Below are 123,391 nucleotides of genomic sequence, written 5' to 3' on the forward strand. Positions count from 1 at the left end.
ACTGTCAGTGCCGTACATCATATCAGTTTTATAATGGGGGGAATTCGTGGCTATGTGCTTTGCAGCCTGACACAAATGTGTAGATTGTAGCATGTGGACAAGCTCCTTCTTGCACAACTGTAGTGTACAAAAATCACATTTTTACATCACGAATAATCGAATAACAAGTGAAAACATAAACCCAATGTGGCCAGTGTGTGTGTGTGTGTGTGTGTGTGTGTGTGTGTGTGTGTGTGTGTGTGTGTGTGTGTGTGCGTGTGTGTGTGTGCGTGTGTGTGTGTGTGTGTGTGTAATTCAGGCCTGGAGGGAGGGCAGGGCAGCACAAGCAGGATGCTTGGGGATTTGGTTATCAATCGTTGCTTGGCAACCGCACACCATCTCTCTTGTCCTCTCACCCTCCCCTCCTCCCTTTCCCCATTTCTCTCTTTGTCTCTCCCTCCCCACCTATCCACTGCTCTCACTGTACCGCACTGTTGCTCCCCCCCCCATACCACCATTAGTGTCTCCCCCTCTTCTCACCCCCACCTCCTCACTCCCTGTCACATCACCCCCGTCACGTTCTCTCTCTCACACCACACCTTTCTCGCACTCATTTCGCCTCGCAGACGAAAAAGATGCACCTGCTGATGGGATGGAGGGAGAAAAAAATAAGTGAATGGTGAGAACTAGAGGAGGGGGCATGGAGTGGAGGGACATAATGGCAAAGAGGAGTGAGGAAAGGATGGAGAGGAGGATGCCTCTTCTGCAGACATCCTCATTCACTACTTTTCTTTTAATTAATTTGGAGCGTCTCTCACTATGACCCGTATAGGACGGCATGTCAGACTGCCACCTGCACTTCTACACTTCTTCTCACGTAATCTGACAAATGATTATTTTTTTGTGGTAACAGACCAGAATTAAATGTGACATCTGCCAGACTGATCCCAACAAAATGTATCTCTGTTGGATACAAGTATAGTGAAGTCCATTGAGTATGGATGCGTGGCTCAAATGATCAAATATTAGACAATTTAATTTACTTGATACACAAAAAATTAAACAACAAATAAGACACTTGAATTCTACTCTACAAGAAATAGAAATTCCCAAACAACATCAACATTGCTATAGTACAGAATGCCTTTTATGAATTCCAGCCTAACAAGCTGATCCTGACTTCAGGAGAAAGAGTAACTTGCAGTAATAATGTTAATGCAATAACATTTAAAAGAATGAATGGTTAAGATCAGGTGGTCAGTTCAGTGAGTGCCGGGGTTATCTGACAGAGGATACGGCCATCTGGTGGTGATGTAATAAAATCACAACCATCACAGTTAAAGAATGAGGGGTTAAACCAGCTGCACTATTACAGAGAATTGAAACACAGTCTGTTTACTCTTCTGTCTTTCTTTAGGTGTGTAGCAGCGTGCAGGTGTAATATAAAGGTCAGTTCTTTAGTAAGCATATTCATATCCATGAACATATCCATTTAAAGTATATATTTAATACATCTTTATTGGTTTTGTATTTTAGACAGGACACTTTGTCACATTTTAGCATTTTTTTCATGAAGTGGGAAGTTGTGGGCTTGTGAGTAGCATGTGGGTCTGAAAAATTACACAAGCAGCCCCTGAGATCACAAGCTTCCAAACCTGTGCTCCCAAAAAGAGCAGACCAGCTGAGTCACCTGCTAGTGAAATGGAAAATAATGGAATTTTCCCGTGTCATGACAAGCATGTCCCATTTCCTTTGAATTCATGAAAGCCCAATCTTTTAATCTTAATGCAGGACAAAAGTGCCATGCTGAATGCAAGCGGATGATCATCTGCTTGTGGTGAATGGATACAAAGAAAGTATACTAAGTGAGGTGGGCTAAAGTGTGTCTCATTTCCTGTGAATCTATGGAATCGAGCCTGACCTACTCATGTGGATGCAGAGAAACAGCAACATGCTGAATACGAACAGATAAACACCCCAAAAGACACTGTTAACCTTTTGATGTGCAGAGTGGGTCAGGAGATACTCATTTTCCATTGGATTTAGGTCAGTTTTGACCCATGTTGCTCATCAAAGGGTTAAAGTGACTTTAGACAAAGTAACTATACTATGAAACGTGTGAAACTACGTGTGGAGTCTCTTTGAATTCATGCAAGAAAGGATGACCTTCTCATCTGAATGTAGGGAATGGGCATTGTGCTGAAAGAATCGGAGCAACACATGACGAGACTCTATTAATGACTGTAGCGTCTTCATACAAAGGAAATATTCTATATACATATTCAAAGCATGACTTTCGAGCTGACAATATGTTGTTGGCATATGGGTAGATGAATCGTTCATGTCCTCCAGAAGACTCTCGGCTCCCGGGGTTGGAACTATAGAAGCAGTTGAACTGTAGTTCCAGAAAGATTTGATTGTGTAGTTTATGGGAGAAAATGCAAGCGAACCAAGCTTTGAACATGGATGTCTGAGACTCATTGATAAACAGAGTTCATGGCAGTTCTGGCTATGACTGTTGACGCACCTTTGTCATAGCTTTGAATGCTCAAGGTTAATGTAAACATGCTTAGCTGAGGAGACATCAGACATAGTGAGTTCATGCACGGGAATAAATCTCTCCATGTGTGAGATGAGCTTCACACATAAGAAACTGGCAAAAGAAAAATCACAAGAAAAAACGCTGAAACAGAATACCGACATATGGACTAAGACACCCGAAATTTAAGTTGAGAAGTAACTTGTGAAAAACAAAGTGTGAGAGGAACATGTTTATCCTTGCTTTTCTTTAATCCGCTAAAGAGGCAGCAGATGGAGGGATTCCAAGCAAGCCAGAAACTGAAGTGTCTAAACATCTGTGTGCGCATGTGTGACTAGCCAAGACTCTAAGTGGGAACGGCAGGCTGCAGGGAAAAATACTGAGGCACAGGTTTGACATAATAATTTGTTGTCAAAAGACAGCGTGATTTGTTTCCTCTATTAATTATTTTCTGGCAGAAACGGGTGATTTGATTCTAGCAGCGTAGTAAACGGGGCAAGCAGGCAAGGATTACTTTCTTTGGCCATATATCTGTGAAACGTTCATTATTAAGGGAGTTCCCTGAACCAACTGAGGGACCAGCATCAATAAAGAACTCAATGGCAACTGATGATTCCAGCCTGTCATTGCAATAGAAAGATATAAACCAAAGTGTAATTCTGATCATGAGCCTTCGTCTAACAATATAATGTCAAGCAACTTATCCACACTCTTAAAGAGACTGGACACGAAAGAGCAGGGAAGTGATTCAAGTTGTAAAGTCTAGGTTCCCTAAGACTCCAAAACATCTTTGATTCCATCTAACTTGTCCTGAGGCACAGATTCTAACATTTGATATCAAGTCAAGTCACTGATATTTCTGCCCGTTTATGACAGTCATCGTGCCAAGTGCTTCCCAGTTTCAAATTAACCTAACTGAGCCTAAATGTAAGCACTGTGGTTAAGACCCTATAGTGTTGTTCATGGGAATTTATATATTTTATGTATTTAATTCATGTAGTAATGATTTAAATCATGCAAAGTTATACAAAATGCTACTTTACCTGGGTGTGATGCAGAATAAAACTGAGACCTTAAAGTATCACAAACTGTGGAGACAACCTAATTAATTTATTATTATAGCCCCTGGTGCTATAAATTTTGAAGATTTACCAAACTACTTTAAATATTAAGGCCAGACCTTGCAATACTACAACAATAACAACACTAACCTGACAAATTTAAAACCAAGGTTATTATCCTACAAAAATGCACATGAAACCCCACTGCTAGTAATTAAATTTTATGGGCTAGTCCTGTTTTTCTTTTCTCAGACTCACATATTCCTTATTCCTGAAAATATAAAAGATCTGATGCTAGGAGTATTGCTTAATCTTTGACTTAAGTCATTTAATAAATCCAAAACAAATGGCTGATATTCTGCAAAATCCAGGAAAACATCATAAAGAGTTTGAAAAAAATCAGACTGACAGCTTCTCTTTCCAGTGAACTCCAAACTGATGCCACTGAGAAAGATGCAGATGGACAATTTTGAAAGAATCTGAGATGACTGCTTTCCTGAACTAAGTACCTCTACCTGACATTTTATTTAGTCTAAAGATGTGATCTCTGTAGTAGAGAGAAAATGGGCACAGAGGAATGGGACTGATGATGCTTTGAGCTTCTTGGTCATGAGGAGCAGATGAAACTGTGATATGGGTCAATATATAATTGCAGGACTTTTTGTAAAATAGGTATCATTGTTGACATTGTTGCTGTTTTCAGGCCTAAAATCAACATGTCTGCCTATACCCAAACACCACATGGCATTTTTACAGGAAGATTCTTCTAAATATTATATATATACAATTGAGTAAAATTGAAATTTATCTATAAAGATATTGCAGTAAACCTGCTGACATGCGATCAATCCACTACATTATATTAAACAACTATGAAAGAGGAGAAAGACCATAACTTTGAGTCTCGTCAGTCTTTTCTTCAGGAGGAAATGACATCATATGGAGCAGGTCACGTGATCTGGAATTAATACACTTCCTTGAGAGGTGTTTTTTGTAATGGGTAACAGTTGGAAGTGATTTCTCGGACACAGATACAATTTGTTATTTTCCATCTAAAATCTGATATATTGCCAAAAAAGAAATTTCTGTCATGACTATCTCAATTTAATAAAAAGAACACAATCTAAACAATTTTTGGGAGGCTGCACGAGTCTGTGCTGCGGTGGATCGGCTGTGATGTCACATTAGTGGGCGGAGTCTTGAGGTCTCGGACCCGGAAGCTGGACTGCAGGTAGCAGGAGTTGAGGAAATTTCGAATTTACCGCGCTTTGCTTCAAGAAAACATAATGCGTAATGACTAATTGTTGGACACCTGGACGAGACATGGGGGAGGGGTGGATGGATGGATGGATGTGACGCCTCGGACCTGGAGCGGGATTATATAGATCCTGGTCACAGCAGAAGGTAAGAAAGAATCCCCAAATGCTGAGTTAGTAACCTGCAGGAGAGATGTCTGAGGTGATGATTGCAGCAATGATTTGCAGATCTGTAGGCGTTGGTGTAGTGGGAATATGGCGAGGAAGGAGTGGGCGGAATAAATGAATGAATGAATGAATGAAGACTGCCTCCATTATAAAGCTGCTGAATGGGGTGGAGTGGGATGGACTGAGGTCCTGAATGATTGGACAGAAAAGGGGCTTATGAGTTGCCTGTCTGAAGTGTCTTGAAACATTATTATTATTATTATTATTATTATTATTATTATTATTATTATTATTATTAGGAGTAGTAGCAGTAGTATTTGTAGTAGTTGTAAAAAAAACACAAAACTATTCATTATCTCTCCCATTGCATATAGTATATAAAATGCAAAATAAAAACAAACCAGAATATGCAACAGTAAGTCCTGCAAAAATCGGACAATTAGTTTGTGGATTCTAATATGAAAATAATACAGTGATTGTAGAAATCTGTTTGTCTTTATGAATGAATATTGTGAATTCATATCGTTTCACTACCTGCAGTATCTAGATAGCAGGTGATGATGCTGTGTTACAGAAATTCCTCTGCTTGACACATTGCTGATTAAAAATTAAGTCTTTGGTGCTCTATGCACGGTCTCCATCTAAAAATAATGTCAGAGTTTTATTATGTTTCCTAAAACAACCCTAAAATGTATTATTACTCTACGTGGGTTTTTTTCTGTAAAGTGGAACATTCGCATCTTTTAGAACCAGGGAATTCTTCACTACAACTGAAAAACAGCACAGATATTGACTTGAGTCAACTCTGCCTCCTGGTGGTCATGTGTTGAAATTGCAGCTCAATGACCAGTCTGTGCAATACTAGCTACATCCATCCATTATCTATACCAGTGGTTCCCAACCTGTTTGGCTTGGAGAACTGTATTAGAAATACAGTGTTAGAAATATTTCAATATTCAGCACAGGGGCAGGTCTAGCGCTTTGTAAGCAGTTCTGTTAATCCATCTCTGTTTTCAAGTTCCACAGTGAATTTTTGTAGCTGTTGACAATAAATTCAACTTGTGCATGCTTAATGTGCTATAGTGTGCATGCTGTTTGCAGAGCAGGAATGCGGCGTCCATAGAGAGTGTAGGGTCGGAAAGAAATGCACTCGCCCTTGAGGAGGAACAATTAATAAATGATGGTTAAACTACTTGAAGAGGAAGAGGAATCAAATGTTACAGAGTGTTACTTTCCTATTATAAATAACTGAACAGGGCCTATTAGCACTAAAAAGTAGTTTGGTCCTTGTACGAGAATGAAAAAAATATCACTATTCGTTGTTCAAAATTCAGTTTCATATATAATTGAAAACATAACCAAGCTGAACTCAGAATCTTCAATATAGCTCTTCTTAATATTTATTCTTTAGACTCAGGGGAAACGCTGATTTTTTTTTACAGCACAATTTGCATATCTCAACACATCCTGTGTACAACCACAAAACCATAACATTATATGCTTTGTTTTTACACTGAGTGGAAAAACAAGACAATTTTACAAGCATATTTCTTTACACTCAGCATACAGATAAATCTATACATATTCTCTCTCTTTTTAAACATAATCTTTAGGCAAAATATACTGACAAACCATCAACAAAACATGCAACATCCAAAACATAAAGTTTCAGACAACTATTGAAGTTGAATAGATTTTTTTTCCCTTTGTGTTGTTTCTGCAGTTTACGGGACGTAGTTGCACAGATAGTCATTGGTTGACAGCACATGTTTTGATTACACAGTCAACTCCCCTTATACAACTATAGACACGCATTGCTGTACAGTTATAAGTGATCTTTTTTTTTTCAACACTCACATGCTCAAACTTCGGACAATATAAACATTCAGTCTTTGTAGAAAATAAACACTTTATGTACACATGTCAAACAACTTGAGTCACATTCACACCCCTCAGAACAACAACAAATGAATGGATTCACGATTACAGGCAACAGCTGATCTAAACAAACAGATTTAAGCTCGGAGGAAGTCTGATGAAACACGAGGGGTTAAACAGTCGTGACTGAGCATTGAGATAATATGTCTTATTTACTGTACTGTGTACACAAACTGTTAAGTACACTATGAGCATGATGTAGTTAAGGGTGATTTCCCCCCCAGATTGTGCATTGTGTTTAGGAACCCCAACGTGTCTGCATGTTTTTCTTTTTGCCACATAGATACAAAATGCACACCACAATATTTTTCTGCCGCCACATACACCGTGACTCATTTCAGTGCAGAAACACAAAACACATGATCTTGCATGTCGTGATAGTTAAAATGAGACAACAAAATAAACAATCTAATAATAAAGTGCACAAGCTCCATGTAGCTGTTAACAGATGTTAACATCAATATATATTAAAATCAGTAAAAAATCAATATATTTATTATTTTCTTTCAGTGGTGTACAAATCAAAGTTATTTTCTATAAGACATAGTTTAAGATCATATGATCACAGATAAAAGGTTAAATTCCAAAAACATAAATTTATTCAAACACATATGTTGCATAGAATTGCTTTAAAAGAACCAATGCGTTTGGAATAAAAAAAAAAGAAGAAGAATTTAAAAATAAATCTAGGTTGGCACAGCAAAATAATTATCAACATTGATAAAACGACCATGATTCCGTCCTTATAATTCTCTTTTTTTGTTTCTTTTCCTTTGCTAAAAGTTTATTATAGGTGACGATAGACATCTTGCTCTAAGTGCGTTTGTTGCTTCCAATGTTAAGAAGTTGCATCAGCCCTGTGATATGCCTAAATACACTGACAATATTTCTGAGGGTTACGCTTTTTTTCATTCTGGAGATATGGCAGAAAAACATTACAAGATGAATCCAGTTGAACACATGGGTCACCTGCTCACACTACAGTGTTGAGACTCAGCCTCATGTGTTCTTCTGACCATCAGCATGACTGAACCCCGGTGGGCCTGAGTGTGTGTTTTGGTCACAGGCAGTGAAAGAGGCTGGTTCACTGTGTTGTAATGGGAGTCACTGACACACAACAGTAGAGTGTTTTACAGCACAGCCAGACACACAGAGGAACTTTGACATTTGACTGGAAAGAATATTTTTTTTCTTCAGTTTGAAACTATTTTTGGGTAAAACTCAGATCGGAGGGCTTTACTAACACACAGACAGTAGAGCTGTCATACTGAGGTAATGACAGTTGCAGATCTACATATGGTTTTGACACGACTTGTGGGAATTACACGTCCATATCAACGGTGTGATAACATGAAGGGCTACACATAACGAAATATTAACAAACTCGGAGCCACTACAACAGCCTTAAAGCAAAAATGCTGCACACATGACACAGATGTGATAGACTCTTGTCATCCTCTGCAGTTGGCTTGTAACATTCAACACAGCATGTGCTTTGAGCTTCGGAGCCCAAGATGCCATTCATTTTTATTGTAATTCAAACCTGCCTCACAATGTCATGCTAGTGAAATAGTAATCTGTCACTGGATGTTGACATTGACCTTGAATTTTATTTGATTTGATCACAGCCCTGTTCGTTATAGCGGTGCATCACTATGATCAGAAGACCGATGGAGCTCTCCAACATGATTCTGAACATCCTTGAGCTCACATAGGTCCACATTCACGTAATAGTTATTAAGACTGGCCTACTACTGCCCAAGATTACTGGATTGTCAGTGCGCCTCCCTCAGCCTCAATCTATCAAAGACTGCTTTCTATGTCTTCTCATATAGAGTCTAGTAACAAGAGAACAACTCTTATATTGTATCTTGTATTTAGATATATTCTGCATCTTATATCTTTGTATATTATATAAACATCACACTGTACAATGCGATTCTCTGATATGTTCTGTAATCTGCATGTGGGTTATCTACAGTCAGAAGTGCTGTACATTTAATCATCTCATTGCAAAGGTCAGCCGTCTGATTCAGTTCTAAATAGGCTTCGTTGTTTATTTTTCGTCTTTTTTACATGAAACCGAAAGACTAGCATACAAAAAAATATTATGCATTCCTCCATCATTTCACATTTCAAGACCACTGATGTCCACACACATCACAATCATCATATCACAACAATGACCCTTGTGAAGAAACACAATTCCACTAATGATTCTGTTTTTTTTTTTCGTCTTCCGCTCTGATAGATATGTTAGCTCAGTCGCGCGGCATCAAAACAGCAATGTCTCGTGTGGGTTGCGGAATTGGAACCATGGTTAGAAAAGACATCATTGTCCTCAAAGCCATATTGCTGTTGAGAATGTGTCAGTGCCTGCCTTGGTGTTTGCACATTCGCATCCTACAAGCAAAGTCCAAAGTCAGCAGAGACTCATCATGGGAGGAGGTGGACATGTGTGCCGGCAGTGTTGGACTGATAAAATTGCAAATGTTATTAGCGCACAATTCCCCTCCTCTAATGATTTATAAACTGAGGAATTAAATTATATGAATCTTTTTTTAATTTCCTCTCCTTCCTTTTCTCTTATGCATCCTTGAACAACACACTCTATGTTCATCTTTTGCTGATCTATTGCATTTGCATCTTTTTGGTGTGGTGCTCAGGGGTTGGTCTGAGTGGAGCTGACGAACAGCTTGTGCCAACTGACCACTCTCTTCCTCATGTCCACCTTGTCCAGCCAGATGTAGGCTTCTCCTATCAAGGTCTTCTTCATGAACTTCCCTCCATTAGACACCAAGAAAAGCTGGAAGTAGAAGAGAGAAAAACAGATTTGGCATTTAGTTGTTATTTGATTCTTATTGTCTGTTTTTTTGCCAGCTTAATTCATCCATCAAGTACAGTTAAGGCAAGGACCAGTGCACAAAGCTGCTACAAATACAGCTTTGAATGCATTTATTAAATTTGACTTAGATCAATCGATTTTTCCTTTAGTATCAGCAAAAAATGAATCGGTGAACATGAGAATGATCTATGTGAAATTGTTCTTCAATAGATACTAAGTGCTACTTTTAGATAATATTGTGATATCATCAGGAGGTAGTTAAATATTGCAGCTACTACATAAACGTGGCCAGAGATCAGTTTATGAAACTGTCAGGTCTTCGTGGCACTGTACATGCCTTCAGTTTCAGTTAAGTGAAATAGACTTATTTTGATGATATAGGACTGCTTTTGTCTAAAATCTGAATCGCATAATTAAATTCATCACAAATCACATCAAATTATGGGAGCAAAATACATTCTATATGTAAAAATATCCCAAACTGTAACAAGAAAAGCACTCAGAGAGTGCAGTACTCTGCCAAGGCTGCTCAGTCGTTGCATCATCATTTCTAATGGCTGAAATCTTGAAAAAAATCGTGGCACAAATTACGGCACTATAAATGGTGGCCGTTTAATATAGATGTACCCAAAAACAAAATGACCTTGTGCTAAGCACAGGCGTGTGTTATGCATGTGTACGTTATGTACACCAAATCACGTGACCTAAATACGTAGCTGCCGGCAGGAATTGATGGGACTGGGAAACATTCCCACAATTTAATCCGTTGTTCCTTGAATCATTTCAGACAGAGAAGTCCCAATAAGTCTGCAACTTTCGATTTTTAGTAGGAGCGCTATCATGTGATCATCAGCAACAGCTGATGTAGTGTTCACTTGTAGTCATAGTTACAGTGATGCTGTGCCGCTATCTTCAATGATACAGAAATCTTTAACAAATCCATGGATCCAGTCTATAAGCTGCATCACTGACAAAATCTAATCACTTGGTCCTTGTGTCATTTCTGACCTTCCCTGAAAATTTCATCCAAATCCGTTAATCTGATTTTGAGTAATGTTGCTAACAGACAAACAGACAGACAAACCAAGGCCAATCACACAGAGGCTCCAGCTCCTTGGTGGAGTAATAGGCACATTTTAATACATAGTGTAAGAGTGATATTGTGTAAACCATCATGTTTGACAGGTAAACTCTGCATCTCATTTAGGTTCCTGTTGTCCAGTACCTGTATGGAGTGTCCAGTTGGGTTGAGTGGGAATCTGAAGGTCTCATTAAAAGACGGCTCCCTGTCATGTCTACAAACTCTGGTCTTCTTCTTGATGATCCTCTTCTGAGTGGCCACATTCACCACGTACAACTTCACATACAGGTCTGGAGGCAAAATAGATAAGGGATGCAAGTAAATAAGTGAAACCGGAAGCTATTTAAGGTTAATTGAAAAAAAAAAACATGCATGCAGCAGGCATGCACCGATGCACATTACTTTCAGACCTGGTAGATGGTCCGGGCTTTTGAACTTATAAGTGATGTTCCTGCATTGAAGGATCTCTAAAACCAGTTGGTCCCCTTCTGTCTTTACCTCCTTCTTGAGAGCAACCTTGATCTCCCCCATTACTTGTGTTTTACCACCTAAAAATGAGAACAAAAGAAGAAAGTGATTTTAGAAAAAGTTTGAGAATTCCATATTTCTTTACTTGGATAGCCCACACTGAACCCTGTACTTAGAAACTGCAGGTATATTCTTATAACTTCACAGAAAAGCATGTACTGCTAGTGTCACTGAAGTGTTTTTAAATTATTCAGCCATTATGCATCACTACACCTGTGCTCACAGCAAAACGAAACCAGGTCAGGGAACATCTCCACAGTTTTACACTTAGTCATATCGATTGTTAGATGTCTCTAGAGATAATTAAGTTCAAGAGTTTACCAGGACGAGCTGTTCTAAATGTGTTAAATAAGTCATCAGGCACCATGGAAATGACCTCCTGACCCGCTTCTGTACCAGCTGCCTGGCTGCAGCCTAAAATGACCTTGGCTTCTTTGTTACAAATTGAAACTAGAGATGGAAGGGAGGCATCATGACACCTGAGCTACGTGGAACGTAGATATAGTTATGACGGCAGGTAGGATAGTGTGACATCCACTTCTCGCTTCTACTATCCCAAGCCATGCATTAAGTTATTATTATGGGTGATTATTGTTTACTGACACTAAGTACTTTACTGAGCATTTGAGTTTAGAGTTCAATAATGTCATTGTGAGAATAGAGAATGTTAAATAAGTGGTTCGTTTAAAAAAAATAAATAAAAAAATGTAATTATACAAAAACCCCAACAGGGGGAGACATATAACCAAGAAAGAAAACACTTAGAAACAACAGTGTTGAAGCTTGCCTTCATTTTCTGCAGTCCCCAGCTGAGTTTTGTCAGTGCCGTTGGGAATAGTCTTTCCACTGTCAGGAAAAAACACAAATATATGAGCTCTGCATCAGACATTTTAACAACAGTGGGATTTCATGCATTCCTGGCAGCCGTAATCATTTTTGGCTGCACACTGTGATAAAAATTAACAGTCTTACATTCGTGGCACTTGAAAAATGGCACTGTCCACTCCAGTGTCCGCCCCTTCTTCCCCATCCAGACCTCCATAGGCCTCTCCGACAAGACTCGGGGCAGACAGTACCACTGACCCTGAGACGTCACCTAGCCGGTGTCCTGGTCCTGTGGGTGGCAAGACTGAGCGTGATGCTGCTGAAACATCCATCTAACTATCTGTTTTTCTTTACAGAAAATTATCTGCATAATGCAAACAAACACACAACATCTTCACTGACACAACTTTTGCCACACATGCATGCATGTCCAAGAGATGTGCTGAAATACCTCCCAGCTATCACACACTGTCTGTCGCACATAGCAGTGACTGACCATCCCATAACAGCATATCTGTGTACACAACAGTATGTCCTTGCATTGAGCCGTGCAGCGTGTAACCTCAGTTCAGACAAAGCAAATCCCTTTTACAAGAAATAAATGAAGGTCACCTAGTTTAATTCATAAACGAAAATGAACTTGGAGTAGGATAATGTGGATGCTCGTTCATAGACTTAATTAATTATTCTTAGCTCCGTCTGGCGGATGTTGAATTCAGCTCATACAGTATGAAAGAGTGAGAGGAAAAATAGGAAGATTATGTCTGACGCACAATCTGTGCCATTTAAATGTTTGAAACACAATCTGTTACTCAGATGCGATAGCTGGGAATTCTGTTTCTAGCCATGAAAACATAATCATACCAATAACAAAAATAACATCAAAATAAATGATTAATTATTAATGCACACTCTCAAACATTCACAGACTTGCATACATTAAAAAAACATCAAATAAGAAATATCTTAATCAACTTTTAACTTCATTATTTACATATTTGGTTATTTGGTAGACTTAATTTAGTTTAATTCTTTGTTAGTTTGTAGTTTTATGGCTTTATGATATAAAAGTTAGGATTGATAATATTTAGTTGTATGTTTATAAGGTACATTTCTCCTATGTTGTCTCACCTTCCCTTGACACTTCTGCTCCTCTCATGGTTAGCTGACCGCTTTACTCTCATTGGCCGGTGAGTGCAGAGTGAGTCTCTTGGTGACTTTTGAAACTTCTTGGTGTTTCTGTGTTTCCTGGTTTGACTGGGTCAGTTCACATTTGTGTCCCCTTTGTTTTAGGCGGCAGGAATAGGAAAGGACCAGGAAGGGTGGGAGGACTGTGTGCAATACCTATATGTGCCTTTTGTGCCTTTCGTAGGGGTTCATTCATGACACACACATGCACATGTACAGCGATACTGCAGTACCACAAAGTACTCAGTGGCAAGGAAACGGTAGCCAGGAAATCTGCAACTGCATGCTTAAATTGCTAACTTGTTTCAGAAAGGAACTACAACATTATTCCTCACTTCAAGGATATCACACTGAGGATTACACATAAGCACTAATGGACATTATTAAAGCTTGTTAATGTCATAAGACGTAAGACATATGAGGGATTGCCATCCCAGCCTGGTTTCTATACTGGGGATGGAGGTCTCCACACTTGGGTTCTGTAGAAACCATATGCTTGGGATTGGCTCATGCATACTCCATATAGAAACAAATCGGTCTGGGTCTCTAGTTTTGGATCTGATGTCAAACATTTATTAATTAGTTTTGTAAAAGTTTTCTTCTGTGGAAAAGCTCACTGCAATATATCAGCTTTTGTTGCCATTTATGATACCTAAAAAGGCAACAAATATTAAACTGATGGAAAATGTCAAAAGCTGTATTTTAATGTTTACTGCACAGAATGTGCCAGGTTTATAAATATCTGCAGTATTACTAAAATAACAATATGGAAAGTTAAGTTTGATGCAGCTTAGTTATTTCCCTTTTTTATATGCCTTGCATTTTGGTTCATCATTATATTTGTAAGACTACTTGGAGGAGTCTGGAATTAGTGTAAGATTATTGATCACTTTGTGCTCAGACAAAAGTAAGATGAGGCGAGCAGAAGGCGAAGGTAAAATGTTAAGGAGGTGAATGCACAGCAATTCAGGTTTTCTTTGAACAATGTCTACAAAGCTTGCATGCAAAGGAAAAAAGAAGGAAGCATGTCACAGGAAGTGTATTATGGGTAGGGGAAGGATTTACTTGGTTGCAGGCGGGATTGTTGCACGGCAGCCTCGGCAGCAGCAATGGCTATCCCAGCATCCTCTAGGTGGGCCTGAGTGACGCTGCTCTTGCTTTGGCTTCGGGAGGGGCCATGGGAGCGCAGTTGCCCATCTGAGGAAGACTTGGAGCTGCCAGGGCTGCTGTGTGACTTTTCCAAAGGCATCATTTGCATGTCTGGAAGATGATGAAATGAAGGGTTATAACTGCTGAAGAGAGCTGCAGATGAAAATAATCCACACACTGTTAACGTGTGTTTAATGTTCTCTGCTTCATAGCAGTCCTGATTGTGCCATGCAGCAGTTGATAAGCACATAGAGTGTAATTACAGCTCACACTTACAGTCAAGATATGATTATAGAAACCTGCCGGGGATAATAATATCAGTGTCATGGTACAAATAGCTAGTCAAATAGAAATAACTGTCATATTAGAGTTATGGAAATTGAAGATCTGTGATAAAGATGTATGTGAAGTGCTTATTGTACCTTTGGCTGGATCAGGGAAGATTCCATGGCTTCTGCTCTTGATTACAGAATTTTTAGGTGAATCATGACTTAAATCTTGCCCTGGTGCTTGACCCTGTCCCATTCCATGCCCCTGTCCAGGCCCTGGCGTGTGGCCCTGCCCTGGGCCATGTCCCAGACCTGATCCGGACCCTGGAGGGCCTTGGGCTGCATGGTGGGCTCTGCTGTGTTCAATGCTTTCACTCTGCTCCTTCAGAGGCAGCCAGCGAGGAGTGTTGTCAAGCTGGGCAGTGTTCGACAAGTCAATCAGCACCTGACAACACAATAAATATGCACACAGAAGGAGGCAATGAAAAAAAGAACAAAAATGCTACAAGACACTAAAACCAAGTTCAACACTCATGTATAGCAGGTAGAAAAAAAAAACCAAAACGAAACTCAACGTTAGAACAGAACAAGGAAAGAAGTTTATATGAAGGGAGATGAGAAGCTTTACATTCTGAAGTGTGCAGACAGTGTATTTAGAGAACAACTGTATGCATGGGTATTAAATGCATACCACATTTGGTACAAGGCAAATAGGACTGCTGACTATACAGATTTACAGGCATAAATCCAAGCTTGACTTCACTTTGTGAGAGGGTAGAGATAAGGGTAATATTATTAGGTTGCTTCAAGAAAAGCCGGTCCGTCTGAAATAAAAATAAAAATAAAGTGGCAAAAACCTTTTGTGTGAGGTACATGCTAAATGTATTTGACATTTTCAGATATGGGATTCAGATTCCCAAAGGCACTCACTTCTCCAAGAAAGTCGTTGGAGGAGGATCTGTCATAGTCCCACACTGTCACCTCCAGCGTCTTTTTCTTTAACTAAGTGGAAAGAGGGATGAAGAGGAGAGAGGGTCACAGATTATGGAGAGGCTTTCTGCATTCATATGAGTGCCTATGTGTGAAGGAGGGAAATGTGTATTTTTGTGTGTGTGTTTGCATGTGTGTGGGCAGAGGATGGGTGAAAGACACCAGCTCAGACACGCTAAATGTGTACTCCATAGATTAATGCAAGCCAATTGGGAAGGTCATTTAATCAGCGAGGAAATGATGAGCTGAGTTTGATGTGTTCCAGGAAATGCATAAGTATGTGCAAGTGTTATATGTATAGAAGCACGTAGTAACTTGTGGGAGGACATGAAAACACACATACATGGCACTATTTTTAAGGCTGCTCTTTGTGCCTCTATCACGAGCAACATATCCTCCAAGCAAACACAGATGCCCAAGAATAAACACATGCACCCATATAGCCAGTAACACTTGCACAGTGACAGATGAGCACAGGATTACCTATTACTCCTTTTGTTAAAATAACACACAGTTAGGCTGTTTTTGCAGAGACTGTGCAAGAGCAAAAATGTTGGTTGTTAACTTGAGCCTTGGTAGAGCTGACAAGAGGTTGCATGGGGATACTGAACACAAGCCTCAGGACAAGGCATGAGGATAGAGTCCTGGTAGTGTCGTATAACAGTGGAAGACATTCGCATCGCCCAAAGTGGCTCACAGCACATAAAGTAACTGTACAAGCAAAGCTGTGTGAAGATTTGTTTATGTGCGTATGTGTCTGAACAGTACCTGCTCTAAATGAATGTTCTTGTAGATGACAGTCTGGTTCCATTCTGGGTTCATGGTCTTCTGGGCATACTTGGTCCTTCTCTTGTTATCAGCACTGACAATTCATGACATTCACAATAATAGGTTGTTAGTCATACATTTAAAAATCTCTTTGCTGCTTGATCCCATGGCAAACATTCAGCAAACTGTGATATACTCAGGAAATGGACTGAATAGATGCTTGTAAAATGGTCAATCTCCCGTTGTTGAAACACCAGAAACAAACTGAGATGTTTTTTTTGCTTAACTGTCTCTTTTGACGAACGATGCTTTTACACAATTAAAAATTACTTCAGAGATAGAAGCTGAGGAGAGCTACAAAAGTGAGAGACATGGAGAGAAAATGCAATGGCAGAAGTGTTCTTAAAACACCTTGAAATAGAGCAGAACAACGAACGTACAACAAAGGCTACAAACGAAAGGATGGAGAACCACTTTGGAGACATCATTTTACAGAAAAAAAAAAACAAAAACGTAACACCAACTAAAAGCGAAGATCAGCACCACACTACCTTGCATTCTGGACAACCATGACTTGGCTGAGGGAGTCCAGAAGAGGAAGAGGAGGGCAGATATCACAAACAAGAAAAGCAAAAACACAAAAAACAGTCAGAGAAGCCCAGAGAGCTCAAAGAAAAGGCAATAAAGGATAGAGAGCTGAGGCAATCAAAATTCACTGCAGGGTGCATCACTGTTTTTGTGCCTAAACAATAGATGTGACGCAAGATCAAAAAAACACTCGATGATTACTGCCTCATAGGTGATTGAATAATACACTGTTTTGAACTGTTGTTGAGATACCGTGGCTGTGCACTCTACTACTAATGTTAGACAAATGCATTTGGAAATGCTCTTCAAATGAAGCAGCCGAAGAGCCAAAGTGCTCGCGAGGAGCTTTTATTTCTAACCTAAACGGCGTGTAGGTAGAGAGGGTGTATAACCTTATAAACAGGCCTGATGGAGTCATTATCTAAGAGCAGATATTGTTACAGAGCAGATGAAGGCTATATTGATCTTTCTCTTGCTATTCACAGGCTCTTGGGAAGAGAGTGGAGCAGATGGGGATACGAGGAGGATGTCTGAAGCATTGCAGACAATCCCAAAATACTCCCTTCAGTCAAAAGTGTAAGAAAGAGAGTTGGGACTCATGTAAACTGTCTATAGCCACCTAATTTGGCACATTATAATGTAGCAGCATGATAAAAGAAGCTTTGTGTAAAGTCTAAAAACACCCATTCTTTCATTCATCTGACTCAAATTGAATCAAATTACAGAATGTATGACAATGACTGCCTCATATCATCATGTCCTGTGTTATTCTTTCGTACAAACTCAAGTAGTTAGTCAGTGCCATACAACACAGTCAATACAAAGTCTGAAAAAATAGGGGGAGAGAAACAAGACAGACACAAATGCAGAAAGACAGACACAGACCAGACATTAGGGAACGCTCAAACACATTCAGAGCTCACCCTCGCCCAGGTAAAAGGTAGACCTTCACAAAAGGGTCAGAGTAGCCGTCATTGTCCCTCGGGGCCAGGTTTCTAGCCTGCAGGACGTGGACGATCAGATTTCCTAGGTTTCTGTCGTAGTTGATCTGGAGCTGTGGGCAGACAGTGCAGGGGAGGGTCTGTGAGAGAAACCAAACTACGGATCAGGGTCCTTTTTTTAATTTACAATATGTTTCTCTACCTGAATTTCTCCTGTGATGGGATGAGGCACTCTCATCATCTCTGCCGGCTAAAAAGGAGAAAAATAAAAGCACAGTGATTAGTCAGGCAAACACAGACAATGCTGACAAACCTGACCTGGCTCATGCACAAAAAAAGTTCACAACACACTTCAGAAGTTTATAACACACTTCAGCTTTAATGGGTTGCAGTATATATTGCCAGCATACGGATGAATGGGTTGTCCTTGCTGAGAAGATGCCAAGATTTCTCACTGGATCTATGAGCCGCAGGGGAGAGTTGATTATCTGAGTAGTGTAATTTACTTGAAAAGTCCTCCAGTGAAGTTTGAGAAGGTTAATCACTTACTTGAGGTACTTAGACATTAAAAAAATAAATGTCTATTTCAGTTTAGGCAATTTCCAAAGTGCAAATGTAGTTTATTTACTCTGTTGCACATTTTCTGCCAGACATGCATATTTTTGGTTATAATGAAGCACTTATATATACTTTGCCCTTTTCATTTGTAAAGGACACCCGTTTGCAGGTCATGAACTGTATCAGACAGTTTCCTTGTTCCACTATAATTGGCAGTTCATTCTCTCATGAACAGAGGCGCACCATTTCATCTTCACATGCAACCCTTGCTACTGTTGTATGATGTAACACTAATCAAATCACAGCAGCTAAGGTGCATGATGGATAACACAGGGCTCCTCAGGCTGCAGCATATAATGAATTCATAACATTATTCATTCAGACTATACTTCCTAGATTTACTTCACACATGTATCAATCTGTCGTCCAAGTGCTTGCTTCAAGGCAATTGTTGCATTTGTTGGGTTTCTCTCTATACTATGATATTGTAAAAGGCTTGACCTTCCTATGTGAAGTGCCCTAAGGTGACGTATGTTGTGAAGTGTTGTTATATACATAAAGCTCAGCCGAAATGAAATGAATTTCTGACATATGAACTAGATGTACTCTTTTTTCTATTCCTTCTTATAGTCATATAGGCTGTTCTCTTTAGTTGTGAATGTTATGAAAATTCTTTGATGTCGAGAGAAGACTGAGGAGGCTGACACAGAGACACTGTGGAGACTCAGATGACTTTGGTTGAGAGTAAGGTTTGACATCAGGAGAAGTGATACAACAAAGCCATACGTTCACATGAGCACTGCCAGCATCAATTCTGAGAATTCTGTTCGACCTTGGGTATATAAGGAGTTGGGAGGAAAGCCACATTCAGATTACAGCCCATTATGGAGACAACTTGTCTGTTCAAGAATGTCAACTAGACAATATCTAATTATAGCCAAGTCATGTCTTAGTACAGCATGTGTCTTCACAGCATCTGCCTTTCTCAGGGCCATACCACAGAGAGAGTCTAACATGCTTACAGCCTCAGTTTGGGATAAGCAGAATAGGAACAAGGGTCAACCTCCAGAATGATTTGAGGTGACTCATAGGGTCTACAAATAACAACTACAAGGAAGTACCTCAATGAGGGGAAAGAGAGTAATTTTTCCTTGACAGTAAAGAGTGTGTCTGACATGAGCCAGCAGAAAGCATGCTAATAAGTCACCACCTTGTGTCGCTGTTTCTTGTTTATGGCAGGGGATGCAGGCTGACCGGGGCTTGGCACCCCACTGGAAGCTGCTGATCCGGTGCCCGAGTGAAGGAGGGCAGAACGCTCCAAAGCAGAGAGGACGCCTAAACCTCCAGGTCCAACACCTGCCCCTGCCAGACCAGGAGCCTGCTGCTGGGACACCTTCTGCAGTTCGGCAGCCAACTGCTTAGGATCCACACCAGGAGAACGCTGCCCACCTACTGAGACAAATGTGTAGAGTAATGCACATTGGGCTATGTGAAGTAGGTACACAGACACATGCATGCATGCAGACATATCAACAAAACCTTGTACATACCAGCCTTAAGCTGGACATGGTGCTCCAGGGCTTGTGGGTGCTCAGGGTCAGACAGCATATTAAGGTCGCTGTTTGGATCCATATAGGAAATTCATAATGGAACAACAACCAGTGTATCTTAGCAGTAATTAGTCACATAGTGATATTCGGCAGATGAGGGGAATGTGGAATGAATAGAAGGGAAAGAAGGGAGGAGATAAGGTGTTCATGGGTGCAGAGTTACCATATTGCGACTAAATATGTAGGAGTTTCAGTGGGATAGAGGGATAAATGATGACAGATGTTACTCACAGTCTCACACAGAGCTCCGCCTCGGCACATGGCTGGCCCATGATGCACTGCACTTCTTCATAAGTCTTTCCCATTAGAGGGACCCCGTTCCACTCCAACACCTGCATTCCTGTGGTGTGATAAAGGGAAGCATACAGACTTAGAGACAGAGGGGTGTTGTCAGTTCCCAGACAATATGTTTGATCCTGTCGGCAAATGCACTTTACCTCATCTCTAGAGCAGTTTTCATACTCACACAGCAAAAGTAATAAAAGAAGTAATTTCAGTTGAATTACACAACAGTCTAATAGTTTATTCTCAGTTTGGTTTGTATGTAGACTTTGACATTATGTTATTGTAGAATTACACAGCACAGCAGCATGAAACAAGAGTTTCGCAGATGGTCGCATTTGTTTTGGCTCACACAGATTAATTTCATTTGAAATGAAATGTTCGAGCTAAATGCACTGCAACAAAATAAGAGAAGTGAAATAAGATGTGTATATTAGTGCTGAAATATACAAAGATCAGTGTACAGCAAACTAAAACTTCCAAACCAAGGCCAGAGCTATATGAGGCCTCACTCACACAACTGAAACCTGGCCTTCATATTTGACTTCTGCTTACGAAGCAACTCACCAGCTGCTGTGACAATAAAGGCGTGAATTAATAAGTTCATATCCTTCTGCATGAGCCAGTGCTTATTTAGATTATTCCGTCTGCTGTCTATATACAATACATATCCTCCCCTACTTTATTTCACGCTGCATCTGAAGGCATGTTCCACTGCCGTTCTCTTCCACTGAGAGGTAAACATCACATTTGCATATTTACAATTCAGCACGTGCTAGAAAGTAAAGCAGCCAGCCTGACCACTGTTTCATTCCTTATTTCAACAACTGTTATAATAAAAGAGAACACAGTTGAGCTTTTTCTGTCTTAGTTTTTCAATACAAAAGGAAAAAGAACAAACTACATCAGACGTAAAACAAATGTACTATCCAGTCCCCATGGTGGAACTGCCACTAAAGAGAGAAACTAGGACCAATTTTGTCATAAAAATATACTCAGGGAATTCTACTCTGTCTAAACAATAAACATCTATCATTTGAAAATTCTAGTAACTTAAAGTACAAATTGAGAAGGGGTTTTTGAAGGATCATGAAGCTAATCGTTGTGTGCGGTTGTCTATGCTTGCCTGTATGTATTTGTGTGTCTACGATGCTAAATATAGTTTAATGACTAACACAGCCCACTGTTGAGGAGGGTGAGTTTTCTGTCTTTATATGTGATGTGTCAGAGAATGAGACATGACAGATCAGCACACAGAAGGCTTCAGCAGCCTCTCACATCTCCATCTGAAATTCAGTGGTTCATGCAAGAAGATTTACTGAAGGCACACGTGGCCCTTAAATTAACAGTTTAGTTTAAAGGTTTATGTTTACACCATTAATCTCTCAGAGCCTTTTTTCTTTTTCATTCTCCTCTTACCCTCCACAACTTTGCCTGTTTGCTCAGCTGCACCACCAGGGATGACCTTGGCAATGTAGGCTCCAATCTCTCCGCGGCTCCCCGGAATCTCCTTTCCACCTACCACACGGATCCCAAGTCCATTCCCTGAGGTGAAAACAAACACGCAAATCCTAATTAGAAAAAGAAAGATGCCTAATCCTCGTATTAGATGTCAGTGTGTTCTGTTCATACCTGACACACTGGTGTCCTTCAAGTCTCTCTTAAGCTTGATGCGAGTGTGAGGGAAGGCATAAGGGACCAGTTTCATCTGAGAGAAATTTAAGAGCTTAGCATGAAGAAAGTAGGTTTCATTGCAGCAAACATAGGGTGAAACTAACTGTTAGACGCTTCAGTCGCACCTGTCTCCTGTCTGACATGCTTCCACTTTGAGGATGGCCTTCTCTTGGCTTATCAAACCAATCTGTGTCCTCTCTCCTCAAGTGGTAGGCTAGACAAGGAGGGGTATGAAAAGGTCATTAGAAAGCCATGTACACACAAATACACGCTTAACAGCAGAATTCCTGATAGCTTGACAAATCTCTGCTTCAGATATGATAATGGGCAGAGATCTATCTAGCAATCGAGTTTTAAAAAACGTTTCTAGTGTGCATCACAAAGTTTATGTCACACATCCACTCCCATTTGCTAAAATGCAGGAAGATCTCTGATCTGTCTGCACTGGATAGGGGAAAGCAAAGACATATTAACTCTGTTCCATCCTATCCTGTCCGGAACGTCTGTGAGGTCAAATGATCGCTGCAAACACTCAATGAAAGATGAGTAATTTTCAAGTTTGCAGCTTTTAAAGCATTTAAAGTCTGACATGCTTTTGATATCATGCAGTGCTCCCCATCTGAATACAAACTCTTTTTTCTTCTTCATATTTTCATAGCTCTAGAATATGAAACACTGTTGTCAAAAAAATCCAAAGAAATTCTACATTACGTTGAAAAATTGAGAGTTATCCCATAACTATATGTGTATAGGGAAAATCATACACTTCCAAACAGTTGGCAGTTTAAGATCTTTTGATAAAAATAATTGAATTGGTAAAGCGGGATAGGTATTTATATATTGTCTAAGTCCTTACCTCCCACTCTAGCTTATGGTATAGGATGCAAGACCATACAAGTGTGAAGTGTGCTATAATAATGTCACCCTGAGGTATTATGAGTGCAGTGTGCTGTAAATCCACCAAAAGTTCATCATATAGACATCTAATACCCTTTATGCATATGCAACATCTGAAAGATATTGGATGTCTTGTGCCACATTTTGTGACATAATGCTCAAAAAACTTTTCATATCTATAAGGAGATAAAAATTAAACAATTCAGCTGTGAGAAGTGAGAAATGTGCTATATTAAACGTGGGATCACTTTGGTGGTCAAGCAATAAAGCAATAGATTGTCAACAAGGCTAGAATCTGCAAAAGTCTACCAAATTACTTTGTATGACCACTGATCTAATTCCACATGGAATGTACACCAGTAATGATGAATAAAATGGATGTAAATGTTCTTAGCTAATATTAGTATCAGTATTAGAGTTTTACGGTGTTGAATCCGTAAACAGTGGCAAACACGGATTTTCAGGGTTGAATAAGAATTGAATAAAATGTCTCAGTATTTGTGCAGTGAATAGCAATCTCAACATATGTGTGTGGTAACACTTAGGCACGATATACACATGATTCTTTAGTGCATGAACATGAATACTGGAAATGGGTCTGATATATGCTTACAGAAGCACAGTGCAAACATTGCTGAATGATGTATAACGGAAGTCACTACATGACGCATAAAACGGTATCTAGTGCCATTAAGATGGGGTTCATTCCAGAATGGAATTGACATGTCGACTACTAGAGAACTGCTAAATGACATGTATCATATACTGCTGAGATGTGGGTCATTCCAGAATGAGTCTGGCATGTTTACAAACTGAACCAGAGAAGTGGACCATTCAGAACCATGATGTGCGGCATGGAGGCGTACAGTCTCTATGTAACTACATGGCAATTGGAATGCTGTCTCACCTTCTATATTCCAGTTTGGGCCTCCAGCTGGGGTACAAAGTTATATGTTTCTTTCAGAAATGCGTTCAACATATGTTCATGATTCTAGCAAACTACAGGAACTGTGCTAAGACTAGATTTCTATTGTGAATATACTTCAGCACATGCACTGAAAGCAGTAGTCAATGTAAGATGCATGCTTGAAATTACTGCAAGTCTGACATTTAAAGCCTGACAGACATTTTACAAATTTAAGCAGAAGCATTATGAAAAACATCAAATGCATTCTAGGGGAAATAGCCATATCAAGTACTGTAAGACTGAGCCATAGTACCATGAGAAATTAACTGTACAGGAAGTTTAACTAGTACTGTAAGATACTCTACCGTGTCTGATACTTTCATGAAAGATTCTGGCATCATCTCTGTTCAAAACCAGCATGGACTCACTTAGTGCTGTAATCAAGGCAAATGGACACTTTTACGTGGGGTCAGGACAAATATTACCTTCTCAACAAGAATTTTATTATACTGATCCTTCATAATCGGCCCAGAAGCAAAGCTAAAGTTGCTAAACATTTATGCTAATGTTGCATTATGGTATTTGTCTGACAATCAATGTAGATGACAATAAATTCTCTAAAACGTACTCCTAATCAGGCGAGTGTTTTGCAACAGCCACTTTCTTTTAATAACCTGTCTTTTGGAATGTTACTTGTTTCTACTGAATACACAGCACACCTACGTGATTGAATATTACCAGTTATAGTTTCCATATTGATAAAGAAACTGATTTGTCTCAGCTAATGGAACACTACTAATCCTACACTTATGGAGATGAAGATAGTACATGTCAATATTTGCTGTCAATCACTAGGGGACAAGGACATCTCACATAGTAATGAGACATCCACAACAACAACCAACAAGCAGAAGACATTCATTTTATTAGGATGGAAATGGAAAACATATGTATTACATAACATGCAAGGAATGCAAAATTAGATACAAATAGAAAATTAAAAGTTATGGAAACAAAGACGTACAGTTAACACAACATAAATGAAACACAGTAATATGATACTAAATCTTATTTTTAAAAGCGCATTTAATTGCATGGTAGTTCGTCAAAGAAAATCTCTGCTTTACAGTATGGTCTGTTGATCTGTACAAACCAGCCTGGAAAATGGATTACTCTTACACTGTTGTGTCACGGGCTTATCAGAAGTTAGAGAAAAGTAACTACACTATTTGAAAACCTTGGTTGCACCTGCAGAACACCTATATAGGATATATTAAAATGATTCAGCAGTTTAACTTTAAACTTAATTCTGTTCTCCAAAACAGCTGAACATATTTTTTCCCGAGGTAATGACCTACTTCTCACAATGATACCATTTTACTCTGCAGATTGTGTGTGTGTGTGTGCATGTCTGTGTGTGTGTGTCTGTGGAGGGGGTGTCCCGAGTTGTGATACCTTCACGTAAAGGTCCTTGTCCTGCAGCTAGGACACCATTGTCTGTAACAATCTAAATGTCACAGACCATGCATGCAGTTTCTATATATGTATAAGTCATATATAGGTTTTCATGATGTATGTTTATGAGGTGCATAACAATAGGGACAATAGAGACAATAAATAACTATTACTCTGTCTGTTTCAGCATACCAAAATACATTTCATATTTTAGGACTTTAATAACACATTTCATAACACAAAACTTACTTTTATATTTAATGTTGTATGATAGTGTTATCTCACTTTTGAAGATTTATGTTGGAATCTCAATAACTGAGTTTTATCTACCATGCATTCACTGAGTGTGCCCAATATTATTGTAAAATATATATTGCTCGGATTTTCCATAAATATTGGGCTCTTACAAAAAATAAGGCAATGCAATGTAGACAACATGCATAGGAAAGCTGTTACCATGAAGAAGTAAAGTCATTACAGAATAAAAAAAGCATGCTTATGAAATCACAGAACAAACATGGAACAAATTAGTGACATACATAAACTCAGGCCAGGAGTATTATGTATCGGTGAGTAAAGTATTAAAAAGAGGAAAAATCATGCAAACATCTAATATGACATTTACCGTGACAGAGAGAATATAGTAACAAACAATCAACAATAATTATCGGGAGCACACTGATAATTGAGAAAGAACCAGTTAATGCACAAAGTCAGTAAGACCAATCAGCATTAGCATGCATGACAAGCAGGTCCACACAGCCGAATTGTTGCAACAGTCTTAGGCTCCATTTACCTTCGCTGTCAGACATGGCGCCTTGCAAGTCATCCATGATGAATGCGATGTCTCGATCATAGCCACGTGTGCGAGATTCCTCCCTCATATGTTGCTGTACCTCGGGCAGGGAATGGCTAGACCCAAACTGGTCCCTGGAGTCAGCAGAAATGGGAGGGAGAGGACCAGCTGAAGCTCTAGCCATACCCATAGGCTGCCCCACAGGGCTCAGAGGGCTTTCCTCCTCAGAGTTCTGAGCCACAATGGGGATACGGCCGCGGCTTTGGCTGATAGGTAAACTGGTGGGCTTTGCTCTGGCTACACCAGGGGCAAATGCTGCATCCAGGACCTCTCCCTCTGTTTTAAGTCTAAGTGAGGAACTGGATAGATCTCTCTTGATAGATAGATCCAAGCCATAAACAGAAGAAGGGCGGGATGAGGGGCGAGAAGAGGGGCGGGAACGGGTGCCACTTGGGTAGGTGCCATCATCCTGAACAGTTGCTCTGATAGTGGATCCCAGTCCAAGGGACTGCCCAAGATTAAGAGAACCAGATAGGTTGGCCCCTAGAGAGGAGCCTAGATATTTTTGTTGCTCAGACAAGTTCTTTCTTAGCCCAAATGTAATCTCATCCTGAAGCAACCTAGCCCTAGCAGCCAGACTGGACACAGACGAGGCACCAGATCCCATGTAGCTGCCAAATTCAGGTTCAAGGTCCCTGCTCTCCTGAATCGGGGAAAATTTGGTAATGGCTTTTGGGTCTATTAGAGCTTTTTTGTTCTTCATCTGTTTCTGGTAAAGCATAGCTGCTGGGAGTTGCTTTGCAGCCTGTTTTTCAAGAGTGAGCCTGCCAATGCTATATTTCTCTCCTTTAGGGAAGTGGCGAAAACTGCCATCACTGGGTAGGTACTGGGGCAGGCCCAGGCCAGTTAGGTGTTCCAGTCCCTCAGTTCCTCGCCTGAACTCCTGTTTGATCTGCTGCTTCAGTAGCTTCAGCTCATAGGGTTCCTCCATTGTGTCATCTTCTCCTTTACCATATCCCTGAAGCCGGGATGAGCCTAAAAATTCTGCCACCTAAAAGAGAATAACAAATTGCTGGGTATTTGCTGAATTACACTCACAAATTAACAAATGTATTTCATGTGTGCCACATATACATCATGAATAAGTAATGAATGACATAAACGGACTGAAACATTCTATATTTGTTTGTAACTCTTTTTCAATGAATAGAATCTGCATAAGAATGGTATCATTCTATCATTGAGCTAGTGATCTGTCTGTCTCCTACAAATTTGTTTCTTTGATATGTGCTGTGTTGAAAGGATGAAACACATTAGAGGCAGATGGAATTTCATAAACACTGATATATGTTTGGCCCAATAGCTAAAGGCTTGCTTATTCATGATTCCACTGTTGATGGAAGCAATACCATTAATGCGCAAGTATACAGGAGTATTAGGTGTTTGTCACAGTTTAGTCCAAGTAGGATGATCCTGAACATGGCCTAAACAACCAAAGATTATTAAAAGATGCAGAGGTGGAATGTCTGTGACAAACCAAGTCAATCTCTTGATCTCAGTCTGTTTAAGCTGCATTGCACATGCTGATGACCTGACTAAAAACAGAAGCTCTCCTGATTTTAGTCAGGTTGCCATGAAGCATCGCCAATGGAGATTCAAATAATGTGATGTCTATGGGTCGAAGATATTACTTTCCATAAAATATTACATATGATGATATCACAGACTTGGCCTTGAATTGACCTCAACTCTCCAAGTGCTTGTATATCATCAGACTTTGGGCACCATATCTTAAAGGACTGTATCTCTCACAGAGTTCCTTATGTAGATGTGCACCTATTGTGTTACTGCCTAAAGTGTGCACAGTCTGGACTGTACATACATGAAAAGGTGTGGAAAGGGGAGTTTTTTCTTGCAACCGTCGCCTTAGGGCTTGCTCTGGGGGTTCAGGCCTTATGAGTCCTGTATACTGTCTTGAGACAATCTGAATAGTAATTGGTGCTATATAAATAAAATTTTATTTGATTTAATTGGAAAGTATAATCTTACCTCTGCTGTGCGTCTGACTTCTGCTGCCCTGAGTAGTCTGTCTGCCTTGGACAACTCCTTATCAGGCAGGTTGAATCCAGAACCCAAGCCAGTGTTGCTCAGCCCTGTTGAAGTCTTGGTCAGCTCGCCTATGTCTTCTATCAGCACGTAGTTCCTGGCATTATGGTGGTCAATATCAGCATAGAAAGAATCAGCAGAAATGCTGGACATGGGACTAGAGGCCATGCTCCTCTCCTCTAGTCCTAGCCTCAAGTCCAAGTTGCCATACTTGCCCCCAAGGTGTGCCACCCCATACCCACTTTCTGTTGAGGTTGGCACAATGAGCAGAGGCTGGTTGCGTATCACTTCATAATTGGTGGTGATTTTAGGCTCTAAATCTGACAGGGTTGTTTGTCGCTGCTTTCCCTGCTGCAAAAGCAAGGCATGTTGGTAGCTGCTAGGCTGACCCTGGGCATGGGAGAGGGATAGGGTTGGGTAAGGAGACACCTGTTGATGATAAAGGGATTGCTGCTGATACAGGTTCTGTTGGGTGTAGTGGCTGGTGGTTTGGGTCTGGGGAACATACTGAGCATAGTGAGAGTAGGGACTAGTTAATGTGTTGTACTGTGAATCAGCTTCTGTCTGTGGGGGGATGAATTGGTCAAATTCCGACTGGGGAGCCGTCCGTGGTCTCTCAAGGCCATCTCCTCTGGCTTCTCTGATGTTGCTAACCTCGCTGTCTGACATGTAGTCTCTTTCCTCCGCCACCCCCTGGAGATAAGCTCTCTCTCTCTTTTCTCTCTCCTTCAGCAAGGCCTCCTTACGGCGGTTGATACCCATCTCCAGATACCTAGAGTAATAGAAGAAATTCATTCTGTTTTACAATTTGAGCGCTAACAGTTCTATTAACATAATGTTTCTCACACATTTGTACCTGTTACAATGTGTGAGTGAGAAGAGGTCTCATTGAGTGTTGTCAAGGCAGCCTTTTAGCCCATAAACTATTAAGGTAAGAAGGGAATCATGCAGAAAAATTAGGAATAATGATTGCATGAGATGGAAAATGCAAATGCACTGGTTTTAATCGAACTATTGCATATGAGTTGGTTGCTAATATTATTTGTTAATGAAATAATGCCATGAACAAAAGGGTAAGTCTGTATTCTAAAATGTGTTGGTATAAACTTCTAACCGTAGCTTGGCGTCAATCTCCTTTTCCTCTTCATCTAGCTCAGCCTGTTTTTTGCGAAGTTTAGAAGATTCTCTCTCCACTAGGTCAAGCTCCTTGTCAATGTCTTGCAGAATCTTTGCCCGTGCCATTGTTGTACTGCGGGCAAGGCGGCGACGAGCAGAGTTGGTGCTGTAGCCTGACCGTCCCGTCAAAGAGTCATCCTCAGGAGGGGGGTCTGGTAGCGTCCGCTTTACCTTCTTACCTGTGCTGGAGGTAGACCCTCGACCCTAGAGCATAAAAACAAGTCATATGTCTATCAGTCACTGAATGATGATTAAAACTTCTGAATAAAACTGCATTTTAATTTGCTCAGTGCTTCAATATCATGTTTGAATTCTGAGCATTTTTGTAATTCTGAAACAATCAGCACAATATCATTGTCAATACTGATAAGAAAGCTTGCTTTTTTCAGTTTATATCTGCAGTGACTTACAGAATAGCTGTCTGCATAGTATCCACCCATCCTGTCGTCTGTGGAAGGACTAAGGGATTTTGGATCAGATAGAGACTTCTGACCGGCCTTCAATATCCGAGGGCCGGAGGAAAATCTGGTTGGGTCAGCAGTCAGCATTCTCTGCCCTCCAAGTGACTTTTCTGGAGACATGGGGGAGACTTGGGAGTAGAAAACTTTAGACTTCGAGGGGACGTCTGCTGTTAGGTGTGTGCTGTAGCCCAATTCAATGGGTGTGTGCCTTCTGTCTGAGTCTGTCTGACAGCTCAGACTACCACCTCTCTGAGAGTTCTCTGGAGCTGATATATGCTTAATGATCTCTACCTTTGTGTCCATCTGAACATTAGGTCGTTTGATAGTTCCAGAGTGGTCAGTTTGGACAGATATCTCTGCCACTGTCTGGATAGCAATACTAGAGACCTTGGAGCCATGTTTTCCATCACTGCTATGCTTTCGAGAGCGTCGTCGAGCTTTTGTGGGAGCATCCCATTCGTCTTGGTCCTCATCATCAGTTTGAGCTGAGCTATCAATATTTCTCTTATTCTTCTTTCTCCTGCCCACATGCTGCTTCTCTGCTGAGTCTTCATCATCTGTCTGCACTCCACTATCAATTATTTTTTTCCCTGTGTCTTGATCAGCTTGAAGCTTGTTTAATAGATTAAGCTGGTTTTGATCTTCCTCTATATGTGTCCCAACAGATGGAACTGTAGACTCATCTTTGACAGGCCAGTACTGGCCACTGTCACCTACTCCTGCATACTTAGCATCTAGGAGGTTGCCTGTGGTACCAGTCGTGCCATAATGCTCATCTAGCTGCCGCTGGAGCTGCAGTTGGAGTTGTTGGATTTGCTGCAACTGCTCTTTCTGCTGGGCATAGGTCTCTTGCTGGGCCACCATGTGGGCATGATGCTCCTCTTCCTGTTGTAGGAGAAGCTGCTGTTTCAGAGCCTGAAGTTCCTCAAGCTCTCTTTGCACCATAAGCTGCTCTTGTTCTCGGTAACGCTGTATTTCCTGCCTTTCCCACTCCAGCTCCTCAGCAAGACATAGCTGCTTAAGCTTCTCTAGCTCTAGGAACTCCCTCTCCATCTGATACTGGGCCATTTTTGTGTTGTCCAAGCCAGGGAATATTGGAGAAGAAGCTAAGGCATCCAGAGAGGCAGCAATTGCTTCCAGGGTAGTGTCTGAGTACATGTCAGGATAGCCAGTTATAATGTCAGCCAAAGCAGTGGGTAGAAGCTCCTTAGATAGGTCAGTGTCAAAAGGAATTATTTGTCCTGGATCTGTAGTAGGAATGAAGCCATATGGATGTGGAACTGACTGGTTCTGGATTAATGATGTAGGTGTTAAGGTAGTGCTAAAGATAGAGCCTGGTTGAGTTGTAATTGCATATGTTGATGGAACTGGGGCAGCAACAGAGGAGTAAACGATTCCATCTGAGGTTCTTAGAACACTATTTACACCAAATCCAGCTGCAGGGACCTGGGAGAATGGAGCAGTAGTCATCGCAGGATAGAGTCCAGCAGCTTTGCTAGTGTAGTCTAGTGCTTTACCTGCGATAAGTTAAAAGATTTAAATTTTACTTTATCAAATAGATTATAATTTTAGAAACACACAAACTGCACAGTATATGAATTGAAGATCATGCAATTTGGATTTAAAAGACTTCTGTTGCACATGCATATTTGCATTCATTTTGGCTAGCAAGACGCAAAACCAAAATATTGCGGGAGCACACGTAGGCACACACATGCATCTGTATAAAGAAAAAAAAGGAAAAAAAAACAAGTGGAATTAATATTTAAAGAAAACATGCACATTAAACAGCAACGCAAATTAAACATTTACAAATGTAAAAATAAACATGAAGGAAAAACAGCCACATGTCTTCAGAAAGTATTAAGTTTTAGCAAAGTATGTCAAAGATTTAGTAAATAAAAATATAACATTTATTACATCATTCCAGGGCAAGCTCATAAATGCAGAGCATGGTTATAAAATAAAAATGAAAACACAGAGAGAAATCCCCATACTCACCAGCAGAAATTTTAGCAGCAGTGAGGTCTATAGCGCCATCCGAAGATCCACTGAGGTAGTCATAGTCATTCTTGGGATCATAGGGGAACAGTCCGGCCTCTGTGAGGTTAGTGTCAGACATTGATGCTTTTATACCATTCATTCCTTTTATACCATACATTCCAGCATTCTCATACTGATAGTGGTCATCTCTATATCCAAAACGGTTGTCGGGCTGGGTTGTAACTGGAGGCTGAGTCCTGCAGCTTCCTGTAAATGGTAGCTTGTAAATGACATCACAGCACACGCTCCTTCTACCAGCTGTAAGGTCCACTGGAGTCCCATCATCTTCTACAACAGTGGTTACCACTCCTGGGCTTGTACCAGACAAAGCTACCATAGCTCTTACTGGTCTGTAGTTTGATAGATCCATTGCTCCTGTGGCCTCTAGAGAGAGGACAGGACCACCGTTGCTGATAACTGTGGGGGCTGTAGTCATTGGCTGTTTTCCTCCAGAGGAGACAAGAGCTTCCAAGGAAAGATTAATGGGTATGTCTTGAGCTGTAGATGCTACAGCACTAAGCTTGGGTTGGGAGTTCACAGGTCTGTATACGATCTGTGCGAGTGGTTCGAATGGTTTGTATGTGGTGAGAGGTAGAGGCAATGACATAACAGGACCCTGCAAATCAAGTGGTTTCTCTGCTGGAGTGTTGTTGTATGATGCAATGGTAGCTGTGCATGTGACTATTGTGATGCTGTCAGTGACAACAGACAGTGTGGTTGCAGGGGTGATCTCTGCACTAAGATTTACTATCTCAGGCTGTACTGCTGTGATTTGACGCCCACTGGAATCACTTGAAAAAGACTGTCGACATGACTCAGGTGGAGTGAGGTCCATGCCTTGATCAGTCATCTTTATGCCAACCTTCATAGTGCGCAAATCAATAACATCACCAGGATAGATTATTTTGCCATTCTGTTTGGGCACAGGTTGGACTTTAGCAATGTCTGGTTGTATAGTGATTGCTACACTTGGTGGAGGAACCTGTGGGAGTCGTTCATGAACAACAGAGACAGTGGTCCTCTGGACCTCAGTAGTGACTACCTGAGTGACAAGGCTAGGTAGGCTTTCAGGAGGCTGGCCTGAGGTGGAAATGGAAGAAGAATACATGTGACTCATACTGGAGACCACTTTTTCTGGTCCCCTAATCTCTTGGCTCTCAATAGACTCTTGCTGAATTTTAGTGATGGTGACCGGAGCCACAGATATACCCTGTGGAATGTCCTGCACAGTGGGCATTGAGGTTCTCCTGGTGTACGCCTCAGTGGTTATTGTCTCCAGTGGGTGGTCATATTCTGATGAGTAAGTCAATACATGCTGTTCTGCTGAAGGAATTGACTCTCTCCTGTAGGGGGCCTGAGCAGGATACCCATCAATAGGAACAACTTTTTCAGTCGGTACATTTGCTACCTGTGCTAATGGTAATGATTGCTGCATGGTTATGGATTCTCTCCTGGTGGCAGCAAAAGCCTCAGTTGTAACCACTTGCTTGGATATGTCATACTCTGCAGGGTAAGTAAATATCTCAGTTGTAGTGTATGGTGGCTGTACTATGGATGATATGGATGTCCTCCTCCTATGGGTAGTTTCCTCAGTTGTAATAACTGGCATCCCAGCCACTGTCTGTGGTTGTATTGCTGATGTTGGTACTGAAGGTCTTCTTACATCCACATCCTTTGTTATAATCTCTGTGGGTGTCTCATGTCCAGTCTGCAAAGCTATGACCTCCAGAGGAGGCACTGAATGTGACATCACAGAAGGATTAATTGCTTCATAGACCTGTGGAGTATAACAAGGTACAGGATGTATATCTGGGTGTATTGCCATTTGTTCATCTTCCATTACTACAGGTCCAGGTGTTACTTGAGCAGTTGGAGGAATTATTATCTTAGCATCTGTAGTTAGTGGCATTAACTCTGCAACTTCAGAAATTGGAGCAACTTCAGCTACTACAGGGAATGTATGAGGTAGTGGAGATACTGTTGCTACTTCTGGTATTCTAACAACAGTGTCAGTTGTAATAACCTCTGTGGGTAGTTCAAACTTTGAAGGGAGGGTCACTACTTCAGTTACAAGAGCAGGTTGTTGTGTCGATAGCTGCTCTGTCACTGTAGGAGGAACTTCATACAGCTGAACTGTTTGTGGTACTGATGAGAGTTCGGAAATGGTTTCAGTATTGTAAAAGCTAGGTGGAAATTCTTGCTCTTGAGAGTGTGTCATCGATTCATATATTGTTAGTGGCTGTTCAACAGCAATTTGCTGATTCAGTTCTGGTACTAACTGTCTTTTCGGAACAGCCTCTGTGACAATGACATCAGTAGGTATATCCTGTTCATCCTGTAGCATTTCTATTTGTGTTGCATCTTCTGGATAAAGAACAGTTGATTGGAGTGCAGCTGATCTATCTTGGTTGACCAGTGCATCTAAAGGTACTCCAGGCTGCACTGGTACAGCAACAACTTCAGTCAGAGGCTCTGGCTGCACAGGTGCAGTTATTTGGGGGAGCTGAGGAACCACTGCTTCAGGTAAATCCTCTGGTGCATGAGTTATGACTACTGTGGCTATGCTTGGATGCTGAGGAACAAATGGTGTAGACTGTTCTCTTGCCATGGCTTGGACTGTAACTGGCTGAATAAGAACCTTTGGCTCTGCAGGCACTGTGATGATCTCAGTCATTGTTTTAAGTGGTGGTAATGGCTGAGTCATTGATTGCTGTGGTTGTACATATGGTTTCTTAATTGGAGGAGGTACTGTCTGTGCCTGAATGGAGGTGTCCTGATCTGTTGACACTACAACGGCAATAGCGTCAGTGACGGAGACTGGTACTTGCACTACAGAGGGCACAGCTTCTTTCTTGGCTTGCACTTTAGCCATCACAACGTCAGAGGTTGTAGTTTTCTCTACTACCCCCACTGGAGATACAGGCATTGGAGGTGGATGTCTTACAGTGGGGACAGAGGCTCTCCTTACTGCAGCTTGTGCTGAGAATGCCTCAGTGGGTGTTTTCTGCTCTGACGGTGTGGTCCGTACCCCAGACACTTTTGTAGATGGGATGGACCCTCGTCTTACAGGTGCCTGGACTGTTATGGCCTCTGTTGGTGAGCCAGGCTCAGATGGAAGAGTTATCACTACATAGGTCTGTAAACATTTGGCATGTCTCGGAGACAAAGGTGATTTAGGAGATGTTGTACCCAACTTTGACTCCACAGGACGTGTCAGGCTAAGTGACAGAGCACTTGGAGGTTCTTTCGTCCGGGGCAGTGTTGCAGCTTTGGGGGCCACAGGAGGAGGGGGTGGCTTGACACTCTCTCCTGGCTTGTGGCTAAAAACCAGTCCAGCTGGAATTGATATAGGTTTAGGTGGTATGGGTGGAGGAGGCTTTGTGATTTGACTAGGGCCAGTTGTTGTAACAGAGACTGGTGCTACGGTTGATGTACCAATTGTCGCTGCAGTGGCAACTGGTGGTTTTGGATAAGGTGTTGGTTTGGGTGATGGTGGAGTTGAATCTCCAGTTACTTCCACTGTGTGTACAGCTTTTGTTCTGGCTATAGGTTTAGGTGGAAGCGGTGGAGCTGAAGCTACTTGCACTGCAGTCATCTTAGTCGATAGTGAAGGTATATCTGTGCTGGGTATATCTGAAGCAGGGCGTGTGGCTTCTTGATTACTATGTGGAGGAGAAGCAGTGGAAGCTGTTGGTGCTGTGCCAGTTATGTCTTGTGTGTTTTGTCCAGACAAAGACATTTTTTCCACACTGGGCACTATGATTACTACATGCCCCTGTCTGTTTGAGGTAACTACCTGAGGTACAGATACACTATTTGGTGGTATGATGTCCATTCTTGGCTGTATATCCACAACAACCGACTGCATTGGTTGGCTAGCCACTGTGTTTCTCATAGCTAATGTTGTCGGGGTGACTTGCTGAACATTCTTTGCAGAAGGCTGCTCTGTGTTACTGTCAGGTAGTGATACTGAAGTAGACCGAGGGGGAGGGGGAGGTGGGACCTTCTTTTTGACTATGGTAGTTGATGCTGGAGCTGGTGGTAACACCTGGGCAGTTTGAGCTGGAGCTGGGACTACTACCGGACTCATTGATGGAAGAGCTGACTGCACAGAGACTGAGTGTACCACTTTGGCTTGGGCTTGAGCTTGAGCAGGGGTAGTTATCAGTGCTGAAACTGGTACAGGAGTTTGTTCAGAGATTGGAGCTGTAGTTGAAACCAGGTCAAGCATCTGGACTATGACTGGCTCAGGGCAAGAGGCCAAAGCAACAGAAGTAGGAATAATATTAGTTGAAGTTAAAGCAGACACCGAAACAACTGGAGCTGTAACTTGAGCTATAGGTGGAGTTGAGACGACAAGTGCTGGACTTGGTGCTGCAACCTGCACAGCTGGAAACTTAATAGGAACCTGAGATGGAGACGAAACTAAGTCTGGCATTTGGACCACAAGAGGTACAGCAGTAGACATCTCCGCTAAGGCTGGACTTGGGGCTTCAGCTGTAGAAATATTATCTTGAACTACCACAGTTGTTTGACCTTTGGATGGATGAGAAACTACATCTGGTATTGTAACTATAACTGTGGTTGAAGTGGAAGATGCTGCAGATGGCACTGCGGCAATTGTGGCAGGCAATGGGATCTCTGGAGGTGACTGGCCTTTAAATGAAGTTGGTGGTGTTGGTGTAGACAGTGGAGTTGAATCTGATGAAATAGGTGTTTGAGCCTGGAATGATGATGAAGACGTAGCATTAGAAGCCAAACTGGAATCAGGAGTGGCTGGTGAAGTTGGCGGTGACATTGGTGATACAGGGGAAGGTGTCGTAGTTAGTTCTGGGGCAGATATTGGAGTTGGAATTGGTTTGGGCTCTGGGATTTCACAGATCACACTGATTGGCTCCATATCAGTAGATTCAGACAATGGTGGACTTATAGACGGATCATCTTTAGTCTCAGAGTCATCACTGGGGGTAATGTCAGAGGAAATACCAATGCCATACTCATCTGCAAGACTGTCATCCTCTTCCTCCCCAGATGAACACTGGGTAATCTTGAGGTCTGGTATGGGGAACAATGCCTTTCTAAGTGCAGGATCTAGAGGAACCATAGGTCTAACAAAACCTATAGATCCACTTGGAGTACTGGGATGAACAGTAACCTCCGGGCGCTTTGGGGGTTCAGAAGGACGTGGAGGTGCTGGTCGTTTCTTTTTCTTCATTGGCACTTCACTCAAAGAGGCAGTGTCTGCAGGAGGTAAATCAGTTTGTCCAGTGAAATATGTCTCTTCTGTTGGTATGGTCACCACACAGGTCTCAGCAATTGACCCAGTGACTGAAGCTCCTGATGAGGAAGATTCCATGGCAGTCTGGGCCTGTTGAAATTCATGCTCTATCATCATCAGCTCTCTCTTTTTCTGCATCATCTCCTCATAAACCTCCTCTGGAGACCTGAGCTTTTTGAGAGATTCAGAGCCAGTATCTAATTTGGGTTCTTCCTCTTGGGATTCGCTCATCTTGATCTCAGGCTCCTCAACTAAGGATTCATAAAGATAATCCTCTATGGCCATTCCCCCATAAAGTGGCTCAATATCAGGAGGGCTCTCTCCTGGAATAGCTTTTGTCTTTTGAATTATTTCCTCATATGCTTCTTCAGCACTCTTCAATGACTTTGTCACAGTTTGTTTCTCTTCAAATGGATCAGGATTGTATGGTATAACTGTTGGTGAGGGTTTACGTCCCCTCTGCACAGCTCGCTTGACCTCTGGTTCTGATTCTATACTAGCAGAGTACTCAGAGCCAGATGTTCTGTGGCTTTCATCTATTACGGTAACCTGTCTCAGATCCTCTGTGGAGGAAGCATCTCCTGGTGGAGACAGTGGTTGACCATGAGCCCTCATCTGCTCTTCTTCAGAGGAGTCCTCAATGGTGGGGAGAGGTTGAGTTGGCTGCCTGTGTTTACCTTTGCGGTGGTGTTTGTCCCCACTGACTTTCTTGTGAATGGGGCTGCTATCACTGTCCTCCTCCAGTGACGAGGCTGATGTTGGTGAAGATCCTGGAGTAAAGCTAGATGCCTGAACACTAGATGAACCCTTTGACAGGGATTCTGTGATGCTCTCTACCTCTTCATCAGTGCTTTGTCTCTGTCGCATGGCTGGAGTAGCTTTCTTGAAAGTAGTCCTGGGCATTGTTTCAGGAACATTTTCAGCAGTTTCAGTGTCAGCTTTTGGGAGAGATTTTTTCCTGGCTGGACTGTCTTCATTATCTGTGCTACCTTTTCTAGGCAGTGATTTGGATGGCACTGAAGTATTGTCAAGCTCAACTTCCTTGACGGCCTGTACATTTGCTGAAATCTTTTCTTTCTCCTCCTCAGATACAGACATTTCTTCTTCATCACCCATACCCATTATCTGCTTGCGAATGAACTCTTCATCTTCAACAGAGGAGTCTGCGCTTTCAGTTTTGATGTCCTCACTGCTGGATGAAACAGGGCTCACCTTTAGCCTCCTCCTCTGGACTTTAGGGGATGGTGAGGGTGTGAGCTCACTTTCACTGCTATCATCCATTGCTTGGAAACTTAAGCGCCTTCTCTCAGCTTTAACCTCCTCCTTTACTGGAATGGATACATCTGTATTTATGTCATTTTTCCTTGCATCACTAACTGCCTGCTCATCACTCAATTCCTGTATTACAGGGAAAATCTGGGGTTGATCTTCATGCTCCTCTTTCGATGCAGGCTTAATAGTTGTTACAGGGACAACTTTGTTTTCCAATTGAACTTGTCCAGTAGGTAGAGACACCTTTCTTTTTTTCTCTAACTCTTCCTTGTTTCCATCTTGATCCTAAAAATGGAAGAAACAGAGAAATTATCAGTAAATACATTCCTTCAAGTAAAGAACTAGACTTCTGGTCTAACGGAGTGGGAAGATGCATCCTTCAAATCTTCTCAATATAAGCAAAGTATTGGTGGTTAACACATTGCAGAAGATATATAAACAAGCTAAACAGAATGTATGGCCCACTTGAGTTAATCAGTGTAACTGAAATTTCAGTGACTGAATGAGAGTGGGTGAGAGTCAATGAATGTAGCTGCAAGATACATCTTCCCACAACACTTGCTTAAAAATTCCCTTTCTGCAGTGAACAGTGTTAAATGGTATTATGTTAAAGTGATCATTTGTCTTTGCAATAGTTATTTCAATAAAGAATATCCATTCTTACTTTTATAATTATGCTCTTCTTTGGTGGTTGTGACTCTGGAGCTGAGGTGATGTCAGTGATCTTCTCATCCAGCTTATCAGCAATTTCTTTGCTTTCAGCTTCTTTGACAGGTTGTACTTCTAATGTGAGCTGATGTTCTTGCGTTGTTGGATGCACCTCAATTTGTTGCAAAGATTTTGCTGGCTTTGTTAGTTTGATATCTTCATCAAGCTGTACCTCCTTAATACTCCTTTCTGGAACAGACACCTGGGCTTTTGTTTCAGTCTCTGGAAAGACTACAGATGGAGCTTCTGCCTCAATAGTTTCTGTAGGTACAGCTGTAGCTGTGATCATCGGAGTAGCAGAAGTCGTAACCACACTTGATTCAACTTTCACTTCTGGAAGATCAGGTTTAGACTCTTGAGCTTTGGGAGGTTCTGTCACACTGATATCCATTTTCATTGCCTCTTTTTTGTTTTCCACAGTTACAGTCTTGGGAATATCTGTGTTTGGCACTTCAACCTTTGGTGTTACCTCTGCCTGTTGTACAGGTGCCATGGGAGGCATATATGGTTCTGCTGTTGATGCCGCTAAAGGCTGTTTCTCTGCTATAACAGGTGAAACCTTTGCTATTTTGGGTGTCTTTGTCGTCTCAAGTTCAATTTGAACGGAAGCTGCAGTAGCCATGGCTTCCATCTTGACAGATGTAGGTTCTGTCTTTGCTTTTGTGGTTGCAACTGTTGGTACTGCCTCGATAGGGGCAGGTACAGGCTGTGGTTTTGTGGCTCCAGGTTTCTCCTCTGCCTTTATGAGGGCAGTTTTGGGTTCTGCCTTTTTGGCTGCAGGTGTGGCCTGGGTCTCTGCCTTGGCAGGTACAGGTGAAGGTTGAGACATTTTTCCTGAGTCTCCCAGCTGTCCTGACAAAGCCCTTTGGGTCTGGCAATTCAAACACAGCCATTCCTTCTGTAATCAAACAAACAAACACAGCATTATGAGAAACAGTTTGCAAAGATTAACAAAAGCACTTTAGAGGCTCAATTAGTTATATTTGTTGTTGTTGTTATTGTTTTGTTTTTTATCTGTGATGTATCACATACATATAATTGAAGGCACCAGTGCTGATGGAAGAAGTGTGCTAAATCAGTATTTTGAGAGAATAAGCAAGCAAACTTAATTGAACCTAACTGATCCAGAAATTAATTTTTCCACAAAGCCAACAAATGTAATCCAGCTAATTATGTCCCATTCTTCTGTAATTCATTTGTTCAGTAAGGTAACTATAGCATTGCATTGTTTGGTACAGAACACGGAACGCATGACTGCATCAGCAGCTTTCTTCATGCACACATCAGTGGCTTTCTTTATCAGCTCCTGGGCTATCAGCTCACTACTAACATACAATCTTATTTATATGCATTACCAGGACAGCTGTGTTTTTTGAAGACTGTTGTTTTTCACTATCAGTAAATTGAGTGCAGTGCTATTTGTTCATGTTATTTTTACCATAAAGCCTCCTCACACGCTAGTTTTTTGGTACTGCTGACCCAACTATACTGTTTTTGTGTGTGTAGATAACAAGATTAGCTCTTCCCACAGATTTTTGTTGCCATCTAAAACTCTTCCAAAATTAAAAAAAACAACTATGCCTATGCAGGTGAACCCAACAGCACAATGTATTTGCCATGAACTGTAATGTCTTTGATGTCAGCTCTCAGTGAATTTGCACCTATTAAAAGAAAGCACATGTGCAAATGCTGGCCAGTCAGTAATAGGGTAAATACACCACAGGGCTTAATTCAAAGGCAGCAAACTTAATAAATTGTTATTAAATATTTTAATATTTTCACTTTTTAACCACAGGAGTATTTTTTTGACATGATACAGTATGAAGTTAATGCTCAGCCATGCTATACGTACTGAGTCAACTCAATTTCTTTCTGATCCTGCCTCTACCTAATACAAGTAAAAGAGTGTGAAAAGAATGTGACAGTGTGAGTAATTGTCTGACTAGCAAAACACACAATACCAATTACTAATAATTATGACATTCTGAGAGAAGAGAGACAATTGACTACTCTAATCCACTATTTTAAAAAGTAAGGTATTATATTAGGTTTAATATATCTGTTGACATGGCACTCTGTTCAGAAGAAGCCCTGGTACTCTATGCTTTAAAGCACTGCTGCATTAACTAAATTATTCTGAGGAGGGCCTGTGTTAACTGTAGTTTTCGGTGTCCCCTCACTTCCTTTCAGTCCTCTAATGCAGATTTTATTTAATTTTTTTTATAAAATACCTACAATGACTAATTCAGCTATTTCAAACTCAGTATGACATGCTGATAATGAGCACAGTCGTTCACAATGATTATGTTTCACAGGTAATTTGTAAGGTTCTGCTCTGAAATCAATCAGAGTGAATCATCTCACTCTATTGAGGACTCAGTCAATGTTTGGTGTACATTACTGTCTAAACTGTCCTGTCCTGATAACCATGATGTGTGTATCTTTGTGTTGCTCACTGTTTACTCAGTCTTGTGTTTTAAATATTCTTTAATCCATATACATCCAAACAATGCCCTTGGACTACTTTTATCGGTATTAGTGGATATATTTGAAGACAAGCAGTAACTGGATTTAACATGAGCATAATTCCTTTTTCATGTGTTTGTCTTTTGTTTTTGTTGTTTAAAAAATATAAGTTTATGGAGGAACATTTGCTGAAAAAATAAGAGATTTCCTATGCATTTGCTTAATTATTTGGTTTGCTACTTGTATTACACTACCTGAGTGATGAAAGGTTCCAATTATGTGTTTGGGATCACATTTACGTCTCAGATTATTATTGAAAGTTAAAATGATAAGGAGATAATATATTACTTAAAGAAGAAAAAGAAGCACCAACTGCATAATGTCATATTTGCCAGTAAGGAAATGAGATGCTGCTGTGTCTTGCGATGGATAATAGCAACAACAGTTGTCACACTTTCTGCTAAAGACACCACTGATTTGTTACAGACCACAACATCGAAGAAAACAACACAGTTTCTTATGTTGAGTAACACCATAGCAGTCAAAGTAATATAAATTCAGTATTCAGCGCATGGGATGTACTGAACATCCGAACCTTTCACACATAAATATTTGTCATAAATACGTTTTCAATACAGCGTGTGGTCCCTATTATTAACATGCTCACTGGTATTACGTTAGACCTCGCATCATTTCCAAAACCGGAATGAAAATTCTTACCTTGCAAAAGTGCTAATCACATTTTTGAGGAATGCTATTACTGTAAAATTGAATCCACTGAAGACATTTCTTATCACATCTAAGCTCCATTAATGGACAGTTAAGGAGAGAAGAGGAAGGCATAGGCTGTCAATAGATAAGCAGTGTGTCTGTACGAGCAACCTAGCAGACCAAATCACAGCAATGCGCCTGCCTCTGCAGAGCCAGGGAGAGCTGCTCTGATACAGGACAGAGGGGGAGATTACTGCACACACATATCCTGTGAAACACAGTGAAGTGTTAATTGCTTTATCCATGAGATAATGTCTCAGAATCAAGACATATTTAGTACATCATAATTATGGAAACACAATGGTCACATGTGAACTCCGATATTGAGACACTTTATAAACAGGAGAAGTATCTGGGTGTGTGAATACACATATTTTGTCTTCTATATTACCATTTGTGCAAGACACAGACAAAAACGAATAACATGGTTCATGGAGTTTAGTTTTTGTAAGTGATGTAATCTGCCTTCTGTCATGGCCAGGCTTAGGCCTGTTCTTACATTCCAGCTGTGCTGGACCTTTTATCTTTTTTCTCATAAACAATCCAACAATATCACACTGCTAAGACTAGTTCACATCATACTCCTAAATGGAAAGAGACAGCGAAAGGCAACATTTAAAAAACAGCTGGTCAAAACAGGAAAAAAAAAACCATCTTGAATTTAAATTTCAATATTTCATCCTGAAAGTAACTATTGCTTCAAACTCCCAACAGCCTAATTTCTTCACAGAGATTTAACATTTGGTAGTAAAAGAATGGTAGCATAAATTTACTGCAAATAGAGCAGGACTGAAAGTATAGCTGCGCATATTCTACACAGAAATACTGGGCAGCAGTAACACTGCAAGGAAAGCATTATGAGCTGCACTGCTGTAAAAAATGTTTTCAATGACTGATAAATATTAACGGCAAATACAATTACAAGTAATGAGATAATATATACATTCTATGATGAATAAAGCCATAACTAAATTCAAAACATTGCCTGACTTAGGGGGAAACTGATATTGATGCTGAGATGCTTTTGTTCAGTCAGTTGTGGTTTAGGCAGGAGTCTGATAATCCTATTTGTTCCCAACAGCAGCAAACAATACCTCATCAGCACAGTGCATGATGCTGATAATTGTGTAAACCAGGACATGATTTAAACCTCAATTTCATGTGAGCTGATGCAAGCTCAGCCTCAGTAATGGTTACCTTTGAAGTTATATAAACACTAACTTATACGACAAAAAATTTAATGAAAAATTCCTTCTTACTGAGGGTAATGAAAACATTTTTATCTCCAGTATTTCTCTATAAGCATCTGTCAACAATACAATTGCTACACGTCATATTATTTCTGCTTCCCCATCTCCTTCTCTGTCACACTGGCAGGATGTAATCACAGCTAACAAGGAACATGCTCCTGTTGCCTACGAATGTTAATCAGCGAAATCACGTAACCACTAAGGCCATTCAGATGATAAATTAGCAATCACAAACTCCAGCTTTCCCTGCTTGTCTGATCATCTTGTAGACCCAGCACATTGGTCTTATCGGAGGCAGCTCATACGCACTGATGCTATCTTTATAGAAAGTTAAAGTTAGTTTATTTATATAGCACATTTCAACAACAAGGCGATTCAAAGTGCTTCACAAGGACATTAAAACATCAGATGAAAACACAATTATAAAAAGAGAGAAAACATTTATAAAATCATTCATTCATAGATATGAAAATGAATTAAATTATGCCTATAAATGGTTTCCATTTTCGAAAACAGGATATTTTAAAGTCTATTTGCTCTTTGTATATTAAAATTTTGAGGTAACACACCTATAATATGAGACAATAGACAAAAACACAAAATGACAGTTAACTAATTCAATTTTGAGTGTGCAGTGTGATGTAAAATCAGATCCATTTCACAATTCCTCCAGATAATGACATGTAAATATATAAAGCTATATTAGCTATTTATGTATATATTTGACTAGTGCTGGGCAATGATTAAAATTTTGAATCGTGGTTAACTTCATTGTTCTACATAAAATTAAATAATGAATTTTAAAAATAGTGTATTCCACACTTTTATTTTCAAAGTATTGCTATATGAACAAAAATACAGTAACATTTGGTTTGCAAGCATTTTAAACAAATGCAGTGCTTTTTAACAGCAGTCTTCCCTGTACACAGTAGCAGTTAAAATATTTCTTGTCAATCTCAACCTAAACATTAATGTAATCAAATCAAAGCTATTTACCACTGCAAGGGCATTAACATTTTATCTGATTTGTTATAGAAAAACAAGTTGCCCTCAGAGTCCAGAGCCACAATCATAACATTATAGCAGGAACCTTCCCAGCAACAGCAAGTTAACATTTATACATCTGTATTCTTATTTTTTCTGAACAGGTACCAGCAGAAGCATTTTTCTTTCATCAAGGAGCAGCATAACAGTCTATGCGTCGGGGACTATAGCCCCTGTCTATGGGTCGCCCGCTAGTGATGCAGGATGAGGCTCATATGTGCCGTCATTCGTTGCAAAGCTAAGAACGTTCCTCAGACCGACATCTTCCACAATACTAATTGGAATGCAGTCTATAGCTAACTACATAGCTGCGGCATTTCTTAGCTTGTCTTGTTTTAGTTTATCTAACCACACGCAGCATCCAACCAGTCAGCCGAAGCCTCCCTACACTGTTAGTTTGGGTGAGACGTGATGATGCACATCCCAAGTACAGATCAACATCCAGCCCTCCTGTGACCAATGGTATGTCTGTATGTGTATTCAGAGCCAGTAAGCAATGGCCTTTCACAATTATAGCAATTCAAAAAAAAGCTGTTAACGCACAATAAAATAATTGTCAGTGTCTGTTTACTAAGTTACACTGTATTACTTAAACTACATTTATTTTCATGCTCTGAAGGTAATTGCACACTTGAATTAATACATAACATTACACAAGCTGCTAAGAAACTGTATGATGGTCAACTGTAATTTGCCATCTAAATATGGCACTGAAACTCTCCAGGTGATAGTGGTGCACAGGTCCAAGTCTCAGCATGATCACTGACCTTTGTCAACTAAAGTGAAGAACAGATGGACAGAAAAACTGTGAGCTGCACGTTTGCATCTGTTATTACAAACCAGAACAAATCAGCAGAACTAAACATGTAAACACCATCACTGCGTCAACCTTGCATCTGACAACTCGCTTAACATGCTAATTCTAAATCAGACAGCCATTAAAAACAAAATGAAAAAAACATCAAATAAAAAAAAAAAATATCTCAGTCAACAAAAAAAGGCCTAATCTCATCACATCCCCCTGCAGTGCCAGTCACTGCCTCACAGCCATGCAGTCTCAGAGCCATGTATCAGAGCCACGGGGTTTGGAAAGTCGCCATCATCCTTTTGTCTAATTAAATCTGTTTTATGAGTAAAGAGCAGGAGCTCCTAGCAGAGAGCTGTGGGAGAGGCTGCTCCACACGATTAGCCTGCTGTGAGCTGGATTACCAGACCTTCACAATGACAGCGTCAGAAAAGTTTGACACTCAGGTGTGCTGCATTAAGCTCGATCCTTAGCTTTATAAAGAATTGCCAAGTTCACATTTTCAAAGCAAAGAAATACTCTGCCTTTATGCAACTTCTTGAGAAGGGAACCCACATCAGCCAGAGTTTACCTTCAAACGTTACGTTTTTACCTACTATTTTTTATTACTGAAATGTGCTTACTGGTATTCAAATCCTAAATATACATTTGGCACATTCCTTGCTTTATCACTGACAAGGGGAATAAATATTGATACTACAAGGACACTCAGAGAGCTCTACTGAAGCCAACAGTCCACTCTTCTTTGATATGCATTTTCACAAGCCAAACCAGATCTGCACTCAAATTAAATGCTTTCTTGCTTTGCTCACGCTCCAACTCTCCACCAAGTTTCATGAAAGTTGGCTCTGTAATTTTTGTGTAATCCTGCTAACAGACAAACATTTGGGAAAACATAACCTCCTTGGCTGGGATAACTATCAGTGCTGGATGCGAGTGTGGATCATCAAAGACATTGCAAATCCAACATAAACACCTTCATGTCCAAACTCCTATCAAACTGCTCCAAACAGAAAAGAGCTGCCACTCTTACATTTCCACACAGATGAATCATTCCCGTAATGCTAGTACAATCCCATATCTTCTTATGAGACAGCTGTCACCAGGTAGCCAAGTAGTGCTGAAATTTACATTTTAAGACTGCTGGATCGCCTTTAGACTGTGGACTACATTATTTTTTCTCAGCCTCTCCGGTGCTCTCCTGCTGTTGCTACTGAGCTGGTAAGGTTCTTATTGATTTTCTGGCAGATGCCTTTGGCACAAGCACTAGCCTGCTAATATACTTGGCTTTCAGCAGCCCCCACAGAGCAGGACTCCTCATGAATCAAGCCCTCTGATAATAGAAAATGTTGACCTACTAATCTGTAATAAGCCGAGTGCTTCATTCTAAAGACAAGGAAATACACCCCATGCTTTTTCCAGTCTGACAAGTGGTGCATCAGCAAACTCCCCTTTGACTGCAGGATGCAGTGGGGTGAAGACTGGCATAGGGCAGCTAGGGTGAGGGCGTGGCAATAAATAGAAGACAAAGACACTTTGAAAATTTGTGAGAAGGAGGGAGAGAGAGACTAGGTGGTGCACTAACAGAATCAAACCTCTTAAGGGAGGTCCTTGCCCTTTTTATCTGACAGAAAATCATAACATGTATTAAAATAGCAACTCCTTTCCAGGGAAATCATTTCAGTTTGAGGTTGACACCCTTAGAAACATCAAACACACTCCATTCAGGCAAAAGGAAATAAACGAATACAATATTCTGCATTAAAAAATGCAAGAGCACTGGCAAAGAACAAATATGAAGACCGATTTCAATGCTGACCCTGATGTAGCACTGATTTAAGAATGTCTCAAAGTAGCATCAAGGAGAAGTCTACTCAGTTTCAGCATGGTTAGCCTCAGTGTGCTCTCAGAGAGACTAGGATAAAAGAGCAGAGATGCAGCAGGTAGGCTGTGCTCAGTCTCTCCTCGGTGTGACTATTTTTAACGCTGTCTCTAGGTACACCAGGGGGTGTCTCCTTCTTATTATGGGACCAAAGGTTGTCTGGTCTACAGCTGGAAAAATCTTGCACATAGATTCTTTATTCCATGTTTCTTGAATTTCCAAGAGAAGCGTCAAGATGTCTGAACTGAAAAATGTCTTAACTAAGTAACTGATGCCAGATCAGCAGTGTTTTTAATTAGTAAACACAATTACACTGATACGGACATACAAATTAAATGAACAACTGATTTGTAAAACTGATCTGCCAATTTCTTTTATCTTCTCCCTCATCTACAAACAAATGTTCCCATCCACAATACAATTTGCTTATCAGTCATCTTAGTTTATTATTGTCCCTCATTTCTGTTGCATAAAGTTAAGTAGAGTTGCAGCTAAGAATTTGTAAAGCAGGTTCAGTCTCTTTGGTGTTTTGGCCATTGAGGCCGAGGTTGTTCACTTTGCAGCTCTAGAACTGTCACTCATTGAATCTGGAGTTGTTAAATCCACACAGCAACAGCTAAATACGTGTCATTTCTAAAAAAATATATCCATTGTTTTACACAGAAAATGCTCAACACTTCTAACACTTCCCATCCTGAGTCATGAGACGTTTGAATCTTTGTTGAGTCTTGAACTACGACGGTTTAGGGTTATAATAAATACCTGGAACTCCCCATCAGTCAGTTACAACTAAGGAAGCATTTTCTTTAAGAACCAAAACAAAGTCCAGTTGCCTTCCACTGGAGCACATACAATGACAGAGAATCTACACAGACTCTCTGTTGGGCCTGTATATCAGAGGTAATGCATCCCTTTTTTTTATTTTCCAGAATCTTATTATTTGTAATTTTACCAGGGGATATTCATGTCTTTTTGTTTTTCAATATCAAATCTTTTTAATATATAGCATTGCAAACAACACAGGTCCAATGGGCCAGACGTACTATAGACGCTGCAGTTCCAGAAGATTCTTCATGTGAAGATTTGCAATAATTCTGTACTCAGTTTCTATTACATGAATATATGTAAGACATGACAAGACATTTATCCCAATTTGGGGTCATATTGTCCTAAATTGGAGACATCTGATCTAGTTGTTTATATACAATTATTTTTCAGACCTTTAAAAACAAAGTTTTGGGTTTTTTTTTTTAAGTAATTGGACTGACACCCATCAAATGTAAAGAAAAAGAAATTAAAACATCATATTTATTTTCTCATAAAACATCCTTTGCACTCAACGACTGCCTGAAGACTTTGACTCACAGACGTCATGCCTACTTTGTATCATGCCTGGTGCTGCTTTCCCAGGCCATCAGTGCAGCCACATTAAACTCATGCTTGTTGTGCAGTTTCTACGTCTTTTATTTGGTGCTCAGCAAGTAGACTGTCTACTCAGTAAGACTGAGATCAGGTGACTGAGACCAGTGAAAGATATTCCACGTCTGCACCCTGAAAAGCTCTTTGAGAGCTTCGTCCTACTGAATGATTGGATGTTGTCCAATGGGTTATAATGTGTTTGGCTGAATCTGAAAGCTCATGTGTACCACCACATTAATCATGTTGCTTCCATTAGCAGTGAGATCATCGGTTTAAATGCTAGCCATACATGCCCGAGCCATAACAGAAACACCACAATGTTTCACGGATGAGGCAGTATGTACTTGGTCTGTTCCTTCTCTCTCAACATTGTTCCAGTAAGTTGATGTTAGTTTTTTCTGTTTCATCAGTTTATAAAATCTGTTCCACAACTCTAAGTTTTAGTGGAGACTACCCTGCGGTTCTGCTCCCAAAGTCTTTTGATTGTTAGCAAAAACACCATTTTCGCCCCAATCCAGGAGAGCACTGTTGACCTGCTGTGCAATCATAAAGGTTCTTTTTTTACCACACAAATAATTTCTGGTTTTCCAGGTCAGTTGCCATTTTGTAGTTCTCCTATGAGCACATGTGCTTTTAGACCTTGGTCAGTGGCTGATTTTGTGAAATTAACTTCATTTGATACTTCTCCTTTTGCTTTTTTGACTCTCATTATTTTCTCCTTTACTTCTGTTGTCACACCTTTACACCTAATATTGACAGACAACTTCAGCCTAAATAGCACCTTTCAATGTGTATGCACAGCTGCCTGAGAAATATTTTGAAACATTAAGTAGCCACCTTAAACCTTTAGAATTTGGGAATTATGTACTGAAGGGCTTTATCTCCCATACAGTTTGTACTATAGTGATGTAAATCTACTGAAATTAAAGCTTAGACTTGCCATTTTAATGTTGTGATCTGAAATAGTACAGACAAGACAAATAATAATAATGATAATGTGAGGGCTTTGTACCAGAAAGCAAACAAAAAGATATTTTTATCCCAGGATATAGCCACCTGGTAACATAAAAATTGCTGAGGAATTATCATTCATACTGTCTTGTCTGTCACACACAAAGCTTTCGTTGGCAAAGCATGACACACGTGTGCCCTACTTATCAGACAACAGTCACTCCCAGGCTTTTGATGGCATCAGCTGAAGCAGAACAGGCAAAAGGAAAAATGGATATACTTGCTGCTAGCACTCACTTTGCCCAAAGCCACTTCCTTTTCTTATAAACCTTACAAGTACTTTTCATATTTTAAAAGGAGGCATTTCTGTCATCCTCCTGAAAAAGCCTCAGCCTCCTTGGATAAAGCAGGTCATAGGACATCAGTAAGTATGGTAGCACATCCAATCCAGCTGAGCTGAGGCCAGGCTATTTCTGTTTTCCTCACCAATTAAGAGCAATGAATCTATGTTGTACCCACAGCGGCAACCATTTATGCTTATCCCTTCCCCCATCCGACCTCTCCTACCCTTAAGCTCTTCCCCATCTCTGGTGTCAACAAAAATGTAAGAAGTGTCAATTACATAAGTGGCACATCTCTTTCAGTGTCATTTCTCCATAATAATGTGCAATGTGCACTGAGCGTGTGGTAATCTATTTCTGGGACATTAAACTAAAGGCAGAAATAAAGAAAGGAGACAAATAATGCTCACAGTCTCTGCAGAGATTAGTTTGTTGCTTACTGGCAGTCTGCAAGAGCACTGTTCCAATACAAACAACTGTCAGCTAAAAATACAGCCAGAAACTAAGTCACATTATTTCCTTTAAATGTATCTGTTACATATTTAGGTGTTAACAAGACATTTTTTTCTTTACTGTAAGGAATTACCTGTTGAACAAAACCCACAGGAGAATACAAAAAGACAACAAATAAACAAGCAAACAAACAAAACACACACACACACACACACACACACAGTGATGCGGAGAGGGAAGCATCATTGCAACTAATATACTGTAGGCTATTCAACCATAACCTGCATGTGTGTGTAGATTACAATGCAGGTACACGTGTGTGTGTTATTGCCACCCCCATAAAATGAAGGGGACATTGTTGAATTGCATTCAGCCTCTGATCTGAGACGGCAGATGGCCAGAAAAGAAATGTCTGTTCTTCTAATGTTCTGCACCGTGTTGTGTTGGACTTAATCCGTTTCACCTCTACTTATTGGCATATCACAGGGCTTTGCCATCTCAAATCTCTCACGGGGATGGAGATTCCCCAGTCCCTGGTCTCCCATGGCAGCAGATCCCATCTCACTAATGCTGTTGCACAACTCTCAATCACTTTAATACATTTTCACTGCTGCTGGTCTGCTGATGCACTATTCTCATGAGCGTTATGTCATAACTCTGGCCTCGCCAGTGGGGAGATAGCCACAACAGTCAGTCGCCACATAGCCTGTGCTGTGGTATGGTTTTACGTTTGAGATCTCTCAAAGCATGTCATTAATTCAAAGATTAACAGATTAAATGAAATGCATGCAGACAACTGTTCAAAGTCTGAAAGCCAACTTAATGAGGCTGTCCTTATCTGGTGTGGTACCTTCATCTAGTATTCCACCACACTTGTAATTCACATTCCTTTTCAAGAAAATCAAACAACTGAGCAAAATTCTGCCTCCTGTGTGCTCTATTTTCAGTAGGAATAAAGGGCTTTGTGACAGTCTGCTGGTTTTTCTCCCTTTACACAGCAGAAAAATATTCCACAGAGTAAAAAGACAAAAAAGCATAAAAAATTGATTGTGCGGTTTCCACACTCAAACCCAAAACACGGTGTGCTCGACTGCACAAAAAATACCAACAAACAACAAATGTAATAACAAGTGTAGTAACTTACTAGAAAATGAAATTTCATTTAACTTTTATCTAACCAGGTAAGTTAGTGCTTTTGAGTACATAAGAACTAACATAAATATTCATGATCTTGAATACTACTGTCATTCAGAGGCCCACATGGCAAAGGCAAACAGAGAGAGCTCTTATATCACAGAACATACAATATTACTTTTGACAGATGCCAACAGTACTGTCACTGAATATGTTCACATTTCTCAAAATGAAGATGACATTAGTGCTAAACAAAAACAGTGAGAAGCATATGAAAAGACCCAAAGTCCTTAAAAAGGAGTTTTTTTCCAGGTGCATTACCAGGTCACTGTACTTAATTCTACAATATTCATATCTTCAATCTATGCTATCTCTGTTGGTATTATTTAGATGATTTGTTTAATATGCTGTCTGTGTTGTGTATCTGATGACAGTGTCAGTTCTATGTGTTTTGCTACTTATGGTTTAGATGTAGTACAATGTCAGTTTCGCAAAACTTAATTCTGCATGATGTTGAAACATGTGCATAACAGTGAAGTGTCCCGCTACCCTGACGTTGTGGAGAGCCTCTACTCATGTTTGGCTGCCTGAACTGAATACTGATAACTGGTGGACTCATCACAGAAATACAAATAACACCAGTCATAATAATCGCTCTTGTCAGTTGAACACAAGCCAGCTTAATTTACAAAATGGCAGACTTTCAGCAGAAAATCACAACAGAGAAATTTCAGGACTAAACTTTCAAAAAATATGTAATTTATTGCACTTACCGCTCCTGTATGAGGCATGGGGTTAAATCCACAAAGATTGCAGACAGTGTTCTTGCATTCAGTACAGGTGTTGTAATTGGGAGGATCCTTGGAGCCCACGTTGAGTTCGACCTTACACAGTGGACAGGTGGACAGACTTGCTTTAGGGGCAACCTTGGTAACCTCCGTAGGTTTTGGAGGCTCAGGTGGAGCTTTCTCTGCTTTGACCTGCGCTGCTGGAATAGGCTTGGCCTGCTGAGGTGGCTCTGATTTCTGTGTGACAGGTGGTTTGGTATCCTTTGCAGGGGCCATCTTGGGAGAAACTGGAGGCGTAGTTTTAGGTGTGGTTGTTGTGGACATCTTACGTGGAGTTGGTGGAGTAGTTTTAGATTCATCCTGGACAGCGGAGGTTATTAAAGTGGATGCAGAGCTTAAGAAAGATGACCCAAAGCCAAACATTTTTCCTGTCACTGACTCTGCAGACTTTACAGCAGTAGGTGGTGTTTTAGGGGCACCAAAGCCAAAGAAGCCTCCTGACTCCTGTTTGGTAGGCTGAGCTGGTGGTGGTGCAGATTTTGCAGGAGGGGTCGCAGATTTAGGGGGCTGTTGTGGTAGCTTTCCAGCTTCTGGTTTGACTTCTGGTTTTGTAGTTTGTGGAGGTTTTCCTACCAGTATCTGCTGGCCAGCCTTATCCTGGGCTTGTCTTTGTTGAGTCCCTGAAATCTCTTGCGTCTTTTGCACAATGTCTTGCTGTGGTTTGTCTGTCTTTTGGACTGCAGTTGGCACCGAAGCCTCAGCTTTGGGGGTTTCTTTTTTGGGTAGTGTTGTTTGAGTGGCCTCTTTTTGCACCTCTGTATGTTCTGTGGGCTTTTCCTTCTGGACTAATACCGGCATCTCCTTCTGAGGTGCAGAAACCTTGCCTGGTGACGGTTGTGGTTTCACTACAGCAGGTCCAGTGGGTTCAGATGCTCCTAGGGCTCTCTGCATCTGGCAGTTCAGGCAAAGCCATTCCTTTACCTGAAACAAGAGCAATGGAATGCATAAATCATTGCTGAATAAAACATCACCATGTTTTAACAAACAAATGAAGAAGAAATTAGTTTTCAGGACAATTTCAGAATGATTTCAACAATAATATTGCAGAGTTCAGAGGGTATTTGGCCGCTTCAAGCATCTTAATATCACATTCTATATTAACAGATTATGATTTAGTATCTATTATAATCAGGGCTATCATAAAAAAAAGATAATTAATGACAACAACTTTTCATGATATAAAAGGACAACAGTTTGTTTTAGAAGCAGGTTAAATGCATATGATAATTATAATAACACATTTTTTTCCACAGTGATCGACAATATTCAATCTGTAAAATGCTCATTTAAACCCATAACTAAATAATTGCAGAAATTCAATTTAAAGCAGTGAAATTAAAGCAAAAGTAACATCTGTGGGCACAATAATTTACCTCTGACACATTTGGCATTGGATTAAATCCACACTGGTTGCAGACAGTAGTTTTGCATTCCGTGCAGGTGTTGTAGTTGGGTAGATCCTTGGAACCCATGTTGAGTTTGACTTTACACAGTGGACAGGTGGACTGATCTGCCTTTGAAGCACCTTGGGTGTCGGTTGGTGCCTTGTGCAGCTCTGACGGAGCTTTGTCCACTTTGGCTTGTACTGTTGGAGGAGTCTTATCCTGCTGTGGTTTCTCTGGTTTCTTCTCTTCAGTTTTTTGGATGGCAGGCGGCTTGGTGTCCTTTGGAGGTACTGTTTTAGGAGAGGCCGGAGGTGTGGTTTTAGGAGAGACGCTGGCTGTGGACATCTTACGAGGAGTTGGTGGTGTTTTCGATTCATCCTGGACAGCTGAGGTTATTAATGTGGATGCAGAGCTTAAAAAAGATGACCCAAAGCCAAACATCTTTCCTGTCACTGACTCTGCAGACTTTGCTGCGGTAGGTGGTGTTTTAGGAGCGCCGAAACCAAAGAAGCCTCCTGACTCCTGTTTTGCAGGCTGAGCTGGTGGTGGTGCAGATTTAGCTGGAGATGTCCCAGCTTTTGGAGGCTGCTGTGTGGGTGGTTTTCCAGTGTCTGGTTGTGGAGCGGCAGGCTTGGAAGTAGTCTGAACTTTTGGAGTCTGTTGTGCTCCAGCCTGTTTGGGCTTATCTGCAGAAGGTTTCTGTGGAGCCGGAGAAACATCAGTCTTTGTGATAGTGGATGGAACAGTTTTATCAGGCAATGGAGCAGCTGCTGGAGTAATTTTCTTTGTTAGTGCACTAACTTTCGTGGCGTCTGTTTCTTTGGCTGTAGCAATTTCAGCAAGCGCAGTTTTGGGTGCACTTGGCTTAGGAATGTCTTCCTGAGTAGCTGACGTTAGGGTTTCTTTCTTCTCTGTGGTGACAGGAACCTCTTTGCTTGGCGAAGGCTGTGGTTTTATCATGGGGAGACCTGGAGGTTCAGAAGCTCCGAGTGCTCTCTGCATCTGGCAGTTGAGACACAGCCATTCCTTCGCCTGAAAATCAAAAACAAGAAAAAGTGAGTGGGTCAAGAGTCATTAATTATGACCTCTCATAACAGTGTTTCAATCAACTGATCTAATTAAGTACTTTGAATAACTGGAGAAAATTACCAGTTTTCCAATAAATTAAAAGGTTACAAGAAGAAAAAATACAATTAAACTAATTTTCTGTCATTACAAATAAAATGCTTACAAAAAATAAACCTGTTACTATAAATCAAATTAATTTACTACATTGTATTTTGACCAAAAAGCTAAACAAGGAAAGATTTATTTATTTATTTGTCATTTAATTACCTCTGTTACACTTGGCATGGGACTAAATCCACACTTGCTGCAGACAGTGGTTTTGCACTCAGTGCAAGTGTTGTAGTTTGGAGGATTTTTGGAGTCCATGTTAAGTTCCACCTTACAGAGTGGACAAGTAGATTGACCCACTTTTGCAGCAGCTTGGGAAGCTTCTGTTTTTGCAGGCTCTACTGAAGCTTTGTCCACTTTAGTCAGTCCTGATGGAGCAGCTTTGGCCTCCTGAGTTTGGGCCGGGATTTTTTCCATTTCTGGTTTCTGAGCAGTTTGTGGCTTAACCTCCTTTGCTGTAGTTACCTTTGGAGAAGAAGGGGGGCTGGGCTTTGGAGAAATCTGCAGTTCTGACTTTCTGTCAGAGACTGGTGGAGCAGACATTTTGCGAGAACTTGGTGGTGTGTGAGACTCATCCTGAACTGCAGATGTTATCAAAGTTGAGGCTGAGCTGAAGATTGATGAACCAAATCCCATCATCTTCCCAGTCACCGCTTCAGTTGTTATTGAAGCAGAACGCTGAGATTTAGGACTACCAAAGCTAAAGAAACTTCCTGATTCTTGTTTTTCTGGCTGTGTTGCTGGTGGAGCAGTTTTGGCAAGTGATGTTTCAACTAGCTGTGGCTCTTTGGCGTGTTGGGGCTGTACTTCATCAGATGATTTAACAGCTGTTTGCTGAACTGTTTCAGCTTTCTCCTCTGTCTTTTCTGGTACTGCTTTAGTTGGAGAAACATTTGGTTGAGTGAGATCCTTTTTCTTTTCAATTGAAGTTTCCATATTGGTGATGACAGGAGGAGCTTGAGCAGGCAGTGGTGCACTTGGATCTGAAACTTTAGTCCCTGTCTCTTTGCTTGGAGGTGCCGTGCTGGCTGGAACCTTCTTGGCAGGTGGCTCACTAGGTTTCTCCTCTTTTGTTGAGGCTGAAGCAGTACCTGGAGTGTCTTTAGCTGGTGGTGTGGCGGTGATTAATTGTTGTGTTATGTCCGTTTTCTTTTCTGGTGCACTTGGTGCTGGACTGTCCTTCTGAGTTTTGTCTGGAACGTCGGCTTTTTGTGCAGTGGCATCCTTTTGGGCAGGTGCAGGCACTTTGCTGGGTGATGCTTGAGGTTTCATCAGCGGAGGTTGTACTGATTCTGTTGCTTTGAGGGCCCTTTGCATCTGACAAGTCAGACACAACCACTCCTTCGTCTGCAAGGAAAACAATATTGCTTTGAGTTAGTGTGCTTATAAAACATTGAAAACTAAATAACATGAAGGCATACCACAGCACAACAAACACCAGTATTTGTGTGTTTCAATTCAAAGTACACTATAGCATCAACTTGTAAACTGACACAATACACTTTGTATGTGAAAAGTTAAATGGCAGAGAAGTGTAAATGTTATAAAGAATGAAATACATTGCATTAATGTTCACATCTTGAGTAATTCTTATTTACCTCTGACTCATTTGGCATCGTATTAAATCCACACTGGTTACAGACGGTGTTCTTGCATTCAGTGCACCTATTATAGTTAGGCGGATCCTTGGACCCCATGTTGAGTTCAGCCTTACAGAGCGGACAGCTGGACTGGCCTGGTTTCACAGTGACTCCTGCAGCTTTTGGAGGCTCTGATGGAGCTTTTTCTACTTTGGCCTGCACCTGTGGAGATGCCTTGGTCTGCTGGGGTTGTTCTGGCTTCTTCTTCTCCTGGGCAGCAGGGGATTTCATTTCTTTTGCAGGGGACAACTTAGGAGAAACTGGTGGAGTGGTTTTAGGCTGGTCCTGAACAGTGGAAGTAATTAAAGTGGATGCAGAACTGAAGATGGAAGAACCAAATCCAAACATTTTTCCAGTCACTGACTCTGCCGGCTTTTCAGCTTCAGGCTGAGCTTTACCACCACCAAAACCAAAGAAGCCTCCTGACTCTTTCTGTGTCGCTGCAGTGGCATTACTCTGCTTACGTTCAGCTTGTCTTAGCTGCTCTGGTGATTTGCTAGGACCTGTTGTTTTCTGGGGCTCTTGTGGTATTTTCTTAGAAGGAACTGGGCTGGCCTTTTTCTGAACCTCCGGCTTGTCAGTAGTGTCAGATTTAGGTGGCTGCGCTGTTACAGATAGTTTCCTCTGAGGTGACTGCGGTGCTGATGATTGTTTCTTTTCAGGTTCAGCTGGGCTGCTAATGTCTTTCTTTTGGGGTTTTGCAGGTGTCTGAGCATTGACAGAAGCGACTTCTGGTGGCTGCGCTGCTCCAAGAGCCCGCTGCATCTGGCAGGTGAGACACAACCACTCCTTCGCCTAAAAAAGAAAGAAAAATTATAAACTGTTAGATGATCTGTGAATAATGACATTTTTTTATTTATTCAACTAATTACTACGTTCTTTTTCATTTTTATTCCCAAAGCTTTTAAACATAGCAAAATATGGTGTATATAGTGTTTCATTTTCCCAGAAAACAGACACATATTTTGCAAGTGTGATGTAAATCTATACAATCTGTCAACAGTAAAATGAGAATGTAGTAAATTTTTATTTATTTGTTTTTCCTCTACACTTACCCCTGTTTCATTTGGCATAGGGTTAAATCCACACTGGTTGCAGACGGTGTTCTTGCATTCAGTGCACGTGCTGTAGTTTGGTAGATCCTTGGAACTTATGTTGAGTTTGACCTTACAGAGTGGACAGGTGGACTGGTCTGGTTTTACAGCTTCTTGCGAAACTGCTGAAGGCTTTGGAGGTTCTGATGGGGCTTTGTCCACTTTGGCCTGTACCGGTGGAGGTGTTTTGGTCTGCTGGGATGGCTCTGCTTTCTGCTGCTGCTCTGACTTCTGGAGAGCAGGAGACTTGATCTCACCTGCTTTTGGCTGTGCTGAGGTTGGACCCTTTGTTTGCTGAGGTTGCTCTGGTTTCTTGTCCTCTTCTGGTTTCTTGACAGCAGGACATTTGGGGTCCTTTGCAGGAGACATCTTGGGAGAAACTGGCGGCGTGGTCTTCGGCTGGTCCTGAACAGCTGAGGTTATCAAAGTCGATGCAGAGCTGAAAATGGAAGAACCAAAGCCAAACATTTTTCCGGTCACTGACTCTGCCGGCTTCACAGCCTCAGGTTGAGGCTTAGGACCACCAAAACCAAAAAGCCCCCCTGACTCTTGTTGTGATGCTGTACTGGCATTACTCTGCTTGCGCCCAGCTTGGCTTGCTTGATCTGGCAGTTTGTCTGGAGCTGCTTTCTGTTTTTCTTGTGGTATTTTACGATCAGGTGCTGGGCTGGCCTGCTTCAGTGGTGCAGGAGCAGGTTCAGATTTACCTGACCCCACTGAAGCTGTTGATTGTTTTCTCTGTGGAGAAACTGGTTCTGAAGTCTCATTCTTCTGTACAGCAAGGTCTGGAGTGGCTTTCTTTTGAGGCGAAGTTGGTTTGGGAGAATCCTTTAACTGGACTGCAACAGGTGAAGGAAGTTTTTTGGGTGAGGTTTGGGGCTTCAGTGTGGGAGGTCCAAGGGACTCAGCAGCTCCAACTGCTCTTTTCATCTGACAGTTAAGACATAGCCATTCTTTCACCTGAAACCATAGTAGACACGTGGTTATGTGTTGCATTAGAATGTGAAATGACACTAATTTAGAAGAGAGAGGATTTAGAGAGGAGCTTAAGAAAAGATCCTCAAAACTCCACTACAAGTCAATTAGGTTATAGAAAAAAAGACCACAGATCATTGCTCAAGAAAGAATCATAGCTTTTTTCAGTATTATGGAACTAAAGGCAGCGTAGAAGGCAAACAATTTATTCTGTCATAGATTTGTCAAATTTTTGTACTTACCTCTCCTATGGGCATGGGGTTAAATCCACATTGGTTACAGACAACAGCCTTACACTCAGTGCAGGTGTTATAGTTGGGAGGTTGCTTGGAGCCGATGTTAATCTCAACTTTACACAGCGGACAGGTAGTCTGACCTGCATCAGGAGCCATTTGTGAGACTGTTGCTGCTTTTGGTGATGGTGCTGGAGCTTTTTCCTCTTTGACCTGTTTTGACTCATCTAGTTTCTTCTCCTGCTCTGGCTTCTGAGCAAGTTTTTTGGGTGACATTTTTGGAGAAACCGTTGGTGTACTTTTTGGAGAAATCTTGGGCACAACAGACATTTTGGGAGAGACCTGTGCTGGCGCAGACATCTTACGAGAGCCCGGAGGCGTCGTCCGTGATTCTTCCTGGACAGCAGATGATATCAAGTTGGATGCTGAGCTGAAAATGGAGGACCCAAAGCCAAACATCTTTCCACTGACTGATTCAGTTGTTTTTGAAGCATCAGGGCCTGCTTTAGGACCAATCAAGCCAGATGTCTTTCCTGACTCCTGTTGTGTATCTGTGGCGGCCTTGGTCGGTTTCAGAGCAGGTTGACTTGTCCGGTCAGTAGGTTTCTGAGAACCTGGTGCCCCTGGGATGTCCACAGGAGTTTTCCTACCAGGAGCTGGGCTAGTTTTTGTTTCACTCTCTGGACCTTTAGCGGCAGGTGCAACCTTAGCTGCAGGTGTTGCTGCTGCAGGCGGCGTCTTCTGAGGAGAACCTGGCGTGGAACTCCCCTTCTTTTCCACTTGGTTGGGAGCTGTGATTTTCTGCTGTACAGCAGAAGGAGTGATTTTGTTAGCTCCAGTGTTCGGTTTCATAGGAGGTCCCGTCAGTTCAGATGCACTAAGCGCTCTCTGCATTTGACAGTTCAGGCATAACCATTCTTTAACCTGAAAAAAGAAAATATACTAAATTAAAATATGAACATTTTCAATACCTGGATGAAATATTTGCAGTAACATGCAGGATAAAAATATGCATTTCACAGTGTATTCCTGTCCAAATATGGACTTTCGAATGTTACTTATACCCTTCATAAATCAGTATTTTACTGTATTTTCAAAGTAAAATGGAAAATTATGTCATTTTTACTATTATTATTACCTCTGACACGTTTGGCATCGGATTAAATCCACATTGGTTACAGACAGTGTTCTGGCATTCAGTACATTTATTGTAGTTTGGAGGTTCCTTGGAGCCAAAGTTGAGCTGGACTTTACAGAGCGGACAGGTAGATTGCCCTGCCTTAGGAACAGCTGGTGAAGCTGCTGCATCCTTTTTGAGCTCTGATGGGCCTTTTTCTACTTTGGCTTGTGGCAGTGGAGAGGTTTTGGGCTGTTGAACTTGCTCTGGTTTCTTTTCCTGCTCAGGTTTCTGAACAGGAGGTGATTTAATTGCCTTTGCAGCAGGCATCTTGGGAGAAACTGGTGGTGTCGTTTTGGATTCATCTTGGACAGCTGAGTTTATTAAAGTGGACGCAGAACTGAAGATTGAGGAACCAAAGCCAAACATTTTTCCACCTATAGATTCAGCAGGCTTTGCAGCATCAGGTTGAGGTTTTGGACCACTAAATCCAAAGAACCCTCCAGATTCCTCTTGTGTAGTCGATGTAATGCTACTCTTTTTAACTCCAGTTTGATTTGGTTTGGCCTGGTCTGGTGGTTTCTGAGGACCCGTCTTCTGGCCTTGCTGTGCAGTTTTCTGACCAGGTGCTGGGCTGACCTGTTTCTGACTTTCAGGTCCCTTCACAGCTTCAGTCTTTGCTGCCTGTTCTGCTTGTTTTTGTGGTTTCCTGACAGGGGAGCCTGACGGAGAGCCTTCCTTTATTTTAGATTCAACAGGCGCTGGAATGTCTTTCTTTTGAGGGGTGTCCAATGGGGGACTGTCCTTCTTTGCTGCACTGATAGGTGCACTGACTTTATTTGGTGAAGCCTGTAGTTTCATCATCGGAGTTCCTGGAGGTTCAGATGCCCCTAGTGCTCTCTGCATCTGACAGTTGAGACATAGCCACTCCTTCACCTATAACAGAGCAAAAAGCAAACAAGTAAGATTTAGTAAAAATGAAGAAGACTTAATGTCACAATCACTGTTCAGATCATTTATTCTGTGATCTACATTTCTCTGTTGTCTTACCTCCTTAACATTTGGCATGGGGTTAAATCCGCATTGGTTACAGACAGTGTTTTTGCAGTCAGTACAGGTGTTATAGTTGGGAGGATCTTTAGAGCCCATGTTGAGTTCCAGTTTACAGAGAGGACAGGTAGACTGGCCTGCCTTGGAAACAACTGGTGAAGCTGATGCTTTCTTTAGAGGCTCTGATGGAGGTTTGTCTGCTTTTGGTTGTACTGATGGGGAACCCTTGGCTTGCTGTGGTTTCTCCGGTTTCTTTTCTTGTTCTTGTTTCTTTACAGTTTGAGATTTGGGGTCTTTTGCCGGAGACATCTTGGGGGAAACAGGCGGTGTAATTTTTGACTCATCTTGAACAGCTGAAGTAATCAAAGTGGATGCAGAGCTGAAGATAGAGGATCCGAAACCAAACATTTTCCCAGTCACTGACTCTGCAGGCTTCGCAGCTTCGGGCTGAGTTTTACCTCCACCAAAACCAAAGAAGCCTCCCGACTCTTGCTGTGGTGGTGCAGTAGCATTTCCCTGCTTCTGTGCAGTTTGAATTTTCTGGACTGACTGTTGAGGACCTGTCTTCTGGCTCTCCTGAGGTTTTGTCTGACCAGGAGCTGGGCTGACCTGTTTATGACTGTCTGGTACTTCAGCCTTAGCTGGTTGTGCTGCTGGTGTTGATACTTTTTTCTGAGGAGACCCTGGTGAAGAAGTGTTTTGCAGTGCAGGCTGTGCTGGAGGTGTCTTCTTAAATGAATTAACTAAAGACGGGTCTCTCTGAGGTTCAATTCCTGCAGCAGCTCGCTTCACCTGGCAGTTTAGGCAAAGCCACTCATTTCCCTTTAAAAAAACAAACACAAAAATAAATTAAACATGTACTACTTTGAATTCTAAAAAAGTACGATGAAAAGGAAAAAAGTGCATATTAGAGAAGCTAGGAAATTAGATGTCACATTCTGAACACAAAAACACCCACACACACATTATGAATGATGGAATGCTGTGGGCAAACTCTGTAGGGGGCTGCAGTGTTTTAGATGAACACAGGACTAGGTTGCTTCAAAAATTGCGACTGATGATGCATATGTAATTTTAATAAGCTGTATGATGTGAGAAACACATCAATCAGCAAAACTATTGCTGATAGCTAGTATTTACCACATGTATTTAGAAAAATTCACCGATTTTTTTTATTTAACTAAACACATTAAAGTTTATTGTAACCAACCACTATTTTTCCAAAAGTGCAAAAGTAAGCTTATGAAAAAAGCAAACACTCTCCACTTGTTTAAGTCAAAAATGGAAAGTCGAGTGACAATAATGACAGTCTATCAGTTGTTTACACTACATATGTTAAAACACTCACATTTACATGTGCTTCCAAAATTCAAATAAAGTTCTTTTCATTTAGTTTTTTGTCCACTGTTTTAAGCATTAGTTTAAGTAGTATCACGTGACTAAGTAGCCTTGAACTCTCCTTGGCAATGTAGATGCTAACTGTGTATTGAATTACAGAGTCGTGTCAACTCCTTTGTGCATCAGGTAGCCAAGTTCATTTGCCATGTATTCGGAATTCCCTACAAGACAATACCCACTAGATGTGTGATGCTGCATAGAGCTTTTAAAGTAAATCTCTTTGACTAATGTCCAGCAACAATGTCTAACAAAATGTCAACATATGAGTTAATCAATAGTTTTTAAAGCATCATGGAGAAATTCTCTATAAATTCTGTATGTGGGATGGCAGTAGAGATGTTATTGCAAAAAAGTAATTCTGGTTTTTTTTTTGTTTTTTTTTTTTACTCTAAAGAGGTGTATGAATAATGGAAAAAGGAGAGACACCACAGGTGTTTCAGTCTGCTTTGTATGAGTGTAAGCCCAAGCCTGCAGGGTCTGACACATTTACTTTTCATTGTGACTTGCTGTCAGAGGTTTGGACATTATGACAGGACTTCACAGAAATACAAAGGCAACTTAGATCTGGATCCACTTTCTATATGTCTGTCGTAATTTAGTGTTAATACAGTTTGATGACAAAGATGTTAATTAAACACGCCTCTTATAAATTGGACTTCAACTCTACAATCTGAAAATGATTGTTGCCATGTCATTCATTCATTCATGCATACAAATTCTACCATTTGAGGATAGCTTTCCAAATAAAGAGATTGCTTAAGGAACCCGTGAACATCAAAAAGGAATTTAACAGCTTTCACAGGAGTTTTCCTACCAGGGGCTGGTTCTTTAAGAACTTCATTCAAAAGTACCAAGAGCATGCTATAGTTCTGTCTTTAAGTAGTAAACACTTTTGAGACACGAGGCAATAATGTAACAACTCAGACAGAACAGTTTCTGCAAAAACCATCCAGAAAAGAAAAGCAATTTAAGCCCAAGACTATTAAATTATATAGTGATGCGTTTAACTTTTAGAGAATTAAATTCCTCAAATGTTTCTACTCCCTTTTCTTTAAATCCTCATTCATTCAATCTTGAGTTCATTCAATAAATTCCACGTCTTACCTCTTTAACGTTTGGCATGGGGTTAAATCCACATTGATTACAGACAATGCTTTTGCAGTCAGTGCAGCTGTTGTAGTTGGGAGCATCCTTTGAGCCCACGTTGAGCACCATCTTGCAGATTGGACAAGTGGACTTGTCTGCTTTAGGAGCACCCTGGGGGGCTGCTGCTACCTTTGGAGTCTCTGATTTTTCCACTTTCCCCTGCCCTGCTGGTTGAACCTTTGCCTGCTGAGGTTGCTGCTGTTTCTTGTCTTGCTCTGACTTTGGGGCAGAAGTTGGTTTGGTCTCCTTTGCAGGCTGCATTTTAGGAGAAACCGGAGGTGTGGTTTTAGGCTCATCCTGAACAGCTGAAGCTATCAAAGTCGATGCAGAGCTGAAAATAGAGGAACCAAAACCAAACATCTTCCCAGTCACTGACTCTTCAGGCTTTGCAGCTTCAGTTTTAGCACCACTGAAGCCAAATAAACCTCCCGACTCCTGCTGGGGAGCTGGGGTGGCACTGCTTTGCTTGCGTCCAGGTTGACTAGAAGGTTTTGGAGACCCTAATGCTTTCTGGGTCTCGGGTGTCGTTTTCTGAGCAGTTGCTGGGCTGGCTTGTTTTTGACTTTCTGGTCCTTTAGCAGCTTCACCCTTGGCTGGCACTTTTGTTGACGTAGACTGCAATCTCTGAGGTGAACCTGGCGCTGATGTTTCCTTTTTGACAGGTGCAGCGGGAGACGGTGTCTGGTTTGATGTGGGCTTTTTCATGGGAGGTCCCGGTGGTTCCGAAGTTCCTTGAGCTCTCTTTATTTGGCAGGTAAGACAAAGCCACTCACGTCCCTATATAGAAAATACAGACACATACACTGTGACAAAGATAGATGCACATAGGTAAAGTGTGCACATAATGCACAAATATACAGGAAAATTATCTATATGTATTTCCTAAAATTAGATAAGATGCACCACGAATAATTTTTAGAACTTGTAAAATTTAATAATTGTTAATGGCAAGCGGTTAGCAAGGACACCACACTAATTTATCCATACTGGTGTTGGTTAAATCATTGTTAATTTGATATTAGAGACAACCAAAAAAGGTTTTTAAAAAATTATGTGAAGATTGCACTGTGTGGTGCAGTAAACTTGAATCCTAAATGCAAGAATGCCTCATGTTGAAATAACTCTCACCAGCTAATAATCTGTCTGCACTGAACAGGAATTCCAGTAGAACTGTTTAAATTTAGTAAAAAACGGTATATTCTGTACTATACATGTTACAGACATGAATTAAATGCATTAGGTTGAGCATAGGAAAATCATGTGGAAATATGAAAGAAATTATGCAAAAGCAAAAACTGCTGCTACTTACATCAGAATCTGGTGGGCTGAATCCACACAAGCTGCAGACTTCAGTTTTACACTGTGTACAGTTTTTATAGTTTGGTGGATCCTTGGTATGCACATTAAGTTCTGTTGTGTTGCACACTGGGCAGAGAGACTTAGCTCCTGCTTTAGACTGAGATCTGTTTGCTGCCGGTGATGAAGACCCAGGGGTGCCAGGTCCCTTCGTGCCTTGCTGCTGGGGCGTAGTCCTGCCGCCTTTCTGCTGTCCAGGTTTTGGTGACCCCTGCTGTTGCTGCCCCAGTTCAGTCCCAACCTTTGTAGACCCTTGCACTCCAGTCTTTGCAGGTTGCTGCTGCTGTGCACCAGTCTTAGCAGGGCCTTGTTGTTGCATTTTTGTCTTAGGTGGAACCTGTTGCTGTGATGATGCCTTCGGAGATTCTGGTTGTGCTCCACTCTTAGACGGAGCCTGTTGTTTTGCTTCCGGCTTAGGTGAGCCTTGCTGCTGTGGGCCCTTAGGTTGGTTTTTTGGGGGCTCTCCTTTAAGCTGGGCTGCAGGCTGTGTCCCCGGCTTCGAAGCAGCTTGTTGCCCAGCGGGCTTGTTTGAAGGTCCAGTCTGTCCATTCCCCTGCAGCTGCGGTGATCCTTGCTTAGGAACAGGCTGGCTCTTTTGCATAGGGGTGCCCTGGCCTGGTTTTGGGGGGCCCTGATTTTGCTGAGGGTCTTTGCCAGGGCTTACTCCTGGCTGCTGTTCTCCAGCTGATTTCACCCCCTGCTGGGGAGGTGGTTTTTTATTCCCCTCCCCCTCATCTCCAAATAAACCGAACTTATTCACAGCAGAGGACACAGCATTGAGGGGGTTGGCCCCACTGAGGAATTTTGAGGAGAACATTGCTGGATCTTCTTCCTCCTCCTCCTCCTCTTCCTCCTCCTCCTCTTCCTCCTCGTCCTCCTCCTCGCAGGAGCTGGAATCTACAGGACTGTCGGAGTCAGAGCAGGAGCTGTCTCCTCTTTGTCCTGGCTCTCCTGCAGAGGCCTGAGAGGGGGCTGGGGCCGGGCCTGTGGAGAGGGCATCTACAGCCCCACTGCTGCTGCTGCTGCTGCTGCTGCTCCCTGGGCTCTCCTCTGGCTCAGCATCTACATCAGACTTCCTAAATGCATGATAAACAGAGAGAGAGAGTGAGAGAGAGAAAGTGTGAGACACGAGGGAGGGATAATGAAAGTGAGCGTGAGAATTTCTGAACCACATACAATACTGTCTAAGCCTGCTTGATAAACAAAATAAATATAGCACACTTAAGTGTGATGGATATAGGAAAAAGGGATGCGGGGGAAATATAATATCACCCATCCATTAGTCACTGTCCAAGGTGTGTTTTTTGATCCCCGCTATGCATATTGTAATCAAGTTATCTCCTTTAACTCAACTTAGGAGTCCATCAGTGTCTTCTCATGTAGAGCCGTGCATCTAAATCCGAAAATAACACCTTTTTTACAGCAGAGGAATTTACATTTGAATACACTGTAAATGTGAAGAAACTGCCAATGTCACACACTAGTGCTTGATAAATAAAATTCACTTTAATCCAGGATGAAACCATCATCATTTGCATCTCAATCGTCGCCTCTACACAGAGATCCATTTAGGATTCAGCCTCACTTTGATTTACTCCGCAGCGACTGTTGCTTTCAGGACCACGGACAGGGTCAGAGCCGCTCTGTAGCTCACAGCCCACAAATCTCAGAGATCCCTTTCATCGAGAGCAGCCTACGAATCACACCAATGTGCAATACAGGAGGCGGACAGCTGCTAGAAAACCCATTCAGCTGATCATTCAAAGGTGGACTCACAGCTTCCGATGAGCGTTTTTCCAGAGCAGTGAGAGAATTCTCCCGTCTTGAGCCAAATGGCACCGATTGTCGCTCGGTGACAAATCTCATGCAGGACGTGTTTTTACAGCAGCAAAGCGAGTAAACAGAGGAAAATCTAGCGCTCTCTCTGGAGAAACTGCAGGCACATCCGGGTAGAGGCCCGTCAAATAATGCATGGGAAGTGAATACTTTCTTTCTTTCTTTTTTTTTTTTTTTTTTTTTTACTAGCGCTCCGTCAAGGGCAGTACAGATCTGTGATGAGCAAGTGTTTCTGTTAATAGGCGTTTACAATTCGGATTTAACGTTTACTATGCTCTGCCCACGAGCAGCAATGCTTTGCCTATAGGCGGTGGATTCACACAGCGTTTTCATCGTAGCCAAATGGAAAAGGCATGCAGAACGCACGACCAATCGAAACCGGACAAAACGCTGCTCTGCGTAAAGGTGATGACAGCTCTAAGGGTGAGTGTAGGAAAAGATAAAACATTTTAAAAAGCACATTATCACCTATTCCTGTGCCCTTGACCAGGCGCCCGTTCAGATTTTTTTGGAATAACCTAGTATAACATACAATATTAAAAATTATTCTAAAGCAGCCCAAAATGGTAAAGCAACCCAGCAAAAGCCCTGTCATCGTTGTAATTTCCCGAAATACCATCTGTTATCCGCTCCGTGTCCCCCCGCTCATCTCCTCCCATCCCGCAGCCGAGCATCCTTCACCCTCCACGGTCACAATGTCAAACACCGAGGCGCCTTATTCCGGTGACAGTGAGAGAGACTGTACCTTCGTCAGCAGCCGGGTTGCGTCCCCATCTTCCCCCCAAAAACCTGCGCGGATATCCCCCCCTAAGTCCGTGTCTGTCTGATCGCCGAGGGATGGAGGGCACAGGGCAGCAGATAGAGAGCGATCAGCATCCACTCCGCCTCCCGCTCCAGTGCGCAGGCGCCGCCTCTGACAGGTGATCACAATATATATCACGCACGGAAATTGAAATTAAAGGGGACGGGCGATTTATTTCCCCCGGAGTCACGTGTGATCGGCGCCGAGGACCTTAAGATTTACCCTCACGCGTGATGCCGCTGCACATCTTCTCGGTGGCCGCTGACATATTTAAAATGTCACCGTGGTGATCACGAGGAGCAGAGAGGGGATAATATGATGATAGCTCTGAGTGGCCTCAGACGCGTCCAAGTCACTCTGAATCTCATTTCACACTATTTTACTGGCAAATATGTTGCACACGTGTTTCTCTTGATCTATAATATATCGTGGATATACATTAATACACTATTCTTCATGTGTGGATTGGTGTTAGACTCTTGAATCTCGTTTTTTCATGTAGTTTACTCCCCACCATTGAGGCAGATACATGTATCCACGTGTGTTTGCAGTGGCATGCCAGGACATAACAGAGGAAGTGAGCTGGCCACGTGTCTCCATTCTCCTGACCAGACATTTGTCCATCTGATTCAATGAAAAAAAATCTTGTCCATCTAACGTGATCCAGCCTTGTCTGAGTACCAGCACACAGAATGACACAACAAATTGGGTCAATATATAATTGTGGGACTTTTTGTATCATAGTTGACATTTTTGCTGTTTTCAGGACTAAAAATGACCTGGCCCCCTGTAACCAAACACCAGATGGCATTTTTACAGAAACATTCTGCTAAATATTATATATGCAATTGAGTGAAGTTGAAATTGAAAGTTATTTATAAAGATATTGTAGTAAACCTGTTGACATGCCATAAATCCACATTTGACTCACACACTACTTTATATTAACTAACTCAGAAAGCCTTGGAGTCTGGCCAGACTTTTCTTCAGGAGGAAATGACATCATGTGGAGCAGGTCATGTGATCTGGAATTAACACACTTCCTTGAGAGGTGTTTTTGTAATGGGTAACTTAGTTGAAAGTAATTTCTTGTACACAGATACAATTTGTTATTTTCCATATAAAATTTGATATATTGCCAAAAAGGAAATATCTGTCATGATTATCTCAGCTTAATAGCAAGAACATGCTCATTTTATTATTATTTAGCTAATTAGAAGTTTATTTAGTTGACATTTAAGTTATATCACGTGGTTTTTTTATTCATAAGTGATTGTTTCCATTAAAAAAAATTATGGAATTTGTAAAGACATGATCAAAATGAACATAAAAAACATTGTTTTTTAACTTTTAATAAAAATGTATGCAAGATATATCCCATGGATTTCAAAAATCCCTCAATTATATATTGATCCAATTTCTAATCTCAAAATGACCAAAAATTACTTTTCATGTTCCTCCTTTTCTCTGAATTTAGCACCATCCACATAGACTTGCTTCCAGAACCGCTTCACAATAATATACAAGATAAAACCCACACTCAGCTTCCAGTTTGGAACATCAGTCGGTTTATTTGAAAAGCAAAAGATCTGAGCTATGCACTTTCTACAGATAAAATGTTTTATTTAGCTTTAAGAAAATGTTTTCATCTGTAGAAGCATTGTATTTAGCTTTAAAAAAAAAAAAAGCATTTTGCACCACGTCTTTCCTTAAAACACATCTAGATATTTTCCTCCGGACCTGAATTAAAGGTTGCTGGCTCCGTTTTAGTTTTTTGGAAGTGAGGCCCACAGTCTCTGTAACCTCTTTCTTCTTCCTGCACAGACCTTCTTATTTTGGCATTTCTCCCACAAGAGTTTATTTTACAGAGCAGATGTGATGTGAAAAGACACTGTGGGTAATCTTATCCTGTGCTGCTGTCACAGTGATAAAACGTACTGTTTTTTTCTTTGTCTTTTTTCTTTTTTCTTCCACTTCAGGCCAGATGTATACTATGATCCTTGAAAGGCATCTTGAGAGAATTTAAGATTGTATTCAAAATATCTCACCCTGTAAATGCAGCAAATTACACCTTTGAGGTATTAAAATATTTTTTTTCTTCTTGGTGAACTGATTTACAGAATACAGTCAAGGAGAACGCACCACAAAATAAGTAGTCCATTCTCCCATTAAAAAGAAAATTCAGGGAAGGATTTTGCCTATCATTTTCCAACAGTCACGTCCTCACGCTCACATGCAAATTTACACACAGCATACAGTAGATCAGTTCCTATTCAGTATGTGGCGAGCGTGAGTGAGATATGTGGGTTGGATGGAGAGCAAGTGTTGTGTGGGCGTGTGGAAGAGTTACGTCATGCGTGATGTGTGAGCAGCAGACTCGCTATGTCTCTTCGGAAAGCGCCAGATTTGGCTCCGAAACACACACACACACACACACACACACACACACACACACACACACACACACACACACACACACACACACACACACACACAGGAAATCTTCCTCAGCACAATCTCCATCTGCGCGTATAGGCTGTAGCTTCGCTGTGGACTCTCACATGGGCCGGAAATCCATTAAGTAATCTCAGACTGCTTATATCTACTTCATCCTCACAATCTGCTACTTAGAAATCTTTTTGGTTTGCATAATAAGTGATTATCCTCTTCCTGTTTTTGTGTAGCATCAGAACAGAACCTGTGACAATATAGACTAACGTCCTCATGTCACGACTTCACTAAGTTGTCGAATGGAGATGGTAGAGAGGACTGTCCACCATCCTGAGAAGAACGTGTGACTGTCATTGTTTGGCTTGTTATTTACCATCAATGCTTTTCTGTTTACATCCTTAACCACATGGGAGTTGTGTTTGGCACTCAGTACTATTATGTAAGATTTTAAGACAGCCAGCAATCACCAGATGTGGTACCATCATGTTTTTTATTCTTTTGATCTGTCCCTGCTTGTCAGTTTATATAGAAAAACCACAACCTCCTCTGTCAACATCCCTTTTTTTTTCTTCCTCTCCCACGTATTCCCTGCTACAGGCATACCAGCCTTAAATTCTACACTCACACAGCTGAAGCATCATAGACTTTAACTCATTTCTATACAAGTGAACCTCGAAATGAATTTTGTGCTCTCGTGTGTATTGAGAAGTGAAAAGAATTCAAGCTGCTAATGGGGAGCAGTTTGAAAAGTGTGCATATTAAAACATGTTTTGCCTGCGGGTTCCTTTGTCTGGCTTCACCACATGTGTGAAGAGTAAATTCACATAAGGAACTGAGATTAAACTCCTTTCAAAGGCCTTTTTAAAAATATATATATTGAAAATTTCATTCCATTCAAGCACATACCTGAAGAAATGATAGAGATTTCACACACCTCAGTCCTAATAGAGGCATAAAGCCTAAATGAATTTATCTTTCTTTCACTCTTAGCCCTTCAAGTCACATGATTTTTACAAGAAACGTATATAGCCATATGCAAAGTATCAATATCCAGAAAAAGTAGGGCTAAAATTTCATGAATATTAATGTTGGATAACAAAGAATGCTACCTGCTGAATGACGGGTCTTAATTCTTGTCTATAAGGACTTATGTGGTTCTGGCTTACATTTGAATGAAGCACAAATTAAAGTTCACACTGTGCAGCTTAAACTGTAAGCTGATCTCTGCTGGGAGAAACTTATCCTGATTGAAGCCCATAGGGAGAGTTGCGAGGTAGACAGGTCAGCAGTCTATCACAGGGCACATAAATACATTCACACCTACATGCCTGAGTCATAGTCGAGTCTACAGTGCAGTCAATCTTAAAAGTCTCTTGGCTGTTGGAGGAAACTCACATTGGTTTGAACCCACAGTCTGTTTGCTAACAGGCAGCAGCACAAACCATCAACCACCTTACTGTCCTAGGATAAACCCAACTCAACACAATCTACTGTTCCTATAAAATAATATACTATATGTGTTTTTATCCCTGATTTTTTTCTGATATAGACATGAGGGTGTTTCCTATTAGACAGTTAACCACACATCTCTGTGGTTCTCGTTCCTGTAATACTGCTTTTCTGCTCACTCAGGCATACAACATTAGAAAGACATCACATTTGTGCAGCATTTGTGTTCTTCTCCCCACAGTTGATTCCGATCCCGGCAGTCACACCTCCATCTGACTCCCTCTCGCTCTCCCTGTTTCTCTATGCAGCTCGGTCATACACAAACAAACTCAAACAAACAGAGCCGAGAAGCAATACTTATCTCACTCTCATTTTAATTAAGCTGGCACACTAGAGCACAGTGCTGCCTAGCAATTTCTAACCCCCTCAGCTGTAATTCTCATGCATGAGACTGCAACTTCCACAGCAACAAAAAAAAAAAAAGCCAAACCCCGACTCACAACTGTCATTTTTCAACTTTTTTTGTGTGAAAGTTTGCAAAAAGCACACACCTCCGACGCTGACCCTTGAGGAAGGCGAAGCAGTTTTTCCCCGGCATGGTTTCTTCTGGAGCAGAGCCGGACTGATGCGAAGCAGTAACCTGCATGGAGGTGTGTTGCTGTCCTCTCTAGGTCTCTAGGTCTGTGTGCCTGAGGATTCGGCAGGGTCACCATGTAATCTATACAGTAACCTGAGCACACACACTTTGCCAGCGTCATTAAATTTACATATCTGCCCCGAGGAGGGGAAAATATGGACTCGCAATACTACTCTCTGGATGGAACCAAAAAACAGGCGGAATGCACAAATACGACTCAGAAAAATTAACAGCTAATAAATTGGCTTTCAGGTGTGGCGTCCAAGAGATGAGGTGTAATTTGTGTAATGTGATCAACCGTGACTCATTAGAGTTTGTACCACCTTAATTACCAGAATGTATTACCTTACTGTATATTGTGTGAGTGATTTGTTCCAAGAGTGGACAAGAAAAATGATGCTGCAAATCATTTATCATGTTTTTTCTTCCGCTCTTGCACACCTGGTTTTTCATTGGCTAGACGTGTCACACATTAAATCTGACTGCTAACTTGACTGTGTTAATGCACATGCTAAGCAGGTAGAGTTACCACAGAATGGTTTGTGCTTCCCCCCTTCCTCACTCAGCATCATGGCAGAATGTTGCACAAGCCTCTCAAGCCACCCAGTCCTTTTTTTTTCCCTGATGAGTGACCACTGCTATCTCCCATACTAAAAATACTCTTAAAGAAACAGCGTCGACAAGACATCAGCACTGCCTTATCGCAGCTCCTCCTATTCTTATCTCGCTTTTCCCCGCCAGCCCCTCCTTTTGCTGCCATGTCATGGGAGAATTGTGAGGAGAGCACAGTTCACGCCCCCAAATCGTACAAATCAGTGAGCAGGAAATCACTGCTGATCAGAGTCAGTGTGGCAAAGGAGGAAAAAGATGGGGGAGAATGAAAATTAGGGTATGCAAGATGAAAATACAGCTATTCTGATTGGAAATAAGTGCAGTAAATTGATAAAGATCATGAAAGTGAGTGAAATTAGGCAGTTTCAGCTGTGAAGACAGGACGAGAGGCAAAAAGCGGTCTTAATTATACTTCCTCTGCTAAACTAATTAGACAGTTCTGCATCTGCTTCGACGCTAATCTAAGCCTTTATTGGAACTAGCAAATACCTTAAGTAAAAAGTCATTGCTGTGTTTCTTGTATCACACAAATTTTGTCATCATTAGTAATCTCTAATATTAGAAGGTGATGGAAAAGGCATACATCTGCATTGTGTTAGCAGTGATGCTCCCTCATAATAGCAAAGCAGACAAGCTTCTGTGACAACAAACCTGAATCATGCAAAATGTATTCTCCCTACCAATCAACAAACCAATATATAATGTTGTTGATACACAGAGATCAGAATGTTTGTAGCGGTTCCGTGATAGCGGTCTAGACAGCAGGCAGTATATAATTGAAGAGGTGTAAAAGAAGATGGGGTTTTAGACTACATGAAGTCTAAGGCCTTGCCAGTGTACAGTGTCAGAGGGAGCCGTTGTTGAGTTTGCAAGCAGGGAATCTGAGTGCATATTTTCCTCTCAAAGAAACCCAAAATCCAAAAGCATTTTTACTAAAGGTTTTACAGGAGAGCGCATTGCACCTACAGACTGTTACAAATCAGATATGCTTTTACATTTTCGGTCTATTCTGTGCGTATTCTGTGGTGACATTTAGAGTCTCAGCGCAGCATAAAAACAAGGTGTTCCAAAACAAACATCCTGTCTTTTCATTTTAAAGATATGTTTAATGCTAAGTTATGAGTGCATCATAATTTAAAGACTCTGCACTGCAGTTCCACGTCCAAAAATGAATCAAACAAACCCGTGAAAAGGGATAATGTGACAAAGCATCAAAAAAATACTGTAATAGACCCCTAAGTGCGCAATGCCACAAATAGAGGGGGAAGTTTACTATGAATGAATGGACAAGTGCGCCTGTAATTGCTCAATATCTACAAGTCTTTTGTCTTCGACTCTCTTAGTATTCCTTGCTTGCCACTTGAACGCTCCAAGCGAAAAAGAGAAGCTGACCTTGCATGTGTGCATGAGTGTGCCTCCCAATGATTTATAAGATGCAGACTATAAGGAATGAGAGGCATCACTTTCTGGTGTGGTTTTCATCAGGGAGTTACGCAGTGTGCTCTAATATCACCTTCACTGGCACCTGCTTGGCATAAGACTGTTGAAGAGCAAAAAGAAACTGTACCACCTGGTGTGTTTGTGTGTGTGGTTGTGTGCGTATCTGAATGTGTGCGTCTGTATGTGCTCCTGTGTGTGATTGAGTATGCACTCTGTGCTCAACCTGCCCAGGGAGAGGATCCATTCTCTCATCAAATATTCACCAGCAACCACTGGCTCCCAGCTGCCTGCTGCTATAATGCACACACATTGCTGTGCTATTGGTGCCTGATGTATTCACCGAGAAACTGCCTCATAAAATGTTTGAACAGTCCGTTTTGAGAATCATTTTTCAGGTTTACGCAGCTCCCATTCAAGTGTTAGTGTAAATTCTGAGTAACAAAGGTAATTCTCAGGCACGTGGCGCGCTTCTGCATGTTTTTAAACCAATATTCATGTATACTTTGAAACATTTCATGCATATTTAATGATAGCAGCTATGATAATTTATACCCAGCTCAAAAATGTGATTAGGTAACTTCAAGCTGGAAGTTCAACCAATCAATCTATGAGGAAGTATTGGTGTCCACTATTCTATATGAATCTAATAAAGCCAGGGTTGATGTAATGTATACATTTCCACTGCTTGTCTCTTTTTAACTGGCAGCCCACGCTTGCTGTGTAAGTGTTAAATGCAGTGTCTACAGTTGGATGGGTGTTTGTTATGTAGAACCCCTACACACCTTTCTGACAGTAATATTTGAAATTTCGAAGCTGTTAACGTAAAGTTGAGAGTTAATCGGCGATGTACTACATTTGAGACGAATCTAATTTATTCACTTAGAAAGCATTAGTGTACTACAAGTCGCTTTGAAGAATGCTTCTGAAAATGTCACAAAGGGTGAACAATCTGCTTAAGACTTTTAATTAGATCACTCACATAAATCCTTATTTTTTCTGTGGATGTAATTCTGTCTGCAGTTGTAACATCTGTTGGTACCTTAATGCCTTAAGCGGTGTCTCTCTGTCAGTTTTCCGTCTGGAGCCTGTGACTGATTCGGTGGGGTAAAACATGTTCCTCTGCTTTGTTTTCCTCCTCTCTTATCTCTTCTGTGCAGTTGGGGGAAGGTTTGGTTTTATCTTCATCGGAATATCACAGTTGGTTGCATTTGATTTCCTGTGACTAAGCTATTTGTCATTTGAAGAAAGGATTGCAGTTCAAAGCAGATGATTATGTCTTTATGTAATTCTTACTGTATAATCTATTCTTACTTCATGAGGAATTTCCTTGTTGGGGAAAGGCAGTAACAATACACTATATATTGTTTCCACTTTGTTCAAATGGAAACATTAGGTGCAGTCCAGTTTATTCCTGCATAAAGATGGACAAAAAGAGAGCAATAAATGATCAGATCTAGGTGTATTGATTAGAGAACAGAGCAACTCGGTCAACATTCAGCTCCAGTGGAAAAGGCAAACATCCAGGTTGACTACAGTATATGCTCACTTTACCAAATACAAAACCTTGAATAAATGCACTTCTTTCACTACAAATTCTTGTGGGATTTCCAGCAATCACTATAGAGGAATTCTTGCTCCTGCACTGCATGCCTGAAAGTAGAGCTTGATGCATTCATCTTTTATATCCCCGTATTTATAGTCAAGCTTTTGCGGTCCGCGAGTGAAACCGCAGTATCGTATGTGCTTTCGTGTATATTTCTAGTCTCTCCGAGGCTCTGATTTCCCTCAGCGTGCACAACCAATATGGAATGTGTTGCTTGACTGTGTGTGCTGTTTGTTGTTTAACAGCCTTGGCCAGCTGTTGGCGCTGACAAGAGTGCAAAGGTCAGAGTGATGTAATGAGAAAGATGCAGGGATAAAGAGATGGATTAGAGGAGAGAGAGCCACCCCCACAGGGACACAAATGTAGTGATTACACGGAGATTAATGACACAGCACTCACTGCGTCACCAGCATGTACACACACTCAAGGCATGGGCGTCACATTGACTGAACATAATGTACTTGAGCACTGAGCAAAGTTGGACATATGATGATGAATATTTGTGATCAACAGCTGGCATGCGTCTATGTTTTTCTAGGTGTTTCTCTTGGCAGTCTTCGAATTGGGTTTGCCAGATCAGGCAGCAATACAAAGTTTGTTTGCCCCAAGAGAAACAAAACCTCCAAGCCCCACACACCTCCTTGCTTCTTCTGTTCTCTCTCTTTTTTTCTCTTTTCACTGGTTCATTCACTTCACACATTCTCTCTCACGCGCTTATTCTGTCTTCTCTGCTTTCCCTTGCTTATCAGTAGCAGGAAAAAGCCAGATGATCTACGCCTCCCATCTTTCTCGCTCGCCTTGCTGTCCTCTCAAAGCCTCTTGTGCCTTGTGAGGTATGGGAGCTGTGGGAAACATCACAGGATGACGGGTGGTAGGCATCTTTTACACACACGGCGTCCTCCGAGGAATCATAGAGAAGCACATTCACATGCATCCCGGTGAATCATGCTGAATGAATGGAATGAGGTTTTTTTTATTATCTTGCACCAGTGTTGCTTTCGTGAGCAACGTGTAGGACAAAAACAAAGATCACAAACAACCGATGAATAAACAGACACTTGCATATAATTTTGTAGGGGTCAGTCCAACCTCTCCTGGCGCTGGTTATTTGATGTGCTGGCTGCGGAGGGAAAATACTGTACCTCTGTGACAGCTGTGTCAGTGAGATAACACACGGTACATATTGACACACTGCTGTGTGTCTACGGTGTTTTGATGTCTTTATTATTTCAGATTCACTTTGTGTATTTTGTTTATGTCTCTGTGTATATAATGTCCAATTTTTTTATTAATTGTCCCCTTTGTTCTCTGCAGATATGTAGCACAAGCTAGTATCTGTGCCTCGACCGATAGTACTTCCCCTTTTCTTATCATTTCACTTATCAACGTGGAGAGCTTGTATTTGATGGTTAACCTTCTTGTCACAGCTTTATGTGTCGGGAACATTTAGAGATTAAAAATAGCTTATCTGTCCAGACACATGGACAAATACTACAAAAGAAGGGGGAATTCAACGAGGTGCATTTAATGTGAAATTTAAAAGCACAGCTGTGGATTGTAATGAGGAGCTACAGCAAATCAAACCTGAGGAGCGGGATGTAGAATATAAACTAGCTTGTTATGGTCTCTGTTTCTTCTCATAGTTATGGTTTATGAATTTATAATGCAGTGTATGGTATGAATACATGAGATAATTTGCTCTGGGAATGAATTTCAACTTTGCATGTGAGTGAGAGTGAGAGCAAGATCAGTGCAGAAGTATTGATTTTTCATTCCTATTTACACAGACAACGTCACTAAAGCAAATATAATCAAAAGTTGTAAAACCATGTTTTTGTACATACATATAGCATACAGTACACTACACACACTGACAAGATGTATATTGCGTTACTGGCTGTACCGGACCATTTACTGTTTGTTCATTTTGCGCTGCCTCATAACCTCGACTCCCCTTCTATGACATTTTCCCTTGTAATAAAGTGTTCTGGTGCACTGGCTCCTAATGGAAATAGCGCTGTGTGGAGACAAAAAAGACGCCAGGGAAATGGGAGAGGCTTCAAATTGCTGAAAAAGAATAAACACTGTAATCTTCACAAAGGCAAAGCAACAGTCTGTTTACTGCTTTGACGTTTGACCCTTTGATTCCTTCACAACTCTATGAAAAGATTTAGAACAATTCATTAAATTAAATTAAACTGGTCTCTTGAACCTTAAAGTGTAGGACTGAATATATATATATCTAAAAATATATATGAGCAGTTTCAGATTCAAACTCTTCTTCTGCATCTGTTCCCAGAGTCGCTCAGATGATCTCAGAAAAGCTCAGTGCAGTGCAGGAAAGGTAGACACCAGCTTCAGTCCCAGATAAAAAGGAGGCACCTTTGAGCATAAGTAAGAGAAGCCGCCTCATACATTAGGGAGTGATGTATGACAGACCACAGGGATCGCTGGCTAGAGGGACCCTAGGACCAGAGTAAAGGTGTTCAAACTTGGCAGAAAGAGAAGAGGGGAGCTTTGATGAGGAGGGGAGCTGAACAGGTTCACAGACTGTTGCTATGGTAGCCACGTGGAATAAATCAGCAGCATGAATTCTATTCTCCAATGCCTTCAGCACCCCTCTGACTCAGGTAGACCTAGACAGAATTTGAATGAGCATGGTGTCCCAGTGAGCAGGATACTGTGAGAAAAAACACGTTACTGGTTGTTTTAGATAGTTGTTTTTTTTCAGTAACACTTTCTCTTAATTTACTATTTAGTATATTGTAATAGTATAAACACTATACGCAGATTATGAACTATTATAATGTTGTTGAAGGGGAAGATTTAAGTGTTTATTAATGTGTTTGTCAGACAGTAAAGCAGTAGAAACTGGTGAATTAACAGATAATGTAAAGTAAAATATAGTAAAATACTGTCGTAACAATCTCAAATATGTTTTCATGAGAAAGCCTTTAAACATTGAAAAATATTGTATATTAATGAATGACTAAAATGGTGTATATTACATTGCTACATGTTTATATAATGCAAATGCCAAATATGGCTAACTAAAAGTAAAGCGTAGAGTCATAGTTATGAAGCAGCGAATGTGTGTGTATGCTGCTGTGTGCATGTGTGTGTGCGTGTGTGTGTGTGTTGTACGTGTTCAGAGTATACTTTGTCATTATTGATGGCTAAACCACAGAGGTGACACTGAGAAAGGATGGTCCATCTTTTTTAATGGCAAGTATTTATAAGGGGTATAGCAGACACAACATTTCCAGTCTGAGTCTTAGATGAAGAACATTCAAGGAGAATGGTGAGTGACAATAAAGGACCATGACGAAGACCAAGTGGTTGTTATTTTTCCCACATTATGAATACCATATGTAGACCATGGGGTGGAATCGATAAAGTGACATAATTCAGAAATAAATAATACGCAGCATGAAAAAGAGACACGATCCTCCAGAGTAATTAGCACAACCACTACAGTGCATTTCACTGTAAAAATCAGATTGTTTTCTGTCATCTCAGGATTAAATGAATATTCATAAGACTGACTCATCTGTTTCAGTAATGACATGCTTGGATGGCCCCCCTAACATTTATTTATCGTTTTTTCTTCTAAGGGAAACGTGGTGTTGTACATTGCTGTTTGTGGTGGTAATTATGAATCCCATCTGCAACATCACTGCAGACAAACAAAACGGGGGCTGAGAGATGAAGAGGGAATAGGGAGTGAAAGAGGGAAACGGGAGCCGCCAGCAGAGAAGGATCGCTTTTTGAATACGCAGTTATAGTTACCAGATGTGCACACAAAGACCACCTTGAATTTTCGATAAATACAATATACAATACACACAATACTGTTGGTACATTTGATCACAATTGTAGATGTAAATGTAGACACTTACAGTAACAATAATATCCACGGATGGGACCACTTTTCATCTACTGTAACAAGTCTAACAAATGTTTAAATAGTATTTATTTCCATTGAGGGCATAATTATAATTAGAACATGCCTCAAATATCCATACAGTGGCGTTGCAAAGTCTTCCATTGAGGTCATTGGAACCACACACACCCCACAGCCATGTCTGCCATCTAATGGAATTAGCAGTATCATGATGCTCCAACCATTTTTCACTGTACAGAACCAACAACGGCATATTTTCCAGTTTAGGACATCGAAACAACTAGACAACTCAAAGTAGAAACCAAGAAAATAAGTTACTATAGTACCAATAAGAGATCAGAAGGCGACTAGCTTTAACATTGTCGTTTTCTCTCATAAGAAGAGTTTGTCATATTTTGCCATTGAACAAGAGGTGAAGCAGAGATTGTAGCGAAGCAGTCTCGGTGTGCGTTTTGATTGACAGCTGGGTTGGGCTGGGTCAGTCCACAGGAGCTGATATATATTATGGTCTGTCTCTTCAAATCAGAGGCAACGTTGGTTAATCTGTTGTCCATCTGCCCCCAGGGTCTCTGCTCTGTGTTGACATGGACATTTTTATTGTTTACCCAGTGTCTGCACCAAATGATAAGTTTACACCACACCAAAAAAAAGGTAAAATGCGGGTTTAAAACAAGTGGAAATGGCACAGTTAAAGTACTGAGTGGTAAATGTAGCTACGATAGCGAGGCAGCCTGCTACTGTTGTTTTTTTTCTATTACTGCTCTTGTCGAAAGCGAAGTGAAAACCTTTTACATGGTGCAAACACTGAGTGAGTGTGACCTTTAGACTGTATGTGTGTGCGTGGAGTATGTACAGTCAGTCTCTGTTCCCCTCAGGTGTCCAAGGTGTGCCTTGGAGCTCTGTGGGAGTTCTCCTCTCCCCTGCCTTTTCCTCTCTTCTCACCACCCAAAGGAACATACTTCCTTTTGGTCTTTTTGCGTTTCTTATCAGAGCACCACACTCTCTCGCAGTACTCTTCCACCCTCTGAGCATCCCCGTAGCCAATCAGCTGGAGGAACTCCTTGTACCACAGCCTGGAGTGGGAGCCAGAGACCGAGGATGGCACCAGAGATCTGGGGCTGATGCTGGGACCTGGCAGGGGGCCAGTTGAGGAGTGGCACGGAGCTGTGGCTTTTTCTCCCTCCCCGTCATTAGCCGCATGCATCGCTGACTCCACCCTCTCCCCTTTGAGCACGTGCAGCCGGATTCGCAACAATGTGTGCACATATCCGTGTTCCACGGTTTGGCACACGTACGCACCAGCATCTGAGCTTCTCACACGTAGGAACAGCAGCCCATGGGAGGTCATGATAACCCGCTCATCACCTCGAACCTACATAAAGGAAAAAAAGATTTTTTTTTTTTTTAAAGCCAGTAATGCAGTCATTATTTAAGTCTCGAATTCAGGCATCTGTGGAACTGTAGCTGCATTTGTTTTTCTCCCACTTCAGTTAAAAAAAATCTATAGCACAACTACAAGGATAAATTAAGGCAGAGCAGTACTTTATTTGGCTCACTCAATACAAACACTTCTGTACTCGAGGTTCTGTGAGGTATATAACCATTCCAAGTTTTTGTTTACTGCAGCAAACACTACATGATTGAATATACACATTCATAAGATATAAAACACTGAATTTGGTTCTGATACATTTGAATAGGTTAACCAGGTTTTTACATATATAGTGCTGAGATTTATTTTGCCACCCCGGGACAGTTTGGTAGAATGGAAATTTGTTTTCAGTGCTCAGTGCATTGAAAAAAGGAAATGCATTTAAATAACCAGCAATAACATCTGTTCCCAGAAACAATTCCCCAGTCACTCAGTAGAAGCTGCAAACCTTGCAGTTTATGTAAATGTAAATACTTGTTGCTTGAGATGAAATTACATAACTATGCCTGAGGTGGCAGCAGAAATCTGAGCTTGAAGACAAATTAAAACTGTCTGTATGTCTAGACAGGAAAAATATGTTATTGGGAGAGGAGAACACAGCTGGAGTAAGTATAGTAGTAAAAATATGAAAACTGACCCTTACAGTTTCAACACTTCAACACCACTCTGCTATATTTCTCTGCCCAGGATGTATATTTTCACATCTGTGTTTGTTATATTTTATGGCATGTACAGGCACATTAAACTCACCTCATGTTTCTCCCCTCCTTTCTGTACGAACCAGAGGACTTTGGCTTGAAGTGATCTAGGGACACATTCCAGTAAAGTGCTGTTGCTTTCCACACTGTACACCAGCCTCTCTTCAGCTCGCTGCCATTGTTCATCTGTATACAAACACACACACACGCGTCATAAAAAATAGCAAAGGAAGAAAGATGACAATGAACTGCAGTGATGCATCATGGTCTGTTTTTCTTCTACAGTACTGGAACGCTAACCTCTCAATGACACGTGAAGAGTTCATGCGTTTTTCATGATTCTTAGTATGCATGATTTGTCTACCAAAACATTGAGATAGCTGTAAATATGCACAAGGTTCCATGGACACAAACACACACATCCCACAGTCCTTTATACACTAACCATCAATTTGCAGCCCATTGCACAGCTGTACGGCGTTGCCATGGCGAACATCCTGCCGCCTGAATCGCCTGCTAAAAGGGGAGAGAGGGAGTCATTTTTATACATGGAATAAAAGTGCAGGAGAGGGTTGAAAGGAAGAAAGGAGGAAAAGAAAGTGAAAGTGGGAGAAAGAGGGAAGGAAAGGGGTGATCAGGTGCATACTGATAGGCATTACATAACACCTGGCTGACATGACTCTCAGTGTATGTGATAATGGCTTGGTAAACCAGCCTCGGAGCATCGTGACTTTCAGGGCAAGGAGGTCTACCGCTGAAGGTGTGAACAGCTGATATCACACACAAACATGCACAGGAAACGACAAAGATGGATCCTGTTTTGAAGTGTGTGTGGGCTGTTACCTCTTGGTGTAGACTCCAGCAGGGTAGTATCTGGAGCAGGTGAGACCATCCCAGGCACAGTAGGGGTCTCGAGCCAGACAACAATCTGCACATTCTGAACCATAGAGGTCACACTGATGCAGTTTGACTTGAGCCACGCCCACTTCTGACCCCACATAGAGCTGTTGCTGTTGAACCACCAGAAATGTAGAACGTTGGTATCAAGATAGTTCAAGTGGAATCCGATTTTACATCTCCATTCTGTCTTTTCCTCATCCAACTCAGCTGCCTAACCACAAGTAGGCTACAGTGCGTCTGAAATATATGTCAGTGCAATGCAAAGTGTCGCAATGTTATCATCTTGTGGCTAAACAACAGAATTGCAGGAGAAAATGTATAATACAGTTTTTCTCTTACCCTTTTAGGTGATATTATGAGCTCTCTTATTGGTGCTGGTAACTGCAAATAGGAAACACATTATTTTTCAGAAATAAAATAGAATCAACCATCTATCATATGCTGTAAGAAAAAAAACTGCCACTGCCATGCTTCTATCCATCTCAAATCAGGTCTGAATTAAAGCGGCAGCTGCTACTGCTTGCAGGCTTTTGAGAGTCTAACTGATCTAAGTAGAACTGATATATTTAAATCAGTCTGAAGATCTCTCAGCAGACTGGCTGCACAATCACACTTGTGCCTCTCTGATGAAAATAAGGACGCAAATCAGCATTAAGTGTTTTTGAAATATTCCATCTTGTGGTGTGACTGCAGCAGTATTGCACGATGATATTTATGCAGTAAAGTGCAGAAATCACTTCAATTCAAAGCCGTCTTTGCATTCACATTCCGTCGCTAAAAATAGAGTACCTTGAATACTTGCAGCTCTTCCAGCAGCACCTCCTCCATAGTGTCTGTGTCTTTGTTGTAGATGGTGATAACTTTCAACACCACTGAGTCATCTACAGGAAGAAGACAATAATATATTGTTGCCTACAGAAAAGTTTTACTGGTAATGGCATGTTATTATTCTGCTTTCACTACCATAATTTTAGGTCGATGGAACAAAAGTTGTATTAGTGTTTCACCAGTATGATAAATGAATATAGCAACATGCATATTTTTGTAAAGAGAAGATTTGCATTCTGGTTTAAGCACAAATTAGTGTGCATACCAGTGCCGATGTAGAGAACATGGTAGTGTCCATCCTGGGCTTGGACTCTATCTACTGCAATCTGGGTCAGCTTTCTTCTGCCCGGCTCAGTCTGCAGCAGGACAGGCCTATGATGCTGTGGAAGGACTGAGCGATACATCACAGGATGAGAACGAACAAACCGCAGAACCTCATCAGGGAACTCCTTTGAGCTGGAGAAGCCGCCGCTGTTCACTTTACTGGCACACTGTAATGGAGATAGTATGATAGTAATGAGGAGAGTGAAAGGAGGAGATAGGACAAAGACAGAAGAACACTATTAATTGCATCAGCACTGTGTGTGCAGGGTAGAAATAGAACCTGACATGCATTAGTCAGCCTCAGACTGTCTCTGTACGACCTGCTGAGGTAGTTACAACAGTGATGACATTCACCATAGCTGCTCTATATTCTCCCAACATTGCCCCTTTCAAAGGACATCAAATAATGTTGGGCAATCTGGTAATGAAATCTCATAAACATTATTTATTAAGAATGTAAGACTCACGGATCCGGGTCGAGGGTAGGGGACTCTGTCCTCGTGAGGTGTCCAGTGATGCTCAGGTCTCTCTCGGTAAGCAAACGGACCGTTAAAGGCTGCTCTGATGTCATCCATGTGATAGACACATACTGCATATCCTTTAAACACCGCACTGCAAAACGACACTCCATTAGTGATTTGATAAGAAAACTCCGTAATGAAATGCTGATATCATTCGCCACTCACCTTGTTGTGCTAAAAAGGCCAAATACTTCTGGGTTTTTCTCATCCTTGCTGTTGAGCACAAACACATCCTCTGAAACACAAAATGCAGAATTTAGTCAGATTTTGTGTTTAAACCATAGCTGATATTGACATTTTTGTTTCTACTGAAAAGTCATGACAGCATCAGCATGTTTGCTTTGTCACTTTGAGGATGTTAGCACATTGACGTTTAGCTCTAAGCTTCACTGTGCCTAAGTGCGGCTTAACAGATATGCTTTGGTTGAAAGTCTGTGATTAAGTGCAATCGTATTTTGTAAAGGGGGCTTTGTAGACACAATGTTAAGATCACGCCTAACATTTTGAAAAATTAAAGAGCCTTTGAGGATTCTTCAGAACACTAATAAGTTCTGAAAAACTTTCTGGATATTTGAAAGATCACAGTTTCTTTCTTTCTTTCTTTATGAAGTGGATGCTAAAATTCAATTCAAGTGTTTGTTAAATATCTGTTACCAATTCAGACTGTACACACAAAGTAACAAACATCCAAATATCAATGTGACTTCTGAAAACCTAGTGACATAGATCAAGATGTGTGCATTACTAAAAATAGTTCATTATCATCATCATTATGTAAGATGGCATGTAATAAATATGGTTGTAGCCCTACCGAGATCATCAAAGTGTGTATCAATGCCATTTGGTCCAGCCACTGAGCAGATAAGACGAGTCTTGAGGAAGGAGCTCCATCTATTCACCAGCATCCTCTGTCCTCCCTGGTCATTCTGACAGATGAAGGCAGATATATATTGTGATTGCACTGTCGGTACTTTCACTTTGGTCAGAAAAGTTACGGCAGCATTAGCATTCTCACCGCACAGACTCGGCCAACGCGGGCGTAGACAGCCTTGTTCATTCCCTCAGCATCCATCTCTCGCTCAGTGAAGAAGAAGTAAACTTTGTCATCATCTCTGTCGTCGTTGTCAGGAATAACTGCTGAGCCCACAAATTTAGGTTCTGTAGGAAGAAGGATTTTGTATACAAAACGTAGAGAGTGTCACATGAGGTCAATAAACAAGAAAAAAAAAGTTGGGTACCGGAACAAACCGTATCCCCATTAAAAGCAGTTTTAGATTTATTCTCATTTCATGTCTTTTATTGGAGGAATCTCCTAAATATAGGAATCTGCTATTTGTTAAAGCATTTATGAGAATTTCAGATTTTTTTTAAATAAACATGAAGCAATACAATGTTAATCTTCAAATAGAGGCAGTCTTGACAAATGGTTGAGAAGCAAACCAAAACTGGCCCAACTGTAGAGGATTTGAAATGCCTAGATAAAAACAAATTAAAGCAAGAAAATGAAATACAATGCACATTTTCCTTGTATTCCCTTTTGGTTCGTGCATTTAATCCGTTGAAAGCGTATGTTAAAAGGATAATTATTTAATTTTTAACCCTTAAGACTGATGTCCCATGGAAGGCCTGATTTAACTAAATTTTGACCAGTGTCACATACTAACACCCAGATAATTTACCTTGTTGATTTTCAGTCATGAACCAAATTATGGCAAACCATGCGAACCAAACATTTAGACAATACATCTTTACATTTCATGGAAGTAGCATCTCATTTCTGAACTGTCGCACTATTTTGATATATTTTTGACAACAATCTTAAATGTTTAGATTTGTTATCAGGTGTACTATATCAGGTGTACTATATCTGTAAACACAACCTTCTATTTAAGGTGAGATGTGATTATTTTCCTGTAATGGACACCAACCATTGAGCTGCTGTCTGTCGTTTCTTTCAGTCCGTGTGTAGGTCTGGTTGTTAAGTCGGCACAAAGCACCATCATTCTCCCAGTAGTCGGTATACAGGCCGATGTAGAGCTCTCCTCCTAATGCACAAGTCGACACACAAATTGAGTAATAACAACACATAAATCATCCAAGCAACAATTCCTTTTACTGGGCAGACATGAAAAAAGACCACAAGATGGCAGTATTGACTGGCATGACTGAGGTCAACAGAATGACAAACCCAGGAGTTATACTGTACGGTATGTTATCCAGATGACATGAAAACATACTTAGGAGTCTCACAATTATGCTTTAGCTCAAGCTGATGGTGAAGTGAGGAGTTATAGAGTGAGCAGTGTCTTACTGGAGAGTGTAGATGTGCAGGAGCTGTTGGGGTCATATGGGCAGCGTCCTCTGCCACTCATAACACTCTCTTCTTCAAGAGTAAACAGCCTGTCCTGAGGACAACACACATACAGGCACAGTTTTTTTTGCATTCACATACACATGAACTTAAATGCCACAAACACGCTGAGCAGCTCTACCCGTTAACAACATCCAGACAAACTCCAGGAGGTGATGTGTGGAGAAAGTGATAGAAATGAATTAGAGAGAGGAAAGATCAGAAAGTGATGGATGAGAAGGAGAAGGAAGATAGATGAGACAAGGAGTGATGGATGACTAAATGAAGGACTGCTGTCTGGTGTATAACCAGCTTCGCTCTGCTCCTATATCACAGTGAGATCACCACTTCTGCTCCGATGCAGACTTCTGATGTAGCTGCCGTCCACAGCAGGTGGTAGAAACACACATTCTCACTCAGACCCACAGACACTCACCTTCACAGGCTTGAACTCCCAATAGAACCACAACTCATATGTTTTGTGCCACCACAGTGGTCCCGACAGTCACTGGCGGTTCAGAGGGCATGTCATGTATTGTATTGATTTATGGGTAGCCAGAGAGCCCTGCTGTGCTGTGACTACCAGCCTACGTATGACTGTAACAGAAGTCGGTTTCTGGGTTAAACTCATTCATCACATAAAGTGATCTGTCAAAACTAAATGGAAAATAGTTAAAATAAGCTCAATCAATCGTAGTTTATGAGCAGTTCTCTGAAATATGAAGTGTTTTTATTAAAACTTCTGGGCCACTTGTGCATTAATACTTGATTGATTAGTCATTGGCTCGTGATGAATAGCAATAATATATTTTATCCTAGTTTATCGCAATGTAAATATTATTCAGCTCAGGGTTAATGGTGACTGTAGGCTGAATGTAATCTCATATACCTCATATGAGATTTGTGTGAGGCAATTTCGCGGAGAGGTTGTCTATACTGACATAAATCAGCCATATCTGATCCAGTTTCGCTCAGCTATGAGCATTCCAGTGGTGTGAGTGATGGCTGAGCGTGGTTCCTGTTTAAAAGCTGCGACTGGCCTGGCCGACCTGCTGGACCAGTGTTGGAATGCAGGATGGAAACCTTTCTCCCTTCCTCTGTCTAAATACATCCCAGACACGCACACACACACACACACACACACACACACACACACACACACACACACACACACACACACACACACCTTCAGTTCACTGTTCACTGTTTGACATCTGGGAGATATGTGTCATACTGTATCCAAACATGCTCACATTGACGTATGCTGGCGCTCTATTATGCTTTGCCAGACTCTACTGTGTACCCAAATCCCACTCAAGGTCAGGCTGACATACAGACATTTGAATTGACCCCTTAATGAGACGGGATATTTGTCTTCCCTGAACTCAAACCTCTTCCGTCAAGGAGAAAGCTGTACCTGGCCTGTTCTCCCTGTTTACCTGGACAGTAGCGGTGCCAAATTTCTATAATAGAAATTGTAACGTTGGGCCAAATCATTCTCTCTCCTTCAGAATAAAATAGAACTCTTGCTCTGTGTCTTTTCTATCTCCACCTCACATCAGTCCTTGTTGCTAGGTGGATAAATCTGCCTAGAGGAGCATGTGCAGAGTTTAACAGCTCGGCAGTCCAAGCAGGACTAACAGTTCTGGGAGCTCCTGGCTAAAATATTATCAAAACAGTGTGAACAAGGTTCTATCTTTGTCCATCTTAAGAGAAGCGAGTACAGAGTACTTGAATAACTGTCAGTTTTACTGCCTGTCCACTGCAGTGAAAAATAAAATGTAATCTTATTTTTCAAGCTCAAAAAAAAAAATCACCAATGGTTTAATTAGAAATATCCAGAACAGATGAAATGATCAAAAAGGCCACAGTTCTGCTTGACTTTGAAAGATCTCAAAATGAGCCTTTGAAATGTTTGGTTCTTTAACCAAACTCTATTATGGGACTCACCTGCCCCGTGTGTCCCACTCCGACCAGGGCACAGACTGGGTTAAAAGCTCCTGTTCCACAGACCAGCAAATGGGTTTGATTGTGCTGCTGCAAGACCTTGATGTAGTTGGCACACTCCGGCTGTTGGAAGAGATATAGGGGGTGAGGCAGGGTGCAGGTAAAGTAGGGTGGGTGAGTCGGGGGATGTAGGGGAGGATTGCGGTCACACAGTGAAAAATGTTGTAATGGAAAAATGCCAGGGATTTAGTGCATCATCAATAACACCAATACTCCGGGTTAAACAAAGGTCAACAAGCCCGGTGAGGTATGTAAATCCATTCATACATGCTGACCGAATCCACCATTAAATAAATGAACTGCACTGTATATAATGTCAGGTTAATACACAACGATCAGCTGGGTATTTGTGCTTACACTGGAGAACGTATGCAGCCATATTTTCAGTAATATCTTACCTTTTCCCTCCCTTTCATCATACACTCCTCTACTTGAGATTCTGTACTGGCCCACTGGATCTGAAAGAAAGCATAGATGGCCAAATCTGTGTTAAGTGTCTGATAGTACCGGTTATATCACAATCAATCGGACAAGCTTTTAAGTTTCTCATTAAATAATTCATGCAGCATAATTTTATCCTGAACACAGACCTACAAAAACAGTCACATATGCATCCAGTCTGGTTAACCTTTAGCTCCGTGAGTCTAAGAGTTCAAATGTGTCACTTCATGACAGGCAGACGGGGGTGAAACCAGGCCTACCTCTCTGTGGTGTGCGTTAACCCGGTCCAGGCTGAGGGAGAAAAGAGTATTCTTGGCACCGACATAAAGCCTCTCGTGGCTCTCATCCAGCAGCATGGTCTGGGGTTGAAGAGACGCTCCATGTCCCTGGAACACCCAAGTCCTGTTCAGCTGCCAAAGTTCTGCACATACAAAAACACATAGATAGAATGAGACAAAAGGATTAGAGTTACAAGAGAAACCTGGAGATAGAGGGATATATTTTACATGTGGATTCTCATCTTGTTTGTATGCCTGCGCTGCAAAATCAAATTTGACCAAGTGCTCTCTCTCAAGAGGCTTCTGGTAAGCTGTCCCAACTGCTCCAACGGCCAAGGGCACAGAGCAACATGTGTTTTAGATTCATAGCTACCCCAAGAGAATGTCAGACAGCAACATCACGACTAGCTTTCCATCTCATCTCTCGCTTCCACGTGACACCTAAGCCTGCTATGCCATGATTCAAATGTGCTTCTCATCACTAAAAGTCCACATTAAGTAAATGAGTGCACGTTGAGCTCAAAGCAAACCTCACAGGCATCGATTAGCTTCTGTAAAGACAACTTCTAATCCTTAACACAACTCAGCCATGAAAAAAATAACACTCAGGGAGAGTTGTGGGAAAGATGTTGTAATTAATGGGAGGGGCTTGGATTTTCACAGTCTCTCTCATATGGTCTCTTTTGCTGGGAGGAAGCACTTTTATCTGAAAGGAAACGGAACCAGTGTCTTTATCAGTTTAGAAGCTGCCACTCCCTGTCAGTCTTGCTTTAGGTGATTTGAAATCCCACTTTGTAAAGGAAGCAAGACACCCTGACAGACATGTCATTAAATATAAATACACGCTCATCAGAATAACCACAGATGAAGCAGACGTAGATAGTTTGCATGCACATACCACCCATGCACATGCACACCCAGCTGCATCTACCTGATTGAACTTGACAAGCTGCTCCTCCATACCTGCTCTCTGTAAGCTCCTTCAGAGGTTGAGGGTGAAGGATTTTGAACTAAGTCCCAAACCTCCAGAGGTGTGCACTTCCTCAGGGTTGCACTGGCCTAAAAACCCTTTCATTAGCACAAGATCAGGTTGAAAAGGGTGCCCTTGTAAAAGAAGAAAGGGGGGATCTGGTGTGTGTTAGCAATGTTTCAGAGACCGGGCAGATTCAAACTGACAAGCCAGGGTCTGTGATAAAATCCATAGCGCTAACGCTGCACCGGTTCCATTCGTCATACTTTTATGAACATCTATGGACTCACTATTCCTCAAACTTCTTTTGAATGAAGACAAGAATCATCACACATGACTATATAGCAAAACCAAACTTTCAACTACCTTTCATACTGCTGAGGTGCCTCTACATGCTGGGGTCGCAGGGGGTGATCGTATGATTTGTTATTCTAGCATCTGTATATTTTTGCTGATACTTGATCTCCAAGATAGAGGGAGAAAGTATTTATCCTATTTTTGTAGATCACTCATGGCAACAGCAGTCCACTCTGCGTGGAACATTTTATTTGTTTAAAATGGGATTAGGTATCCACAGAGGAGTGGGTGACTGTGTATACTCTGTTGCTATTAAGATTTCCATGTTGGAGACAAGCGACTGTTTGTTTGAGTAGCATTAGATCTTGGGTGGTTAGGTGGCAGAGACGGAGGGGATGTGGCAATGGTGTTCTGTCAGAGCCCAGACATGCTTCCTGTAATTATCTAATCCACACACACACACACGCACACATGCACGCACATACACACACATTCAGAGCTCTTTCAATTTCTCTCTTTCTCCCACACAGAGATGTCTCTATTTCCTAGTTCCCTCTGAGTTGAGCCGGACTTGGATCAAGGACAGTCCTCTAACATTAGCTTTCAAACAATCAGCCCCTTCTTCATGTGAAGTCAAATTTGCAACCACTTATTTAAATGACAGACTTAGATGGCTATTTAAAGTGATGGAGTAAACGGTGCATGAGTCAAACCCATTTTTCCATCAAGTTTTCACTTGTCTTTGCCAATAAAGATGAGTGACAGGTGATTCCTTTGGACACATGCACATAAAAACATAGACCTGCTGGAGATTTACTCTCTCACACACATACACATGCACAAATGCAGATCATGTTTTGTGCAATTTTGTTTACATATGTAGAATTGCATATCATTCAGTCATGAAGTGGAGCGTTTCCATGTAACGCTAGTTTGAGGAAAGTAAATTAGGGAGGGAAAGAAAGGAAGAAAGGAAGGAAGAAAGAAAGAAAGAAAGAAAGAAAGAAACACAAATCCAAGTGACTACAAACTATACTCACTTGTTAAAAAAAATGGGTTGATTATAATTATTACAGTTAATTAAAGTCACTAAAATACAATTGGTGAATCTCCTGATTACAATGATACACTGAGAGATTCAGCTTCATACCAGTGATTTAAAGGTTTCTTCTCTGTCATTATGTGCGCCAGTCACTGCTAAGGCTGGATAACGGAAAGAGGGGATTTCCACATTTCCCCTTACCCCTCTCTCACACACCATCTGCAGCCAGCGAGGGCTCCTTAGGCCAAAGCTAAGGAGCTAGAAGGAGGAGGAGGAGGGTGTTTCTCTGTCACCAACTGAGCCAGGGAGACACATGGCCCCCGCAGTGATCCCACTTCAAATGAAAAACACAGAGAAAAAGGACTCCCTCAAGACAGACGCTTTCATCGTCTTGCTGAGGAGCGCTGAGAGATGCCTGAGAAGATTTGGTGATGTGAAATCAAAATAAACTTTGTGATCTCGTCTTTATCCATGTATGGAAACACCGTTTTGCCGCACTGGGGAGCACAATACGCGCCTCTGTGTGTGCAGTAGCAAGCCTGTTTTGGTTTTATAGGTCCTTTAGCGGCATTTCACGTTTAGTCAAATAAGCCAAGGTAACTGCATTAAAGCGTTCCACAAGACAGATGAAAACACAAATTAAATTTGCTACCATAATTTGATCTACTGCCAGCGCTAAGCACACATTTTATGACAGAAATTAAACTTGTGGTAGGCAGTCCCATATTTCAGCCAAACAAGCGTATACCTTCTGAGTAATGGAGCTTGTGCAGGGACAGAAATGGGGAGAATCATCTGGGTGAGCTGGAGTTAAAGGGTACGAAAATGAGCAGGGATTCTGTTTTCTTCTGGGTGCCTTCAAGGCCTGAGCGAGACTGTGGGGGTAGGGACAGGAGCTGGAGAACTGGGGTGTTATGCCATTATCGGTATACATCCATGTGTTCCCATATCCCCTTGTGTGAGGGGGGTGATGTCACACTGCAAAATGAAAGCCACATGGAGTGTCCGAGGAGGATGAGATGAGAGAGGAAAGTGTGCTTCTGTGTTTTAATGATGGAGTGTAATGGTACCCTGAATAATGTTTTAAATCAAGGGAATGTCTGAAAAACTGACCGTTCTCCTTCAAACAATGCAGGTATTCACGTACAGTACATGTGTCATCTTCTAATATGCTTCCTGAATTATGAGTGTGTTGTATTTGAGTGACATTTAATTAAAGTCTTTCCCCATCTGTTTCAAACTATACTGCTTCAGAGCCAAAAAGAATTACTACATGACTCTCCTACCGTACTTCAATGTAAAGCTGCAGCCTCATAAATTACAAACAGGTTTCCATCATCATTCATTTGCATTAAATATCTTACGTATTTTTAGCAGCAGAACACATTAAATCAACTTCAAACAAGATCTTGCCTGAATAGATCTTCTCTGTGTTTCTTTTCTGCCACCCACAAGTCAGCAAAGTCAAATAAAGGAAGACCCCCACCTCCATTTGCTCTCTTTTACATGCCAACCTACAAAAACAATGACCTCTTGGCAATTCTGTCTTGACACTCTTGTCATCCCTCATCCTCCTTTTCTTCTTCCCCTAATATCATTGCAGCTTAGTCTCTACAGACTCAAACAATCTTCGTCCACTCTCCTTTCACATGTTACAAACTTAACTCATCGCCTCTCCCTGGTCGCTTCATCCGGGAAAAGGTCAGAAAGGATATTAGAGTTTCACCAGCTGCCTTCCCCTCTGGACATCTCATTAATGAACTGGAGAGCACACACATAACACAATGGGCGAGAAAGTGACGTTGGGATGTACACAGGCCAAATGAGAATGCGAGAAAGATGAGTGTTGAAGGGAGAGGAGGAGGTTGAAAAATGATCCCTTTTTCTTTTGCTGACCTGAAAGGTGTGATTTATGTAAACACCACTGTACCCTCCACTTTCCACTGGTTTAACAGTACGACTACCCTATGGCCACGATCCAAAGTGGTAAATGTTAATTATAGGTCTCTTCACGTGCAGACAGAAGAAAGTTAATGGGACTCCTCACTTACTGCTTTAGATTGAAGTACAAAAAAAAATAAGGAATTAAAATTCCCCTGCTTCATTTCATTTTCAAGCAGACACAACTTTAGGTCAAACCGGTATTTCCCATCTTAACCTCAGAAGAAAGTCACCTCCAGCCTCATCATGTCAAGGTTGTAAAATGCATAGAAAGAGCTTTTTCTTGTCTGGAGAGGAAGGTCTAAAATTACAGTTCAAAGGGGGGTTTCATACATCAGTAATTGCTACCTGAGTAATCCCTATGTTCACACATGCATGTCTCTCAGCTCCTACTGCTTAAATATCACAGTCATATCTAAGTGGTGAAGACAAGAAATGTCCAAAGAACTATTAGCATTTCTCAGCGAATGTTTTTACAAATCTAAACTCTCATTTAGAAGAGAATATGACTCATACACACATGTGGTATATTAGACAAAACTCAGCTCTCAAGTGCTTTAACCGTATTTTGTTTTCCATGAGGTGAATGTTGGGCTAAAATAGAGAATCTGCATGTGTTTATTTATACAAGCGAACATATACAGTATGATGTTAAAGCTGCCAGAACAGCTTTACCTCACCGGATCACTTTATTCACCTTCACAGACCTGGTGAAGAAAAATATTTATATTGCTTAATGATTATGGCTTTTGATGAAAAACGTTCCTGGCAGATCTGCTGAGGGAATGTCTGGTCAATTTAAGAATATTAAGACGGCCTATTTTTATTTGTCCATAGCTGCTTTCACACTTTTACAGAATTCAGATATGTTTAATACCACAAAGATAATGTGACTACTAATGTAAATTTACAATATTGTGTTTTCTAAGATTTTGTGTCTTTCTTCTACTGCAAAAGGAAGCAACAGTACCTCAGTTCTTAGATCCAGACAGAGCTTAGTTTTTGTTTGTTTGTTGCTATTTTTTCCTTTTTTTTTCTTAGAACGTAATGATTTCTGCATGCGTGTGTTGCTAGAGCACTTCTGGCCAAGTATCCCTTATGCCCAACATAAATTCCCCTTCACAACAAATTCCAAACTGCCCCTGACTAACTGAATTATCCAGCATGTTAAACTGGAGAAGTGAAGAGTTCTTAGAAGTGACTTTGGTCTAATTAGATCATCACTGAAAACTGCTGTATCACACTCTCTGCAGCTTAAGCCAAGCATGATGACAGTGCTGTAGAGCCAGCAAAATAAGTCTAAGCCCGGCCACCTACCTGCCGCCTGTCGACATTCTGACACACACTAGCTGTGCAACAGCTTCATTAGCAACAAAATTAATGGTTGTCTGAAAGGAAGAGCTCATTTCACTCCACAGGCCTGGAGATCTGAAATAAGCTGCTGCCAAGAGTCTTGAATGTTGCAAATCCAAATCACATGGATCCATGTGCAGAGGTTAAAATATTATAAAACAAAAGTATGTTTTTGTTTCCGTTCTATAGTAAGTGTATCTCCCTGCAGAGATATTTTTCTATATAGTATCCCAGGATTTGGGGAGTTTAATTGACTAAAAGTCCAAGCATTTGAGAGGCATTAATGTCTTCAGCCTGTGTTTAAAGTCTTGTGCAGCAAAGATTAGGGTCAATTCTTTCTAAAGAGAGCACAGAGTCAGTGCTTGTAACTCAATACTCCATGTGATTTAGGCAACTGCTCAGAGTTAACCAGGGGTGTGTAAGCAAATGAAAGGATGACTGGGATGAAAGTGAATTCAATACATTTGGAAGAAATCTTCGCTGGCGGAGAAGTCTAGACGTGAACATGAGGAATAGATGAAAAAGGAGTAGTTAAAAAGACTTTCACAACGTGCAAAGTGTGGCTAACATCAAAGCACGCAGACATCCATACAGTAGAACAGTAAGGTCATCCTTGAGACACATGATAATGTGCCCAGAGGAATTTGCTCCTAGAAACCACAAGAAAGCTGATCTGATTGAGCTTTTTATTGATTCCACACTCTGTATCTGACCAGAAGTGGGTTAAAAATATTTCAGTAATGATATTGGTTACTTTTCCTTCACGTTACCAATCTTCCATTCAAAGAGGAGAATCTAGATTTTCCTTCCAGCTTTGATACCAGATGTCATGGTAATATTCTCATAGCCCTAATAGTGAACAGTACAAACCACATCCTTCTTCATCTCACGGAACCTCTTCCAAATCACTGGCATGTGAAGAATTCACACTTTTCCGCCTGTGCATGTGGCTATGTGCGCATGTATATATATGAGTTGGTGTGAACCGAAGGGTGTGTGCAGAAATCACTGGCAGAGCCCATGAGGCATATATTAGGACTTAGATGTTTTTCATTCCATAATGATAGGATCCAAATCCAGCCTTTTCATAGTACTTTGAGCTAGCCAGAACATGTATCAGAGAAGGAAGAGAGAGAGGTGGATGTCAATCAGTGGAGTTGCTCACCCCTCAGGCAGGTAATGAGTTGGAAAGTCAGACCAAAGCTGATATTTTATGTGTGCATTTATGACTAAGCATATCAGCAATGACCTGTTCACTTCTGTTGATATATAAAATTTGCACAACTGTAGCTAAAAGTTCCAATCTTTTCCCTCCCAATTTATCTTTTATTTATTTTGCCATTTTCAGTATATGTCATTGGAGAACTATATTTTACTGCATTTATTTAGCTATTAGTGACAAAAACCACAGTGCAAAAAAGGAAGACATAAGGCATACGATATTATAGAACAGCAAACCCTCCTACTGATGAACTAGACTTGACAACATAAAGCATAACAGACCCCGCACACATATTTATGAGTTATTGACCATCCAAATTCCACACCTATTTTCAACCATGACTAACAGGCTTATGTGGAATCATCACCTTCTGTTGCTATAGAGATCAAAGAACCTGTGGAAAAAAAGTCGATGTTTACTCAAGAGTTTTATCTGCAAAGATAAAACCCTCATTATTGTCCGCGAGATACACAACAATCAGTCCACATACCAGCGCATGCACATCCATATCACACACACTCCCACGCACACGTAAACAATCACACACATACAAACATTTTTTTCTCTCTCTCAGAAATATTCCCATGCCACAGAAAGAGAGAGAAAAAACTAGTCCATCGCTCCGCCACTATGGCATGAGAGAAAGCCACATTGTGAATTTTCAACCACCATGGCTGAGGGACCAAAACAAACTGCACGGAGGCTCCTTGAGCATCAGCAGAGGGTGAAAAAAAAAACAAAAAAAAACATGCACTTCACAAAGTCAGAGCAGAAGTCGTTCCTCTTGGCCTCAACACTGCATATTGACTTTTTCTCTCAGGCTAAAACATAAATCTTCAATGACCATCTCATTACATGATAATGATAGTTGCGGCTTCTTTTACTCCGTGTCTTTGACTTCACTTTATCTTACAGTACATTATCTGTGTTGGTGCATCTTTGGGCATATATTGTGTGTATATCTATTGCAGAGAAATATGTTGTAAACTACAAACATTAAATGAATTAATCAAAATAACATTTTCTGACTATTAAATTAGCTGATTGTGTTGGTACCAACAATAATCTAGCAATGATTTCTGGCATTATTTGAGAAGAAAGGCCTGTTAAATGCAAAATAAATATCTCCCGTTACACCTGTTTCATTCTAATTCTGCAATAAAGAGAAAGCTAGTTTCAACTGGTATTGCACTGACTATTCTGGTCAGTGTGCTTCCCTTCATATTCATGCAGCGTAACATAGCATTTGAATTTGTGCAGCATAACTATCTGCTGCCAAAGTAAATCAGAAGACACACACACTAGGTATTTCTTACCTTTGTGGGAGAGCCGTATCCGTGGGTAGATGCTGTGAGCAGTGTGAGGCATGTCCAGCAGAACAAGATACAGCAGCATCACTGACAGATACACAGTCCTTTTGCGTTCAGCCACCATCATTGAGGCACACATTCTACATTCATCTAGTAAGAAACCATGTAAGTCCACTCAGCATGTGTAACAATTTCTGTGAAAAAAAGAAAAAAAAAAAGTCCACAGGCTCGATAACGTCTTGCAGACAGCGTTCAACAGGAGATAGTCTTCGCTATAACAATCCAACAAGAGTCTCCTTGGAGGTGACAGTCCATTTTCTAATGATCACCACAATGTGGCTCAACTAAATGTATCCCTGCAGCCTCTATACAGTCTCTGCTTTCCCCTATAGCAGTCTGCTGAAAGCTGCATCCACCCACTACCTCAGTGGACAGGATAGGGCTTTGGCTATTATCCTTGTTTGGTCTTAGTTACCAGGGAGAAGAGAAGTCCAGTTGCTACATTCACGCCGCAGTGCTCACTGCTCTGTGTCCATATGTCAGTCCGTCTGTTTGTTTGTCTGTCTGTGTGCACGGCTTAGATTCACTCTGTCTGATGTGATGAACAAAAAAAAGTAAAAAATTAAAAAAAAAAAAAAATCTGATCTATGAATCCCACAAAGGTGTTTGAGGTGTTAATTTGTAAAACCTCAAAGCGTGACTCTGTCCCAGCAGGCAGGAAGGCATTCAGGCAGGCAGGCAGAGCTGAAGCTGCTGTAGTGTATCTTCAGTCTATGTTCCTCCTCTTGGGTCCACTGAAGCCAGTCATTCTCTGGACGAGAGCCCAGGCGAAGGCAGTGGAAGAGGGGAGGAGTGGTGAGCCTCGTGTCTGGCGTGCGCTCCCTCTGCACTGGGGAAGAAAGTGAAGCTCCCAACTGTGCTCACGCTCCAACAGTCAGGGAGGATCCAAACCTCAGCTCAAACCTCTGTCACTCAGGCGGGATGGTTTTCTACCACAGCTACTGATCTGGGCAGAGGCCACCTGCCAAGGTGTGGTGTGAGAGAGTAGAAGCCTGTGTTTATGTGTGTGTGTGTGTGTTTGGTAATGTAGGGAGTGTGCATCAGTTAAAAAGGCTGAAAACTGCCTGCTCCTTCCTCTAGACTGTCTTGAGATCTCTTTCTCCCTCCCAGGCAGCTGGATTAAGTGTGCTGTGTCTCCCAGGCAGGCTGTAAGACTTTCCCCTCCTCTAAAGAAATACTGCCTCTCATGTCACTCCACAGACCACCCCCAGCTTCTCCTCTCCCCTTGCTCTCCTCCTTTGCTACCTCCTTTTACTCCTGCTCCTGCTGCATTAACGTGGACCTCATCCAAGGTTAACTGGCACTTCTTTCATTTTCAATTATTTCCCTCTTTGTGCTTGTTTCCATGTGGATAGTCATTATCACTGTTACCATGGATTTCCATGCACAAGATTTCTTTCAATGAGGTTTTCTTCTCCCTGCTCTTCTAATCCCTCTCTCTGTTTATCCTCCTACCCATCTCTCACACTTGTCAGTTCTCTAAAACCTAGTTATTAGTTTGTCTGTGTGTCCTAAAAGCACACTTTGATTTATCAGACCATGTCTCTTTTCTGTTTTTCTTTCTGTTTGACTGCTACTGTATTCTTTCAAAATGAGATAGTATCTGTTTCTGCTTCCTGCGGTGTTTGTGTTTCTAGCTACAGGTATTCAGGTATTGTCAGTGTTGTGTAAAATATTAATGTTGAACTCATTGGTATGCAGGCTCTTCTTGTGTCCATGTAGCCTTCTGTTTCTTCTCAAGGACCACAGTTTCCTGATCCTGATTAGCAAACACATTTAAACACACAAGAAAAAAGAATGTGCACAGCGTGACTCACAAGAAAGTCCCACCGACGTCCATTTACTGGAGTCGAGCAACTTCTTCCTCCCATAAAGCTCATACATCTGGTTTTCTCTATCTCTGTCTCTTTCTTATGGCTTGTGTTGACACCAACATTAAGTCATGCCGATCTGTGCTGAACGCAGAAGCATTCCATCAGTCTGCAGAGTAAAAAAGTAAAAAAAAGTTCTCTTTTATTGTCTTCACATCTGCGTCTGGTTTAAATTGTGGGATGGTGTATTAATTTGCAAAGCAAGGATTTAATGAGAACATTTCCCCGTGGCAATCTTCATTCATAATTGAAATCTCTGCACTGATTAACAGCAAAAGCAAAACTGCACCAAACACAAAGCAAACAAATGTTGCTGAATGAAAAGAATGAAAATTAAAAAAGGGGAGTTAAGCAGTAGAATGAGTCAGCAAGAGTGATGCATGGTATGAATGTGTCCACATCAACAAATAGCAATCCAGTAATTTAGGACCCATGCAGTAATATGGATTTGGAAGTGATTGCATTAGGTTGTAGCAGCTGCACCACCCCACCCCACCCCACCCTCACGCCCCTGCACCACCCTGGGATCTGGTGACTGCAACTCCCACGTTGCACCTGTTCCCTGCCAGAACAGAAGGACATTGTGTGTGTGTGTCGAGGTCTCGTAACGTACACTATCTCTGTTATTCCATTGCCTGGTGCAATTATAGACTCTCATCTGTTGTTGAGAGTGAGACAACTGTTCAACGTCAACTCCCCTGGAGCTGACGCTATCAGACCGACTGTGACACACAGTTTCATCAGTCCTAACACAGCCACTAATGTAAGAGCATATTTTAGCTGTAGCATCCTGATGAAAGCTCCTCCGGAAGATTTTCATTTCCGATGTTTTAAGCCACTACCTCTAGATTAATAGCATTTAAAGACGCTAATGCACACAGACCAGTGGGCACCGCATTCCCTCGCTCACATTGGCCCCACAGTGACTAAATGGGCCTCTAATTCCTTCACCCCATCTAATAGCAGTAATCAGTCAGAAATATGCCTCAGACCAGAAACAATAACAGCTCTATTGCCCTCCTCTCCACCCTTTTTTTTTTACTCTCCTCCTTCAGTCTGTTTCCGCTTACTTCCCCTTTTCTTGATTTGTGTGTGTAATTTCAGCCCTTGATGTTTCCATTAGTATGATTCTGCTTGTACCAAGGGCCCTCCCATGCAGCACTCCAGCACATATTAACCACAGCAGCTATACAATCGCTTTCCTACCACCTCCATTGAAATTCTGTCCTCTTACTTGTGTCCCTGGGATTCCACCAATACCTGGAATTTTTATTCAGTAGTGTAGTGCACTGCAGAGATACTGGCTCCGCAGTATCTGCACTCTGCAAATGCATCAAATTTCAATGATGCTGAAATTCTCGGTCACAGAATTTTAACCCGTATCCTGACACATCACCAAATGTCTTCGTACATTAGTTGCTGTTTTTTGAAGCCCGAGCGTGTGAACGTTTGACTGAGTGCTGATGTCTAACCTTTGTTTGAATAGGCCATGTCCAAATGTCTGGCGGCGTTCCTTTCATGCTCACTGACCACAGAAAATATTTTCATTCATGGTAATGCTGTGTCAATATGCACCCTGTTCAACAGAAGCTTTTCTCACCTCCTGTTTGACCTGCAGAGACATACATACATACACCTCTTGCCCTCCCATGTAGCACACAGTAAGCACACACACTCTGTTTGTGTCTCCATGCAGAGTCCTCTAGCTTTATGCACTAAACTGCAATATGTTAAGATGTAAGGGAGGAGAGGAATAAAGAGATTAAAAGCAAGATAAACTTAAATGAGTGAGTATGCATAAATGCATTTATGCATGAAACTGTGTGTATGTTAGTGTATGTCTACTGCTGACCGCCTGCAGGGCTCCCCTCTGCTACAGAGAGGTCATGTCTCTGGTCTCCCGCAGCAACAGACGGAGCACTCTGAGGATCCAGTGTTTCAGAGTCATGATATACTCCAGCCGTTTACACAGGTGGCTATCATATGGCCAGTAAGTGTACACACACACACACACACACACACTACAGAGACATCAGTCATAGTCTGAAGGCAGGTAGCAGTGCTTTAACAATTACACTATGAGATATAACTTGAATTGGTGGCAAAGTAAAACTCACAAATGCTTAACCTGTTTCTGCAGTTTGCAGATTCTGTCAGAGAGCTCGAGTTTCAGTGTGTGTGATACCACGCAGAGAGAGGAAGTCGCTGTTAGCCACAGATGAACGAACTGAGAGAGAATCAAGCGGTTGCCTTTTCTGACTGCAAGCCAGGTGTGTCATGGTTGGCTTAGCTATGTCTGCTGAGTGCGAGTATTACAGTATAAAACCCACGGTGCACACCTTCACGCATATGAACTCATACTCACAACCACTTTTAACATATGTCTGTAGATAAGTGGAAATAAGTCTGTGCACATTCTGTTACAGACCATTATTTCCTCACATCTCTCCAACCGAGTGCTGCTAACCCTCAGGTGAGGCGCTAAGTAGGTGCACTTCTCGCTGGAGTGTCTGTGGCACCAAAGTGTGGTAAATACATTCTCTTCCTGCCAAATATAATGCCAGGATTCACGATGTGTCATCCCAGCTCAGCTACTATCAATGAAGCTATGTCGCCACTATTTTGGCTGTCCTTGCTTCCTGTGATTCGGCCCTCAGGACATATTTCTTAGTTATGGGCTAATGGGAAAGCCAGCGCTCTGCAGTCACAGATGGTGAAAAGAAGGAATGGGTTACGCCTCTGGAGTGATATGTGGAAGTGACCACCTGGCCTCATGTGTATTCTCATCCATCATCATGGTAACCGTCACATAATCCGCCGGTGACTGGGTGAAGGTGTGCCTTTTGGAAATGCATGTGTATTGTGTGCTTGTGTTTATGTGCTTACTGGTGAATGTTGGCAAGATTAAAAAACAGGCACATGTGTGGAAGTACCCATTTATCCCCCTGTGCGTTGTCATCTTTCATGCTTTGCACAGTGACACAGCGGTATTTATGTGCAAAAGTTTTGGATCGAAAAAACAGGCCACTTTCTTTAATGTAGTCCTGCCTCTGCCTCAGCTCTAAAACACACTCAGCTGTGATTACTGTTGGCAGGCAAAATAGAGATTGATATAATAATAATGGTGAGAAGCACAGACTAAACATCTGCCCTCAGCATGTACTTATGGCTGTTTTTTTCTGCCTCAGTGGTTAGCATTTTATGCTCACACTGAAATGTCAGACACATTTCATTTATCACTAAAACTAAAACACAAGGGTGTATACATGGAAAAGCAGCAAAGGTTTAATCACTGAGGGGAAATGCAGTGTTGTACATTGGCTCAAAACAGACATTATTCCAAGCTATGTTGAAAGAAAACCCTGCAGAACAAAACTGGCCTTACTGAAGATGTAAATGTATGTGTTACTTGATGGTGTGTGTGAGTGCATGACGTATTCGTGTGCAGGACACTGTGCGTATGTTTATGCATGCACCTCTGTGTTTATGAAATATGAATAGTAACACGTAAATTGAATCAGTGCTCACTTCCTGCTCCGGGGCAGGACGGCCATCCACCGCTGCTACAAAGAAAACGTTGTGGCACTTTGAAATAGCTCAGAAGCAGTAAGAGTTACTTAAAATCCTAAATGGACTGAATGCCTGCGACCAATAAAGGGCCTCTCCCATGTTTATATCCCAACATTAATTGCTCAATCAATCTGACAAATAAAAATCAACTGTGTTAAAAAGAAACCTCTGTTTGATTGAGAGAGACCGAAACTGAAAACAAAATTAGCTTAATTGGGACCAAATGCTTTGAAAACTAGTACATCCATGAATTAAGAGTATGAGTCACGCTAGGGCTGTATATTTAAGCTGGTATGTCTCTCTTAGTAAATTACAGTCTGCTGTGTTTCCTGCATTTCACCAGATACTTTTCAAATCAACATCCTTCTCTAAATTCGGGCCTTGCTTATCAGAAACAGAGGTGTGAGGCAACCCTTCTGTAGTAACAAGTTTCACTGTGCTTCAGACACACCCATTGCACACACACACACACACACACACACACAATGACAAGCAGTGTGTGTTTGTCGTTGTCAGACATGGTTAAGAATGTGAGTGGGTAGATGAGGATTTGGTGCAGGGTATTGGGCAAGTGCACCAGATGTGTTGTTCATTCTGGCAGAACTATCAGTTAACCCGTTAACCTACACTTTATCACCCTGACTGCTTTAAATTACACTATCAGTGACTTGTGTCAGAATCTCCTGTTCATCCATCTGCAGATGTCACTACGTTTACATTTCTCCCTCGCTCTGATGAATAACCTATAGCAGTCATTTAGATCAGGAAGAGACATATTCCAGAGATTTCTAAACAAACTGATATACTGTATGTGTGGCCATTTCATGGACATAAATACACACAGATGTGAGAATATGTTAGGCAGTATCATAACATTGGAAAACAAATAGCATTTTCCTTTATCTTAAAGTCATACTTTGACATCTGGGGATACCATTATCAGCAGTTGGTTATAGACTGAAAACAGTGGGAATAGTTACCCTGACTGGTTCTAAAGCTCAAAAATAGACCTTATATCTTGTTTAATTTACCTGTTTTACCTTTATTTACAGGAATGTTGTTTTATATAGATGTGAGTTACATAAAGCACATTTTTCTAAATGTCAGGCTATTTATTTGAATTCAACATGTCGCTTTCTCCAACTGAAACACTCAGTTTCAGTGGTCTAATAAAGTCCTACATCAATGAAGTCTTACAGATAAAAAAACTAACTCCCGTAGGCAATAAACACATTAATACGTTACAGTTTCAGACTGACGCCAGTGTGGCAGTAGTGCCAGTAAGGCTTACGTCTGCATTTCTGCCTTTTTCATGCCTCTTCAACCTCCACCAGCTTTGTTTGTCACCCCGCGTGTCTATAATTACTGGACTTACAATTCCACAAAAACCGACAAAGATCCGCTTTGGCATGTGAGGAGAACAAGAGGTAAACATTGGGGTTTTCAAAGTCAATAAAATCAACGCTTTTTGTCAACTGACAAACACTTTTCCTGGAACAAAACACACTTGTTTTGGGTCACATATTCTGAACCGCCAGTGAATACTCATCAGGGTAGTCTCACACAACCAGCATGAACTGTGAACAGTCGATTGTGCGGTGGCTGAGAGAATTTCTTTCCTCCACCACTAATTGGATAATGTGGCAACAGCACAAAACATATGAGCTATTTTCACATGTTCACCACATGAAAAGCTTAGCTAATGGTTAAATTTAGCCAAGAAAACACCTCAAAGCTCACACCTGTAAACAAAGCTCCAATTATACGGCACTTTTGTGGGAAGTTTTCTCTTCACATTCTGACAGGGATCAATAAATCAAAATGATCAGGAAAACAGCCTAGTTTCAGAAGAGCCTAATGAGCCTTTTCAGCTGTTCGCACCACCTGCATTTTAACAACCAGCCACATCTGTGAGGGGTGCATGTCGACTTTTTACTGTACTTTGTGCCTGACATGACTTGGCTGCTGTACCAAGATAATTCCCCATTGGAATTTAATAAAATACATAACTCTATATACCTGTCAATAGCACATGCATGAGTCCTTCTGCTCCCGAAAATGCAAACTGCATCGAGAAAATGATTTTGTCCAAGAACTCATAAATTTTATTAGCCAATGATTTTTATTTACTTTCCCTAATATGATACGGTGCTTTGTCATCACATGAAGTTCTGTTTGCAAAATGTGTTTTACAGATAACTCCATTTAATCACATATATACTGAGTATATGACAAGTAGATGTATAAATGGTTACCTCTGTAATATATGTCTGGCATCGCTATCTGTGTTGACGAAGATGAATTTTGGTATTAAATGTTTATGTTTCCTTGTTTCCAATTTATCATAAACATTTTTTTTCACATGTGGGAAACTGTGCAACCCAGTGATGGGTTACTGGAGGGAGCAGCAGTGGAGAGGGGGATTCATTTGTATGTTCTTCCAACTGCAGATAACATTAGTCAAGGTTTAAAATGACGATAAGTTTGGAAAAATACTTTGCTAGTGATTTTGTTAATAGGCACATGAGAAAATCAGACTTTTTGAATAGATTTTTTTTTGAAAGGCTCTGTTGCTTTCAAATGAGGAGTTCTTGTAATATTAAGTAGGATTTGGGACCTGGTTTCCTCCCAAAATGACACAAAGCTAAGCCCCCCTGCTGGGTGATGTCTTCCAGGAGTTCCAGTTAAACCCCTCTGAAGCAGACCTCAATCAGTTACAGATTAGAAGTGTGGAAGGGAGCAGCCAGACACATGGCAGGCTACCGAGACATATTTCTGTGGATGAATTGACCTCCGCTCTTTGTTGCACCTCTGACCCATCTCGGGGTCAGCTAAGGTCAAGCCAGAGGCCTCATTCACCCATTGTCTGATCCGATCTCATCAGCTCCTTTCAGCAGCTTTCATGCCTTTGTTTTCATTACTTCTCTCATGCTTTCAGTCTGATTTCTACTTTTGCCCAGCAGCATTTGCCTTGAAGACTTTGATCATCTTTTGTTCTTCTTATCAGATTCTGTTTTTTTGTTTTTTTCTTCTTCCCCACATTCCACTGACACATAGTCTACCAACAAATTTCACCAAAATCACGTGCAAATGAGAACTGGAAAGTGGATTTCCAGCTAACGCTCATCCACATTGCCGGCCATCAATCTTACTATGCTGTAGTGGTTAAACACTCACGCTTGCTTTTTCATCTAGATTCACCCAAACTCGTGTTCTTGCCAGTAGTAATATTGGCCTGTCTAGACAATAACAGAACATATGCACTGATTTACTGCCATGTATATCATTGCCACTGGATAAACAATTCAAGAAGCTTGCAAACACACTTAGCATGCTTTGCCATTCATGGTGACACATATTTCAGTGTAATTGTAGGTTGGAAAGTGAACTTGATGAGTCAAGTGTGAATGGCAAAGGAATAAATAGACTTGACTCGTCTTTTGTTTGCTCTGTATTGAGTTCGTGTCTGATTAAAATTAGAGTTTTGTGCTTCTGAGCTGTCAGAATTGTGGGGGCAGCACTTTAGATGCCTGCAGTTTACAGTGTAATTAAGTTGTACTATGAGAAAGTAATAAAACACTTCATATTCAAAGTTATATTAAGATTAACTCCCAAAAAAATGTTTTCTAGTTCGACATGTCACGGAAGCTTAGCCATTGCAAATATATGTGGTGTGTGTTTGTATATATGTACCTGAAAGCCTGTTTGTCTTTTTCATATCTTGCACAGAAGAATTCCTGTTTATTTCATCTGAATATTAAATATCTGGAACTATCTGGGGGGGAAAAGTGCTTACATTTCACAATAAAAGTCATTATAAACTTAATTTATGGTAAAACATATAGTATGTGAATCTGTGAAATCAATAGATTTGTTGTGTTTGCTTAGTTTGTTTCATAAGAGTCCCCTAAGAGTTACTGCATTACACTATGTGACAGTCATAAAAATAGCATTAGATCAAGTCTTTTCCACATCGGAAATGAGCTAACGGTCTTGTCATACCTTCAGTCTAATCCTCTCGTGCCTTTCTGTCACTCATAGCAAAAAGGCACTCAAAGTTTCTGCCAACTTTATTGCACTCCACCGGCACTGCCGCTGCCAAACTGTCACAGCTGCCACTGTTAAATACTGTGTCCTCTGCTTTACCTGGGGCAAGGTATGTGCATCTATATGCCAACACACAGTTAACACGCTAGCAAAAAGCAGCACACACAAGCCTGATCATGTTTCAAAGCATTATCCATTAGTGACCTTGTAACCCTTCAACCTCAGCCATGGTCTGCTAAATGAAATATTCCAAAAAATAAATTTTTACCCCCTTCACATGTGTGTTCCTACCACTAACACTGATTCTATGACGATGACAGGGACACTGCAAGAAATCTACAACACTTTCATAAGTGACAGAAAGGGGGAAAAAATGATTATTACCTTATTCAGAAAGCATGGTGATGTACTATATTCTGCTATGAGGTGGGACAACTGAGGTTTGTCATACTGACAGGCTGGCTAATGGACTGGATGCCACCAGGGTCATGCTTTGGTTGAGTAGATGTCAAATGTGTTGTGGCTGAGTGGGTTGTATTTGGGTAACTCAGCCTTTCCCACAGCTCCCAGCTGTGTGGCATCACCTCCTTTAGGAAAACAGCTAGAACATTGGCGGTATTCCTTTGGTTTGGCTTGCAATCCAAAAATCTGATAATATACTCTAAATTTGCATACGCTATAGCTTGCCCAATCTTCTGCCTTCTGAAATTTCCATAAATCTTCTGGCGTGTTGTCTCTCAAGGTGACCCAGAACAGACCAGCTGGAACGCACCTGTGATCCATGCATGTGCGTACATGTTTCCAGTAGTCCTACTGGGTCTAGTGAAGCATCAGCCCAGGGTAACGTCACAAGTGTAAAATAAATGACTATCTCTGTTCCATTTCACTATTCCCAAGCCTCCAGATAGGAGAGACTACACTGTCTTTTTTCCCACAGCTGCAGTAAACGATGCAGCAGCCGTAAAAGATGATGACCGTCTGAGGAAAAGACTCTCATGTTTGGTGTCTGCATTGCTAACATGTGCTCTTACTCAACTCAAAGCACCTTTTGTGGGAAAGATGAGTTTCGCATAATGATCCAGACAAGGTGAATAATCACACACTCTCTCTCTTCAGTTATCCGATTTCTACAGTGCATGCTTGTCAGATTCATTTTTCTCCCCTTGAACTGAGTCAAATTGGATTTAATACTGACAAATGCTCTCCAAAAACACACTGAAAGCACTGGAGCATTTTCACTGCAACAAGAGCAGCAGCAAGATTATTAACTTTCCCTATTTTCTGTATTCCTTCTCTCCTATTCTGTCAGTCATATATCAGTTTTTCCACTGAGTGTAGTGGTCCTTTGTGTGAGTGTCAGGGCGGTCCTTCTCACTCATCCATGGCCTTGGCTCGGAGTCAAAGGGAGTTTCTATTTTCCATCAGGCTGAGGGGAATGTTGGAACTGAACAGAGGTCCGCTCAGCCACTGGAGGGCAGTCAAACACTGTTACTGGTATGACTGCAATACCATAAGTAATCATGTCATGTACTATTTGTAAAAAGCACTGCATGCTCATTTTAATAAGACTTCATGGCAACATGACTAAATTGTGCATGATATGCTAGGAATTTCTTTCGTAAGGATACAATAAAGGATGCACTTGGCTATTTGTGGTTTAAAAGGCTGTCACTGCCAAAATCGAATCTAATGTACCTCTAATCCAATAATCCAATGCTGTACTTCATGTTTATTGTATGATATGGTATTGCTTTTTATGTATACACTTAAGTTCAACCTTCCATACCAAAGCAGGTTCACATTACCAGACTGGATTCCTGACCTACAATTAACTTTGGTTTATTTATTCTAACACAGCCACACAGGTAGACCCACGAATGCGCTCAGATAACTTATAGCAGTGTGTTCTAATAACAGTAGTGGCACAGTGGCTGCTTTCAAATGTCCAAGGGCATCTATCACTTTTCACATGAAAGTGTGTGTTCTCCCAGTTCAACACTAGAACCTCACCTTTGAAGTGTGTGAGAGGCTATTTGGACTGAAGCACATGAGGTCCCACAGCAGGTCCGTGTTTATTTTGGCAGTTGGATTTTCCGTTCTGAAACGGGTATTGAAAAACAAAAAACGAGTGGCTATTTGATTTTCTTTTTAAAATACAAAAATTAAAATTAAAATACAAGGCTGTTTTCCTTTTCATGATCAAAAAGGGATATACGAAATTTTAAAAATGCTTTGATTTTCATTTTATATTTAGAATAACAGAAAGTAAAATTAGTAAGAGACAGAAACGAAAAAGGTCCGTTTTTTCATTTTCTGAAACCGGAAGTGGACATCAGCAAGTGTGAAGCCAAACAGAGTACGATGCATAGACTGTACATTTTTTCCGTGAGTTTTCATGGTCAAAATAAGAGATCAGGTGGCCGATCTTAAAAATAAATCAAGATTGAATTTTTTATAGAGCGTTAAAGTTTTGCGAAGCAAGGGGGCGGGGCTACTTTATTGATAGTCTGGTCTGGAATGATTGACAGGTCCTATGGAGGAAGCAGCAGAGACTCTGCTCTCCTCGTTTGGATTAATTCTGATATAATAACTGTTGGTTTATTTATCAGTGCAGCAGCAGAACATTTTCCACAGACAGTTTTCCTGCCCGTTGGCTTGTTTTAACCAGTTTTCTACCTTCGGCTGATTCTACCAGCAGACACTGAAAGGACACTGATTCTTCTGTAAGTGTTAATTTTCGTACTGGTGCCGCTTTTAATGCACTTTACATGCAGCTTTAGTGTCAGATATAATGTGTGCCATGCACTCCAGATGTTGGTGGAGTTTATTTCAGTGTGTGTTGACCAGAGAAGAGCGTTAGCATCCAGTAAATATTAGTTTTAATGTTAGCGATGCTAACCGAGCTAGCTGCTCAGTAGTAGCCTTATTAAAGCTAACGTAGCATTAAGCTAACGTAGCATTAAGCTAACGATGTTTGTGTTGTGTTATATGTAAACAGCTGAAGTGTGTTGTGTCAGTGTAATGTGGTACATTTAGTTAATAAAACTGTCCCTGGAGACACTAGTTCACATTAATGTAACGTTTAGAAAACCTAAATGTGATTAAAACAGTAAGGTTAAGGTTCTGTGTTGTCGGTAGTCCTGAATATCTGCTGAGTCTCTGAAGTTAAAGTGGAGAAAACAGTGAATTTACTCTATAACGGTTAACATTGTTTAACGACTGATTCACATGATGTAGTACTTATTCCGGCAGTGTAGATTGGAAAAATAACCTCCCAGAATATGTCAAAAGTAATGATGAACACTACAGTTATTACATTTAAATTACAGCACAGATAAGCTGGAAAATAAAATCCTCTCTAAAGCTAAAGTGACTACAGGCCTTTCTGTCTTTCAGTGCTTGGACAACAAAATATACGACAAAGGAAATCTTTCCAGGGATACTTTAAAATGAACCTCTGCTGTTGATGCTGATACTGTGATGTCTGTCTTCATCTCAGGTGTCTCATATTCACTGTGAGGATCTTCTGAGTGAAGCCAACAGAAGGAAAACCTCGTCTGGATGAGAAGAAGGAGACTGAATGGACGACATCTTCAGTGAGCCACTTCCTGTTTAGCTTTCACTTACAGAAGGTCAGACCAACTGTTTCAGCAGTTTATTATTCTCTGTTCTTAGTATTCACAGATTCTATTTATCACCTTTAACTCCATCTCTGCTGTTGGAGCAGAAATACAATCTAAAAAGTCCATGTTATTTATAGCAGATATGCAGCATTAAAACATCAACACATTCAGGTCAAGAGCTTCATTATTACCTTTATTGCACATTTAAAAACTACATTGTTTAACTATTGTGAACTGTAAAGATGTGTAAACACAGAAAATAAATGGATGAAATATATAATGTGTTACTGACAGTGAAATGTAAATACTGAACAGTCACAAGACAAGTTGTATTATGAAGAGAGGAGCTAAATCTGCAGCATTATTATTATTACTGGAAGGATGAGGAGGACATCAGTGCTGCTCTTCCTCACAGCGATGAAGGAGAAAAGACTTTTCAGACTACCACAGTTGGATGTTCATGTTCTCTGGAGCTCTTAGTCGATCAGACTAGATGTCCCCAATGATGCAGACCAAGGCTGGAAGGAAAAGACACGAACAGTAAGGAAATGATCCACAAGGTTCTTTCATTCCAAATGCAGGAACATTAAATATCAGAACACATCAGGATCTGAATGGAACACAATAGTGTTGTAGTTTGTCCTATTTTTTAATCTTATGGAAATGTTTGTTTTCCTGGTTGAGGCTAAAGACCATTTTACTGCCTTAGATGGACAATAAAGTTTATTCTATTTTATTCTAATGTATCATCAGCATTGACATGAGCTCCACAGTTATCTCACTATACACTGTTGTAGAGAAAAAAACTAAAGCAAGGACAGAGATATTAACTCAGAACTGAACTGAGAGATTAACATTCATCAGTAACAGAATTCTGTGGAGGAACATTAATGTAGATTTATTTATATCTGCTGATAATTAAAACAGCAGTTATCGATCCATTATGATTGATCAGCTGTGACCTGCAGGAAACTTAGACTACAGCTTACAGTTAGGTAGTTTATGACACTGACTAACCTGATTTAGCATCAGCATTAACACTAAATGAGGAAACGTAACCTCAAATTTACAGAACAATTTTAAATCACGATGTTAGAACATGTTAATATCAGAGGTTATAGTCTGATGTTAACTTACAGTAACTTCACTGCTTAATATGTGATGTTGTCCAGATATGGGGAAGAGTACAACTAGTTACAAAGATGACTTACCTGTAGAGTTTATCTTCATTTTTGGATGCTAACGTTGTTAGCAGCAGCGTTGGTAAACAGGAGAAGCCGTAAATGTGGGCGGGACAGAGAGTCCTTGGGTCTTAGTCAGTCTGCCCAATCGCTGCTCTCTGGCTCTCAGTCAGTCTGACCAATCACTGCTCTCCAGCTCTCAGCAAATCTGGCCCATACATAGATATGCATATCTATGGTAGCTGCAGCTCCCAGTGAACAGGAGGATTTTATTAGAGGAAGTCAGACACAGTCACACAGAGAAACATTAGGCCTCAAACTGAAACGGAGCTACAGCTCTGTGTCTTATAGAAGATTTATTTTCAAAGCTACATGTGTGACAGTAATAATCCGTGCCAGAGCAGACCTCATTAGCACTTCCGCTAGGTCGGCTAACCTTTCCGGTCATTCCAAGGATGCTGTAGCCAGAATATGGATTAATTTTTCGTTTGGACTTGACAAAGACGAGAACAAAAATATTCAGAGCAGGTGAAGCAGCTAGATAACGCTTATTACAGTTTGATTTACATTTTCAAAGTCACATTTTTGAAATCACGTAATTTTTTTCGTAAAACAAATCATGGCTTTTATTTTACAAGAGATACCTGGAAACGTTGTTTATCCGTAATTCCGCTAACTTGACTGAACGTGGGCTGCAGGTCCCGTTTTTTAAGCATCAATGTGATATATGAATGCAGATGGACTTTATATATTTCACTATGCAGACATTTTTATTGATGTCCAGTACATTTTATAGACATAAACATATTTGATACAAATATTAGAAATGGATATCTGTTTCCTCATAATAATTTAGTTAATGCAATTAAATGTTCATCAGTGATTCATCTTTAGTGTGAAACTTTTACTTTGCACCTATATTTTTAAAAATGTAGGTCATTTTTAGGTAAGACATTAAAGGATGGTTTTCGTAGGTAAATGTAAGGTTTAATTGACTGAAATCTTTCAGTCAATGTTGTTTCTTTCAATTTGAAATATCTCAATTAATACAGCTCAGTTACATTTTATATTATTAAGAATTCTTATTCAGTTTAACACTCGACGTATCAGTTCATTGAGTATTTCAGAGCCAGTTTTTTTCTTTTCAATTATCTGTATTTAAAGTTATATTATTAAAATATAATTGCAATGAAACAGCAGCAACATAAGAAAAAACAAAATATACAAAGGAAGTACAGCTATTTTAATATTTTTAAAAAATGATGTATCAGAACATGGTGAAAGTGCAGCTTAAGTTAGCGAAACTACGGATAAGCAACGTTTCCCTTCCAGAAAAATAAAAGCCTCATATTTGCTATTTATTAAAAAAATCACAAGAAGCAACACTTCCACCAAGTTTGTTTTAGTTTGTTGGTATTTATCGGTGGAGCAGCAGCACATTTTCCACAGACAGTTTTACTGTCTGTTGTCTTGTTTTAACCAGTTTTCAGTTCAGTAATTCAGTCCTTCGGCTGATTGGACCAACAGACACTGAAGGGCTCCGACAGCTGGTTGGTAATAAATGATAATTTACTGATCGGTGCCAGTTTTAATGAACTTTTTGTTCAACTTCAGAGTCAGATATAATGTGAGCAGTGAACCCCAGGAGTTGGTGGAGTTTATTTGTGTGTGTTCACCAGAGAACAGAGTTAGCATCCAATGAATATTAGCTTTAATGTGAATTAGCGATGTTAACCGAGCTAGCTGACCTGTCCTGATTAGCAGCTAAATGTAGCATCAAGCTAACAATGTTTGTGTCGTTTCCTCTGACTGGTTGACGTTAATGTAACGTTCAGGAAACTTAAATGTGACTAAAACAGTAATGTTAATGTTCTAGTTGTCAGTAATCAGCTTCAATTTGACACTAAAACAGACTCTGATAGTTTTAAAGGACATCAGTTTCATTAATTTGTTGAAAATTGTCTCATTTGTTGTTGTGATGTTGCTGCTGATTCATTAAAACCAGATGATCCGTGTTGAAGACACGTTTAGTTCTAGTATCAGAAGTACAAGAAGGAAAATGGAAATTTAGTTTTGCTATGTCAGAGATTTCAGGAATAAAATAACTAAATGAGTCTTTATGCCTCAAACTATATTTTACAATAATTAAATAATCACAGATAATAAAAATATAAATAGCAGAGCAAACCTGAGAGAATAATTTCCTGTAAAGTCTATGAAGGAAAAGCAGCTTTTTATCCTGAAAGATCAGAATCAGCTCCAACATCTGCATCTGACAGCATCAAGTCAACCAGAAAGAAAAGAAAAAAGAAAATGACTTCTTTCTGATCACATCTGTTCCGCTGCTCACAGGCTGCTGCTGCTCACATTCTTCACATTTATAGTCCACTTTTAAAAGTTCAGCAGACAGGTGCTCTGCTTTGGAGTGTGACGATGTCATCGGTGATGTGGAGAGTGAAGTTTCCGTTTCCTCTACAGTGTGCTTTAGGACAGCCGGGTCGAACTTGATGTTTGAAATACTGACCGACAGGTCAGATTTAACTGTCTGTAGTTCCATTTTGATGGGTGTTAAACTTTCACTCAAAACCGCCAGGAGCTGGGTCTTTAAAATAACCACCATCTCGTTACAGAGTGAAAGTAGCAGTTCCTCCTTAAGGTCAGAGATTGCAGCATCTGAGGGCCTCTTCAAAAGAAGACGTAGTTGATGAAGGCGTTCTGGAGCAGGACCAGAAAGACCACGACCAAGCAGCCTTGAGATCTTAGGCAGCGTCTCCCTCAGGTGGGTGTCAACGGTGTTCACAGTCAGGTCTGTGGTAATCCCGTCAAAAAACAAAACAGAAAAAAATCTAGATTATAAATCAACATGTAACCAAAGCACTCTGTGTATAACGCCATAGTATGGGATGTAGTTCAGAAAATGTCAAAGTATAGTATACTTTTCAAGAATAACATAGTATGGCCTGTAGTTCAAAGTATAGCTTGGCAAAAAAAAAAAAAAAAAGATTATTATGTGGTTCAAAAATTGCAAAATGATAGGATGTTGCCTAGAATTGTCATGTATGATATGTGGGTCAAAAAATGTCATAGTGCAGTATATTGTCAAAATAGTATGTAATTCAAGAAAACATCAGAGTATAATATGTCATCTAAAAAATGCCATAGAATAACGTTTCATTGCACAAGTAAAAGTGTAGTAATTTTTAAAACTGTTCAAATTCTTATAAAATGTTGCTAAAAAACAAAAAAAAAAATAAATAAACTAAAACAAAAAAATGTCAGAGTAATATGTCAATTAGAAAAGCCCATAATATAGCGTGTCGCCCAACAAACGTCATAGTATAGCATGTCGCTCTGAAAGCGTCATAGTTTAGCCTTTGGTCCACAAAACATTGTTTTGTCCCGGCTGTCTGAAGTAGGTGAGGAGCAACACAAAAACAGTCCAAACGCTGGTTTTCAGAGGGTTAGACGAGTATTTATTTGAAAGAATAAGTTTACAACAACACAACATTTGAGGGGGTTAAAAACAAATGGGTGTTAGTAAAATAAAAATAAATAAACAGAACTAAAGTGAACTTCATGTTTACATTGATGGGCATTCCAACCAGGAACAAAGTAAAAGATAATCAATACGGGAAAAAAACTCTTCCTGTTCACCTCTTAAAACCCAAAAACACACCGCAGTAGCACCCTAAACTAAAACTACCAATGGGTTCCCTGTTTTCCTTTCTGAACAATTCAAAGGTCCCTCTCTATCTCCCTACACATCCACCAACCACTGGAACACATCTCCAAAGTTCTGCCGGGCCAGCTCAGCTTCCCTTCAGAAGAAGTGCTGCCACCTGCCAGATGAAGGAGCCTTTTGAGAGGCAGCTGGCATCGTGATTGGACTGTACTTTGGTCTGTTCCAATCCAGCTTCAGCTCCAGAGACGGCAGGCGGGACGAGTCAACGGAGGCCGGGTGGACGAAGGCATGCAGCTGAGTACAATCCAGAAAACAACAGAGGAGGAGTGCAGTGGCCCAGGGCCAGAACAACCAGAGTAGCATCGTATGTCTCTTAGAAAACATCATAGTATAGCCTTTGGTATGAAAAAAAGCCATCATATACATCATATATTGTACAAATAAGTCAAAGGAAAGAGACATACACTGTAGAATTGTAGTAATTGTGGGCTGACTGATTTACTGATTATCAGTATTTTATTTTTTACTGATTTACGGTAATAAATACATTTAAAAATGGCACTACTTTGGCTCTGAACCTTTATCTACCTGTGGTCGCTCTGTCTTCTGGAGTGATTTGATTGGTTATACGTAACGAATAAAACTCCTTTAACTTAACATCTGTAATCAAAACAAAAACGTATCAACAAAGTTTTCTGTTAGTTTGTGTTCTTCTAAGTTTAACTCCAAGATTTTAAACTTTCATTTACTGCAAATGAATATCTACTCCAAATGTCTCACTAATCATCATTATCAGCCTTAAAAACCCACAAAACACCCCTCTATACTCGACGACACTTAGTACAGTCCAGTTCCCCCTTCTATAAATCTGCTTGGAATCGTCCACTTCCTGTTTGTGAAAGTGGCCTTCTACCTGGACAGGTTTTGTTGGAGCTCATGCAGCAAACATTTGGGTAACTGCACTTTAATATGGATGGATGACACTGAATTAGAGTCTGTTTTAATGAGACTGAGTTAAGATATGATGCTCTGTCATTAAATAGTAAATTATTTCTCAGAATTCACAGAGGAAAGTCTGAAATGCTTGCTAGGTTAGCGTCCCACATGTTCTTTGGCTCAGCTAAAGCTAACTCTCTCCAACGTCTGGATCTCTTGAGTTGCTTGTTGTTAAAATATCTTGCTAGAGGTGCTGAAGCTCAGAAAGTCTGAGATGTTTGTTCAAAATAAGCTCATTCTCAAGTCTTATCCGAACTGTCCTCTTTTGTTTGAACTTTCCCTAAACTTAGGAGTTAATGACAGAGCAGCACATCCAGACTCAGTCTCATTTATGTAGAGATTAAACTTCAGTGTCATTCATTGATGTTAAAGTGCAGTTTTTCAAATGTTTGTTGCACATGCTCCCAACCAAACCAGTCCAGGTGGAAGACGATGTGAAGAGAAAGCTCCAGAGGATGAATATCACACATTTACGTTGGAAATAAATGTCCTTTAATTAGACATTGTCATGCAAAAGTTGGATTTCCCTTTAATGATGTTCAAATCTTTGAGTACTTTGCTGATGTTGGTTTCTAAATGTTTTCTGACACTCGGCCCCAAAGATTAAAACCTTTTACGGCTCACAAGCTGCAACAATTCACACATTATCAACTATCTTTCTTACTAAACTAAGATAAAAAGTGAAAAACTGCCTGATTCCTGCATCATGAATGGAAAACTTTTTGGTTTTTATGACAGTAAACTGAATATATTTGGGTTTGACATTTTCTAAACCAAAACAAGAAATGAATTACTGGAGAAAACAACAGATTAATGGACAAAGAAAATGTGTTTTCCAACATATATGGCTGAATTACTCCATTACAAGATACATACAATTTGAATTCAATTTTATTTATATAACGCCAGTTACAGGTCAAATTGTCTCAAGATGCTTTATTTTTATATTTTTTGTCATATTTAAAATGTGACAAAGAAAGAAATTTAAACCTCTTGACTAATCCAATTTATTATTTAGTTTTTAAGAGACTAATTGACAATTCAAACTTTCTCCACTAAAACTAATAAACATGAGGTCAAATAGAAGGAACAGTTTTAAATACTGCAGTCCCATGATGACAAGAATAAAGTTTCTCAACAAAAACTAAATCTGCTGGTGGATTCCATTAAAGTCCTAATAAATGATAATAAAGTGTGATACTAAAGGTTTGTGGTGCTAAAAATCTCCAAGTAAAGATATCAAGTTGAACATCTGGATGGAGGTTGATAAAAGTTGATCTTTCATTTCTCTGGAGCCGACTCCATGGATTTTATGGATGGTGGTTAAAGACCTGCTCTTCTTGTCGTCGTCCTTCTAGTCGCTGTAAAAAGTCAGTCCATCCTGACCTACTTCAACACCTCTTCATGACAGCTTGTTCTGCCTCTGACCTCATGGAAACTCCAGAAACTCGGGAAAACCCATGGAGACTCGAAGAACTCGTGGAGACTCGAAGAACTCGTCGAGTGGGGGAAGGTGTGGTGGGTGGTGGGGGGAGGTGGGGGAGTAGCGGGGGGAGGCCGCCACCCACCTCCCTGCCTACTCCCCGCCCTGACTCCACCCAGACTCCGCCTTTGCTCCACCCATGTGGTCACTTGAGGAACTACGATGCCAAAGGGACGACGAAATCATTTCTTTTCATCTGATCTGTAGCTCAGTGAGTTAAGGATTTGCCTATGGAGCTGCAGGTCGCTGGTTCAAGACCAGACACTTCTTAAGTTTTAATCAAAATCTTGACAAAGACAAACAAAGAAAAGGGCCACTGGCGGGTCTTGAACCTGCGACCCTCCGCTTGGTAGTCCTCTTCTTATCCCCCTGAGCTATCCGCTCAGATACTAATTCTTCTTTTTTTTGCGCATTTGTCATCTATTTTTTGTCATTTTTGAGTTTTTTTTTCAACTCGAGTCTCGACTCGACCGTTTTTCTCAGGAGGCTGGACTTCAGCCTTTGTGCTGGAGGGTTGAACCCTCAGTTCCAAGACTTTCCAAGCCTCCACACCTCCTGAGTCCTCAGGACCTGAGCTTTCACACAGTCTGAGGGCTGAAATTTTCTAAGTCCCACAGTAGTTCTCTGTTAGATTGAACCTTCAGACAGTCCAAGGACTGAAATCTTGAAAGTTCTTGAGTAGTTCTCTGTTAGTTTGAACCTTCAGGCAGTCTGAGGACTGATATCTTCTCAGTTCCTGAGTAGTTCTCTGTGAGTTTGAGCTTTTAGACAGTCTGAGGGCTGAAAACCTAGAAGTTCTTGAGTAGTTCTCTGTTAGTTTGAACCTTTCGACAGTCTGAGGACTGAAATTTTAAAAGTTTCTCAGTACTTCTCTGTTAGTTTGAACTTTATGGTTAACAGAAACTTGTGACCATGAGTCTTGATATCACATTTAGACCATCCATCTGAGTTCTTCTCAGACCTTCATCTGTGGGTTTTTTAGAAATCCTCAACAAACTTTGATTCTCTTCACTGAACAGTAAAGTTTGTGGAGATCAGAAGGTAACATTAGTTTGATCAATGCCTTCAACTACTAGTAGACTTTATCTGGAAAGCAGTTTTCTGAAATGAGTTCTTAGTAAATCTGTCCACAATCAAACCAAGAACATAGAAAGAGGAAATGTTTGAAGAAACAACTTGATGTTTTCATTTCATACTAGAAAACGCTTGAAGACTTTATCTGTTTTTGCTCTTTTTGATAATTTTATTGTCTCTTCTGTTTAATTTGATCTTCTCAAGTTTAACTGGTGGTTTTGTCTTTTGTTTGATTCTTCTTAAATGTTTAGTTTTGCTGTGTTCCCACCTTTTCTTCTTTTCTAATGTCTGATTTGATTTCAAAATGTTTTGTCTTTTTAATGTTTGTTGTTTTTTCAAATGTTTTATCTGCGTTTGAAAAATTTTCTTTTCTTTTCCAATGTTTAAGTTTTTCTATTAAATATTTGTTAAGGTTTTTCTTTTTGAATGTTTTACCACCTTTTAATGTTTAATTTTCGTTTTAAATGCTTCATTGTATTTTCTGTTAAATTCCTATTTAAAGTTTTATTGTCTTTAAGATTGAATTTTCTAATTAAACATTCAAATTTTTAATTGTTTTGTCTTTTTAAAGATTTAATAATCTGTTTAAATGTTTTGTATTTTTAAAAAATGTTTAATATTCTTCTTGTTTAATTGTATGTTTTAAATGTTTAATTATCTAAAACATTTCATCTTTAAAGTTTAATATTTTTGTTTAAAAATTTTGTTTAATTCCATAATTACATGTTTTGTATCTTCTGTTTAATTATCTAATTAAATATTTTGTCTGTTTAATATAATTTAAATTTAATGTTTAATTTTCTTTTTAAAGGTTTTTACTGTATTAAATGTTTTTTTCCCTTGATTTAATTGCTTTTTTTTAATGTAGTTTATTTCTTTAATCTTTTTTTCTGTCAAGATTTTTACTCCAACCTTAAAAATGAAACAAACCCTGAAATCACAATGAAAATACTTCTGTTGTCACAATCATGAGTTAGTCAATTATTCAGTTTATCAATTCAACTTTATTTGTTTAGCACCTTTTACACAGATGACAAAACTAAACAAGCAAAGAGAAAAAAAAAACTATGCTAAAACTATGATTAAAACTCAAAAACATTTAAAAAAACAAAAAGATTTAACATGGTAATAAAATATGTTGTGTCCAGGGGATGGAGGGAGTTTATTGAAGTCTTCTTGGGCTCATATGATAAATCATTTCAAATATAAACTTGATATTCAGTCTAAGGAAACTGCAGAGCGGCAGAAGAACCAACAATATCTCCTGTTTTCTCCTTTAATGAGTCGACTCTTCTTGTGCTTTCAGACCAAAGAACTACAGACTCTTCACAACCTGCTCAAACTCTTCGTACAAGACCTCACCACACGGGTCAAGAAGGTTTCCGTCTCATTTCTACTCTGAAACTCACCTTCTCCTGCTCAAACTGCTGACAAATGTTTCTGCTGCTCTAAAGTCTGGTCTCCAGAACTTCCTAAAAACTCTCAAAGTCTCTTCTGCTGCAGGTTGCTTTGTAGAACTGTTCCAGAAAACCTCACTAAACCACATGGAGGGGCCTCAAGATAGTCGTCCAAATGAAACCATACAAAAACCAAACTAGCACAACCCAAACACTAAAGTCTCCTGCAGCCTACCAGAGAACCTCTGAGAACAGAGAATCAGGACAGGAACTCTTACCTTCTGGACAACCTACGTTGCTTCACAAACAACAATACAGAATGTGTCTGTGTCTGACCAAAAAACTCTAAAGACTCACTACAGCCAAGATGAAGACACAGCACAGCTGCACCAAACCCACTAATCACTGCACACAACTGTGGCTAAAGAACCACATTTACCAAGACAACTATCAAGTACAAAGCCCTAAAACACACCAAGAAACACATTAAAGATGATTTTACTGCTGGAAGCTGCAAGCCAACGCCTAAAGAACAAACTAAGGCAATTGAGCCAAACCCGGTTAAATGGTGAAGAGAAGCAGAGGAAATGTTTGTCTGCAGCTAAATCAAGCAGGAAGACACTGAGCTGCTCAGGTGTTCCTGATAATACCAAGCAGCCACCTGGACAGCCAATAGGAACACAGCTTACTGGGAGTCCAGAGGGCTGGGTTAGTGAAGGAAATTTAGTTTAAAGTTGAGGCAGAAAGTTAACAAAGAAAGTTGAAAACCACCTTCTGATACCTGAAATCTCTGAGTTTTCACACAAAGAACACCTGAACATGTCAAACTGGTTTCATAGTAGAACCATCATTGTAAAAACGTCATAGTATGGTGTGTTGCTCAAAAAACATTACAACCCGGTTGTCTAGGGTCGCCGAGGAGCAACACAAAAACAGGACAAACACTGGTTTCCAGGGGGTTAGGAGGCTATTTATTTGAAAGAGTAAGTTTACAACAACACAACATGTGAGCAGAAAAATCACAGTCTGTCTTTAGTTCAGCTGAAAATATTAGTTTTTGTCTTTTTTTTATTGACCAAACTTTTCAGGAAGTAGATGAAGAATAATTAAAGCTCTCATGTAGAAGTCCAACTTATTTTGGATCCTTGTGGAGAGTTTAATCTTAGAGTTTGTAAAGCTGTTGAGTTTTTAGAGTCGCTCTGTGGGGCTGGTTAAAAGGAATATTCCACCTAAAACCTCAAATATAGACCCGAAAGGGTGGTTCAATGTAGACCAAAAAAGTTAAGATTGGAGGAATTCCACCTTGTTGCCAAGCGACACATGAGAACCATTTGGCTGCTCCATAGCAAAATAACTCATGTAGAAGAAGTGACAACTGACAACAGTTTGGAGAGGAATGACTTTGTACCGCAGTAAACACGAGCTGCTGACTGTGTTGGCACATGCAGCCTTGCCGCCTCATTAGAGTGAATCCATAACAGGAAAATGCCATCTGTTCACATGATCTACCCTTTGAAATGGTGGACAGTGTGCAGCAAACCCTGACCAAAATGCTGATGGATGGAAGCGTTGGTGTTGTATATTGTTGCAAAGAAATGCAGCATTACACTAACAAAGGCAGGGAAGGAGGCTGCAGCCAGTAAACATGGCCAAGGAGGCATACAATCAGACAAAAACTCCACGAAGCATCCTTAAAGTTAGCTGGAACCTGCTGTTCTGAGGAAATCAAATACAAAACTAGTCAAATAACACCATACGTTGAAGGGTTTGGAAGCAGAGTGGTCTAACCCTGTTTCTGTAGTTTTTCAGAATAAAGAGTTCAAAGTTGTGAGAATGGTCGAACATTCAAAGTGCTACAGTAACGCTGGGTTTGGGTTGTGAATTTGACCACTTTGCCACTTAAAATCTAGACCATAAAATATTACAGAAATTTTTGTGGGTTAGACCACTCTGCTTCTAACCCCGTCTGTTGTTGATTGAAGCAAACCAACTAAAACTAAGAGAAAATGAGAATTAAGTCCTTGCTGAACTGTTAAGAACATATGAAATGTTGTTAGAACTTAACTATAATGATTTAACAATAATGATGGGGGTTTTTTTGGCATTTTTGACCACATACTGAACTGTGACATTTTTACCATTTTTGACGACATGCTAAACTATGATGTTTTTTGGCCATTTTTGAACACATACTAAACTATGATGTTTTTTCACCATTTTTGACCACATACTAAACTATGATGATTCATGACATTTTTGAACACAACCTAAACTTTTTTTGTGACATTTTTGTCCAGATACTAAACTATGACGTTTTTGTGGGGAAAAAAAATCACCATGAATTTTGGCCATAGTATACTATGTCGAAAAAAAAATGCCATTTTTCAACATGTTGTAAAAACGTGATATATGATGAAATAGTGTAAAGTGGGCCGTGAATAACACTCCAGAAAGGTTTTCTTTGAAAAAAAAATCATGAATTTTGGCGC

The 123,391-nt window shown here is 40.7% G+C and overlaps 2 protein-coding genes and 1 long non-coding RNA gene across 11 annotated transcripts; 1 reads left to right on the forward strand and 2 right to left on the reverse strand.

Moving 5' to 3' along the window:
- Positions 1-6,380: 6,380 nt before the first annotated feature.
- Positions 6,381-68,008, reverse strand: pclob (piccolo presynaptic cytomatrix protein b). Of its 7 annotated transcripts, none has more exons than XM_055009068.1 (37): positions 67,852-68,008; positions 65,224-66,346; positions 63,873-64,691; positions 61,371-62,192; positions 60,342-61,256; positions 59,213-60,127; positions 57,957-58,955; positions 56,860-57,696; positions 55,421-56,608; positions 54,074-55,117; positions 52,626-53,621; positions 39,293-40,234; positions 32,037-38,913; positions 29,985-31,552; positions 29,513-29,778; positions 28,342-29,170; positions 26,293-27,343; positions 24,407-24,475; positions 24,042-24,068; positions 22,363-22,451; positions 22,196-22,271; positions 21,983-22,108; positions 20,513-20,621; positions 20,222-20,289; positions 19,882-20,120; positions 18,316-18,363; positions 18,096-18,226; positions 17,136-17,162; positions 16,585-16,678; positions 15,757-15,828; positions 14,980-15,271; positions 14,474-14,668; positions 12,368-12,509; positions 12,183-12,241; positions 11,278-11,415; positions 11,012-11,157; positions 6,381-9,747 (listed from the first exon to the last, which is right to left on the reverse strand). In XM_055009068.1, the coding sequence occupies exons 2-37, from the start codon at positions 66,085-66,087 to the stop codon at positions 9,604-9,606; spliced, it is 23,223 nt and encodes a 7,740-aa protein (XP_054865043.1). In that variant the 5' UTR covers positions 66,088-66,346; positions 67,852-68,008; the 3' UTR covers positions 6,381-9,603. The 7 variants fall into 7 exon arrangements, with proteins under 7 accessions (XP_054865043.1, XP_054865042.1, XP_054865046.1 ...); XM_055009067.1 differs by having other exon boundaries at positions 19,882-20,123; XM_055009071.1 differs by lacking the exon at positions 24,407-24,475.
- Positions 68,009-79,304: 11,296 nt separating this feature from the next.
- Positions 79,305-99,106, reverse strand: sema3e (sema domain, immunoglobulin domain (Ig), short basic domain, secreted, (semaphorin) 3E). 2 transcript variants are annotated; one of them, XM_023264729.3, is made up of 17 exons: positions 97,925-99,106; positions 89,766-89,926; positions 89,463-89,522; positions 89,008-89,127; positions 87,019-87,112; positions 86,636-86,752; positions 85,723-85,865; positions 85,519-85,633; positions 84,873-84,942; positions 84,654-84,798; positions 84,128-84,353; positions 83,824-83,915; positions 83,374-83,415; positions 82,978-83,144; positions 82,580-82,647; positions 82,187-82,320; positions 79,305-81,376 (listed from the first exon to the last, which is right to left on the reverse strand). In XM_023264729.3, exons 1-17 carry the CDS (start codon positions 98,055-98,057, stop codon positions 80,876-80,878), a joined length of 2,388 nt encoding a protein of 795 aa, XP_023120497.2. In that variant the 5' UTR covers positions 98,058-99,106; the 3' UTR covers positions 79,305-80,875. The 2 variants fall into 2 exon arrangements, with proteins under 2 accessions (XP_023120497.2, XP_023120496.2); XM_023264728.3 differs by having other exon boundaries at positions 82,580-82,650; positions 97,925-99,105.
- Positions 99,107-109,712: 10,606 nt separating this feature from the next.
- LOC129348197 (uncharacterized) lies at positions 109,713-116,511 on the forward strand. 2 transcript variants are annotated; one of them, XR_008600669.1, is made up of 4 exons: positions 109,713-110,189; positions 110,966-111,098; positions 114,901-115,049; positions 116,012-116,511. It is a non-coding gene; the product is annotated as an uncharacterized LOC129348197 (long non-coding RNA). The 2 variants fall into 2 exon arrangements; XR_008600670.1 differs by having other exon boundaries at positions 109,714-110,189; positions 110,966-111,062.
- The last annotated feature ends 6,880 nt before the right edge of the window (positions 116,512-123,391 follow it).

Source organism: Amphiprion ocellaris, chromosome 3 (assembly GCF_022539595.1).
Source record: "Amphiprion ocellaris isolate individual 3 ecotype Okinawa chromosome 3, ASM2253959v1, whole genome shotgun sequence".
Lineage (NCBI taxonomy): Eukaryota > Metazoa > Chordata > Actinopteri > Pomacentridae > Amphiprion > Amphiprion ocellaris.

What these genes read in the sequence shown, in the direction of transcription:
- sema3e (XM_023264728.3), bottom strand. Translation starts at nt 98,057, where the DNA reads ATGTGTGCCTCAATGATGGTGGCTGAACGCAAAAGGACTGTGTATCTG. An exon ending in GAGTGGGACACACGGGGCAG is followed by an intron (nt 87,113 to 89,007) that starts GTGAGTCCCATA and finishes TGTTGTCCTCAG; the next exon opens with GACAGGCTGTTTACTCTTGA. An exon ending in TACACACTTTGATGATCTCG is followed by an intron (nt 84,943 to 85,518) that starts GTAGGGCTACAA and finishes TTTGTGTTTCAG; the next exon opens with AGGATGTGTTTGTGCTCAAC.
- pclob (XM_055009067.1), bottom strand. Translation starts at nt 66,087, where the DNA reads ATGTTCTCCTCAAAATTCCTCAGTGGGGCCAACCCCCTCAATGCTGTG. An exon ending in TCAGCCCACCAGATTCTGAT is followed by an intron (nt 64,692 to 65,223) that starts GTAAGTAGCAGC and finishes TTTTCTATATAG; the next exon opens with GGACGTGAGTGGCTTTGTCT. An exon ending in CGATGCCAAACGTGTCAGAG is followed by an intron (nt 60,128 to 60,341) that starts GTAATAATAATA and finishes TTCTTTTTTCAG; the next exon opens with GTTAAAGAATGGTTATGCCT.